Source organism: Diadema setosum, chromosome 22 (assembly GCF_964275005.1).
Source record: "Diadema setosum chromosome 22, eeDiaSeto1, whole genome shotgun sequence".
NCBI classification, from domain to species: domain Eukaryota; kingdom Metazoa; phylum Echinodermata; class Echinoidea; order Diadematoida; family Diadematidae; genus Diadema; species Diadema setosum.
This window is the reverse complement of record NC_092706.1, coordinates 30,766,177-30,910,355: the sequence shown is the minus strand read 5'-3', so window position 1 is coordinate 30,910,355 and position 144,179 is coordinate 30,766,177. Positions and strand designations below refer to the sequence as shown.

The 144,179-nt window shown below is 39.0% G+C and overlaps 1 protein-coding gene across 1 annotated transcript; it reads left to right on the top strand.

Moving 5' to 3' along the window:
- Positions 1 to 35,668: 35,668 nt before the first annotated feature.
- On the top strand, positions 35,669 to 74,042 carry LOC140245560 (uncharacterized). The gene is made up of 6 exons (XM_072325126.1): positions 35,669 to 37,207; positions 43,276 to 43,443; positions 47,405 to 47,587; positions 54,520 to 54,696; positions 66,958 to 67,035; positions 73,869 to 74,042. The coding sequence occupies exons 1-6, from the start codon at positions 35,771 to 35,773 to the stop codon at positions 74,040 to 74,042; spliced, it is 2,217 nt and encodes a 738-aa protein (XP_072181227.1). The 5' UTR covers positions 35,669 to 35,770.
- Positions 74,043 to 144,179: the final 70,137 nt, after the last annotated feature.

Below are 144,179 nucleotides of genomic sequence, written 5' to 3'. Positions count from 1 at the left end.
CACATTTAATTTCATTTTATCCATTCATTTGTATGTGGAAAATAACTTGCTTTCCCCAAATGTTGTCAGTCTGTGTTCATGTTTCAGTATTATTTGTGACCCTGACCCTCAAAACAAACAAAAAGTCGCCAGACATGAATTTTTAGTTAAGACCATGTTCTGAGAGAGCAGACTTTAAGCTTTAAAATGATGTAAAACTCAATCAAATGGACTCTCCTAACCTATCTAAATATTGGAAAGAAAGCACAAAATTAGGAAAAGTGTTAACTGAGAAAAGAGGCTCTGAAGTACAGTGTCTATTCAAGCGCTTAATCTTTACCAAACCGTGCTGGCTGTGCAATGAATGGGACAAAAAACAGGAAGTAAACCACCGCAGTAACAACAATGAAGGGATTATCAGATTAAACCGAAATTAAGCATGCCTCATTAACACATTCTGTCCATAATTAATGCTAACTTTCAAAGCAGTAACACTATCCTTTCAAAAGTTATTAGAGTTGATAGTGAAGAGTGTTGACAAGGTTTTTCAGAAATGAAAAAGGGATTCTAAAGACACACCTAATCACACTATTCTACCAAAAATGTTCGAGATAAACTGCTAAAAAACACACTTTTCTGCCCGTTTTATGATACCAAATTTTAGCATTATGTAAAAGAAGACCCGCTCTTTCAAAAAATATGAAAAAGTCAAGTTCGGCTAGGTTGACCCATTTCACTTATTTTCAGTCCTCACGCAAAATCAGTGTGTGCGACTTTATGTTCGTTTTGAGGTGCACGGTCACATTTAGCGGCACAAGAAGTACTGCTACATCAAAAGCCTGGCTGCTTCTTGGATTATTGTCGATCTCATGAAGCATTGCATTTGAATTAAGCATAATATTAGACTAGGTTCTAGATGTTAAGCTATATTGTTCATCAAGACTACAGGTACTACACTGTAGACCGTAGTCTATTCAGGCCTAACGATACACTAGACATCTAGATACTAACTAGTAGAGCGGTACGTATATAGGAATCAGCATACGATAGCAGTAGGCCTACTGATCTCATCATTATCCTACTCTATGCCCAAAGTCAGAGCTACCAAGTCTCACGCATTCTGCGTGAGACTCAAGCATTTAGGGGCCGTCTCACGATCTCACGCATGATACCCATTTTTCTCACGCATTGGGCGAAGTCTGCAACTTGGGCCTATAATAATGAGCATAGCTCAAAAGATTAAGATGATAGTTGCAATTGAAGGTATATTTTCCTTTTGTCCTTTAAAATAAGTAGAAAATAGTCACTTAAGTATGCACCTGGTCGCATCATTAAGAGCGAAAAATTGAAATAGCTCCCTACCGTGGGAGGCCACGGGGGGAAAAACCCCTCCCACACCCTCGCTCGCGCGCGCATTCGCTTGCCAAGATGCCGAGTCATGAAAATCTCACTCATAAAAGTTTTTTGAACTTGGCATCCCTGCAAAGTAAGAGTATGCCTAGACCCGTTTGGCTGAAGGCCTAAACTCTATTCAAACTAAAGAATACTAGGAGCTAGGCCTGACTAAAAGTTTATTTACAGCTTTATTAGAAAAAAAATAGACCCTAGGGTCTCGTTTGTGTCGACTCCTACTGTAGGCCTAATTGTCACTACAGTACTAACGTTAGGGTAGGAGTTCTAACCGTTACTATCTACGCAGGCTTAAAACGTATGAGAACTATCGAACTCTTTCTTCTCGATTGTCTAGGTCTATGTAACATCCAGACGTCTATTTTGGGGCGTCATTATAACAGACTAGTAGATCAATGAAAATTAGTTTCTAGATATTCTAGTCTAGACTCTAGATCTAGACTCTATATCCAGGTAGGGGCTAAATCTACAGATAGACTGTCTATTGGTGATCTAGGCCTAGTACTAATGTTATAGTAGATCTAAGAACAACGTAAAGCCTAACCTGCCTATCATATCTAATGACTAACGGTAAGTCTATAAAGTCTATAGTATAGCCTATAATGTCTAGTAATAGTAGTAATGTATAGATCACAGATCTAAATCTAAGTTTCAGATCTATTTCTAGGGCTAAATGGTTATAATTCGGCGTTTAACCTGTAGATTCTATATTCTTCATATTACAGACTTCAAGAATGTCTAGCCGAATCAAATCTAGAAAAATAGAAAACTGAGTAAAGACAGAATAACCGGCGATTCAGCCTAAGTTACGTAACGGCATGCCCCAGTAGTCAACCAGGCCGGTGCCAGGTAAAAATGGCAGAGGAAAAAATGGCAGAGGTAAAAATGGCAGAGGTAAAAATGGCAGAGGTAAAAATGGCAGGGGTATAAATGGCAGAGGTAAAAATGGCAGAGGTAAAAATGGCAGAGGTAAAAATGGCAGAGGTAAAAATGGCAGAGGTAAAAATGGCAGAGGAAAAAATGACAGAGGTAAAAATGGCAGAGGTAAAAATGTCAAGAGTTATTGTCACAGGTAAAAATGTCAGAAGTAATGAGAGCGATTTCGTCAGAGGTAAACGTATGAAGAGGTTTTGAATAATAGCCTAGCCAGAGCAAACTGTATCTATCGAATTATCAAATCCAAACTGTAGATTTGAAGAATATTTATGGAATTATGGGGTTTTTTTTTTTAATAGATCACTCTCATTCTGAGTTTGATTCAAGTGCAGTGGCGTAATCTGTATTGTCAGAGGAATATTAAACCAGCTAAGGGCCTAGTAGGCCTATGGGAAATTCTTATCATTATTATTATTAATATTATTATTACTATTATTTATCATTATAAGGAAGGTTCCAACAATGCTGCAAACCCCTTAAACAGTATAATCCTACGTTGTTTCGCCCAATGAAGTTATCACACACGTAAACACACACACAAACACACGCAGGAACCTACTTTTGGTATAAACATATACGCAGATATACATTTACTCTCACATACACACTCTCACAGAAACAAATTCCGCTCACGTCCAGGCTTGTATTGTCATTATTTTCCATTTTTTAACTGTTTAGTGTAAAGAAGTGAAGGAGACATATTCAAAGCAAACCGCTAATTTTTCACCTGTTCTATGTTATTTTCTCACATTCAGGTTTCGTAGGAGCCTATATCATCTCACAAGGCCTGATTACGACATAGTGTAGAAGCAAACATACAAAACGCAAAAAAAAAAAAAACTACAGCAGATGTAATGGCAGACATAAGTAAGCTCTTGCAAAATATTTTATTACATTGTTCAAGTATCACATGGCGCAAAAACAAATATCTCGAAGTTTAATGAACACTTTGTGGTCACTTTACAAACTTATGCCTATTAAAACAGGAGACGAACATTAGCAATAGACTGTTCTAGTGAGAGCAAAAAAAAAAAAAAAACCCGATAGTTTGCCATGGGATTTCTTTCAATTATTGTTGAACGAATCCGCAGGCCAAAAAAATGTAAATGTTTGACGCCTTTCAATCTTAGCTGTTGCTCCAAAGTCAGATTCCATTATGATTAACGTAGTAAATTTATCAACATGGTGTGTTGGTGAAGATTGGTAGATTCAGCCTCCGAAAATGACGTTGTTCCCTCGTTATACAACAACAGTAAGAAAACTTCACTAAAAGGTAAAACAAATCTTTCAGCTGAAATTACAAAAGGGGAGTAACAAAAATATACAGGCTCAAAATTCGTCAATATTTCTTTTAGCAAAAATATGGATATACCCAGGTGTCAAACGAAGATTTAACCATTCTGATCGTTAAAAACGTTTCATTAGATTCACTAACATTTTTTTTTTCGGGAGGGGGAGGGTAGTTAAGTAGTATGTAGCACAGGAGTGTAAGAACATTTGGGGCTCGTGATTGACTTCCAGATTTTGATTTATAATGTATGCATTCAAAAACTGTTTTCATGGGAAGTCGCTAAATTTGGCAGAGTTATTATGTACTATACAATTATATAGGGCCATTCACACTTGCTTGGAAAGACCACAATGCTACGAAAACTGTGGCACTTTGATGATTAGATGCAAATAGATAAATGACAATATTACGGTGAGCTTACACTATACAGGGTGGCCCCAAAAATTTGAACAGCAGGATTTTAGGACTTTGCTGGGATAACATGCGATAGTATTTTAGCTTGTTGGGTGGAGCATCTATTCTTCATTGAAATAACATCAGAATCAATATGGTGGAGAAGTCTTTATTTTATTAGCAGTTCAGTTTGAATAGTCATTTCCGGGGTTGCTTGTGTAGCAAATTCAGAGCTCTGTCCTGCATTGATATATGAGATCGATTACAACACTTCTGCTGCATGAGAAGTAATCATGGAAAATGAATTAGAGCTATTTTTTTTTTTCATTATTGATTAAAACAAGGCTCCTTGAATATATACAAATGACAAATTTCTCACAAAAAGGATATCCTTTGATACACGTGGGTCACAGAAAATAACATAAAATAACCATGTAAACCTGTTTGCAGACAGTTCGCTGTCACTATGTTAGTCTAAAGTCTTCAATGGATGGGGTAATTACCCCTCCCTCGTTCGAGAGGGTGTGAAAGTTTGAATTAACATGGGTATTACGATCTGGTGTTGCGCTTACATTTTTGGTTTTGAAGACTTTGGAGTCATGCTAAATTTAATGTAGTAATAACACAGTGAAAAGGAAGCCAACAGTTAAAACAATTCAACCCCGGGTGCATGACAAACATACGTATACGCCTACTTTCTTTTCTGCATGAACCAACCCCATATTTATCATGCAAACATGCACACTGTCTATGAATGTGAATAAGTTCTTCTTTTTGTGCTGCCCTGAGAAAGATCGATTGTGATCATTATGCACATGTATACTTTTTTTTTTCGTTTTAATGTTTATAATAACGTACATCATTTACGTCACGGTTTATGCACTCTTATCTCATAACCCGATAAAAATGTTTCGAATAAACCAGAAAGAGGCCAGGTGAGGCGATATGCATTCTACCTGTAAGTGAGGAAAACGAGGGAAATATTTTGTACATTTACGTAGGCACTACTAGTACAATTTTTGTACATGCTCCATTTACAATAGTTTAGAGACGTTGGCGGCTGGGTGGGAGGTTTGGTCCTTTCCATTAAAACGCAGAGTTTATCCGTGAGAAAAAAAAAATGCAGGAAAGTCTAGGGGAGACTGGGAAGAAATGGGACATTTTTTCATCATCATGAAAGATTCCTTGTAACTTTTGAAATATTTTGTCAAACTAGGTCATAATCATAATTATGTAGTATAGGTTCTGAAATGTATAGTAGAGTACTTAGTGATACCCCTATATATATAAAAACATTTTCGTGTAATTAATGATTTGTTTAACCCCTAATTTTGGGGAAAATGGGACATCAAGCGGGGAGAAATGAGACAACCTGGAGAGAAATTGGATAACGATCATGACCAAAGTAGGATTTACATGTGCCGCGGGGAGAAATGTAACACTGCCCTATTAAATTTCTCCCAGTGGTAACAGAAACAGTAAAATGATCCCTGCGAATTTCTCATACCTGCATGTCTGTTATCAAGTAATTTTATTTTCAGAAGTTTGCACACTTATTAAAATACCTATAGGACCTACCAGATCTATAGTAAGTTTGATATTTTACTGACAAGATACCTGTAGAGCTGTATAGTGGTAGATATGTTCATTTTCAGGTGTACCAAGGTTCATCTTTTCACTGATATAATTGTATTGTTGACTGGCCGAGCATTTTTCAAGTTACATGAGTGTCCCATATTTCTCCCTGATCTCCCCCGTGCTTTATTTCAGGAGAAGGCACGAAATGCGCGTATTGCGAGAAAAGTGTCAAAAACATGAAGAAAAAAATCTGTCACTTTTACCTCGTCCTCTTGCATTTCTATGACTAAATTTTTATCAATGACATTTTTATCTCTGGCATTTTGACCACTGACATTACGACCACTGACAACTTTACCTCTGACATTTTTACCACTGACATGATAGTTATTTTCCTCTGACATTTTTACCTCTGACATTATTACCTATGCCATTTTTACCTCTGCCATTTTTACCCCTGCCATTTTTACCTCTGCCATTTTTACCTCTGCCATTTTTACCTCTGCCATTTTTACACCGAACCAGTAGGCCCCTACTGCACAACTCTACTGGGAGTACCGGTACGGTACCGGTATTAAAAAGTAAACTGTAAAAGTGTTAGTATTGGTCAATTTCTGACGTCTGTAGGATTGGATCGAAAATGCCATCGTTATGGACGGTATCGTAGATATTCATTAAACATCTCGAGATCATTCCCATAGATCCAAGCCAACTAACCGCTTATTACAATGGGGAAAAAATAAGAAGCTATGGTCAATGGATTACAGATATTGTTGTTCGCGTGACCTACGCTACCGCACAGTACATTGATTCCACGTACACTAACAATTGACAAGTGCTGCAGCAGTACTAAGTAGGCCTAAGGTTGACTGGAGCGTGATGTCAGACAAGATGCAAACTATAACGTTTGTTCGATCTAGAAATGCTCTAGGCTTAAAAAACACTAGATTGTAGCAAACCTTGATAGTAAGGCATACCGCATATTGACCTGTTTTGAAGCCTGCCAGTCTATGAAGGGAAAGAAAGTGGCAACTTCCCCCAAGAGTAACGAGGGTTATTGCTTTAGCGTGACTGTCGTCGTGTACAATACACGTAGGCGTACAACGTGTCTAGCTAGCTAGCTAGCTAGGCACTGCTAGCTTGAACGCGCAGCGCGTTCGTCACTACCAAGGTCGCGCACGCGCGTGTTAAGATATACCATGTCCGTGCGGGATGCAGGAACACCTTGGTCCAAGCGTTGTCGTAAGTCGACTTACGCAGTTCTGCCTGATTAACATTGGAAAATTCATTTCGTATCTCGACTTACGCAGTTCTGCCATATTAATCGCCCTCTCTCCTAAGGAATTTTGCCAAAATTACTTTCTAAAAATAACTTTCTGTACCGAATCACAACTTATTTTTTGGCCCACTTGAAAGAGCATGAGAAAAAACACACAAAACACTCGAAAACCTGAAAATTGACCAAAATCGACTTTAAATAGGGAGTTCTGCCAGATTACGACCGTGATGACGTTTGCTTTCAAATGCTTGCCGATGTACCTCCAGGCACATACCAGATCGTGAGAATGTAGTTCGTTCAAGTCTGCGGAGCTCTTTTTTCGCTTGATGGAGCTCATCGTTGTACCATGGTGAGTTGGGTCGACATCTGATAGTGTGAGTTACCAGCGGAGCATGTTTATCCAGAAGACTGCTAAGAACAGTTTCATACTGAGTTAGAAGGGTGTCTACATCAGTAGAAGGTGATAGAAGTAAGTCGGACTGCATGATGTCTCCACGAAGAGAATCCATGTTGATTTCCTGTAGTTTTCTCGTCTTAATCTCCTTCTTTATAGATTCAGGCAGACCGATTAGTAGGGAACATGGAACACCGCTGAATGGTCAGAAGGTAGATAATGAGTAGCGGTGATCTCACTCAAAAACTGATCAGTTACATGAGATAATTTGAGATCCAGTGTATGTCCATCCCTGTGTGTAGGAACATTCACATGCTGCTTGAAGTTGAAAGAAGTGATGAGGTCAATGAATCTGGCAGCAGTTCGATCAGTTGAATCATGAACGTGAAAGTTGAAGTCCCCCACATTTAAGACATGGTGATTAAATGTCACTACTTGTTCCAAAAATGAAGAAAATCATCGCTGAAAATGGAGTCGGTCAGTTCCCCAGTGCATGTACGCTGTGGGCGATAAATTACGACTAGTCTTAGAGGCAGATGCTGATGAGCTGTGAGCAGTAGGTCCAAATGTTCGAAAGAAGAGCACGGCTCACACGGATATACACGGACTTTGAAACCTTTCCTAATACACACACCAACACCACCTCCTTGGCGACCCTTGCGTGGAATGTGATGCCATTGGTAGTTTGGGAGAGTAGATGTCACATCAGCCAGAGATGGATTATCCCGATCTTCACCTGAAAGTCAAGTTTCTGTTATGGCTAAAATGTTGATATGATCATCGATAATGAAGTCACATAACATTGAAATTTTGGGCTTAATCGCTCTTGCGTTCCATAGTGCAAAGTCTGATTGTGCACCACAACAGTTAATAACAACTTGTGGGGTTGGCTTCGCTTTACGAGGTTTTCCACCCCTACACCCCCTTCTGGTGCGAGGCTTTGAGGATATACCGAGCTCGTTGATTGTTTTCTAGACAAGCCTGTCTACCCGGTGATGGGAATTGTTCAGTTCAAGCAGTGATCTCCTGTCATACCGAAGTCTGTTCTCGAAACCTTCACCTGGTTGAAAAATGTCATGGTGGGGATTACATGTGTTTACATGATCAGCATTTGAAGATGGACCCGGATTTGGTTGAATATCTCCACAAAGCAGTAGTTGAACCTGAAATGTGCAGTCTGCCTGTCTATAGTAGGGTATTCTCCGGCCAACATATTTCCTCCCAGTGACAGCATGATAGTGGAATTCAGCAGAGCTATGGACAAGGCAGTCATGGCATGCCTGCCCATCACTGATTAATAGGAGACAAAGGATTAACAGGAGAACGCGGAGAGAAGCCATTGTCCATTCAGGGCACAACTTCCCTTGTCAAGTTGGTGTCTCTGTAGGCTGCCTTTGCACAGTTGACTGGGCAGGGGTTGTGTGTGGGGAATAGATTCCCACTCTAAGTAGAGTCCCAAGAAGGCCAAGATCAAAAGTCAGTTTCACAAAATGTAGCACAACCAAGTCACAATTTCCAATGTAATTTGTCCAGGAAGGTCAGTGCAGTATATCACAAAGTTTGGTAACAAAATGAACTGAAGAGGTTGACCCAAAGCAGCAGATAAAGAAGTGTGAGAGGAGAGAGGTCAGCAGCCTGTTATGGCGCTTGACACACACACACTTACACTTGAAGTGTAATGATGGTACTTAAATCAGACATTAATAAATTAATCCAATTATCTATTTGTCTATTTGTTTATCCATTTCTTTATTGCGAATTTTCATACAGATTGGCCTGAACGGCATCAAATATAAGATAGCATAAGATGGACAAACATGATGTTCATTGAAAACGACATAAGGTAGACAACCATCAATTATAACGAATGAAATGAAATTATCAAACTGAAAAAAAAAAACACTAACTGCTGGTCTTCCTCAGGACTCTGTTATTGGTTCAAACCTATTAAAAATGAACAAAAAGCAAAAAGATCAGTGTAACAATTCAAAGTAAATAAAAGTACAAACACCTAGAAAAAATGGTTATATATTCAGACATGGCGACTGTCACGCATGCTGCATGAGAGTGAGAGACGAACAGTCTCACACAAACATACTTTGAACTTCATACCGCATTTTTACTTCAGTGACTGCTACAGGCCCAGATCTATTGAAATTACATAATACAAATGTGTCTACAAGGATTTAGATGCATACATCGTATTTAAAAAAATAGCATATTTTTCCAAAATACAAGTGCCAGATACGTGAAGCTGGCCACAACTTCATCTTTGGTAGTGAGAGACGACTTAACACACCCTAAATAACAGAGCGCCAAAGTTGCATTCATACCATTTTTTTTCTCTCAATGCCTGAAAGTCTCTTTTTTCTTTCTTTCTTTTTTTTGTGTGTGTGCGCGGTGCGGTGCATGACACGAGGCAACGGGTTTCTACCTTTGGGATCAATGATGCGAGAATTCTATTTTAGTTGTGAACATTTCGTTTTGAGGAAGTAACTATGTAGTTTCTTCCCGCATAAGATTTCATTAAGTGTGTTTTGTTGTCTGCTTTGTACCTGTGAGTGGCAGGATAATACCTCCATTACTTTACTTGTTCTTCAGTCTACCTGTTTGCTGATCTTCAATACAAGCAAAACTTCCGTTTCCAAACGGCATCAGTGGGACCGAAATTGCACAGCAAAACTAAGCCTTGGTAGCACTTAGAAAAGGTATGGACCTAGGGTTTCTTGACTTCGTTCTCATTGGTTTCAATCGCGTAACAGTCATGATATGATATGTTAGTATGTTGTATACCGCTACAACGGCTCAAGCCATGACGCAGGTAGAGAGGAGACATGTTACAAGTTCCACACCTTCGAATCGTACAGCCAACGAGTCCTAGAGCCCTTGAGTTTCCGTGAGTCCAACGATAGGCAAACAAGGCCCATGAGTTAGACACTATACAAAACTGACCATGAGGTCAACACACTAAGCCCCACGATGTAATGTCGTACTTGTGGGATTTGTTTGCGTAGTGTCGAACTCATAGGTCTTACTTGCCTTACGGGTGTGAAACTCATGATGATCGGGCTGTATGACTCATGTATTATTATGTGAAATCTACAGGTCAATTGAATTTACTGGTTTGTCATGTTGTTATTTGTATTCTTTGTTTGCACTCTTCTACCCCGAGAGGGGATCGAAAAAGTGAATAAAATTCACAATAAAATTCACAAAATATTCCAGGGACCTGTTTTTCAAAATCGAACCCGTTGGCTCTAGAATCGTGGGTGCGGTCTCATGGGATGGCTCCTTCAGAACATGGGTGAGTGATAGTAGACTTTTCAGCCGAACACTCCCCGAGCAAAGAAGTTTAAGTTTTCATAATATTTTATACTGATTTCATGACAATATGATTCACGTCGATGGAGTGAAATGATTACTACGAGGATCAAGAGGACCAAATGTAGATTTGCTGTATTAACCAAGGTGGTTGTAGCCATTTTTTCTGTCTTGTTCACCCAATGTTAAATAGGAGACAGCAGTTCAATTTTCTGTTTGTGCATGTACCCTTACGACATGCATTGTCTTCGTATATTTGTGACCGTCGTAGCATTACTGTGCATAAATAAGACTAATTCGTGAATATAATTTCAAAACCGTGGTTCCTTATGATTTTTTTTCTTTTCGTTAACAAGCATACCAAATAACATGTTTCATTTTTTCGTAGTCACCAGGTGTGTAAGACTGTATGTTTGAAATATTGTAGGTGGTACTACGTTAAAAGCTGTATTTATATTGTGTGATTTTGACAGAGTATAGGTAGTCAGGTAGTTGTGTTAACAATTGGTGTATATATGGGCGAAGGGGGAATGATTTTGAAGAAAATAATATTTTATCGTAAGGTATTATTTCATTTGTTTGATGGTTCAAGAGAAGAGTAGAATACGCTTTTATGTATGCGTGTTTTTTAATTGATACATTTAATTTGTCCGGAGAAAAGAGACTAAATTCTAAAAAACAGAGATGAAAAGGAATGAAGGAATGACAGGATATGAAGGCTGAGTTGTGTCTCTTTGTGCACTTGGCCTTACGTAGAGAAGAGTAGATCCATGGTGTGATATATGGTAGATACAATATCGTTCTGTTGTTGAATAGAAAATATGAACGCATATACTAAAGATGGGACTTTGGATAAATCATCAAGAAAACCGTACTTCTACTTTTGTAATAATCCACATGCTTAAATAAGGGGAATTTCACGAGCAGACTTACGACTTTTATTTTGCCTTGGAGTTGAATGATATTTGGCTAATCTGTCATTGAGTTATGCAAGCTTTACTGCAAATCAGAAATACCCGCTATTCAAAACCGTCCGCCGCACCTTGAAGCCTGTATATTACCCTGGTGAAAAGACACAATAGTGCGAGCCGCGGCAAACTACCCTGGACGAATAAAACATACAAGCCATGTTCAGACGTATTTCTAGTCGGAGCACAAATTTATGGCACGGCAATTAAAATTCAAATTAATGCATATCTTACCAGGACCCTTGTGTCCACACGACGGTCGTGGGAAGAAACTCCAACCAATTTGTGTGCGAGGGTCGGTGTAACTTCCGGAAGTGGTAACGCGGCCATGCGATTGTTTTTTTTTTTTTTTTTGTTCTTTTCTTTTACCAGTGACATTTGTCTTCTCCATTCTTGTTGATGGAAATTTCTGCATTAGCGCTAGCTTCTTCGTTGTGATCGACTAGGTTAGAATTGTACTACACGCGCACGTGTACTCGCAAAATGTCAACATTGCGACTTGACCCAGGAAGTTTTGCCTAGGTCGTAAGGTATGTAGGTTCATAGATACTCCGAGTGCTTGTCCCCACGGGCAATTTACTCCGACCGGCTAGTCGTAGTAGCGCGATGCTCCTGAGAAAACTCAGGAGTATCTCGTTCGGAGGAAGAGGTCGTGGTAAGTTCCTCCGATCGGAGGAAGTTACCACGACCTTGTTCAGACGGGCACTACTCCGACCTATCCTCCGAAGTTACTCCGACCAAGCTTCCTCCGACCCTTCCTCTTAAGTTACTCCGACCAAAACTGTCTCCGTCTGAACGCAGCTAATGGCGTCAACACGCAAGTTGACGACGCTGTCTTTTTGTAGGTATTCTGCAGCCAATGATGAATTATGGCATCTATCAGGTGAAGCTCCTGTTGAAGTATAGGAAAATGAAAAAGCTCTCCCACCTCCTGGTTAAACTGAGCCTATTCAGTATACCATCAACAACAATATATCAAAACAGTCTCTATTGCCATGGACTTCCCGATAATGAAAATGGAATGAAACACCAACAATGAAGATGATCATAGTAAAACAAGGGAAAAAAACAGACGTAAAAGAAGGAGGCAATGAAACAAGGACATTCAGAGATACAAAAAAAAACCTGGCATCTCATGGTAGAAATATGCAAACGAGATGGGATGTGAGAGAACGACTTAGTAGGTTATGTGAGAAGAACTTCTAAGAATCACACCTATCTCAACATGCTATGATAAACTCCTGTTTAATATTCTGAAATCTTGGTCCTTCTGCATGTTGTCTTATTCTTTAAAATCTCATGAAAGATATATATGAAGCAAAATACGGCAATCTTTTATCTTGTCTGCCTTTATAATCGACATTCCACACACTACAGTCTATCAAAGTTTAAAAGAGTGTTCAGTGGGCATGACAATGGTGAATGAACAAATGAATAGGTATTATAGCAGAATTCAATGCTAGAAACTCGGTGTGCGTGACGGATGATAGTTCGTAAAGACGGCGTTCCACTTTTGTGCAAGACAGGCACCGCATTAGGGTACGCGTAAAATACAGTTTAAGATCTTTGCATTTCACAGACTTATAGGTCCCTGTTTACGTGGATACGGATATTGTAAGTCTATCCTAAATACATTAATCCATCGACTTATCAAGAAACAAAAGAAAATGGAAGAGAAAAAGATGGCCGGTATCAGAGCATTTCTTAAAAGAGTAGCAGAATAACAATTGTGTGTATTTCCAAAGGCTAAACCTCAGTTTCCTTGCCATTGATTTGATTAACAAATCTTCTATCCTCATTCTCGTTTTATTTTTTTTTTTTCCTGTGGAAAGAGGTCTTAGCTTGCTCTTGTCTCATACATCAAAACAATGGACCCTACTTCTTTAAATCTAACTCAGAATTGCTTAGTTTTCATATATTGATGTATTATTTACTGTATTATAGGTATTTCATCATGTAGCAATTTTAAGTTGTGATAAATTTAGGACTTCTGGTGATCACAGTTTGTGGTAGACTATAATATGAGTATAACTTGAAAAAAAAGACTTACTTCGACAATGAATTTACAGTTGCCATGTCATCATGGCTATACAAAAATATAAGATGGAAGAATATTATGCTAGGTATTAAAAAAAATCATTACCCACAGGTTTTTTTTTGCGTGTGTGTTTATTTTCCATCTAAGAAGATGGCTGGGTAGCCCATATTCAGCTACGTTAACCCTATAAAGCCCAAGCTATTTTGACACCTTCCAGGCCCAAAGGGGGGGGGGGGCACATTGGGCCTCCCCTATATAACTTCTTTATTATATGATGTTTGACCGTCATATTTGGCACATGGGTAGAGCAACTCATACTCTACAAGACCCAACATTTGAAATTTCCCAAGGTCATCCACTGAGGGCGCTATTAACCAAAATATAAAGAAATACATAGGAAATACTCTAAAATCATGTTTTTCTTTTAATTTATTTATCCCAAGTATATATGTTTTTATTTCATATCAATCATTTTCATATTTACCACAAAGGAAAAGCAAGTCAACCTTCACTATTTGTTACTGTTGAAATTTCTCAAGGTCAACATGTGGGGGCACTATTCAGTACAATATAAAGAAATATATGAAACCTATGATGTATTGCTTGGACTGGGTACATATACTGGTATCATATTTCATATTTCCAAAATATTGAAATTTTGAGTTTGCAGATTGATAATATGATGAAGAAATGATATTACAGGCAAAGCTTGTATGAAGATAACACAAAATAAAAGGGTAGTCTTTGGAAAATGCTGTATTTTTTATTATTTCTATTATATCTATTGTTTGATGCCTATGTCATATAAATAAAGGAAATAATAAGAAGACCATTTTAGGGTTAAATTCACAATCATAATTACTTTACATTTTGGTCCTTCAGCAAATCACAGCCAAGAAAACCCCTATTTCATCCATTATTATATTGTTAACTGAAATTTGAACAGAAAATCATGCAAAATCTGACGAACATGGTTGTCAGTTTACGGTTGCCATGGCAACCAGCAATATTGGACATAGCTAAATTATATATCAAAATGTTTGCAATAAGATTTTAGGAAAAGTCACCGAATTTGGTTGAAATCGAGTAAAGGGTGTAGGAGTGGCAAACGAAAATATGGTGGGGGCACAATGTGCCCCCCCCCCCTTGGGCTTTATAGGGTTAAGCTGGTCTTCCATGGGGTCCAGTTAGATGTGAGGTGGGACCACTTCACAGGGTTAAACTCAATGCTCTTTGCTATTTGTATAGGTAGCATTTCAAGTATAATGTTTTCCGACTGTTTGCTCATCAGTCTATTTGCCTGTGTTGTTTTTGATATGGTATTATTTGTAACAGAAAAGTATATTGCGGATTTGAGTAAATGACCGAATATTTGGTATGTATGAAATAATAGTGAGTATTTGACTGATTTTATCAGCTTTTGAGCCATAATTTTTATGATTGTTATAGCAGAGACGGGTAGATTTCGCTTTTCTTTTTTAATTTCGAATATTGTTTTGTTATGGTAACCGCATTTTTTTTTATAAAGAAAAACAATGAGTGTGGATTGAGTTGATCTTTTTTTTCATTTCAGATTTTGATTTGAGATATAGTCTTTTTTTTCTGGTGGATACAGTTTTTTTGATATGTAGGCCTAAAAGATATGTTTTATTTATGTTAAAGGATGAGCTTTCATGATGATAATGATTGTTTAAAAGAAAAGAAAGAAATACTGTTTATTTTATTGAAATTTGGCACATGTGATTAATGTGATGTGTAGGTGTGATTTTTTTTTAATCAAAATTGATATATATATTATGTAGATGAAATAGTAGTGATATTTTTTTAATGATTAGTTGTGAAATGATATGTTGACAGTGATTTTATTTCCCTTTTCCTTATTTCTTCTTTTTTCTTTTTTCGTTTTCCTTTTCTTTTTTTCAAAAAAGTAATCTGAGTATTGACGGACTGGTACCCTCACTGATTTCATTATCAGTTGTAATAGTAATGATTTTTTTATTATTATTATTATTCAGTGTTGAGCAGTGTTGCCATGTTGACAGGATATTTTTTATCTCCTTTTTGTGTTTTCGTTTTTGTAAAAGCAATTTCAGAATTGATTGGGCTGGTACCCTCATAGATTGATCACTTCTTGTGATTTACCACATGTGACCATTGTAATATTTGTTCTTTTTTATATCATATCGTTATATCATTGTTTGTACAGAGCACCGAAATAATCTGTCTGTTTTTATAACTAAAACATGTGCAATTCAGCCTTTGGCTGCCAGACATGATTTTTAATAAAACCTGTTTAATAAAATAATTATAATGAATAAATAAGCGGGATCTTTAACGTGCATGAGTTGTTACTCTCTCATACACGGGACCTATCCCAGGGACAGAGTGTTTTGCCTCTTGCTAGAGGGGACGGTATGCTAATACACGTCATTGCTCAGTCCAAACTCGGGTTCGAACCCGGGCCGCGTGATCGTGAGGCAGACGCGCAGTACCGACTGAGCCTACTCACCGCCGAAAACTACATGTCAGTTCGAAAACATAATATCAGTTCGAAAACTACATAACAGATAATACTCTCTAAAAAGAAATCGAGTGAAAATATTCACTATTGAAGGTGTGAATACTAAAAAGAGTGAATTTCGAGTAAAAATGTTCATTTTCACTCATTTTGGAGTGACCTCAGGGATCACTAGAAGATTTTGGAGTGATCCCTGACGTCACTCTAAAACGAGTGAAAATAATCTCAAAATTCACTCCAATTTCACTCGAAATTCTCTCTTTTTTGTATTCACTCCTTCAAGAGTGAAAATTTTCACTCGATTTTTTTTTAGAGAGTACTGAAATTGATAAGGGCAATTGCTGAATAGTGTAAATCTTTAAGATAATTTGAAATCATAAATAAGTTTCAATAAATTCAAGATTTGTCAGGGTTAGGGTTCAGATTTTGCTCGATTTTCAAACCTGAACAAAGCTTTACCTTTGTACAGAGATCAATTTGTGACCCTGCACCTCAAAACAAACAAAAAGTCGCCAGACAAGAATTTTTAGTTAAGACCATATTCTGAAAGAGCAGACTTTAAGCTTTAAAATGATGTATAACTCAAATCAAATGGACTCTCCTAACCTATCTAAATATTGGAAAGAAAGCACAAACTCAGGAAAAGTGTGAACTGAGAAAAGAGGCTCTGAAGTACAGTGTCTATTCAAGCGCTTAATCTTTACCAAACCGTGCTGGCTGTGCGATAAATGGGACAAAAAACAGGAAGTAAACCGCCAGAGTAACAACAATGAAGAGAGTATCAGATAATACTGCAATTAAGCATGCTTCATTAACACATTCTGTCCATAATTAATGCCAACTTTGTGGACAAGGTTTTTCAGAAATGAAAAAGGGATTCTAAAGACACACCTAATCACATTATTCTACCAAAAATGTCGAGATAAACTGCTAAAAAAAAACACACTTTCCTGCCCGTTTTATGATACCAAATTTTAGCATAATGTAAAAGACGACCCGCTCTTTCAGAAAATATGAAAAAGTCAAGTTCGGCTAGGTTGACCCATTTCACTTATTTTCAGTCCTCACGCAAAATCAGTGTGTGCGACTTTATGTTGGTTTTGAGGTGCACGGTCACAATTGGTGTGTATTGGAGTGTGTGGTTAACGCCCACACAATGGATCTGAACAATGACCAGGGTTTGAAGGCTCTATGATATATTCATGGGAAATTCCATTATCACCTGAAATACCTGAATAACCTACAATGACTCCCAGTATTATAAGTTGAAAACTTGCAGAGGACCAAAGGATTCCATCCTGAGCCTGAGGAAATCCATGTGATGTACTGTATCCACGGGATTATCAGTTAATGCAATCTGGATTATTTGTTACGCTTCTGCTTCCAGTGATCATTGAGCTTGGACTTAAAGCTATTCACCGATGTTGCCTCGACAGCATCTGCACAAAGGCTATTCCAAGTATTTACTACTCTTTGACTGAAGGAGTCCAACCTTTTACTAGTTCGACACCTTCCTTTATACAACTTAAACTTATGACAGCGTGTAACTTGATCATTGATAACAAAGAGAAGAGCTGGATCAAAGTCTTCCATATTATGCAAAATCTTGAACACTTGAATCATATCTGAACGTTAACGTCAATACTGTAGGGATGGAATCCCCAAATACTTGAAAACATGTGCTTACTTCTTTTCATGTGCATTCATTTACCCTTTACGATATGAATTGAGACGAGAAGTGTAAAGCATTCATGTGCCTTGGAGCAAGAGACCAAAACCTAGTTTGCAAAGATTTGAAAATGTGGTATTAGCGATCTTACGTATATTCGTGTATATTGTTCAGGGTCATTGTAAACACACACTCACATCATCCATCCTTGGTCTAACCCTTTGTGTAATGTTCACTTTTACACAGAGTAGAGGATTCATATTTGACCAAAATGAACTTGAAAGTTATTCATGGATTACAAGAAACTAATTAGTTTTCTCATACTTAAATTACCTTCAACTGTAGACTGTTAAGCTTTTACTCATACCAATTTTATAAGTGTTATCTGATGTGTAGCTTTATTTTCTAATTATCAGGGATCAACAGTTATTCTTTTTGTAACATAAATATCATGTATGCATAATTTATGTATAATGAATAATTTGTATACGTACATTAAAAAAAAAAACACAACTCACTCTCTTTTGTAATTTTGGAGATAAATTTCCAGTTCATTCAAAAAAAGGGTAAACCCGTCAATGACAACGACATGTTGTATTCATTAGGTCGTGGAGTAAGCCGGCCCCTTACTACATCCTGCCTACGGACAAGCGATCACGTGGAGTCGCCAGTGTGACAAACTACAATATCACCGCCCTGAAGCATCTTTACCTGTCTCGTTTATACACTGTATCTATTTGAGTCATCAGAGTTGTCAACACATCACAGGTATGTTAGAAAAACGTTCGTTGGTATCTTAGAGTGAAAAACATCCAACCGAAACAATAAAACATATCAGACTCCTTCCCCTCTCTGATGACAAAATGTCAGACAAGAAAGTCATGACGATAGAGTTTACTATTTTATTTTTTCATTTATCTATTTCCATTCACATGCTGGATAGCCCTTTCAGCATAAAACTGATTTTCAAAATACAATGATGCACAGGGTAAAACAATAAATACAAATTACATATATAACTATATACAAAAAAAGAGAGTAAAAATTCAACATAAGGGAGGAGTTCGCATCAATCTTCGCCACTCCGTGCTTCCATAGACAAAGTACGTAAAAGACGTATGCGGAGACCGTAATGATACTCATAACAAATATTTCTGTATGATTTTAAGATTTTCAGGAAAAACTTGCTAGTTTTCACCTCAGCTTTCGTTGTGGTAACCTGCAAATTTCCATTTCGTTCAGTGCCGCGCTTGTAGCAAATTTAATGCAGGTTGATGTAAATAGGGCCCCTAGCGAGGTGCGAAAACCTCAATATACAATACTGGAAAACGAACCTCGAACTCGCGCTTCTATCGTTCATGTATCATTGATGCATGCCATCACAGTACGGCAGCTACAAAATTAATTGTATTTTATTACTATGCAGTAAATTGTGATAACGTTCTTATTTAGATATAGAACTAGATGAATTCGATTAAATTAGGCATGGAAACACAGTGGATCACAGTCGATCAATAGGCCCGTTCACTCACAGCCTAAAAAGATGAATAAAAAAAAAAAACCAAAGAAAACAAATAAAAAAGACTGAAAAACTATTTTCGATACCGGAATTACACTTGCATTTGTGTGTGTACGTGTGCGTGTGTGTGCGTGTGCAAAAAAAAATAATAAAAAGAAAAAAAACACACTAAAAACCGAAAGTTATAACGCAATTCAACTCACCAGAGGGAGTGTAATTTTTTGGAATAACCGCATTTATTTCCTCGCTCTTGTGCGAAAATTGCGAGTTGAAATTCGGTTTGCTTTTTTGTTTACTTTGTTTTTTTGTTTTTTTTTGTATAGGTTTTGTATAGGTTATATATCCTGGTACTGATTTTTGTCATTCCTTGGGACCTTACTGCAGCTGTGACTTGATATGAGGTAGACAATTAACTTATTTTGTAGCTCTTCGATTGCTTACTTATTGTGGAAAAGTATTCATCGAGCTATTACAAGTTATTGGGGACTAAAAGTATTGTTTACTTGAATTTTTGAATTGTAACATAGAGTAGTGACGAATGTTACTCCTGTACTGTGGATGTGACGTTGTAGATGTAGTGTTATGCAGCTGGGGCGTCTTTTCCATTGATTATTCGTACATTCTTGATATTGATACCATGAGCGGGATGGATACGGTTGTGGAGTCGTGATCATTTTTAGCTCCGTGAACGTAATTTATCCGCATACAGTCTATCCTTTACCAACATTATTACACGTGTATAAGTGTGCACAGTCTCATACGGACCTCGTATTTCTCGAGCCAGAGAACTCAATCCCCCGAGTATGGATTGCTTACAAAAGGCGTTTTCACATATGCCCGATGTTTTGAAATAGCGCGCTATTTTTTGACTTGGGAAATTAAAAAATATCTCGAGCTTGGATTTTTATCGGGCTGATGTGAAAACGCCTAAAGCCGTGGTCACAACTTGCCGTACTTGCAAGTGCGTGCTGTCTACTTGTAAAAACGTGGGCAAAATTTTGGGATCCGTACGTAGTAAGTACCGCCTCAGTACGGATTTTGGAGCACGCAGACACGCCGTAGCACTTTTAGGACACGAGGAACTTTCGCTGCGTTCGGGCTACGGATTCACCCTAAGTGCGGGCAACGTACGTGCCCTCTACAGCGAACGTGCGTACAACGCACTGACTCCGTGCGTCTTTTAAAATTTTCCCACCGTCACGTGCTCGACGGACGGCGCACGTAGCACGTACGTGTTGAGCACGTAATAAGTGCCCAGCCCGTGCTTATTCGACACTTCCCTGAGTTCAACTGTTCAATAGAGCACGCAGACCGTACTGAACTTGCCGAATAAGCACCTGCTCCGCACTTAAAACGCAAGTTGTGCGCAGTGATTTCTGCAATGTACACGAACCGAGCCGACGGACGAGTATCATCATCTCGTCTCCAAGATGTCCTGATGTTGCCAATTATATATTCATACTGTTTTATTTCACCTACCGGGCAGAAATGCCCTGTAAGGATTATGGGATCGAAAAAATCGCATACACAGAAAAATGATTGTTATATCACTAGAAAGGGCTTTCAAAACTCTTTCGAATTTTGTCACAAACCAAAATGTCATGCTATAGGACCCTTCTGCCTGGTAGACGATGAGTAATGACCATGGTTATTATATATATATATATATATATATATATATATATATATATATATATATATATACATATATATATATATATATATATATGTAATCATATGAAGAGTTTGTTCGCAAAAACCGATAAGTCCATTTTTGAAGATTTTGAAGTACGGTCTATATCATAAAGCAAATAATGATACCTTTTAAATGATATATTGGTCACTACATATAAAGGTACATTTTTGAAGTTATGGTCAAAAGAAGCAAACATTTTCTTATTATTCCCTTTATTTTTCTTGACCTTTAATCGCCAATATCTCCATTTGGCAAATATGGACTTATCGGTTTTTGCGAACAAACTCTTCATATATTTATAATATGTACTTGTATCATATTTTGCTGCACATAAGACACAGTCAAAAACTGCTTGAAGAAGCAAAGCATATAGAAATCTTGAGCTCTGAGTGGTCAGTACATGAAGTGAACAGGTTTTCGGAGTTTTGAAAAATTGTTACATTTAAGAGCTGCACAAGCGTGGTTAAAAAGCATTGACTATCATTGTGTATGCAGAACAGTGATAAAGTCAGTACCATTCTCTGAAATCGAGAATGTGTATATTTTGAAATTAAGCAAGGAAGAACTTTCTATGACAGTATTACCTTATATTGGGGCTTAATTGCAAACATGACACCTTCAGACTCAGATAAAACTGCAAAACCATAGGCCTACATTCATTGTTCTAGTAATATGCTGATAAATCTAGCTCAAAAATGCCTCCATGGTTGAAATACCACCACCTCTGAAACTGGGTGATGATGGCAGACTTCATAACAGCAAATCATATGCATCTCACCTCGAGTGCCAATGTGTTAGGATGTTTCAACCAAAATAATGTTATACAATGTCATTGTATACCTGATATTGACAGTAGCCTATTAGCCTACATTAGATATACAATGCCGTTTTATACGTGATGTAACCTATGTCCTATACCTGATATAGCCTATTAACCCTTTCTCTGTCAGTGAGTCAAATATGCACACATTTCACATACACTTGTATTTCATTTAGTTCATTTAGGCCTATTTCAATCTCATTTTCTTTCAATAAAATATAAAAATCTATAGACATGAAATGAATATGACACACAGAAGGTTAAACTACCATTTACACAGGGTAGGCCTACCCCTAGCATCTGACGGGGGAAAAATCATCGCACTTGCACGCACTTACAATATGCGACAGAGTAGGGATACCGTACGTGAGCAGCACGTGTAATTACAGCCTCCGCAAGAGAACGTGGCAATCGCACGCAGATTGTAAGTTGTAAGAACGTACAACTCACTTACCACGTGCACAACGTACGATGCACGTATAACCCTACACGGCCAGGCGTGGCGAACGGGCCACGTACTTACACCCTGCGCAACCGTGCGAGTGTCGTGCGTTGACGTACTTCCTCCCTGCGGTAGTCACTTCCTCCCCACGTTTTTAGAAAAAAAACGTGAATGCCGTGGCCTCCGCCAAGAACGTACGGACTAAAAGCACGCACGGCGAGTTGTGACCAGGGCTTAAAGAGAGTATAGACAAGATTATTGTTATACGCAGTTGATCTGGCACCGCTTTATTCATCTTTTTTATGATAACTTCTACAGGCTGTACGCACACCACGAGCATGAGGAAAGCGCATTGAATAACATAGTATAAGGTTGGCCTTTGGCCACTACAGTGATTTGTCATTCTTTGCGGCTTTCGAGATAATTGTCATGCACCAATGATATGTAAATGCAAACATATCTAACATTGAACCTTGAACCACGTCTACAATCAAATGGAAAACACTTTGTTAAACGTTATGCCTGGTGCACACTACATGATCTCGATCGAGGGATAACTCAATGCATTTGTGAGCAGACGGCTGCTTCACAAGGAAGAAGGCTACACCAGTACCTCCTTACACAAAATCTGGGAAAAAATCCCGTTTTTCTCAAACGGATTGACTGAAGTTGAGTGGAGTAGATGTGGTATTACGTGACGGCTAAGAAGGCATAGGATGTATAAAGCAACCGCGTACCGGTTTTCTTCTGTCTCCTCCCAAGGACTATGGATGAGGATAAAGTTCCTTTCCAGGGGTACAATCATTGCAGCCAGGCGGACTCTCGATCATTTACTTCGTGATTGATCTGTCTTGCTGAACTGTCGTTCCTTATAAGGCTATACTGATTGCCTTTCATGGGGTTTGGCCGACTTTCATTCCATTTTTTAGAAATGTAATGAAAAGGATTGCATAGACTTTCCCTAGGTTGGGATTAAAACGTGTGTTCGCCTTGATTTCTACCAAATATCTGTCTTTGACTGCCTAGCTGGGATGAATAGAAAATACGGAGCCGTGCTGCTACTAACATTGGCTGTTTCTGTGTGTGGTCTAGCTGCAGAAGGTAAGTTTAACCCTTTACGCGTGGTATCTTATCTCAGTCCGTTATGTTAAGAAAAAGTTGCTAGACCTATTTCAAAAGAGGAAAGCCAACCCTAATGCCACCAAATATTATCAACAATAATCATATGTGGTATAGATTCTACAGAAAGTTACAGTGTGGCATTTTATTTCATAGTGTTTGACTTGCCAATTAAAAAAAAAAGAAATGTCATAGGACAAAGACTTCATTGCATCGCCAGAAGGATAGTGTTATATTATTGTAAACACATGGCAAAGTAATAATGGACACTGTTTTACTATGCGTGTACCAATGAGCCGATTAAGAGTAGTCTGAGCTTAATTAAAGATGGTAATACGGTATTATGCTACTTAATCTGATTTTTAACAAAATTATACTTAATTTTTCAAGCTAGCTTACTTCAACGTCAATGATCCATTCTTTTTAATATAACAACATATTTAATTTGGAAACATAAGAATAATAAATGATAAAATAGTGGCCTCTTATAATGCGCTGAAATCCATCAAGAATGATGCTCATGGAGCTCTTACAAAAGCAGCATGAGCAGTGCATAATGCACCACTCAATATTCAAATCTTATCAGAGCAAATGAAATACAAACAAAAAACAAAACGCTTTACTATGCATAACGAAATTGATCTCAGAACATACGAAAAACCCATCATGTACGAAATATGCAGTAATGTATACAAAACAACTCAAATTATAGCAATCATACTTCATTCAAAATAATTGAGAATTAAACAGATATGTTTTAAACAGTAGTTGAATACATGTAGTTTTAATACTGATTGACAAATTAACATTAGTCGAGGTAGAAAAAGGTTCAAGACATCTGGTCATAAAATATAATACACGTGATAACTCAGATGCAGAGAACTACAGACAGTTTACGAGTAGAGGGCATATATCTAGCTTTAACGTAAGTAAATTATATTATACATTGTACATCAACTTAAAAGAAACATAATAGCATTGCAGTACAAGCGGGTATTACGTATACTTTACAAGGCAGGACAGTTGTAAACAACCAATACTCAGATACGAAGAGCTCCCATTGACTGTTTATATTTGCTGAAATGTTCCTTCTACCCGGAATGGAAGCTATTTCATTTGGTTTTAACATATCTTTAATGAAAAGCCATGTACCAATAATACGCTAAATTTCCGGAATCTTTACTTCCTTTGTGGAATCTCTTTCAAGTAAAATCAAATCACAGATGAGTTAGAAGGACAAGGCGAAAGTTAACGTTGCCACCGTCGTGGCTTAACTATTCAATTTGCATTAATTTCACCAGGGAGAAACACTTCCTCCATCATTCGAGGATGGAAAGGTGGCGACATCCGGCTGCCATGTCACTTTCAGGGAGAGCCTGAAACTGTAATCTGGGTCAAGGAGAGGACTTCACATCAGCAGCCGAGGACGACCAAGGCTGGATTCCTCCATGGAAACGTTGAGAGCGTTGACGAAAGGTTCAACTTGGACAAGAACTTAAGTCTCGCAATCACGGACTTGGAGATAGCAGATGAGGGTCTTTACCTGTGTCAGGTGGTGTTGACGAATTCGCAGGATTTTGAGCTCTCCAATCTTTTGACAGTTACATGTAAGTAATATTTTGCCATACATATTTTTGTCATGAAACGGTCGGAGAACATATCGTTTACTTTACAAAATTACTAAAGCTTTACTGAAATGCTCTTTCAAAGGCGTGCGCAAGGACATTTTGTTTAAGTTCTCAAAATCATTTGCTTCTAATGCTTGAGAATGTACTTTCTAAAGTATTATGACTTAATTAAGCATTGAAAGTAAAAATATCTAAACAAAGGAGCTGGTACAACTGTTAAGATATTTCCACAGCAGCTGTAAGAGTGAATTATAATTTATTATTCACAATCATGTTAACTTGAAGTGATAAATCAAGATAATAATTTCAATCTGCTCTCAAGGAGTATTAATAATAGGAAAGATTGTGATACAGACAAAGGAAGACTCTGTAGAGGAAATATTCGTGGGCCAATTTATTACTCTCGGAGTCTAGACGTACATGCAGGTCATTCGATATGGGTTTCCTTTGCTCTGAAGATACGTTAGAATGATATTGTTCAGTATTCTGAAGCTTCATTATTTCAAAACATAAATATTTCCTTTAGCCTAGAGGTTCGTTAATTCAAAAAGAAGAGGGGTTTGTTAATAGTCGTCACACAAGATCAATGCTTGCGATTTCTAGTCCAAATCCATCATTCTATATCGCTCATATCTCTCTGGTAGAAGTGAGCAGATATAAAGTTTGAGGTTTAGTTTTTTATTCTTGTGCTGACAAGTTGGAGGATATATATTTTTGTATCTGCGTATACTTAATTCACGCATATTGCAGTTCGGCTTGTTTTCTTCTCTTTATTTCATTGCATGGTTTGACCCCGAAGGAAAAACAAACAAAGAAACAAACAAACTTTTCTTGATGTACGTATTTGCATGATCTTTTATGACCCTCTATACTTCCGCAAAATACGTTTCGAATTTCTAAAAATAAAAAAAGTAAAAAGCAACAGCAGCAAACAAGCAAACAAATCTCGGCCAACGGACTATATCGCCCCCATTTAACGTTAAAGGGGATGGCTATAGTAACTGATTAGTGGGAATCAATGGGAATGTTTGGGGATGATTGTTCCAATCCTTATGGGATTCATTTAAGAGTACATTATATATTGCTTCAGAATGGTCTCATATTCAAGTAAATGTGTAGTTCAGTGTTTACAGGTTAGCATGCCTGTACAGTGACGGGGTAGAGGTGTGACGAGAGGAATGGGGTGGACGATAAATGCAATAAACCCGAACAGTAGACGCTTGATGAAGAAGTTAGATGGATCGTGATATCCAACATTTAAAACGACAAAATTTTTGAATGTCATTGACAACACAGCGCGCAGCAGACCTACACAAGACGCAGATACCACCTCCTCTAGATGTCTTTCTGGGATGATTGATAATATTGAAATTTGGAAGGGATAATTTCAATCCAGCATGAGTAAGCTCATCCCTCTGGTCATCTGAAAGCCATGACTTGGTGATGACTAGCACGTCAATATCATTATCTATGATCAGAGTTGACAATGCATCGATTTTATTCGTCAAGGATCTTGCGTTAGTTCCATAAACCAAATTGAGACCCACTGGAAGTATCACAAAGGGATTGTGATCTTGGAATCCTTCGCCTAACGCTTCCCCTGTGAGTGTACGTCACTGCTGCGCAATCCCAAGATCACATACCCTTCTCCAAACAGTCGCAGGAAGCAGATGACTTGGCTGTCCATTTAACTGATGGAGGGCATGTACATCTATGTAATAAGATTCGGTTGAAAACTATACCGGAATATTCATGAGGATGTTGCGTTACAGCAACTTCAGTACATGGACCTTGGTTTGTTTGAATATTACCAGATGATATAATGGCTAACTGAAAACATGCACATGTGTTGCTATAGTATGCAATAGTTTTACCACAGTGCCTGACAAGCCTGTGAACAGGAGAAAGTAGACTGTGATTACAGTTACAAGCATCAGTTGGCAGAATGGGATACATGGTTCACGTTCAAGAGAGATACAATCAGAGGGGTATACAAAAGAGATGGCAGAGACGCCAGATCCAAATCCCCTCCATTGCAGGGGCCGATACAGGAATTTCGTATAGAGGGGGCGCGTTTACAAAATTAAAGGGGGGCGCAGGCACCCCTCCCCCATTTTTTCTTTTTTATTTCTTTTGTTTAAAAAGATAAAGGGGGGGGGGGCGTGCGCCGGTGTCTGTCCTCCCTGGATCCGCCCCTGCATTGCTTTGAAGGTGGTACTATTGACATACGCATGAGTGTGAAGGGTGTGGCAACAAAAGGTGCTATTGAAAGTAGAAAGCAAGTACACATAAAAGATGTACGAAGCAAGTGTACAACACTGAACACTAAAAATGGCAATACAGAGTAGGCTACAGTACGAAGATACAAAATTCAACTGCTAAAATATACAGCTAATTTACCAAGGTAAATGACTGGAAATGGTCTGGCAAGATCCTTCACACAAATAGAATACAACATAAACAACAAAACTGCAAAAATGAAACAAAAACCTGGTAAAAGAAACAAAAAAGTCAGAGCCCTAAATGAGTGGGCACAACTAAAAAAACAAAAACAAAACAAAACAAAAGTAACAAAGAGGGAAGGAGAGTACAGAAGACGAAGAAAAAAGGGGGCAACATGATATTGAAAGGAATGGTTTAGTACTGTCGGCTCTTGAGCGCTTGAACGTTGTCTTGGACAAATGCGGATCGGGATGTGTGATAACATTCCAAATTCCCGCGAATGATGTTGATTTGTTAGAAAGTAAACAGGGGATCTAGGTTTCCGTCTAGGCATTGAAAAGGAGCCTTTTTGTGCCCTAAACTGGGGCATCAAATACACAAGTACCAATTTATTAAGTAAACAAGACGGATCTCACGCTGTATATTCATCGACCATAATATGATAATAGTCATTATTGTTTAAGGGATCGTATAGTTTTGGTCCTTTTTTATCTTGGATGAGTAGACCTCCCAAACATCTCCTGTGGAGTTTTAACTGGAGGTTGAGACCTAATTTCAGGTTTGTAACATTTTTTGGTGAGATAATGACCAAAAAAAATCTTATGAAATATGAAAGGGCATGTCATTCCATGAGGAATTCAATGTTCATATGATGAAAATTGGTTTTCAAATGGCTGAGATATTATATGATCGCTTTGTTTTACTTTGTTTTTACTTCCACTTAGAAATGGTATGTTCTGTACCATGTCATAAGTGTTTTCTGTGTACCTCGCAAAAAATCAAAAGCCCAATTCTCATCTTCACCAATACTGTACCATTCCTTTAAACTATTCCCAAGTTTTCATCAAATAATTGAAAGAGCGTCCTTGTCAGTAAATGTTGTCATCATCAAACTCGAATAACCTTTCAAATTTTCAGAGTAAGACATCATAATGATAATAATTATTATGTTAGTAATGATAATGATAGTAAGAATATTACTACTAGTAATAGTTATAATAATTGTTATTATTATTATTGTCATTATTATCATCATCATCATCATCGAATTGGCTCAAATGCCAGGACTATGAAGGTGCTTATCGATAATTATATAATTCAGAGAAAAAATATATGTAAATTTTTGGGAGTAGTGAAAGATGAGAATCTGCAATGGAACACTCATGTTAATTACCTTCATGAGAAAGTCGCCAAATATCTTCTGAAGAGATTACGCAATATGACTGATTTCCGTGTTTCATTGTTATTCTATAAATCTTTAGTACAGTCACATTTTGTTTCATATGCTTAAATATGCTTAAATAAGCAGAATATAGACGATATAATGTTAGAGTTTAAAATGAATCTTCCGATTGCTCAAAAAGACGGCGTCATGGAACGCTGATCATCAAAGGCACAAATCCATCCGTGGAATTCTTTTGTGCATCTATAGAAAATTGGCAGCTGTTTGAATAATTACAGCCAGTTGAAACTCCATCTCTCAAACTTCCTTGTTCATACTAAATTACAAGGACAACAGTATTATTTTGCAGTACGTGTGTATAATATGGAACTTCCAGCATCAATTCGATTCTTTTAACGAAACCCGAATGCTTATTCACTTTCTGTGACATAATATGTAAGCATCTTGTATTCAATGGTAGTAGATAAGCCCTGTTAGTGAATGTGAAAAGATAAATCAACCCCTTTTCAAATTAATCTGTAAAGAAAAAAAAAAACAGCCCAAGATTTGCATTGCTTTATTCATCATTTACAACAGATTTTGGTAGCCAATGAAAAATCAGCATCACAGTGACGTCATATGAGTTTCAAATTATGTTCAATCAATTCTACGCCCCAAATTACCTTCAGACACCAAATTTGGTTAAAAAGAAATCATGGAATATAATTTTTTGCGCAACCTGAGCTCATTCTGGCCCACTGTGCGGCGGTCGTATCATTGGTGCGTTGATATGAGTGATCTATCCGCAGGGCCGGCGCAGCCGTGGGGGCCGTGGGGGCTCGGGCCCCCACACTTTTTGTGCACCATACAAAGGAATACATAAGGTGTCATCACTTTGTTAGCTCATGAAACCCGGAAGTGGGCCCCACACTTTTGAAAACACTGCGCCGTTCCTTCTACGTGTACGGGGTTGCGACTGTCTCCACACCTATTTACAGGGTACAGTAAATCATGACGTCATCTTGATCAAAAATTGGGCACAGCTATTTTCATGGCTTTTAACCAATCAGGTGAGACGAATCTTATACATGTATGAGGTATATAATTTCTGCTAGGGCGAGGCGCGCCGTGCAGCTGAGGGTTTATGACGTAACAAAGGCTTTTATATTGGGAACTCGGGCGGCTTTCAGCACACAAAAATACAGTACGTATGGGTGGAAATCACTGATATCTTTATGGAAGAACATGATCAGCGGTAGAAATGAGCTGCATGCTTAGCTCTGCGCTCTCAGAGTGCTTCTCTAGTTAGTTAGATTGTCGGTGTGCAAAATAACTCAAAAAGTGGTTAACGGATTTGTATGAAACTTGCAGGAAAGGTTGAGAATGATACAAGTAACAGATGATTAAATTTTGGTAGTGATCCGAGAATTTCGGGGGAATTTATGAAGGATTCTTATTATTTTGGCAGGTAGGGTCAATGAACTTGGGAGTTCAGTGCGTGGGCGTCTTTGGTTTCTGCTGGGCGAGGCGCGCCGCTCAGCTGAGGGTTTATGACGTAATAAAGGCTTCTATATTAGGATATTGGACGATTGTTCAGCACGCATACGCGTGGGTGGGAATCACTGCTCTCTACGGAAGAGCAAGATCATCATTGGAAAGTACGTAGCGGCTTGGCAGAGGTCTGCGCTCTCAGAGTGCTTTTCTATTTATTGTAAGCGTAGGTTCGCATATAGAGGCACTAATCTGTGGAACAAGATTAAAAGATCGGTAACTCCATCCATATCACTGGAGGCTTTCAAGCGATATGTAAATACACTGACTAAAGATGTTTCATTGCTTCATAACTATGTTTGATTTATTAATCTGTATTTTATGACTGCTCCATTGTTAAAGGGACTGTACAGTTCTGGTTGAAACCAAATGTCACGTTTCTAACATTTTTTGGTGAGATAATGAAAAACCTCTTGTAAAATATGAAAGAGCATCTAATTCTAAGAGGAATTCAATGTTTATTTGATGAAAATTGGATTTGAAATAGCTGAGATATCCAAAAAGAGCGATTCTAAGAAAGTGTGGGACCCACACTTTATTACTATTGCTTTGTTTTACTTTGTTTTTGGATGTTTCAGTTATTCCAAACCCGATTTTCATCAATTAAACTTTGAATTCCTCTTAAACTGGTATGCTCTGTACTATATAATAAGTGCTTTCTTGGTATCTTGCAAAAAGTTAAATTCCCAATTCTCACCTCCACCAATACTGTACTATCCCTTTAAACTGAAATTTGCTTTTATCTTTTTTATTTCGTTTAATTTTATTTGCAGTAAATCAGTATTTCGTTTTTTGAAAGTTTGTTTTCAGTTGCGTATTCTCTGCGTGACTTTTACTTAAATTGTTGCTTGATGTACTTTTAAATGCATATTTCTTTGACGATTTGCAGTATATTATTTATTCTTATTTATCTTAGGGGTTGTAATGGAATCTTCTGTTTCTTTCATTTATTTCAAGGTACAACTGCGAAAAATTAATTGTTGTAATTGTTACATGTTTTTAACTTTTGAATCTAAGCTTATTTCATGTGTTTAGTATCGTTCTGTATGTTTTGTTGCGTAGAGGTTTTTTTTTTTTGGTTTTTTTACTCAAGATGTACAAAATCAATAATGTATGTATTTTCGCTTTTTACCATTATATATGTATGTATGTATGTGGACCCCTATTAAAACCAGCTCTGCTAATCAAGGTGTTCCATCCCATGAAGTGGCAATAAATTCACTCATTCAATCAATCAATCAATCAATCAATCATCATTGTTATCATTAACATTGTTATTGAGCTCTTGGTGTAGCGCATACAATAATAAGTACACCATATCAGAGATACAATGCATCCAAAACCACCCAAAACATATTATAAACATCATTTTAATCTACCTGCGACGGTACACTTCATGACCATAGCCCCTTTCAGAAGGTACTGGCAACTAGTGCTTAAGACGTGTTTCGCTATTGTAACAAAAAATAATTAAGTTACGTAACTGTCAACGTAAGAGCACCATAAGAGACACTTAAAGGTATAAGTTTGTAATGTGAATGGGTCATATTTATATACATTTTTTTCAAGTTTTAATCTGCTTTCTGTCATCTTACATAACTGTATAATTGTACTTTTTTCTCGATGTTTCTGTCATTGTTGTACCCGTGCTCCCCATCTTAATCTTTAACTCGATTTTAACTGGAACCTACGCTCAACAAGCTCGCTTTTAAGTAGGTTCCTTCATATTTCTTTAGCATTTATTTACAGATTCAAAACTTCATAGATCGACCACTATATGATTTATATATTTGCAATATTTTATGTATGTCTCCAGCTTGATATCATGTACTTCATTTAATTTTGTTATATTTTATGTATTTTTTCATCGAGAAATATGAAAATAAATCGAAATCGAAATCGAAATCTTCTAAACTAGATATTGTGCTGTCTTTCCAGGACAAAATAAATGATAGACAAAATCCTTATTCAATATTTTGCAACTAATTTTCTCTTTCCCCTAGCGATGGCATCAGAACACACAATCGAGGAATGCGTTGATAAGACTCAGTCCCGACAGAGTGGGTGTACATACCAAATTACCACACCTGGCACTGCCACTTTCAACCTGACGTGTGTCGTGAGTGGATTCAAGCCTAACATTTCTATGCTATGGACTGAAAAATCTGGAAAGAGACTAAATTCCGTGGTTTCGAGACAGAAAATGTTATCTGACAGCACATACGAGAGGAGTGAAACGATAACCGTTTCAACTGAACAAGGAAAGGAGCAAACCTTCATGTGTATAGCTACTGGTGACTCGCTGAATGGAAAGTCAACCAAGGAAATCACTCTTCTACCTGTATCAGGTTGTGCACAAAGTTACCTTTTTTCTGAGCAATGACAAATTAGCAGTTGATAGCTTTTGTTGGCAATACTAAAAGATTAATGGAAAAGAGGTAGAAATACTGTAATATTGATTTTGATTTGTAACCAGATTCTACCTGAGTTAATAACTTCATGTGTGAACATTTTTCCTTGAAAAAAAAAAAGATAATAGTCTTGCAGCTATTCAATGATATTGTGATAATGCTTATTGTGTGAAATTGGCGTAACCAAGTACGTGTAGTGAAATACTTCTTTGCACTACTCATTAACTTATACATAATAACATGTTGCACTAACATGTCATGTTAATTGTTATGTCCATGTTTGATATTTTAATGAGAGGATTTCATGCTTTCGTTGTGTCAATATCAACATTCAGGAAGGCGTGATAATGTTGGTTTCATCACTGGAATACTCATTGGTGTATCCGTCGCTGTATCCATCCTTTTTCTCCTCGTTGGAAAGTTTCTGCAGAAGTATCACCCGCACTTCCTACCAAGAAAAGGTGGCGAGCGATATTTTGTTGTTTCATTAATCATTCATTCATTTACATGTGTTTGTGTGTTTTGTTTTCAAGTCCTCCATAGAGCTATATATATATATATATATATATATATACGCATATATATAACAGAAATTATCAATAGTATACTTTGCGTAAATTTATGTGTTATTACTGACTAAGAATCATTGTACGATTAACACCGATAAAAATGATCACAAAATGCTTGTGTGTGTGCTTATACATTTAAATATATTACGTGAACTGACATCACAAAACCAACAAAAATTCGCGCTACCCGATTTCAAAGGACTTAAAATAGTGAGAGGGGACAACCTAGTCAAAATTTACTCATCTGAACTTTCTGAGAGAGCAATTATTGTTCCTGTACCTTACTGTAAAATGAATTGATACAACAAATGAGAAAAATGTGATGTTTATTGGTTTTCCAGAACATTTTTTTTTTTAGATTTCTGTAACTTTTGTCTCAGAGACTCTTCTTAATTTCGTAAACACCCTTTACATGCAGTTTACTTGCAACTTCAATCATTTTTGGAAACTTTTAGGGACTTTGAGACTGCTTTGAAAGTTGCTATTATTCATATGGATGGAGTTTGTTCGTGTAGTGTGCAAAAATCCAGCTCTATCTCATATAATGCATTAAATGTAGTCATTAGGGTGTTTGACATCATGTTTGTTTTTTCCTAATCATTACACGAGTGTGCATATCCCGTCCCTCATTTGAATTATAGGTTAAGAAAGCCAATTCATATCAAATCAGATATTTTTCTAAAGCTTTGAAATGGTTCTTTGGCAAACTACCCTTAACGAAAGTCCTTTTCGGGCGATTTTTTTTTATATTCAGTGTCACAATATATGTATCACATACATTATATCACCATTGATGCCACTGTTTTAGATTTACGTTGATGTTCCATTTCACAGGATGCGGCTGGATTCCCTGCTGGCGGAGACCAAAACGAATTGATGAAGAAGAAGCATTAATGCTGGGTATGGGGAAGTTTGAATTCAGTACAACATTTTTTTTTTTGCATCTGTATTTCTTATTTAGCAATATACATATTTTTACGTGTCACATTGTAATTTATAATAAATTGTGATTTAAGTACAGTTTGGAGCTTCCACAGACATCATTCTCATGAACAATTCATTGTTTCTTTTTCTGTGTTTGCTGAAGAGAATTGGCAAGCATTCGCCTAGAGTCGAGAACGCATATTATTAAAATTCAAATATTGACATGTTCCAAAGAGCACCAATTTGCATACAGGCATTAATGAATTATATCTGACTCCCGCCATTGAAATTCGGTGACAAACTGGAGAATCCATAAAGAAAGTGATTGAACTTTAAGAGAGTTGCGACGTACAGCTTTATATAGAAAATAGGGTTACTTAGGCGTGATGTGGAATCATAATGAATAAAAACGTGTTCTATTTCACAGTAAATGCAGCATCTTTTCGAATACAGAAATTGCGCATATCTTGAATTTAGGGTTTGTTTTGAAAGGTAATATTAAAACGATTAATGATATTGCTAACACGAACAATAATCCGTGCACAAAAGCAATCACTCCTAAGGTACTAAGTGTTACAAAAAGAAAATTTCCAAATTTGATCCTTAACCGTTCGAAAACTGTATACTGTATCAGATAGCTAGATATCTAAATAGTGCACTATTTAGTTCGAAGTGATTCGAATATGAAAGCGTGAATCAATTTCATGGAATCCATGATTAATTCCAATGTTCTGTTCCAGATTTTGGTCAAATCTTAACCCTCTGAACAAAACTTGAAATTTGCACAGGAACTAATGATGTGAATGTGAGTTTGCGCTTACAATGACCCTGAACAATAGACATGGATAAAAACTTGTTAGAGTTCTGCTCCAAGGCACATGAACGCTTTATCATGAATGCATCAATCATGATGGATTGCCCAGGGAACTGCTAGTCTGAATTCATGGCAAAGGGGAAAATGAATGCACATGAAAAAAGTGAACGCACACATGTTTCCATGTGCTTGCATACAGCACATTTCAGAATGAATTAAGACTAGCTGTGATGGTGAAATTCCTTATAAAGGAATAATATAGAGCATTCAAATCCTGGTCATTGTTCATGATCATTGTCTGGGTGTCAACTAAACACACTGACTCTCATACACACCAATAACTCCTGTGCAAAATTAAAGTATTATACAGAAAGTTGAAAAAGAGCAGAATCTGAAACCTTACTGAAAAATTAATGTTCAATTTAATGAAACTGAATTATGCTTTCATTTTCAAATTACCTCCAACAAAATTGTACGTTATTCAGCTATTGCTTATATCAATGCCAGTGTTTTCTGGTATGTAGTTTTTAAGTAGTCATTAAGGATCGAAGTTGGGATTTTTTTATAACACCTAATACATAAGCTGAATTGTAATGTGTTTAAAGAAATGGAGAGTAGTAAAATGAAAGAGGAATGGAAATGTTAGATTGCTCAGAATGATCACATAACTTACCTGACGTCGTCGGTTTATGTCTTTAGTATATAATACAATAAGTATGCAGAGTATGCGTAATTATAATTATTTTTCAATAGACAAGTCATTTTTGTCTTGGAATTGCTTTCAATCAGCACCTCTCTCACCATCGCTTACGGAGGAACAAGTAGAGCTAATCAAAGAAGAACTGAAGGCGTATTACCGGAAGTCACGACGCAAGGTCACGGTGGATCCACTAAACTTTATGGAACGTGTTAACTTGGATGAAATTTACACAAACTTGAGTCTAATAGACCAGAGTGACCCACTCAAAATTACACCTATAACGTACGAAGACCTTTTTACCAATGATGGAAGCTTAAATCTTTCAAGGCGCCTTCTGTTCCAGGGCGAGGGTGGCGTAGGTAAAACAACGCTTTGCTCTAAAATCGCCTGGGACTGGTGCCAAGGAAGGATTCTCAAGGATCTCGACATGGTCCTTGTAATCCCTCTTCGAGATGTTACCGACGGAAAAAGTATTGGTGGAATAGTGCAAAAATATTTCTCAGATATGAATCCAGCAACACAAGACCAAATAGACAGATATATCTTAAAAAATTTGAATAGAATTGTAATTGTGTTTGATGGATTCGACGAGTTTAGCGGGAAACTCGAAGAAAGGAGCAGCAGTGAAGTCATTCGAATCTTAGGATTAGAGCAATATCAGTCATGCAAGGTAATTGTGACCACAAGGCCATGGAGAAAACATGAATTCACTGTTGTCAAAAGCCTTGCCGAAGCATACACATTCATCAAGGTCGACGGATTTAACGAGGACAATTTAAGAATGTATATCAAGAAATACTTTCGGACAAGAGAGAAGGACGCCCTTGCAGAAAGTTTAATCACGTTCATGGAAGAAAATGACGTAATCCAGTCAAACATGGCCCCGTTTCCCATCTACTGTGCAATGCTTTGCCTAATGTGGGAAGAATTCAGTGAAGAGAGACGAATGGAAATGACAAAAATGCAAACTTTCTCTGAGATTTTTGGGGAAATGATCTCTTTCCTGGAAGAACACTACGCGTCAAAAGCATGTCAAAATTTCGAGAATCAGAACGCTGTTTGGCATTTGAAGGAAGCGGGTAGGGCGATTCAAGACATAAGTGAGATAGCATTGAATGGTGTGTTACAAAACAATATGACGTTTCCTGAAGATCGCTTCAGAGAGTGTCGTGATGCTATGGAAACATGTTGCAGAGTTGGGGTTTTGACAATAGAAAGAGATGTCATCAAAAGGAGGCGTCGGCGCAATGTCAATATTCAATCCTTCGTTTCATCAACCGTTTCGTTTCCCCACAAACTGTTCCAAGAATATATTGGAAGAGTTTACATTGAAAATGTGTACACCGATAATCGCGCAGAGTACAACCAACTGAAAAACAAACTCCTTGCCCAATTTGAGCAATTCCGCTACCTGTTGTACTTCATCTCAACCTTACGTGATGAGATTCGTCTTGATATTATTAGCGGATTGACAAGATGTGCCCACCAGTATTTCTGCGTTGATGTTGCGTTTGAATGTCACACTGAGGAGGCAGCTAAAGCAGTGGGAGAACGATGGGATGAATACAAACTGTCTCCTGATATGTCCGAACACACAAAGTCAGGAGTTGTCTTCATGGTGCGCTGTAACCAAGTGGTGAGTTGGTCATTGGCTTTCAAATCGAAAAAAAAAATGTTCAAAGAGAATGTAGAAGTCATAACTATGTGTGTGTGTTTGTGTGTCTGTGTGTGCGTGTCATGGAGTTTGAAATCCTAAACCTTTTTGCTGAAATCATTCATTGTTCTGAAAACTGAGACGGATCGTTAGTAATGAAATTAAAATTTTGGATAGAAGTTTAACATCAAGTCAGAAAAGACTGTAATATGATTTAAAAAGATAAGCGAATTTTCTCCCTTTTAGGCAGTCGCAAAACGTAATGATCCTTGAGGTTACTCGAAAATGTCATATTGTTATTTTTATTTCATTTTATTGAAACATATTTATTTATCAAGGTCCTGTGATAATACCTTAAATTACAAAGATGAGATGGTCACAACAAAAGTATACATTACAGAAAATATAACTACTTATATATACACTTAAAATTCGGAACAGTCCGGGCATTTTGTAAAGTGTCTGGTAATGAATTCCATACATGTGCTCCTGAGAAACGAAAACACTTCTTGAAACATGCAAGATTTGGAATTACCACATTGAGTGACTCGGCTGAACGAGTGTCATGAGAATGCCTGTCACAGACCATTTCTATTTCATTAATAATACGAGTGGGAGCTATACCCACATTTGTATACTCATGCTGCCAAGAAATAATCTCTCCAATGCTCGAATGATCGCCATTTAAGTTCTTTGATAAGATCAGCACCATGATAATCCTGACTGCTTTTCACCACTCTTGCTGCTCTCTTTTGCAGACGTAGAAAATTATCCAATGATTTAGAAGTACACTGGCCCCAGACATAAGAAGCATAATGTATGCAAGGTTGTTTCAGTGTGAGATACAGAGGGTTCAACACATTTTGATTGACAAACTTACACATCTTATGTAATAAATAAATTTTACAAACTAGCTGCTCCGTTAAAGGGACTGTACAGTACTGGCTGAGGTGGGGGATTCATGTTTTGAACATTCTTAAGTGAGATAAAGAGAAATCTCATATGAATTATGAAAAAGCGTGTAATTTTTAGAAGGATTCGACGTTTATTTGATGACGATCGGCTTTGAAGTGGCTGAGATATCCCAAAAAGTGATAATAACAAAAGGCGACATGCCACACTTTTATTAGGATCTCTTTGTTTCACCTTATTTTTGGATATCTCAGTTATTTCAAAACCGATTTTCATCAAATAAACTTTCGATACCACTTATAATTGCATGCTCTTTGACATCTCATAGAGTGCTTTCTGAATATCTTGCAAAATGTTATAGGCTAAATTTTCGCCTCGACCAGAGCTGTACATACCCTTTAACTGTCGTACATGATTATTCCATGATAGCTTATCATCAATTCCAATACCTAAATGCCTTATACTGTGAACTTGCTCTATACGTTCGGCATTGATAAAAATATTCTGATCATATTTTTTTGGAGATACTGAAAACCATTGCTTTAGTTTTATCAACATTGATCTTTAACTTATTCCTATAGTATATACCAAAGATATAAATCATTCAAATCTGACTGCAGACGTGAGGATGCTTCATCGACATGCCTACTAGTGGTATGAATACCCTCATCATTCGCCTATATATTACATTGTGCAAATCTAGAACACTGAGTTTCATCATCATGAATAACAAAAAAAGAATGGGCCCTAGAATACTACCACGAGGCACACCCACTCTAATGTCACGGAACTTTGATAAAGATCCATGTGCTCGGACAGCTTGACTTGTAAATAAGTGGAAAACCATTTATAGTCTCAAAGTTCTGAACTCCGTACCATTTAAGCTTGGTCAGCAAAATATTCATATCAATACTATCGAAACATAGATAATCAAGAAAACAAGTTACTACACATTCATTGTTATTAAACGCTTCATACCATTGCAGTCATCTACAACACGATGCAAACACGTTTGGATTGAACGTTCGGGAAGAAAAGCGAATTGATTGATATTGATCAGATCATTACGTTGAAGATATTTCAAAAACTGTTTTTGGACCTCTTTCTCCAAAAGTTTAGATATGTGGCAAACTACGGAGATTAGCCGGTAATTGGTAGGGTCATTTTAAGAACCCTTGCCTTTGTAAACAGGTGTAGTTCTTGCTTTCTTCCAATCTGCAAGTACTTGACCAGTTGTTAGGCTTTCATTAAACAAACTGCAAAGAGACATAAAAAATCACTGGTGCAGCAATCTGCTAAAGCTTTGCATCCATTTCTAACACATCCATACTGAATATCTGTTGGTAAATTCGATAATAATGTAAAGATTCTGTTTGAATCGATATCATCGAACTTAAAAGAAAACAGAAAACTGTTTCGTTTATCAGCATCAAGTTCACCAGGTATAATAGACTTATGCTTACTATCACCTTGAATTCTATTCAATTCCTTATACAATACTTCACTATTTTTACAATATTTTTTCTTACTTAATTAAATTTCTTTAGTTAACTAATTTCTAACTCCCCGATACTCTGACAAAACTTCCGGAGATTTGACAGAAACAGACTTCTTTTTCAAAAAAAAAAAAAACCCAATCTTTTCTATAAATCAACTAAATAATATTTGGTGTCATCCATGGATTATGTCTACGTTTTAATCTACATTGTTTAATCGGAGCATGTTTATCGTACTACAATTTGTATCTACTCAATGACTGAATTTCTTTTTTTTCTAATTGCTTCTTTGAGACGCTCAGCGCTTAGAAACATTGTAATAAGCGCGTTATAAATGATATTCATTTACAGTGTACTATTATTATAATTATCACATAATGTCCAGGAATGCAGATTTCCATCTGTTCCATTTCATTTCCATGGTATTGTCCATATTAATCATTTTCAAAATGATATATATTGCACTTTTCTAAATCATCGAAAATCACGAAAATGTATCAAATTATGTCCAAAATCTTTCTTATGAAATACCACACATGTATAAATCAGATAATCACTAAAGGAAACCTTTGCCACTCCACAAAAATCATGACATTCGGGGATAGAGGTTAATATTTAATCTAGACATTTACAACTGGTGGCAACCGTACTTTACTTACTCACAAGTTGGGTCAGCATAAATAAATTCTCAATATCATTCAATTCAATTCAATTCAATTCAATCATAGTTTATTTCCAATCATCGAAAATCAAAAATCTTCGAAAATCAAAAAACATAGTACATCATAAGTTGGATTACTGATATCACTATTTACATCATTACTTTTATAATCATATTTAATATCCCCTCGAATTATGAGTTATTTTTCTTCCGTTATGATTTTTTCTAATGTATCAATATGATATCTTTAAACTATCAGCATTTGGGGGTCTATAAAGTGTAGTCCGTGGTAACTCAATCCAAATAGTCTCGAGAGAATCATTATAGAGCTCATCACGTTTCATAAAAGTGAGTGAAGTATGAACAAATATACATACACCTCCTCCCCGCCGATTATTTGTCTGTACACCGTATAATCGGGAATTTGAATTAGATTATCTTGTATTCTGCAAAGCAGCCATGTTTCAGATATACATAAGATATTGAGCTTAATATTCGATAACATAAATCGGACTTCATCTAGTTTGTCAAAGAAACTTCGGACACAATAAGTGACCAAGTTTTAACCCGGCCTTGAAAGATTAGCACAGCATTGACTATGCTCGTCAGTAAAACCATCATTATCATCTGTGAGATTAATTGTTTTCAGTTCTAAATACTGAGTGGGAATGCAGACAGAGTCAGCGTTATCTTCAACATGTTCAGTTGCTCTCTCTTCTTGGCCAAGGACCTAGAATAAGCCAGTTCGTATTAGCTCATGTGCACGTTGGTACAAATGACCTTTCTATTTTCTTAGTTGGTTAGGCACTTCACTCACATTCAAAGCAACATAATGCATACTGGTAGGTTTGCCCGGCGTAACAATTTATGGAATGCGTGTTAAACAAAAATGATCTTGCACAGCGAGGCCAGGTGACCAGAATGGTCCGTCAAACAACCCTCGGGTGAAGCATCCATTTCTTTGGTTTGTATTGAATGCATTAAACCATGTTTATATTCGTATATGACAAATACCAGGTTTGCAGTCAGGTGGATGTAATGGCAAGTATGATGTACAAGGATTGCATGAATAATCATTATAATTATGACAGATGCTTATCCCCGTGAATTTAAGAATCATCGTGCGCTTTGGTATCAGTGACCTTTTTCTGCACATGCGCAAAGTGGAACTACGAACTGGCTTATTGGCAGAACTTCTCCTTATGGCCGTAGTTTGCACATTTCCAACATTGCAGCTGATAGGTGTGTCTGCGTGACAAGGCACGATGTTTTGGTTCACCGCACGTTTCGCACCCTATGAGGTAGTATGGGCTCCCGTGACTTAATGGCGGACCAAAGTTTGGCATCAGTGGAGGCCTACCGCGTATTGGGGGTGGGCCTTGCAAAACAAAAGACATAGCTTGGCATGTATGGATCGATGTCGATGTTGTGCATTGAAGGCCAAGTGTGGTGGAATTCGTGATGTCGCCATTCTCGTTTGCTGCTTGAGAGGTCTGCCGAATTGGTGTTGATCATTGGCACCTCTTTGTAGAGCAAGTGGGTGTGTCTGATGGCTGGAAAGATTCGGTGGTTGGTATTTAAGTGATGGAGCTTGTTGTAGCTGGTTGAGATAGTAGTTGTTGTTGTGGTGTAATTGTGGATGTTGACACTGGTTGAGGATGCTGAGGCCGAGTTGTAGTTGGCGGGTGCAGTAAAGATGTTTGGCGCGTGTTCGATCTGCCTTTGGATGATTGGTGGAGATGCGATGTTGTAGTAGATGCATCACTACGTGGGGTGTCAAGTATAGCTTCCCCGGCATGTTGGACTTTCTTCAAGTCCATTGAAAGCTGGTCTACCCGTTGATTGATGCACTTGCAGTTCATAGAAATCCGTTCATTCGCATCACACTGTAGATCAAAAAGCTGGCATTGATTCCGCGGAGCGCTAGCGTATGTCCTTACTTTGATTGACTGCATTCTCCTCGGGATCATTCTCAATAGAGTCATTGTGTAGGGTCGATGTATCAGGGTCGTCATTGGTGTCACGTGAGACCCTCGAGATTACAAAATGGAGGCAAATTTCAATGTTCCGGGTGGGATACACTTGCGTTAGCTCCCCAAGATAGAAGTCAGTTCCGTTCAGCCCTTCAGGCACAGTTTTGTCGGCAGTTTTTATGAGAACAAGGGCATACAAGATACTGTCATTTGTAATACCTTTCGGCAATTTATACTTGGAGGCTTTTGTTCCTGGGTTACCTTTATATATATATTTTGGTTCTTACACCAGCTGCCATGGATGGGACTGATGAACTAGTTGACAGATATAAGTTCCAGGTACACACCAGAGATGACACCACAAAGTTGTATATAATGTCCTCCAATTGTCTCCGAAAAGTAGATATTTATAGTCAAGACACAAATCATTGACACTGGTTATTAACATCCGAACTTGACAAGAAAATCTGAGATTTACAGACCGTGATTCTGAGGGACATTTTCTCAGCCCGCAAGCACCTCTCTCTCCCAGAAACATTGTATGTTCGATTAAAACCATTGTTTAACTTGTCTCCTTGGAGGAAATATGACTTGGGCAAGCTATAGCTCTGTTCTTGCAGAATTAGCGAGTTTCTCGAAGAGAGAAATCAAACTGTTTCACGGTATTGTGGAAACCAGACCAGTATTTTTTGCCATTTCCCATCGTGTCTTGAGGCGGGACGCCATAATGCGTGTCCTGTATCGTACCTGTATTTAGGTCTCATAGAACAGTCTTGATGGAGTCAAACCCAAGACTCTCAGTTCTGGCTCTTATGGAAGAGACAAGACATTCATTCTCCCTTCTAGAATATTTTCCAGCACTACGTCAATCAAGGTATAAATATTCAAAATATCACTCCTACGTTTGCCCTGACCCCTCCCCTCTTCAAAAATAGCTCTTAACTTTACGCATATTGATCACTCTTCGTGATCATAATTGTTCAATCTATCAATGTTCTCTCCCATAAGCGATCATTACGTATTGACCGTCTCAACTGCGGAAGAACTCTGCTACTTGACTTGGCGGAAGGAATGTGCTCCAGCTGTGTGCTGCGCAAAGTAACAGTGGACTTGTTCAACTCAACATTTCAAACGGACTTCTATAAGGTCGTTGCAGACAAGGCTTCGATCTGTCAGGTAAGATCTTTAAAGGCCGTGTCACCCCAGCATTGCGTGCGACTTGCAAAGAACATTTTTTGACTACCCGGAGGTCCCCGTAGATATGCGCACATGACAGTACCTATAGCATGTATCTCAAAAGTAGTCGCCCGGAGGTGCGCACGCATATTTTTTTTTTTTACCCGCAACAGTGTTTAGGCCCTGTCACACCTTTCCGGGCAAGCTACTCGGGCTTCTTACGTGTAGGGATTTTCTAGCATACCGGACATTCCTGAGGGCGGAAAAGGATTTGTGCGAGTCAGCGCATGTGTCTTACTTGCTGGACCCGTTATACTTGCGAGTATACTGTGTGACCTTTGTACCAGTCGCGTGGGGGCTGACAGCTCAGTGAAGGAATTCCTCTAATGGAATGGCTGAAATCTCACAGAATTTCATTATCTTGGCTGCATACGGGACTGCGAAGTACCTGCGTGGGAATTGCCTGGGAAGTACTGCCGCTAAGGGTCTCCTACTGGCGTTCTGCGTGGACCTCTACGGGCATTCCCGCGACTCACCCGGAAAAAGTTTTGGTCATGCTCAAAACTTGGCTGCGGTTAAATCGGACTTGCGTGAACACCTCCGGGCAACTACGCGCTAGCGCACTGTCAGGTGCGGACCAACTGCGGAGAGCTCCTTGGAGTAAATTTGTTTCCCCGCAAGTCAAGCCGCAGAAGTTCCCCCGTACGGTATGACAAGGCATGAATGAAAATTGCAAACATTCTTGTTCGCCCGCTGAAAATCTTCTACGTGCTGGAAACTACCTCCTCGCCACAAGACCGCGTTATGGTGTGACACGGCCTTAAGGCCGTGTCACACCTTTCCGGGCAAGCCTTGCGTGCGACTTGCAAAGAACAACTTTGACTACCAGGAGGTCCCCGTAGATGATCCGCACATGACAGTACCTAGCACGTATCTCAACCGTAGTCGCCCGGAGGTGCACACGCATATTTTTTTTTACTCGCAACCATGTTTAGGCCCTGTCACACCTTTCCGGGCAAGCTACTCGGGCTTGTTACAGGGATTTTCTAGCATACCGGACATTCCTGAGGGCGGAAAAGGATTTGAGCGAGTCAGCGCATGTGTCTTACTTGCTGGACGCGTTCTACTTAAATCATACTTGGGAGTATACTGTGTGACCTTTGTACCAGTCGCGTGGGGGCTGACGACTCAGTGAAGGAATTCCTCTGATGGAATGGCTGAAATCCCACAGAATTTCATTATCTTGGCTGCATACGGGACTGCGAAGTACCTGCGTGGGAGTTGCCTGGGAAGTGCTGCCGCTAAGGGCCTCCTACTGGCGTTCTGCGTGGACCTCTCCGGGCATTCCCGCGACTCGCCCGGAAAAAGTTTTGGTCATGCTCAAAACTTGGCTGCGGTTAAATCGGACTTGCGTGAGCACCTCCGGGCACTACAGGCGAGATACGCGCTAGATACTGTCAGGTGCGGACCAACTGCGGAGAGCTCCTTGGAGTAAATTATTTTGTTTCCCCGCAAGTCAAGCCGCAAAACTTCCCCAGATACGGTATGACAAGGCATGAATGAAAATTGCAAACATTCTTGTTCGCCCGCTGAAAATCTTCTACGTGCTGAAAACTATCTCCTCGCCACAAGCCCGCGTAGCTTGCCCGGAACGGTGTGACACGGCCTTTAACTACAGCTTCATAACATGTGCCTTTGCCATTATGTATCATCACAAAACCAACAAAAAGTCGCACCTTTCGGTTCTACATATAAACTAAAAAAAAGTGGAAGGGGTCAACCAAGTCAATCTTGAGCTTTAAGAATAATAATGATAATAGTTATAGTAATAATATTAATCATAATAATAATGATAATAATAACTTACTGTATATCAAATTAATAAAGCGCAAAATCTATAGAGATAATCATCTGTGCTGCAAGAGCTTCTGATGCACTTGATGATTATAGACACTTAAATAAAAATATGTGTTTTGAGTCGTGATTTAGAGACTGCTATCCTGACAATACTAATGGTAGGTTATTCCACAGTGTGGAAGATGGAAAAGCGAATGCTCGGTCCCCCAATCTTATATTTGTTTTGCGTGTTGGAATTTGGAATTTGTAAGAGAAGAGCGTCATTAAAACTGCACAGATTATGAGTGTGATTGCGAGATAAAGCATCAATAATTCAAAAATGTAAGTGGGGGCTTGACCGATGAGTGACTTGTGTATACAATCAACAGAATCTGAAACAATATTCATAGACGAATCGGAAGCCAGTGTAGGTCTTTCAAAAGTGGAGTGATCCTTGAGAATCTGGATTTTTTTTAGAGATAAACCTTAGGCAGAATTTTTAGACTCGCTGCAAGGATTTTGCTACTGCTTTGAAAGTTGGTATTGATCATTTACAGACTGTATTAATAGAGCATGCTAAATTTCTGTTTAATTTGATAATCCTTTCGTTGTTGTTGCTCCTGTAGCTTACTTTTTTTTCTTTTTTTTTTGGTCCCATTCATCGCACAGCAAGCACAGTTTGGCTTGAACAGAGAAAAGAGGCTCTGAAGTACAGTCTATTCAGGCCCTTAATCTTTAACAAGCTGTGCTAGCTGTGCTATGAATGAGACAAAAAAAAAATCTGGATGTAAAACCATCGGAATAACAACATTGAATGGATTATCGGATTAAGCTGAAATGAATTATTGTTTATCAACACATTCTGTCCATGATAACTGCCGACTTTAAAAAGTAGCATCATTTCAAGTTATTAGAGTTGAAAGTGAAGAGCATGTACAAGGTTTATAAGAAGTTAAAAAGAGACTGTATAAAACACACCTAATCTCACGAATCTTTGAAAAAAAAATCTAGAAAATGGCTAAAAGTACGCTTTTCTGTTCGTTTTATGATCCCAATCTTTAGCATAATGTAGAGGGTGACTTGCCCTTTTTGGAATTATGAATAAACCTGAAGATTGGCTAGGTTGAACCATTTCATCTATTTTCAGTCCTCACACAAAATCAGTGCGTGCGACTCTTTGTTGGTTTTGTGATGCACGGTCACATAAGTAAACATTAGCACGGTGTTATAGGAAATAAAAATTTCACTGCCTTAAATAACATCTCTTGGAAATTTTGGGGTCGTGGGATCAAAGGTGAAGGGTCAAAAGCCCGGCTTAAAGTTCTAAAATTGTGTTGTTATTTTAGTATTATGATTAAAGTAATAGGCTGATTTTACACTATTTTCTCGATACATTGTAGATAGTTCAATGCATACACTTGATTTAACGTCTTTAACTTTTTATGTGCCACGGTGTAAGCCCCCGTTTGTCACATTATTCTAAAACTTCATACAACTACAACCAGGCATGTGTTGTAAAAAAATTTAGTTTTTTTCAGGTCCATGTACATTTTTATATATGTTTGTTACGCTTGACATGCAACAAGTAAAGTTGTATGGGAAATTTTGAGATATGCTATGATGTAAGTTTAATGGCAAAGCTATGATTACTTTTCTTTCAAATGGAAGTGGCTGCTATTACTATCTGGGCATGGTTTTCGTACACAAAAATCAAGATCAAGTAATAATTCTTAGTTTAGCAGTGAATAGTACATGGTACCCGGATTACCAGGTATTATCAACAGAGGGTTACAGAACAAGTGTCAAGTGTCAAACTGAAAAGCCAATTTTTGGCATTCTTTCTTTAAAATAATTTAGCCAATGGAAGTCTGTTTTAAGGAATGTATTACAAAGCAAATTTTTTCGAACCCCTCATTTTATACTATTTTTTTTTTTCTGTTGTGCTAATCATGTGAAATTGTCGTCTCACATTAGTCTCACAAGTGTACTGAAGACCTATATAGTAGGAGGAATCATGCGATATGGCAAAGAGACATACCAGTCACCCTTGCGACATTTCTTGTTCTCTCATAAGTTTAGTTTGCAATATTTGTTTATAATTTTGTTGGTCTTTTTTTTCCTACAGATACAAGATCTTGCGTTGACCATTAGCTACTGGAATGACAATCTTCAATATCAGTCCTCAATGGGAAAAGAGTTAGCGCGTTGGGTGTGTACAATGCAAAGTATTTCAAACTTTAGTGTGAGATGCCACAACTTGCCCAGTGGTTTCTTCTCAACGGCAGCTGAAATGGCAAAATCCTGTCAGGTATGTCACTTTCACCGTGTTCAGTTTCCTGAGAACATTTCTTTGTTCATCACACATTTCTCTTATTGATAAAATCATCACTTAGTGCAACGAACCCTCACTTGTTACAAAGTGTCTCGAACAGTATCTATCACTCCATAGAACATCAACCCCGATATGTCAGTATTTATTAATTGATCTTGTTTCAACATTGGTTTTATCAAACTGTAAGAATGTGTGTGTGTGTGTGTGCGTTTGTGTGTGCGCAAACTCTTCGAGGAAATAATGCCTAGGGTATTATGTGGTTGTAGTTATAAGATAATAAAAACAAATTCAAATGCACATGAATTTGCATGTGAATATTCTATTTTTGCCAGCTCACAGCAGAAGAAAATTCTATAATCACTTCTTTTTATAAAGTAACATGCAGAAGCCAAAAAGAGTGTGCTTACCCATTTGAATACCTGAATACAAAAAGAAAGACCCAAGTCCAATTTTTGACCAAATTCAGTTCGATATGAGAAATTGTAGATTATGAAAGGATTCATCTTGTATAAAAATTATAAACCCTAATTACACCCGGAAGTGCCTAAAATGAATGAGTGAAATCTTGTATAAATGTAAGAATGACCAAAGTCCAGGACTTGGATCATTTTTAACTCATATAATAGCGCCCTTTCTCATCACTCCTTGTCCAGGCCTATTCCTGCATACACAAAATTATCATGACTTGCTGGACAGTGGTGTGGAGTTAGCTATGGAAAAACAAAGGAATGAATTAGAATGGAAGGAAAATAAGAGGAAAAGGCTTTAGAACAGTGGGGGAAAGGTATCAAAACTGCAAGTATTTAGGGAACCAAGTTTCTGCCGTTTGAATAACACAGAATTATTGGGGAATTATGTGGAATGGTTTACACTTTCAGTGTCCATGTTAAATATGCCTATATTATGGTGTGACTATAAGATTTACTAGAAATGTAGCAATCAAGCCACTTTTGGAGATTGAAAAACTAGTGAAATTGAAGCATTTTTACTTTACATTTGAACTAATGGCCCAGAGATTCTGGTAATACGGGGTGTATAACAAAATTTTATGAAGATACCTTCCTGCTCTGCAGAGAAAATTGTAACATTTTACAATTTAAACTTGACCAATGACCTTTGTTCCTTGTCCAGGTGTATGTGCGACCACAAGGTGATGGGGACAGCTCATCCACTCATTCGTGCATGTGCAATCTTTCAATTAGATACCTTTAGCAGTTCCTCAGTTACATCGTCCACATATCATTGTTTATAACAGACAGATGGTAGACATTTTCCCGCATTTACCACGTGCAGACATGTACAATGTAGCTCCATGTATACACACATATGTGCACAAAGAGTGATACACACACATGATTAATTAGTATAGCGATAAGGGACATTATGCTATGGTAGGCAATTACATTTTAGTAGGCCATTCGGACTAAAAGCTGAAAAAAAATTGACAAAACTCTATTATCTAATTTTTTTACCATACCACTAATTTAGCGAACTATCCTGTGATTCAAAAAACGACCCAAGTCCATACAAAACCTCTCTATATACGATCAAAGTAAACTTTAAGTGAGATTATGTGTATTAATCTGTATTAACAATGTTGCCTTCTCATCATGGTTGAAAAGAACATTATTGGACAAATAAAAAAGATATGATTTTTGTTTGGTTGGTTTTTGTTGTTGTTCTTTGTTTTAAGTTAATTCGAAATGACCTCCCATGGACTGTGGTCGTTGTTATATTCAGATACTCATTATCTGTCGTATAAACATAGGTCTATACCGGATGTCCTTCCAAAAAGGAGAACGGTGGATTTTAAGTACTTTGCGTTCTAAAAGTAATATATTTTTGACATCATTAGAAAGAGCATATTCCGCAGAAGACAATCCTACCAATATCATTAGATTTGGTGCAAAACTGTTTATTCTACGCTCAATTCTGTAAATGCAGTCATTTTCAAATTTCGCTGGATTTTTGCGACGTATGACATGTATGAGCGAAGAATTTCGGTGCGACACGCGTTCCATATAAGAATTATGGTGTATTGTGTAAGCCCGTTGATCCATGTCAACAAAAGATACAGGGCTCACATCTGTAAATAGAATGGAATGTCCCAGACCCCTTCACAAATTCGTACCAAAGATACCAAAATAAATGAAGAGAAAAACTAATTAAAATCAATAATGATGTTTGGCAAAAAAAAACCCTGAGTAGCTGCAGATATTGAGTGTGAATTCCTCTACAAACTGCATTTTATAGGAAGATGAAAGCTTTTCTTGTGAGATTTGAAGGGACTACGTTTCATTGGGTGCATGTACGGAAAATAGGTGATATTTGGCTTTTGCGGACCCTTGGACAGAGTTTGAGCCGAAGAACCTGTCTTGGGAATTTGGTGGATGAAAGGCTATATCTCACTTGTCCAGGTTAGTGAAGATGAAACACCTCATTTCTCCCAGCTATTTTAGAGACTTTTTTTGAATTTTGAATTTTAACACACGTCTCCATGGGGAATTATTTACCCGTGTGAGCCCTACATTGGACGCGGGCCCAATGTGAAAGCTGTATCTTTTGTTGACATGGATCAACTCATGGGCGTAAATCCCGGGGGGGGGGGATGGGTGGATATATCCCCACCCCCTGAAATGGAGGAGGGGGGTGGCCTGTACAATCATTCCCCCCCCCCCCCGAAATTTGAGGGAAAAAAAATGGAGGAAGCAGAAATGTGATTGTATCATTTTTGTCATATTGCATGACGTTCGTACGCCCGCCTTCAGACAGGTAACAGAGCTGAACAGTACTCTATCTTGTAGGATAATGTATACGTAATTTTCTCAAGCGCTCGCTCGCGAAGAAAGTTATATCGACATAAGGTATGGTCCAGACGTTGACAACGTCAAATAGCATTGGCCTATACATGTAAACATGCTATGAAGCGAGCAACTTGGGACCATCTGCAAATTATGTACGAAAAAAAAAAAAAAACAATAACAAAAACTATACCGCCATAATTGAACCCCCCTCCATTTCCTGCATCATTCATGAAACGATAATGACTCTAATACATCTATGGACATACCCATTGGACAAGTACCGCCAGAATTATGCTCCGGATCGCTGAATTGCAATCATGAATATGCAAAAAATCCGCTACTGGGTCCCTTTCGATAGACTTTGTACACTTTTGAGATTGACGTTTAATTTCCTTATATTTATCAAAAGCTCCCTCATATGCAAAGCCGTCGATGGAGGGGGAGGGGGATGGTTCCCCCATAAGAGTATTGGGGACAATCAAAGATCATTTTGCTCCTCCTCGTTACTCCCGAGATGTGGAAATGTTCTTACTTTTTTGATAGAAAACTGTCTAAATATTTCACCCAAAGATGGCTGAATTTCAATTCTGAAAATACAAAATCTCCCTCGCGCAAGAGGAGGATAGGCCTAACCCCTCCAATACTCTCCCCGTTCAGTCATTTCTACTTGATACACTTTAGATCGACAGATTTCAAAATGTTTCATCTAAAGTGTGCACCAGGTCTATTACTTCAGTTTAAAGAAATGCAAATGTTCCTTGGGTGGGGGGAGATATCTAGATACTTTCAATTAACGAATGGTTCCTCCCCCCACCCCTTAAAAAAATAGTATACACTTCTGGGATTGAAAATTCCCCAAATTATATCATAAATGTGTTTACGAGATATTTGTCGCTGCCAGTAATTGCCAGCAGTAAGCGCCCGGTGCGCCCCACCCCCCTTAATTTCCTATCATAAGCGAAAAAAGTACAGCTACAAACGGCAGTTTTTGAACTGTAAAATGTCAAAATTTTCAAGCTCGCTCGCCAGCATTTAATCGTTATGTCATCTCCTGATGTTGCTGCCAGTAATTGCCAGCAGTTGCGCCCGTAGCGCCCCACCCCCTTAATTTCCTATCATAAGCGAAAAAAGTACAGCTACAAACGGCAGTTTTTTAACTGTAAAATGTCAAAATTTTCAAGCTCGCTCGCTAGCATTTAATCGTTATGTCATCTCCTGATGTTGCTGCCAGTAATTGCCAGCAGTTGCGCCCGGTGCGCCCCCACCCCCTTAATTTCCTATCATAAGCGAAAAAAGTACAGCTACAAATGGCAGTTTTTGAACTGTAAAATGTCAAAATTTTCAAGCTCGCTCCCTACCATTTAATCGTTATGTCATCTCCTGATGTTGCTGCCAGTAATTGCCAGCAGTTGCGCCCGGTGCGCCCCCTTAATTTCCTAAGCAAAAAAAAATATAGCTACAAACGGCCGTTTTTGGACTGTACAATGTCAAAATTAATGATCGTGTTCATGATCTTCAGTGTAAGAATTAATACAAGAAGTTTCTCTAGATGATACCATTTTATAAGCAAAATTGTTCAATAATAATCTACATAAAATGTACTGCTACCTTTAACATGTTGAACTGTTTCAAGTCGATAAAACACGCAAAAAAAAATGCATCAAATTGCACCATTTACATCAATTTGCAAAAAGTTCTCACTGTGGGAGGGGGAAACCCCCCTCCCACTCCCTCCCCCCTCGCTCGCATCGCTCCCTCGCATCTAGCGGCTCCCCCCTAAGATGAAATCCTGGCTACGCCGGTTATAGGCCCCACTATTTAGTAGGCCTTCACAGTGATGTCGCACACAGGCGGAGCAAGAGCTGAATACCACGATGTAGTCATTCAATTATCTATGAATATTTTTTTCTTACTTTTTTTTATTAGGAAAAAAATCCCAAATTTCACCCAAAGTGTGCACCAGATCGCTGAATTTCAGGTCTGAAAATGCCAAATTTTCCTTGTGTGGGAGAGGGATACCCACCCTCCCCCGCTAGGCTGTTCCGCTCCCTCGCACTGATATTCAAACTCCAGGTCCCTCCCTTACCCCTCCCCCCCCCCCCCATCATTAAAACGGAACGATGCCCCTGGGATGATTGCTTTACTGACTTAAATCAAGAAAATTGAAGAATACAGTTAATAGCTACAGGAAAATATCTACTACGTTATTACATACAAAAAAAAAATATGGATATCCAATCAGTACTTTATTGAATTTATTTGGACATTATTCAGGGCTGCGCTACGTTTTTGAAAGGGGGGGGTGTCTAAATCGCCTGTCAGTCAAGAAGAAACATCAAAAGACAAGAGAAACAACAACAAAAAAGCCTTCATAATTTTAAGGTTTGATTTTGCTCCGAAAGTCGGCTGACAAGCAAAAAACGAACAAACAAACAAATAAAAAGAAGAACAAAAAGTCTTCATATTTTTGCTGCCACTTCCCTCCCACTTTGCATGGAAAAGAGTGGGACATTTGATCCCTGTAAAGTGTGTGTGTGGAAGGGGGGGCAAGCTTCTCCCCCCCCCCCCCCCCCCTAGGGCTGCGCCGGTCCGGTTATTGGCTTGTAATCGTGGTGATGGTGGCTATCGCCGATCATCCCCCCCCCCCCTCCTCAATACGGATTTACGCCGTTGGATCAACGGGTTAACACAATACACCGTATGGAACGCGTGTCGTACCCAAATTCTTCCCTCATACGTCGCAAAAATCCAGCGAAATTTGAAAATAACTGCATTTACAGATTTGGGCGTAGAATAAAAATTTCCCCACCATATTTCATAATGTTGGTTTCATTGTCTTCTGCGGAAGATGCTCTTTCTAATAATGTCAAAAAATATATCACTTTTAGAACGCAATGTACTGAAAATCCACCGTTCCGCTTTTTTGGAGACACCCGTATACATTTAATTAAAAGTTTATTTCATCTTTCAACAAAAACATATACACATTTCATTTCCTTTGGTAACAGAAAATAAGATAAACAGAACATTGTCATGGAAACTGAAGTGGTCGAATCTAAATACAAATGTATAAAAAAAAAAAATTAGTCGCCACAGTCACAAGCATGTATTCTTATTAGTGGTGGTAGTAGTAGTGGTAGTAGTATTATTATTACAAGAGAAATGATCATCATCATCTTCATCATTGGTATTGAGATTATTATTATTATTATTATTATTATTATTATTATTATTATTATTATTATTATCACTATAATCATTTCTATTATTAAGGGTATATTCTGGAAATAGAGGATCTATGAAGATGTGCACACTTTGTTTTCCCAATTTATTGAAAGTTATTGATTGCGTTGTTGTGGTTACAACATATAGTTATTATTGTCATAAATCAGGGCATAGCTTTTTGGTGATCCAGCTACTTCGGCATTTTAGAGCAATTATCATGAAATATGGCACAAACGCTGTTCTTAGAATAAAGGGAAGCAGCACACATGTTCGAATTATTTCAAATTGCCTTTCCATAGCAACGGCATATTCTATCTTTTTGCACTCCCATTTTCGTCGCTCTTCGGACCAAAGCTGGTCAGCTTCCTTCTGTCGTGAGCACGCAGCCGCTACATGGCGCTACAGCCCACATACCTACCACGAAGTCCATATCATGCTAGGGTTAGGGTTAGGATAAGAGTTAAATGCGTACTGTACAATACGAAGACAAATATCTTGAAATCACCTGACTTACATACGACGTGTTGATTAGTTAAAGTGGACCTTGCCAAACAAATAAGGGTGGCGTAGGCTATATTGCATTTTGCAAAAAGAAAGAAAGAAGAAAAGAAAACAGTAATATTACTGGGAAGTACTCTAGAATCAGACCTTTGTGACAAATTGGTTTGGCCTTTGAATGGGTCCCGCAATGATAGGTTCTCCCAGCTAATCTCACAATTTTGCCGTTTAAAATTCTATTCTGAGCATTCAATGTCACGCAATTCACTCTGGTTTTCTGAAGCAGCAATAATCAAGAAAAAAAAATGGTCATAACCCAACAAACGTCTTGTTTCGTTTTGCTTTTCCTTTTTTCGAGTTTGTTTCATTCATTTTCTTCAGGTGTGCGAACTTTCGATGGTGATTGACTCAGGTCGGATTTCAGAGTCAGAGGCAACAGCAGCAGCCGAATTTCTGTGCCATATACCACATCTCAGATGTGCCCGTATCACATGCGATGAAATACCCCGGACATTCTTCACGACAATTGATTCACAGACTACAACCTGTAAAGAACAAGTAAGATGTTTCCATTGGTTTAGTAATTTAAAAAGGAGGGGACATTACATTGGTTGTGAATAATATGAGTTTGAGTGATGAAAATAATAGTTTATAGAGAAGGAGACTCAATGGGGTTATCTGTTTTTTTTTTATATCATTTAGTGTGTGCCCTCAGGGGGCTCTCAGCGTTCGGCTGGCGCATTTTTTTCCCTGCAACTCTAAGAGATTACCTCATGATTATCCATTTATGCGCTGCCGCAAATGTACCATTCTTCTCGCCAAGAATGGGAGGCATTCGGGAACTTCCATTTTATACGCAGAACGCAAAGCTCCTGCAAGGACTTGCGATATAGTCTCTCTTTTTTGTATGGTATGATGTGTGTGTGTAGTGGCAGGTACTGGTGCGCTGAGTTATGCATACACTGTATTCATGAGGTAATCTCTCGCTTGGTTAAAAAAGAAAGGGAGTAGGAGAGGCGAGTACGCTACGAGCTTGGTTAGAACTTATAGCTATGAAGGGCGGACGCATTCAGCGCTCAGTTAGCTGAGGACTGGATGCGCTTTATGATACTACGCTTTGCACGTAGAAAACCTTTGTATACTAAAGTACTGCGATCATCACGTCAGGCGACACTTTGTAAATTGCCCGAATCGGGGAGTTCAATTGCTTACTGAGTAATAGATTTCCTCCTTCATACACCTCGACTGCAATGCCCGAGATGTTTACTCTCAATATGTCGTGTTATGAGTGCAGAACCCAACAGCGTGCCCAAACACCACTAGAGAAATGCAGTTACGTTAAACACGATTTGAAGTTGAGCTCAAAGCATATTGCATACGTGTTTTCGTTAATGTATTGTATTAAAGGGATCCTATTGTTTTGATTGAGACCTAATTTCAGGTTTCTAACATTTTTGGGGGTGAGATAATGAAAAGCCTCCCATTAAATGAGGAATTCAACGTTTATTTGATGATAATTGGTTTGAAATGGCCGAGATATTTATAAAAGAATATTTCTAATAAAGAGTTGGACAAACACTTTATTATGATCACTTTGTTTTACTTTGATCTTGGATGTTTCACCGATTTTCATCAAATAAACTTTCAATTCCTCTTAATATTGTATCCTCTGTACTATATTATAAGTGTTTTGTTGGTATCTCGCAAAAAGTTAAAAGCCCAATTTTTATCTCCACCAATACTGTACCATCATTGTTCAAGAGAATGGGCATCTGAATAATATTTTCACTATGATGCTTGGGAAACGTTGTGTTACCCTACAAAAATAAAATATATTCTCAGTGGCGGATCCAGGGAAAGCGCACCCCCTCCCCTTTATTTTTGTTAAAACAAAAGAAATAAAGAAAAATGACGGAGGGTTGCGTGCGACCCTCTTTTGTTTTGTAAATGCGCCCCCTCTTTATGGAATTCCTGGATCTTTCCCTGTATACTTATAGGTATATTCTTAAGTAGACACACCTTGTGTACCGCCGCAGCATTTTCCCCCATCTTTTTGACATTGTGTACCATATAGAGTGCAAATTAGGGCTTACTCTTGTTCATTTTACTAAGGTCAAAAGTGTTTTTGTTTTAAGTATAGTTTACCATTGGGAACGGTGATTTAACACAAATCGAGTTGTCCTATTTGATGATCACATTTCAGTTGTATCACAAAACATTTAACATATACCAAATTTACAATAGAGCTAAAATAATAAGGAGACATCACTATTTTTCTCCATAAACGTGAAAAGGGTCATATCTTGGTCTCCTTATGCCGTTACCATCCGCAAATGCGGGGGTGCGGCCTTATCGCCGGAGAATAAGCCAGTTTGGGGTTAGTTCATGTACAGAAGCGTGCTGTAGCAATTTATGGAATTCATCAGTCATGTTCAAACAAGGGATGAACTCGCGTAGACCAGCTGGTGACCAGAATGATCCATCATTTGACACTTTGGAAAACATCCATTTCATTATTTTGCATTGAAATGTAATGACAATAATTTTCTAATAATATTGCCAAATACCACTTTTGCCGTCAGGTGGATGTGATGGCAAGTACCACCTACAAGGTTTACTTGAAATAACAATTACATCACATATACTTATCTCAGTGAATTTAAAAACCGACATGCTCTCCTGGTAGAAATGACCTTTTTCTGCTCATGCTCAAGTGGAACCCCGAACTGGCTTATAAGATAGGCTGCCTACAAATTATGATAAATGGATAGGGCGGGATTTTTTTACGTGCATAAATTGTGGCTCTCTCACACTCGGGATCTCCATTTTAGGTCCTATCCGAGGGACAGAGTGTTTTGCCTGTTACCAGAGGGGACGACGTGATTACACATATCACTCTTCAGTTAGACTCAGATACCGAACGCTGGTCCTTTTGATCTTTAGGAAGACGCGCTACCGTCTGAGCCAAACTACTGCTTTACACAGTACTAAGTTCTTTTGACATGTTTGAGAATAATCACAAAAGGTGACTATAAGTAAATTAGAATTATGTAGATTGAATTGCTAACGATTTGCTAATGCTGATTATTCTTTTTTTTTTCTGTTCAATTCAATTCAATTTATTCCACATTCTAAAAATAAAAAAAAAACACAAATACACGGACGTAACATATTGCACATTACGTTTATATACATTGAAAACAAAAGGAATAATTCGAAAAATATATGATTAGGTAGTGTGGGAACAAAAAAAAAGTCCATGTAGGACTTATCAAGACCGATTCCCTTACAGATGAAGAGGCTACAATTTGCAATCAACGATAGACATTTTAAGAGTAAATCTATACCATTAGAAATTATGCACAAAATCGCAAATAAGAAAGGACAAAATACGCACAAAAGACAACGAAGACAACAAAGCAAAACAAAAAAGGCTCATATACCAAAAATTATTCATCTGCACTTTGGATTAAGAACATTCTATATTAATTTTTAAAATAAGAGTGTAGGAAATTCTTTGGTAATAGCAGGTAACTCTTTCCAGCACGTAAGTCTAATTTTAGTCTTTGAAAACTTATATTGGTAAAAAGGTAAACATATGTTATTAGCACATCTGGTGTTATAACTATGAACTGCACTATTTTTGGATGAATGACTTATGGAAGGTTACAGGTAAAACGCCTTTAAAAACATTAATGTAACCCCTTGTAATCGCAGTATTTGATCAAATGTTTTAACTTTTATTTTTTTATAATGTTGAAGTGTGCTCAAAAGGGCTTACGTCGCAGAATATTCTTATTACGCGCTTTTGTAGGCCCTAATAATAACACACGGTTTTCTAAGTATAATGAAGTGTGACCCCACACTATTGCACAATATGTGAAATGGGGGAAAATCATTGTGTGATATATGGTTTAAAGAATTTTTAAAGGAAGTGCATGTTTCAAATAACTCATAACACCTACAATTCTGCTTATTTTGATGCAAACATCATTTTGATCTTTCCCTGTTAAGCCATCAGCTTTTAACACACAAAGAAATTTAGTTTTATTCACTCGTTAAATTTTAGCATTACCTATATTTATTTGTAAAACATTTTCATCTATTACCTTATGCTTTGTTTTGAAGGTCAAACAAACCAAAAAATATACTTTCTTCATTTCTGTGATAATCATGTGATTTACTTCATGAACATCCAAGTCTGAGAAAAATAAGTTTTTACCATCTGCAAGTGATACAGAACACAAAGTAGGACTTACAAAACGCAGATCATTGACTAATAACAAAAAAAAAGGGGGGGAACCGGAACAGAGCCTTGTGGAACGCCTGTTTTCACATAACACAAATCTGATTTTATATCACTTACAATATTGTGAACGACCAGATAAGTAACTCTTAAACCAATTCAGAGCACTCCCTCTTACTCCATTATATTCCAATTTGGTAATATTTTAATGTACTGGAGAAACTGAAATAGTCACATTGTCCAGTTTTACACTTACTCTCACGTTCGAAAGAAAGGAGACACAGCACACATGACTTGAGAGGCTGAGAGCCAAAATTCAAGTGAGGTTTATTCACCCTGCACTGGGCAAGCTTTGTTGTCAGTTGACATCCCTACAGTGTAAGTACTCACTGATATCAAAGATACCTTTCACTATTGGGATGGTAAGGTACCACATAATATGGTGATGGAGAACAAAGAGTGGCATTGCATATGGATAACTCAGTGAAGAATATTAAAACTGATAAAATAAATTTCCAGACATGAATATTAACGACATGATTATAATAAAAGAATATCCAAAGCCTTTTCGCTTAGTCATGGATACCCCATATAATATGATCTAATTTATATAACAAAATGCCTTTTGATGTGAATTATTCTCATTCATCCAGTCGAAGTACTTCTTAGAAGCCAATTGATAATTGGCGAAACGTCGCAACAGTGAGTTTATTTCCAGTTTCTTGATTCAACTAATTTTTGATCTTGTACTTTGACTTGATGAATGAGAAGAATTTACATCAGTCTATCCGACACGAATTCGGTCAGGAATGTGTGAGATCGTGCAGAAACAGCGAAAAGACGGCTAGGAAAATCGCGAATTTCCGTAATCAACTGCGCTTCAACCTCCGTTGTCCACACGACAACATTATACCCACTAGCGTTCAGCTAAAGAGTAATGTTCGAGGTCATAAAGCGCTGAACATCTTGAAGAAAGCAGAGAGGAAATTACTCAACGAAAGGGTCAGACAGATCAATCACAAGTTGGAAAATTGGAAAGCACATCAAAATTATTTGGAAAAGAGGATAGGGGAGCAGTTTCCAGCCGAGGTAGTCCGACAAATCAAGGATTACACTACACATGCGCAGTTGGCACAACACGAGCTCACCAAACGGCGCCATATTGGAAAATTCACGAAGCTCCGCGATACATGTGAATTGCGAGAGGATTTGGATCATAACTGGAGACGTAGCAAGCCTACATGTGTGTCATCCAGCGTCCCATCGAGTTGGGTGAGAAATCAGTCATCTAGGGAATTATCACATGAGGAAAAATCTCTCCTAGGAAATGAAATTTCGCGACATCACCTACACAACTACCCGTATCGGAACTGATTACCGCTACTGAGTCTGCTATCCGACTAGGTAACATCAAACCTGATGCTGCAGAGGAGTTACGGCATGATGTGAGTACCCTATTATGTCACTCTGAATTACAAATGTCTAGATTTGTTGGACGATAAGAAGACCTGTAAGAGCATAGGTTACAACCCCTATCAGTGGATATAGGAAGAAAGTAACTGGTGTCATAAACAAGATCCACAAGGAAGGTTGGTTTCAGCGATAGACAATAACAGTTCCTGACTACACCTACAGAACCTACAGTATCAGGATTTTATGGCTTGCCAAAGGTACACAAACCTGATCCAATTCCAGTGAGACCCATTGTAAGCTGCATTGGCTCTGTGACTTACAGCCTCGCCAAACACGTTGCCAACATTCTAAATCCATTAGTAGGAAAGTCACCTCACCACGTGAAAAACAGCCAAGATTTCGTTGAGAAGATTTCCCACCTCAAACTAGCGGATGATGAAACCTTAGTATCATATGATGAAAGTGCTCTATTTACATCGATTCCCTCATCACTGCAGTAAATGTGGTTAAGACATGTCTTAGTTGGGATAACAGCTGGAAGGATCGTACTTCACTTTCTATAGATCAGATTGTTGAAGCGTTAGAAGTACAAACTATTTCTCCTTCAACGGCAAGCATTACATACAACAACATGGATGTGCTATGGGTTCACCAGTTTCTCCCATAGTAGCTAACATTTACATGCAAGAGTTTGAGACCACAGCACTGAGTACCTACTCTTGACACAAACCACGTATCTGGCTCCGTTACGCGGATGACACTTTTGTTATCCTCCATGAAGAAGAGAGTGTGTCTTTCTTTAGTCACATCAACTCCTTGGACACGCACATTTCCTTTACACAAGAAACATGCAAGGATGGAAATCTTCCATTCCTAGATGCTGAGGTTCACGTCGATTCTGATGGTACCCTCTCCACTACAGTGTACAGAAAACCGACCCATAGTAAATTTCCAGTGACATCACCTCATGATTCACAAACTTGCAGTCATCAGGACCCTCTTCCACAGAGTAGACACCATAATTCACAGTCCATCTGAGGTTGAAAAAGAAAAGACTACATCAAAAACGCCTTAGCTGGATGGGGATACCTAGACTGGGCCTTCTCTAAAGCTGACACCCCGAAACAACCAAGCAAGAACTCACGGAGAACCCACGGTGAACAGGGACGGAAAGTCACCATCACTATCCCGTACGTGTAATAATCTGTCAGACAAGATCAAAAGGCTGTTTCAGAAACAGGGCATCACTACCGCTTTCAAGCCCCACAACACATTAAGGCAGAGATTAGTTCACGTCAAGGACCGAGTCGCCAAAGAAAAGCAGAGAAACATGGTCTATGGCATCCGATGTTCCCGGGAGGATTGCCATGACTTCTACGAAGGGGAGACCCAACAATCACTGAAAGCCCGCATGAACCAACACAGACTACCCAGCAACTCAGAAAGCATCCCGGATTCAGCAGTATACACACACATCAACGCCAGCAAACACTCTTTTATCACCAATGAAGTGATTATTCTGGATAGAGAATTCAAGTGGCTTGAGAGGGGCGTCAAGGAAGCCATCTGGGAACGTGTGGAATGACCTACACTTAACAAGAGAGGAGGTCTCTGTTTCAATTAATCGCACGCTTGGGACCGAGCCGTTCGCAAAATCCAAGGCCGTCTTTCGCGCGCTGAACAAGGTCCAGTGCGCTCTGCACAATCTCGCACTATTTAAGGGCCATTCCATCATCGGGAGCTTCATTCGCCCGAAGAAGCCAATTGATAATTGGCGAAAAGTCGCAAAAAGTGAGTTTATTTCCAGTTACTTGATTCAGGGAGGTGTGAGATCTCTCTCACACCTCCCTGCTTGATTCAACTAATTTTTGATTTAAAATGCCTTTTGTTAAGATCCAACCACCCTTCGTGATTTTCAAACGCATGTGATGCTTTTTCATTTATTTGAGTAATGCCATATATGTTGAATAATCATGTCGAAATCCAAACTGCTGACATGAAATATCATTGTTATCAATGAAAGTTATCAATCTAGCATAAACTAATTTTTCAAACAATTTGGTGAAAATTTACAGCAGCGATATAGGTCTATAAGTTTGTAACTGGTGTTTATCCCCCTTCTTAAAAACTGGAATTACCTTTGTTACTCTAAGCTGTCGAGGGAATACAGAATATACCATTTTTCAAAGATGAACTAGATACTGCACATGAAGGTTCCATTACAAAATAAACTACTTTCGTAAATACATTGAAATGAATATCATCATTACCAGTACTTTTGTTTACTTTCACATCATTTACAATGGTTAATATTTCAGCAGTTGCAATAGGCTTGAAAAACATGGATTGGCTATAAGTTTTGTGCAGGTAAGTATGAATAGATGAAAATGAATCATGTACATCAGAAATAATATTCCTACCTATAGTGCAAAAATATTCATTAAAATGTTGTGCGACAGACTCTTTATCATCAATAAGATAACCATTAATTTTTAATAAATCTATATCACTACTCTGTCTGTGTTTATTCATAAAATCATTATGGTAGACCACGTTCTCTTAAAGTTCCCACTCACACTGTTAAATTTCCAATGATAATATTCACGCTTCCTCTTACATGTAGGTATTTCCTTAATTACCACTTTCCGATATTGTTTAAATTTATGTCCATTCATGACACTACGATTCCTAAGATACTTACGATACAATAAATACTTCTTCTTACACATTTCCCGTAGTGTCCTATTAAACCATGGTTAATCCTTCTTTTTCAATCTGTGTACACACTTCTGCAATGGAAAACACTCTTTATAAAACAAGAGATATTTGGCAAGAAAGGCTTCAAATGGATCATCCACACCATTTCCTTTTACAAAGTGTTCCCAGTCAATGCCAGTTCGAAGTTCGAAGCATATTACAAAAATACTGTATGGAGGAGTCATCAAAGACACGTTGAAATCTGTTGTGATCTATATTACTCTTATGATTGCATCTTATGACTACAAATATTGTTAGATGATCACTTATGTCACATGTGAATATCCCAGAGACAAAAATATTTTCAAACTTATTAATAAAGATATTTTCGATGAACGGTGATGACTCCGCTGTTATTCTGTATTGGGTTTCGAAATTACCAGAGAAAGTGAATATGATGAAAACATATCAATAAATGAATCAGAAGACGACCTAGATAAAAGTAAATTAATGTTGAAATCACCAGCCACACAGCAATTTTTCTTTTCCCTCATAATTTTGTGAAAAGGCAATTCTAAGGCATTCAGAAACTGGGAAATAGATGCAGCAGGTGGCCTATATACAACCATTACAATAATATTTTCATTATGACAGCATATCTCAATAAAAACTATTTTTATTTTTTCATCAAATAATTCCAAATCTTGTCTTCGTTCAAATTTTAACTCACTACATATATAAAAACCCACCCCTCCACCACGTTTATCATTACGTCTATTATCTATAAATGAAGAGTTTTTTTACGCAAAAACCGATAAGTCCATTTTTGAAGATTTTGAAGTACGAACTCTGTCATAAAGTACAAAATAATACCTTTTGAAAGATAAATTGGTCACTACATATAAAGGTACAATTTTTGAAGTTATGATCAAAAGAAGAAAACATTTTCTTATTATTCTCTTTTTTTCTTGACCTTTAATTTCAAATATCTCCATTTGGAAAATATGGACTTATCGGTTTTTGCGAACAAACACTTCAAATATATCATTTGGTAGTAGGCAAGATTTTATTCTTGTTGCTTAAGCCAAGTTTCTGATACATCAATGAGTGAAAACCTGTGTCTGAAAGTTTGTAAAATGGGTAGATATGATCAAAATTATTCTTTATACTTCTACAAGCAAAATGACAGATCGGTTAAACTCAATTTTCCGATTACAAATAACTCATTCATATACAGACTAAAAAGGCATTAAGACAATATCAAAGAACAAATCTAATGTACTGATATACAGAAGCTAAAAAAATAAAAAACACCCAAATTTATTTATGCCATTAATAAACAGTCTAAAAGGGTTTGCACATTTGAAAAACAAAAGATTATCATGAACTCTACATTACCTTACCTTACTTGAATTACGGAATATATATTAGCCTGGGGGAATTGATCAAAGACTAAAATCGATTCGTTATTTTTGATTCAGAAAAAGGCCTTGCGGATTATCATCCTGCACATTTTTTTGATCACACTAATGAATTGTTTGTTTCAAGTAAATTGTTTATAATTTCTGATTTGTATATGTATCATATTGGAATTCTTATGTATAAGTTGAATACTGGTGATCTTCCTTGTATATTTTCCTCAATTTTTGTTAAAAACAGTGATATCCATACTTACCCTACAAGACACAGTGAATCCTATCATTTTTTTCCCTGTTCGTACAGTTTTAGCCCTTAAGACAATTACATCGACCGGCCCTTCTTTTTGGAATGAGTTAGATTAGGTTCGGTTACAATCAAGTTCTCAAAGTATTTTTAAGCAAAATCTTAAAACCAATTTTATAAAATCCTACGTTTAATTATTTTGCCGTAATCACTTTACACATTTCTGCATACTCAAATGATGCCTGGCTCGGATGACTTCATTAGTTTGATCAACTTGCTACTTTCTTAACATTGATACCATAAGTTCAATCATAAACATCATACAATACCTTGTACATTCCGTAAACTTTATGATATTCTCGACATCTTGTATTTTTGCATGTTACGTCATTTTTTACATTGATATACTGTACTAAAAGCCTATATGTGACCGTGCACCTCAAAACGAACATAAAGTCGCACACACTGATTTTGCGTGAGGACTGAAAAGAAGTGAAATGAGTCAACCTCGCCGAACTTGACTTTTTCATATTTTCTGAAAGAGTGGGTCTTCTTTTACATTATACTGAAATTTGGTATCATAAAACGGGCAGGAAAGTGTGGTTTTCTTTTTAAGAGTTTATCTCAAACATTTTTGGTAGAATAGGTGTGATTATGTGTGTCTTTATAGTCCCTTTTTCATTTCTGAAAAACCTTGTCCACACTCTTCACTTTCAACTCTAATAACTTTTGAAAGGATAGAGCTTCTGCTTTGAAAGCTGGCATTAATTATGGACAGAATGTGTTAATGAGGCATGCTTAATTTCAGTTTAATTTGATATTCCCTTCATTGTTGTTACTCTGTTGGTTTACTTCCTGTTTTTTGTCCCATTCATCGCCCAGCCAGCACGGTTTGCTAAAGATTAAGCGCTTGAATAGACACTGTACTTCAGAGCCTCTTTTCTCAGTTCACACTTTTCCTGAGTTTGTGCTTTCTTTCCAATATTTAGATAGGTTAGGAGAGTCCATTTGATTTGAGTTATACATCATTTTGCTCTTTTAGAATATGGTCTTAACTAAAGTTTGTTTTGAGGCTCTGGTGCAGGATCACATATTATATTTTTGGAACCCACACTCTACAAGCTTTGCTTTTTGGTGGGTTCCTTACACGTCAATTATACGTCTTATTATATTTGTGCAATATTGGTTCATACTGACCATTGTGTTTAAACATTTCTTTTTCAAAATCCAATGGAATATAAAACTTGTATAAAATGTGGAATATGGAACATGAATTTAAAAAAAAAATCGAGAACTGCCTCTATAGTGGGGCAGGTATGTAGCAAAAATTGGTCGAGATGCTCACATCCGGCGGAAAGTATGAAATTTTGCATGTAGGAGTATTTTGGGGCGCTGATTTTAAAAAATGCCGGATCCAAGAGATCTGAACACGGGGACAGCCGCATTTTTTTTCAATTCCAATATGGCCGCCATCACAAAACAAATTTAAAGATCCGTATCTTCAGTTCTGAATGACCTGTGGCACAAAAATTTGGTATTCAAAAGCGTTTGCATGTTAAATTTGATGACAGATTAATTTGAAGTGTCTGACGAACATCGAATGGCCGCCATTTTGAATTTCAATATGGCCACCTCGATGAAATATTCAAAATCCCTTCTCGAGTTCTAAGTGGTGAGTGACGCTGGAATTAGGTGCAAACAAGTATGTTAACATACTGATTAAAAAAAAAAATAGACTAATGTTATGTGTCTGACACACGTAATGCCCGCTATTTTGAATTTTGATATGGCTGCGAAGACAAACACTATGACTAACATTCATGGGCATGCCAAAAAGTGCAGCAAAAGTGAAGCAGAATGCACCTTTCACTGACATCATAATGTAACTACAGCAGCGCGCACTCAATCAGTTTCAAACGCGCGCTCAATCAAGTAGCCTAATTTACAAACCCGAGATAGAGATTTTCAACACTCAAACATGGCAACTATGTAGGAAAATTCAAATTGGCTGCCGTGCAGCTTGTCAGGCATATCTAATAAGTCTGTTATTGAAGTCATCATATCACCATCCTTTTATGTATCAAATTGCAGTGGCTTAGGTCATTCAGAACTGAAGATAGGGATCTTTGACGGCGGCCATATTGGAATTCAAAATGGCGGCCAACCCCGCGGCCAGATCTCTTGGATCCGGCATTCTTTTTTTTTTCATATCAGAGCCTCCAAATACCCCTTTATGCAAAATTTCAAGATGTGAGCATATTTTTCACTTATCTGCCCCACTGCTATTATCACATACATGACATAAAACATGTATACCCTTTCTTCGTCAGCTGACCTGATTAAGCTGCTCACTTGGCTACTTAACCAAGTCTTATCTTGTTAAAACAAACAAACAAACTTGAAATGAATGTGAAATTTGAGGTTGAATAGCAGTGATGCCTTAGTGATGTCATTCATTCCCATTACATTATTGACTACTCATCAATATTCATCACTCTGTCATTATCATCAAAAACTGCATGCAGTCGGCCACGATGAGAATAAAGCTTGATCCATGTCCAAGCCCTTTTTTACTCGCCATGGTATAATATGACCGTCTACTAGACTAGACATATAGTAAACACATGATATCCTTTTGCTCAAAAATTTCATTCCAGAGAATATGTGTGATAGAGAGAGCGAAAGGAAAGAACGAAATTCTATTATTTCGACATTAACTTATCAAGAAATGCTGTTTATACATAATAGAATACTCGTAAAATTGTATTTTTGTTGTTGTTTTTACAATCTTCTACATACAGCTCATTGAGGGCATCACCATCAATGAGAAACCATTAACCCAGTTGCTCAGTGATAAGCATGAAAGCACGACCAAACAGGTATGCATTTGATAACCTTCTTAAGCATCTTTAAATCTTTTGCTTTGTTTGATTTTCCCACCTGTTGCTTAATACCTGATAAAGGCAGATGTCTTGAGATACATCTGGCCTCTGGGTAAAGATCACGAACAATGAGAATTTCAGAACTGCAACTAAGACCCCGTTTACAGTGCGAGGCTCGGCCGCGGCCGAGCCCACGTTCATTTCAGTGAAAACGCGCAAAATGCCAAGTGCGAGGCCAAAAATGGCCTCGCATTTGGCCACGCTCTGGAGGTGGTCTCGGCCTTTTCTCAGTGTAAACGCAAACTAAGCCAAGTGCGCGGCCAATTTTAGTCTGGTTTCCAAACCCTCTGCATGTACTATTTCGCTATTCAGGATATTAGTATAGTTTAAGGTGGTTTTGTCCTACCAAGGATTTTTTTCCTTCGGCAAAGGCCTTTGCCCGAACGGCGACTTCGTCGCCACGGAATTCAGTTGGCAAAGGGTCTGAAAACCAGACAATACCAAATTGCGTTTGTTTACAAGCAGAGCGCCACTTCGACAAAATATTGAAAAGCTTGAATCAAAAGCGCGGCCGAGCCCGGCAGTGTAAACGGACAAAATTGCGGGGCTCGGCCTCGCAATTGAGGCTGTGTTCGGTTGCGGCTTGTCTCAGCCCCGCACTGTAAACGGGGTCTAATAGGGATTTTGCGGCGGAAAATGGTACGTCAACATCGTTTACATCACCAGTTACAGAGAACAAAAGGTTGCTGATGAAATAGCAAAGTTAACGTTTGGTTTGATGTTCTGAATGTTTATGAATAAGAAAACAATCATGTTTCAGTCACTTTTCAAAAAGCTGTATTTCAACTGGCTAGTTGTCGCCCTATTACTCTGCATTAACTGTAATGTCCTATCGCTGTTATCGTGGCATTAAATGTGACCGCGCACCTCAAAACGAACATAAAGTCGCACACACTGATTTTGCGTGAGGACTGAAAATTAGTGAAATGGGTCAACCTAGCCGAACTTGACTTTTTCATACTTTCTGAAAGAGCGGGTCTTCTTTTACATTATGCTAAAATTTGGTATCATAAAACGGGAAGGAAAGTGTGTTTTTTTAGCAGTTTATCTCGAACATTTTTGGTAGAATAGTGTGATTAGGTGTGTCTTTAGAATCCCTTTTTCATTTCTGAAAAACCTTGTCCACACTCTTCACTTTCAACTCTAATAACTTTTGAAACGATGACGCTGCTGCTTTGAAAGTTGGCAATAATTATGGACAGAATGTGTTAATGAGGCGTGCTCAATTTCAGTTTAATCTGACAATCCCTTCATTGTTGTTACTCTGGTGGTTTACTTCCTGTTTTTTGTCCCATTCATCGCACAGCCAGCACGGTTTGGTAAAGATTAAGCGTTTGAATAGACACTGTACTTCAGAGCCTCTTTTCTCAGTTCACACTTTTCCTGAGTTTGTGCTTTCTTTCCATTATTTAGATAGGTTAGGAGAGTCCATTTGATTTGAGTTATACATCATTTTAAAGCTTAAAGTCTGTTCTTTCAGAATATGGTCTTAACTAAAAATTCATGTCTGGCGACTTTTTGTTTGTTTTGAGGTGCAGGGTCACAAAAGATGTCGTTCAGTTAAATGTATATTACAATTTCCTCGACTCACAAATCATAGCATCCGAGCTTATGAAGCCGATCGTTTTAATTATGAATCCAATAGTGACAGAATGATGTATGATGGCGATATCGAAAAGGAGTTTAATGCATAATAACGCACTGGATGGTTTAGAGTTGGCGAGACAATACCCCATTGTCCTAGAGTACTGAAATACTTTAAAGGGGAAATCCAGTCCAAGTAAGTCTGATAAAAAAGTCAAATCTTACGAATTCAACGGTAAAAATTTGACTGAGATCTGATTTTTAAAAAATGAGAAAGTTATCACATTTTGAAGCTTTGCAAATTTCTACAGAGCAGTTCTTTTTCAGTTTATATTAACTCTTTATGTGCCATGGTGGAAACCCCCTGTGTGCCACGTTATTCTGAGACACGAAGGTAGTCATGCTTTGAGAAAGAATTCTGTTTTTCCAATTTGTATAACTTCTAAAAATGTCTGTTAAGCTGGATATAACAGTGAGCAAAGTTAAAGAGGAATGCCAAATTTTGCTTCCATATACAATGTATAACAATTCTATTTTCAATTTTTCTTTAAATTACCAGTTTCTACATTACTTTAAAGGCATGTCTTTTGCACATGAAATAGTGACATAAACTTAGAATGTACACGCAAATCTAGTTGGGAACACCGCTTGATAGTCAATCACCACATAGAATGCAAGCCGTATGTGACAGGAACAAAAGCGCGAGAAACGCTTTGATTGTACCGCGGGATTAGCAATTCATCGATAGATTTTGGCGGCTTTGTTTGTTGAGCAGAATATGCGAAGTTGGCACGCCTTCGACTGAGCCGGACGTGCGAACGTGGCACATAAAGAGTTAATGTGCAAATGAGTGAACAAACCAAGTCAAAACCTAACAATTTTCCATTGATCGTGCACAAAAAAAAAAGAGACGAAAATGTAATGTTTCTGTAATTGAAGTCTGACACATGATGTTATTCCTGGTTGAATAACTTATACCATGATTTTAACATCGGGCATACTTGCATTTGAACGAAAACAATAGAAATTTTATGTACAAACTACTTAGAAGTTACTTACAAATTACTTAGAAGCTCACGTTTTAATACATCTGTGTGTATGTTTAATGCATGCTCCCTCATTAAAACATAAAAGAGGTGTGTAATAAACCATAACGCCAAGATGTCATTATCCATGTCAAGCGAACTTCTGATTGATAACGTTCTCTTCCACTTGTATTCCTTAAAGGCCGTGTCACACCAGCCTTGCGTGCGACTTGCAAAGAACAATTTTGACTACCCGGAGGTCCCGTAGATATCCGCACATGACAGTACCTAGCATCTATCTCAAAAGAAGTCGCCCGGAGGTGCGCACGCATATTTTTTTACCCGCAACCGTGTTTAGGCCCTGTCACACCTTTCCGGGCAAGCTACTCTGGCTTCTTACGTGTAGGGATTTTCTAGCATACCGGACATTCCTGAAGGCGGAAAAGGATTTGTGCGGGTCAACGCATGTGTCTTACTTGCTGGACGCGTTATACTTGCGAGTATACTGTGTGAACTTTGTACCAGTCGCGTGGGGGCTGACAACTTAGTGAAGGAATTCCTCTAATGGAATGGCTGAAATCTCACAGAATTTCATTATCTTGGCTGCATACGGGACTGCGAAGTACCTGCGTGGGAATTGCCTGGGAAGTACTGCCGCTAAGGGTCTCCTACTGGCGTTCTGCGTGGACCTCTACGGGCATTCCCGCGACTCACCTGGAAAAAGTTTTGGTCGTGCTCAAAACTTGGCTGCGGTTAAATCGGACTTGCGTGAACACCTCCGGGCAACTACGCGCTAAATACTGTCAGGTGCGGACCAACTGCGGAGAACTCCTTGGAGTATATTTGTTTCCCCGCAAGTCAAGCCGCAGAAGTTCCCCCGTACGGTATGACAAGGCATGAATGAAAATTGCAAACATTCTTGTTCGCCCGCTGAAAATCTGCTACGTACTGGAAACTACCTCCTCGCCACAAGCCCGCGCTTTGGTGTGACACGGCCTTTAGATAAACCACGGCATCACATACGTATACTGTACAGGTGGCCCAGAAAGAACGGGACACCTAAGATCTTTAATTTCGACAATATTGTTGCAAATATGTCATTATTTTGCATACTATTAGAAAGACCATTCTTTCTCCAATAACATGATACAAAGTTCTTTAATTTTGACTAATGCGTTATGATTTTAGAACAATTTTTGTCAACCCATGCATTTATCAAAATGTGAACATTTTGCGCACTCACAGATACCGAAACCAGTAGGGAGATTTTTCATTTTTAGGGTTGCCACCTCGCGATTTTAAGCACACTTGTATGCTCTACTCCGCGGTCCCTGAGTTTGAACCAACCACAATGCAGAGCAGAAGCGGCGATGTCTGTGCGCAGCGCGTAGCGGCACGCCATTTTTTTTTTTCTATTTGAACCCCCGTAAGTTATGTTTCCTGGCATCTACTAACGCAATGGAGACCATAGAAAACAGTCCATGAGAACGTCTTTTTAGATCAAGGAACGTTTTAATACACAGTTATATCCAGAATTATCATGTGTTTGGTTATTAACTTAATAAGTTATTGACTCTGGACATGTTATGATGGCGTTTTCCTATGCACATTAAATTTTCACTTGGCAGTCCAAGAGGGGGGGGGGGCGGGGGAAGGGTAGGGGGTTAAACCCAAGGAACCCCCCCCCCCCCATGTAGATCCGCCACTGTACACTGTATGTAACTTTTATACATTTCTGCTAAAACCTGGATATGTGGTGAGGAAAGTCATAGGGAAAATGCCAGACTTTAGTTTGACGTTACATTGTATGCCGAATCTATGATTTGTTTTCTTTCCAATGACCAGTAGCTATACAATACTGTCAATGTACAACTTTTGCATACAAAACAGAGACAGAAAATTAGAATTTACACGCAAATCCATTAGGGAATATTGCTATCTGTGCAATCATTACATGAAATGCAAGCTATATGTGAGAGGAATGAAATCGCGACAAACGCTTTCATAGTTCTGTGACTTTTGGCGATTTATCGATCGCATTAGGCGGGTTTGTGCGTTTGAGCAAAATATTCGAAGTTGGCACGCCGTCGAGGGTGCAACGTGTTACATAAAGAGTTAAAAAATCCGAATCTGAGCTGTCTGACCTGTATAATTACGTTCAGATGGCTAAAAACTACAAAAAAGCAAGCATAATGAAGATCATAAATAAATTTAATCATTAACCGACACAGCAATATTCTCAGTTCTCACTGTATTCACCAATATAGGGGAACCAGGGGCAAAGTGGACCAAAAATTCTTTGTCCAGCCAAAGCGGGAATTCAAAGCAGAGTAAAGCAAGATTTTTGGTTTACACTATTACCTTAGGACTAAAACCGCTAACTAATGATAGTAAAATTTGTTTTCAAATTATCAGTTTTATCAGTTACTGTGAATTTGAAAAAGTATGAAAATTCCATTTTGCCCCAGACTATAGGGGCAAATTGGAATGTGAAACGGGGCAACATGAAAAACTTTTCCTATAGGTTGCCTTCAATACGTAAAAACCCATATACTTCTTGTTAAATTGCTGTACTTATAGCCTTGTAAATTCTTGTATAGTTTTGAATATCCTGTTTCCTCAAAACATTCTTACACAGTTTTGAAATTAAAGAGTATCTAGGCCCGACAATAACCTTTTGTACTTGTGATTTTTCCACTAGAGAATTTTAAGCATTTTCTAAAGTTGTAATTGGAAAACATAATTTGTAATATATTTCAAGAAATTGTATGCAATTTTCGTGAACTGTTATGTCACATGACCAACCTCAGAATAGTGATACAGACACGGACTCGAGATCAGATTCTGGTACCGATTCAATCCAGCAACTAGAGGAGGGCATATAGCTGCAGCAAGGCATGCCGCGTGCGTGGAAACGTACCAAAATTTATTTTACCCACAAGCCCATTAGTTGACATGTTCCACCTTGCCCCGTCCACTTTGCCCCAACCATGTATAATTTTTCGAACATGCATCACTGTGACGTCGGCCAATGTCTGCTAGCCCTGATACCAAGATTCATGGAAGCTTAAACAAGTGGTTCTCGAGATATTTCAGATAAGCACGATAATTTGGCATAAGATATGCAACTACCAATTATTGGTTTTGAGGTATGAAAAACTGACATTTTCCCTAAAAACACGCATACATTCATTTATTTGAACGGTTCTGACACTAAAAGATGTAGACTCCCTAGAGCGTTCTTGGTGCATGAGCTTTAAATTCAAGACTGAATATACATAGATATAATGGGAGTGTTTCACTTTGCCCTGTGTTCGTCTTTGTCCCAGGTTCCTAACACTTAATTCATAGTACGGGCTTGATAATACCACTCATGAACTTAAGTCACTGCTAATCATGCCTTTTGAAAAAAAAAAAAAAAAAAAAAAAAAAAAAAAAAAAACACCTCTCTATTTTCCAGCTAAATTTAGCATCTCAGTGAGCCCAACAGGTCGTCTCATTCACAATGACAATCACACCGTCCGCCTCACATTCCACACATTGTGAACGCTACTGGTTCTATGGCAAGCCGAATTGCCGCTGGTTTCGGTATCTCTGAGTGCAAAATGATCACATTTTGAAAATTGCAAGGGTTGACAAAAATGGTCCTAAAATCATAACGCATGAACCAAAATTAAAAAACTTGGTGTCATTCTATTGGAAAAAAGAATGACCTTTCCAATAGTATGCAAAACAATGACATATTTCCAACAAAATTTGTGAAATTAAAGGTCTTAGGTGTTCCGTTCGTTTTGGGCCACCATGTATATGTATTTATCTATTTCTTATGACTACTCTTGTTTATCGTATTTACTTTTACGGTTCGTCACATTGATACCCGTCCTACGAGTGGAGAAATAAAACAAAATGAAACTTAAGCTTTCATGCTGTGTTTTTAGATATCGGTTTTCACGTACTAACTTGACTAAGGTTTGTGAAACTCTAACAGAATTAGGGAACAACATTGTTTAGATAATTATAGTTCTAAATACACCAAATGTACGTACCGATGTTTATTAGCAATAACAGCATGTTTTGTTTTTGTTTGTTTCTGTTTTTTGTTTTTTAGTGTTTCTTTTTTTTGGCTCAAATAAACTTGTTGTTTTGCTTTTTTTTTTCAAGGATGACTTCATAAACATCGCTGATGGTACCGGCTTTCCATCATTGGAACTTGCTACAATGCACGATCACTCAACTGTCACCGAGGCTGTTGTAGATCACGATGCTGACTTAAAAATTTCCTCGGAAAGCCGTCGAACAGATTTTTACACAGCTGTTAGACTCGATGACGATTAATAAAGATATGTTGGATTTTCACCATTAAAAAAGCCCCCCTCCCCCCTTAAAAAAGTATACTATATATATATATATATATATATATATATATATATATATATATATACCGGGTGTCCCCCAAAAAAGCGGAACGGTGGATTTTCAGTACCCTGCGTTCTAAAAGTGATATGTTATAAAAGACACAGCTTCCACATTGGGCGTGCACACACACACACACACACACACACACACACTGTTTTTTACTGGCCCGCGCCCAATGTGAAAGCTGTATCTTTTGTTGACATGGATCACCGAGCTTACACAATATTATGTATGTAACCGTGTGGATAACGTGTCGCGCCAAAATTATTATCTCATAGGTCGCAAAAATCCGGCGAAATTTGAAAATGACTGCATTCACAGAAATAAGCGTAGAAAAAAAAGTGCTTAACAAAATTTAATGATTTTGGTATCATTGTCTTCTGCGGAAGATGCTGTTTCTACTGATGTCAAAAAATATATCACTTTTAGAACGAAAGGTACTGAAAATCCACCGTTCCTCTTTTTTTTTTTTTGGACACCCGGTATATATATAAACCCTTCAAAAAAGTTTGGAAATCTGAGTTTAATCAATCATTTCTCATCTCTCCTTAGAAGTTGTATATTTGTGCTTAGTACCACATAAAAATTGTTTAATTCTCTTTAAAATGATGTCATACTTATTATGATTATCGTATATATGGAGGTGCAGTGCTTACAAATATGAGGTAAAGTCAGAATTGAAAAGTTGCAAAATGGCCCAATTTTTGACGTCTGAAATGCAGTTTCCTTGTGATGAGTGAGTTCCCCATTTTCTTTGGTGTTCATTTACTGCAACATCAGCATTTTTATGGAGTGAAACATGTATGTATGCCTTCAACCAAAGAGATAAACACACACACAAACACAACATTACGTACACACTCACATACACTCACACACACACACACACACACACACAAACGATCATGGTTCAAACCATTTCATCTCACAGAACCTCGCCACATTAAGCGCAACAAAGACATAAAGAGGTAAAATGACATGGTCTTAATTTTATTGGAGTTTCATCTTTATTTTGTCTTCATTTTGTCGTTATTTTGTGTTTACTTTATGGTTACTTTGTCTTTATATTAACAATGAACATGATCGGGGCTCAGCATCTAGTGGACGAGCCAAGTGCTTGCACCACCGCCTGGCACCGTGTCCTCATGCTGTTGATTAGCGTCAACCAGTATCTGACGGAGTCCTGCCTATGTCGTTGCATTTGTAACCCTCTTCCCCACAGCTCGAGTTGATCCCACAAATGCTGTATGAGGTTGAGGTCGGGGCTGCATCATGGGCGTAAATCCCGGGGGGGGGGATGGGGGGGATATATCCCCCCTGAAATGGAGGAGGGGGGGATGGCCTGTACAATCATCCCCCCCCCCCCCCCTGAATTTTTAGGGGAAAAAATGGAGGAAGCAGAAATGTGATTGTATCAATTTTGGCATATTGCATGACGTTTGTACGCCGGCCTTCAGACAGGTAACAGAGCTGAACAGCATTCTATCTTGTAGGAAAATGTATACTTTTCTCAAGCGCTCGCTCGCTTCGCTCGCTCGCGAAGAAAGTAACATCGACATACACTGTAAGGTATGGCTCAGGCGTTGACAACGTCAAATGATATAGGTCTACATATAAACATGCTATGACGCGAGTAACTGGGGACCATCTGCAAAATATGTACGAAAACATACAAACAAACAATAACAACAACTTTATCGCCATAATTGAACCCCCTCCATTTCCTGAATCATTCCTGAGAAACGACAGTGACTGATGACTCAGTCAGGATACATCTATGGGCATACCAAGGGAAGATCAGGGACGTCGAATCTATATGTGGGGCAAAGGGGCATTTGCCCCGCCCCAAAGGAAGTGTTAAGACAGACAAATCATTTATCCCCCAAGCAATTCCCGAGATGAGGACAAATCTCGAACTTTCTTAATGGAAAATTGTCCAAATATCGCCAGAACTATGCACCAGATCGTTGTATTGCAATCATGAACATGCAAAAGGTCCGCTATACAGGATAAGGGATAAACTTTGTACACTTTTGACATAGACGTATATTCCCTAATTTATCAAAGAGTGTGCAGCAGATCTTTCACTTAACAAAAGCAACCTAATATGTATAGAGGCGTCGATGGGGGGGGGATGGTTCTCAAATAAAAGTGGGACAAACAAAAGCGAAAAATATAGCTACAAACGGCAGTTTTTGGAGTGTAAAATGTTCAAATTTCAAAAAAGTTTTTGGAGTGTAAAATGTTAAAATTTTAAAGCTCGCTCGCTCCGCTCGCTCGCATTTAATCGCTATGCCATTCTCTTGATGTTGCTGCCAGTGATTGTGAGCAGGTGCGCCCCCCTTAATTTCCAAAGCGAAAAATATAGCTACAAACGGCAGTTTGGGGACTGTAAAATTTTAAAATTTTAAAGCTCGCTCGCTCCACTCGCTCGCATTTAACCGCTATTCCATTCTCCTGATGTTGCTGCCAGTGATTGACAGCAGGTGCACCCGGTGCGCCCCCCTTAATTTCCAAAGCGAAAATATAGCTACAAACGGCAGTTTTGGGACTGTCAAATGTCAAAATTTGAAGCTCGCTCGCTTCGCTCGCTCGCATTTAATCATTATGCCATTCTCCTGATGTTGCTGCCAGTAATTGCCAACAGTTTTTGCCCGGTGCGCCCCCTTAATTTCCAAAGCGAAAAAATACAGCCACAAACGACAGTTTTTGGGACTGGAAAATGTCAACATTTTCAAGCTCATTCGCTTCGCTCGCTCGCATTTAATCATTATGCCATTCTCCTGATGTTGCTGCCAGTAATTGCCAGCAGTTTTCGCCCGGTGCGCCCCCCCCCCCCCTTAATTTCCAAAGCGAAAAATTACTAGTACAGCCACAAAGGACATGTGGGACTGTAAAATATCAAAATTTTCAAGCTCACTCGCTTCGCTCGCTCGCATTTAATCGTTATGCCATTCTGATGTTGCTGCCCGATTGCCGGCAGTTGCGCCCGGTGTGCCCCCATCAAAAGCGAAAAAAATACAGCCACAAACGGCAGTCTTTGGACTGTAAAATGTCAACATTTTCAAGCTCGCTCGCCCCGCTCGCTCGCATCTAACTGCTATGCCATTCTCCTGAGGTTGCTGCCAGTAATTGCCAGCAGTTGCGCCTGATGCGGCCCCCCTTAATTTCCAAAGTGAAAAAGTATAGCTACAAACGGCAGTTTTTAGACTGTAAAATGTTAAAATTTTCATGCTCGCTCGCTCCACTCGCTCGCATTTAATCGCTATGCCATTCTCGTGATGTTGCTGCCAGTGATTGACAGCAGTTGCGCCTGGTGTGCCCCCCTTAAATTTCCAAAGCGAAGAATATAGCTACAAACGGCAGTTTTTGGACTGAAAAATGTCAAAATTTTCAACGCAAAGAGATTTCACCGTAGGAGGGGAAAACCCCCCTACCATACCCTCCCCCCGCGCTTGATTCGTTCCCTCACATAACCGCTCCTCCTAAGATCAAATCCTGCCTACGCCGATGATAGGCCCCATTATTTAGTAAGCCTTCACAGTGATGTCGCACAGCAAGAGCTGAAATACCACGATTTTGTAATTCAATAATATATTGTGAATATTTCATTTTCTTAGTGTTTTTTTAAAGAAAAGAAAACAAAATTTTCACCACAAGTGAGCACCAGATCGCTGAATTTCAGGTCTGAAAATGCAAAATCTTCCTCGTGTGGGAGAAGGATACCCTCCCCCCCCCCCCCCTACACACCCTTCCCCCGTTCGGTCGTTCCGCTCCCTCTCACAGATATTTCCCAAAAAGAAAAAAATGTTTTCATACTTTTAAGGTCTGATTTTCCGCCGAAAGTCGTCTGACAAGCAAAAAAAAAAGCAACAAGAACAAAAAGCCTTTATGTTGTTGCTGCCAATTTTTTCCCACTTTATATTTCATGCAAAAGAGTGGGGCATCCGATCCCTGTAAAGCGTGTGTGTGTAGGGGGGGAGGGGGGCACAAAGCTTCTCCCCCCCACCCCCCCCCCCCAAAAAAAAAAAAAAAGGCTGCGCCGGTCCGGTTATGGGCTTGTAATCGTGGTGATGGTGACCATCCCCCCCCCCCCCCCCCACTCCTCAGTATGGATTTACGGCGTTGGGCTGCATGAAGGCCAGTCCATTTCTAATGATGCTCTCTCTCTCTCTGGAGAAAGTTGCGCACATGTCTCGCTCTGTGTGGTTTTGCGTTGTCATCTTTTTGAAGCATCTCGGCTTCAATTTGCCCTATATATGCAGGGGTTTTTGAACATTGCTTCCACGTGGCATGATGTACAACCACAAAACTTGATGAGCTATCACAATTGCCTGGCATGGCACCACTGAAAACTTGAATGTGAATTTAAGATTCCTATTGAAATTTGCCTTCATGGCTGACCAGTTAAAAACAAAAGACATAACACAAAAGAACATGTTCTGTATGTACTCTTCACGACCATTCTCCTTCAAAAGGACAGTTCTTGTTCATTTTGCAACTTTTCTCTGCACACCTTATCAGACACTTTTGAGTACAGTTCTTTACTTGATAGCATAATCATAATGAGTAGGATATTATTTTAAAGAGAATTTAATACTCTTCCATTTATATCAAGCATGTATTGTATAGTGCTTACAAGCTGGATAAATTTACAACTGAAGTCAGATTTCCAAACTTTTTTGAAGGGTTTATATATATATATATACATATATATATATATTATATATATATATATATATATATATATGGTGGCCCAGAAAGAACGGAACACCCAATATCTTTAATTTCAGCAATATAATTGTGAATATGTCATTATTTTGCACACTGTTGGAAAGACCATTCTTTTTCCAATAAAATGACTCCAAAATCTTTATTTTGGTTAATGCATCATGATTTTAGGTCCAATTTTCAAAATGTGATCAATTTGCACTCTCAGCGATACCGAAATCAGCGAGAATTCGGCTTGCCATAGAACCAGTAGCTTTCACAATGTGTGGAATGTGGGCGGACGGTGTGATTACCATTGTCCGTTATCATTGTGAATGGGACGACCTGTTGGGCACTTATACCCCGTCTTAACAGGCCACAAAACGCAGGGTAGCCTCGGGGAAGCCTCGGGTGAAGAATCTTTCCCTGGGAAGATTGTGCCTGATAAGACGCCTGATAATATAAAATCATAACGCTTTAACCAAAATTAAAGAACTTGGTGTCATACTATTGGGAAAAAAAATGGTCTTTCTAACAGTATGCAAAATAATGACATATTTGCAACAATGTTGCTGAATTAAGGATCTCAGGTGTTCCGTTCTTTCTTTGCCACCCTGTACATATATATATATATATATATATATATATATATACACACATATATTATATATTATATATATATATGTATATATATATGTATATATATATATATATATATATATATATATCCTTCGGCTTTTTCAAACGCATGAAAAAAATAAAGAAATAATGCGCCTGAATAAATCAAACAGTAAGAACCACAAAACGTGATGTAACATAATGTTGTTTCACTCATTATGTACTGTGTCATGCAAATGCATAAACACGACATAGAGTATGCGATATAATCGCAGAACAATTTTAATCAAGTTTTGTTGTGTTTTGCTGTGTACTAGCAATCAACTAATGTGTGTCACTTGACATTAAGGAGAGACCCAGGGATGTCTCGGTCACCTGAGTATCGGAAGATTTTTGTTGTTGTCTTTTTTTTTCTTCGAAAACTGGGTGAGAACAGCTTGAATATTCTTCAAGGAGCATACGCTCGTTTGTAATTGGTCATACAATAATGTACTGGCAAAAATAACTGCAAAAAAGGTAAAAAATGAGGCCATACATTCTCAGCAATCACAACAAAAGATAATTTTTTTTTTTGCCTTAAAAGCACCACAATTGAATCTAATACAAATAACACTGAAAGAAAATTCACCATTGCATTTTCTGAGAATATCTCTGGTTTCACATTTTTTGTTCTCTTTCACCTTTTTTTTCAGATTATATGGGAAAGGGGGGGGGCCTTGGAGTGCCCAGGGATGGGACATTGAGTCAATGTGTAAAGTTATTCTCCACACCAGTGATAATTCTTGATACGTTTATTGACGAATTTCATCTAGAAAAAGATGAAGAAGAGTAAGGTGAAAAAAATAAAAGTTGGGCCCAATTTGGTGAACCCCCCCAGTTAAAGGGATCATATAGTTTTGGTTGACAACTAATTTCAGGTTTCTAACATTTTTTGGTGAGGTAATGTCAAACCTTTTTATGAAATATGAAAGAGCATGTAATTCCATGAGAAATTCAACATTTATTCGATGAAAATTGGTTTTGAAATGGCTGAAATATCCAAAACAGAGCGATTCAATAAAGTGTGGGACCCACATTCTATTATGATCGCTTTGTTTTACTTTGTTTGTGGATGTTTCAGTCATTCCAAACCCGATTTTCATCAAATCAACTTTGAATTCCTCTTAAAATGGTATATGCTCTGTACTATTTCATAAGTGTTTTCTTGGTATCTCACAAAAAGTTAAAAGCCCAATTTTCACTTCCACCAATACTGTACTATCCCTTTAAAGGGGAATACTGAAGATATCATATTGTATATGAAGTCAAAGAGTGGGACACATAGAACAATTTGCCGTTTACATCGTTTAAAATGGCCTTTTTGAAGTGGAGTTAGAGGATATTGAAGATTTACACTTGTCATCTCACTGAAATCTAGGTCACAGCGTAAATTTCGAGGCTTTGCCGATGACGTCATGGGGTGAAGGGAATCGCGCAAGGTCTCGAGCGCCGCAGACCCCCCCCCCCCCCCCGCGCGCGCATAATGCATGCATTGTATTATACAAGTTGTTGTAGATACCCGGTATTTGCATATAAAAAGAAAGTTTTGAAAGTTTGTTTTTCGATAATGACATCGTATGTTAAGGTCAGTGATGATCAGGATGATTTCTTGGTGGAATTTGAATGTGGACACGATGATGAACTGAGTGATATACACTAGTGATGATAGCGATGATGAAACTACTGATGATGACCCTGGTGAAGTTGGAGAGATAGATGTTGATGACGAAGCCGCACGGCGGGGCGCAGGAGGGAGACGCTGCGGGCGAGCTAGGGGGGAAGGCCCAGGGCGGTCCGGCCGGTTGAAGCGGACGGACTTCCTGGAGATTGGCAGTACGAACCCTTGCCACACGGCAGGCCAGGGGACAATGCTGGTGACGCAGGACCAATGCCAGATAGACTTCAAAATTTATGATTGTCGAGAGTTGTTTTTATTCTGAACTGAAAATGAACCGAGCTTGTAGTTCTGACTTGGACTCGTACTTCAGAGCAGCAACAGTAGGCCTAACAATATTAAATCGGGCTGGTCGCTGTACTAACTTGCTGGGTCTAGGGACTACCGTAAGATTTTAGCTAGGCCCTACGTTTAGAAAATAGAAGTGCATGTCAAAATTTCGGCTGTGTGATGAGCTTTGATGTAAATGTGAGACACATTAACTTCGTAATATCGCTCTTGACTCAGGTCTCAGTGTCATCTCAGTACAATAGGCCTAGGTCTTTCTATCATTAATTTATATCCTTACGTAGGGCCCAGCCCGACCAGACGCAGCTGTGCAGCGACTGGGCTGTGTATAGCCTAGGCCCTAGTTATCCTTCACGCAATCTCAACTTTGCAGCTCGGCCGTATGTAACGACTACGTTAAGAACTGTGGATTCCGGAATTGTATAGTAACAAAGGTCGGTGTACAATCTTTGATAGTAAGTCTACTACACTCACGGTAGACTTGCTATTAAAGATCGTACACTGGCCTTTGTTACTATGCGGTTCTAGACCCTACTCGTCGAAGATCGACCATCCTCCTCCCTCAATGGCTTTCTCGCGTATAAAATCAAAAATACGTGTGGGCCGGGGCGCAATACGCTGGAACATTCGCACATGAATACAAATCAAGAAAAAATAGGGGATACATGTAAATGACTTGAGGACAGGAGGAAAAAGAATTGAAGAATATCCTCATTAAGGTAGTAAATACACGTAATTATTGTTAACACCGGTCTATTTGCCCATTCATTGGATTTACGTGCTTTTCAAAGGGAAAAAGGGCGGTCGGTTTAAAAGGGGTCTAGGACTTGTCCCCCGGAGGACAACTCCCCCGGGGACTACTCCCACCTGACAACTCCCCGGGAGGACGTCTCCGCCGGAGGACTACTCCCCCGGAGGATGTCTCCCCCGAGGGACAGCTCCCCCGGAGGACAACTGCCCCGGAGGACCACTCCCCCGGAGGACCACTCCCCCGGGGGACTACTCCCCCGGGGGCAACTCCCCCGGAGGACAACTCCCCCGGAGGACTACTCCCCCGGAGGACAACTCCCCCGGAGGACTACTCCCCCGGGGGACAACTCCCCCGGGGGACAACTCCCCCGGAGGACAACTCCCCCGGAGGACAACTCCCACCTGACAACTGCCCCGGGGACGTCTCCTTGGGGACAATCCCATAACTGAACAGAGATGTTTCTTTTTCGTGTCCTAGAAATTAAGATTAAATTCATCTGTGTAAAAACAGTATTCTTTTTATATAAAATTTAAATCAAAGTTAGCGTTACTTAAGACACGTCCATCTTATAACAAAGTTTTGAAATCTCAGCACAAAGTTTTTACCATTGTACAGGCTACATGTAATGTCGAAAAAAGTAGAAACGCAGGTCCATTAATTTATCACTGAAAATCGGTCAAGAGATAAACACATTGACGGAAACACGCTTTTGAGGGGAGAGTTAATTCCTTAGCATGTACCTGTTATTCTTCATTATTTCATAATATTTCAAGAAGTCCATTCTTTGATGATTTTCTTTTTCTTTTTGCAATTCATGATTATGATAAGGAATATGCTAAATGAAAGAAAGATATCATTCAGAGGGTTGAAGGCTCAAGTTTTTGAGTTTCTTCAGTTTGTCTCCCTCTACAAAGGAATATGTTGTTAGGAATGCCCTTTTAATGAGGTTATGCTTTTTATCTTAGATTCTTATGATAGTTACTATCCTGTATGTCACTGTCAGTAATTTCATTGTGCAATTTTCGTTTGTTATGTTGACTGAGAATTTATCTGAACATCATTACAATTCTTAATGTCGGAGAAATAATTGACAGAAAAAAAAAATGCTGTTCCTGAAAAGACTTGAACGTGTAAAAAGGTAATATCTTCCAACAGGCATTGGGCACTCAATGCAGAAACAGTATTAGCACTGGTTGCCGGCACAGTTACCATGCATCCTGAATGCACCAGCCACATACCGGTATCTGCATGACACAATCCTTGCTGTACTATTGTTGGTAGAAAACACCATTTTTGAAAGCTAGAACTTGTCATTAAGAGTATGGTAGTCAATACTACTTGAAAAAATACAGAAAAAAGTGCAAAAAATGGCAGCTGGGGTAGGGGTAAAGGGCAAGGAAAATTTATGTCTAAATATGGGCACAAGGTTAATATCATGTGGAAGATTAGGTTTTACACTAAAATTATCATTATAATCCATTTCCTTGACCCCAAAAACATGGGGTTAGACACCAAAACCATCACAATTGACCAAAGAATAGCCGAGTTATAACCAGAAATGTCTTTTTCAAAGCCGAAACGGCGACCAGCTTGGATTTTTTACGATTTTGGCCGGGGCACCCTGGATTTCGCAAAAATGGTGTCAGTAGGCACAAAGTCATCAAACTAAGGTGTGATGAGCATGTTCTGAAAATGTCACCCTCTTTAGCCCATCTCTAAGAGATATCAAAGGATGACGACTGTAATATTTAGGCTGTTATTTAGAGAATTCCTTAGTTGTTTCTTTAATCAGTCAGAATAAGCACACGATCTTCTCCTTCTTTGTATTCTTTCAAGCGGAGTTGAAATCCTTTCTGTTAAACCCTCTCTGATGTTTCGTTTTTATTAACCAAGCAGTCAGTCCGCAGCACCCGATAATTCGCTCGTATTTATTCAAATCGTATGCAAGCCCGCTCTAGGCTTGCAGAGTAATGAGCTGCGTAAGGGGATTTTGTCCTTGGGCTTTCGGCAACAAAAATACACCTTATGTTCACAAATAAAATTTGGTATCAAATTCAAGGAAAATATATAAACTATCGTCACATGTTACTCAAATTATTGTAAATGAAAAATATCATAGCGTAATTAGAGCTTGAAAAATGATGAAAAAAAGTAATTCGTGCAGTACACGTTCAAGACGTCAAAAAATATCAAATTCACCTTGCGTCTCAATGAAAATGCTTTATTTGGTAGTCCATCTCCTAATCTTTGTATCCATGTAAATATCTTGACAATTTGTTGCTTAATCCGGTCAGGAACCAGTAAAATATACATCGATGTCAGTGCTGATCAGCTTGAAACCGTGTAATCTCAAGAGTAAGCTCTCTCATTGGACAGCGCTTGCATTCAGCGCTTGCATTACGTCATTACGTTGACTACATAACGGTTTCATGCCACTTGCGGTTTCTTGGCACGCGTGTAGTTCAAGCGCGGAATGCAAGCACTGTCCAATGAGTGAGCTCTTTTGCGCCACTGTACACTTTGTGTGGAGCATACTTCCGGCTTAGGAGTGAATTTTACAGACATTTCAAAACGGAAAAACTAGTATAAATCATGCTTGCGTCTCCTTGACTCCAATATATGATGAGCATCTAAGTTTCCTCTCTACGAAAAAGCCAAAATCAGAAACAACAGTTTCTTAATCCGGTCAGGAACCAAAAAAGAACTTTAGACGACAAAATCTTCCGTGAAAAGCAGGTAAAATTTACGCAAATTCAACTGATTATATAGTCATGATAAGATCCGATGTTATACGCAAATTTAGTATCAAAATAAAGATCAAAGTCTGGAGAACAATTCGTCGCTTGCCCGGAAGAAGGGAACGAGCGCGCGAATACGCGTAAAAATAGATTTCGAGAAAATCGCAATTTAAAGTTTCAATTGACTTTGACTATATCTTTGATATTTGAATATCAATACTGCTGAAAATTCACAAGTGAACAGATAATATTCCAATTTGGTACTAGCTAAAGTGGCTATAATGAATAATCTACAAATTTTATGATATTGCTTATGATCTTACCTCATGCAGGTCTTTTCTCGAAATCTATTTTTACGCGTATTCGCGCGCTCGTTCCCTTCTTCCGGGCAAGCGACGAATTTACCGTGACTTGTAGCCATGACAAATGTATGTACAAGTCGCTACACTGTGAAAACCATAGCCCTATCAAAGTCTCGCAAAATCTCGCACGACGAGACACCTTTCGAACGCAAAGATCGTCAACGAGAGTGCTGAATAAATCTTGCCGGATCGGCTCATTAGCATACGTGCTGCGGACTGACTGCAAGTCCAAATAATCACAGGGTTCATCATCTAACCATCCATCAGCTAATCCCTGAATTTATTATTACAATGAAATAGCCATCATAATCTCTGCACGGCTGTTTGCAGCCACCAGCTGTTTGAAGCACCTCTTCAATTCCCTTTTTCGTTTCCTTGATCAGCGTGTGGGCATTCTCTTTCTTCCTTCCTTCCATTTTTCCATCTATTCTGTCTAGTCGTGTCATGTTGCTGTGTGTCTCCTATTTTGTTCCGTCTTGTCTTAAATTGTACTTGTGCTTCGCATATGCAAATAAGTATTTCATTAGATTTTTCTTGAGTGGTTCAAAATCTACAAGCTTGCTTTTTAGTGGGCCTCTCAGTTCTTTTTTTTCTCCAACTGAACCATGACCTTGTATTATTTTGCAAGTATACATGCATATATAGGTATAATATTATTGTATCATTTGATATCATTTGCCAGTTGTATGTATACGATCATGATATGATTCCTAATTTATACTGTGTTATGTTCTGTTGGAAAAAGGAAAATTAAATAAAATGAAATGAAATGAAATGAAAAATCTTGGCAGTAATTTGTTGTATTACAATCATGACGAGTTTGAACAATGCAAATGCTTTAGCGATGTCGATTGCATCGGATGCCCGAGGGAAGAAACGGACACTGGTCAAAATGTATATGTGCACACTTTGTTAACACGCAGGTGATAGGTTGATATGTTTTTATTCTTCTAGGTCTTGGGTGCAAGTAAGGAAGTTTGCTGAGGTAGTACATCTATAACCTCCGGGGTTTCTCGAGAGGGGTAACTATAGGGCATAGCAACAGCATCATCTCTATGGGGATTGGTTGGTGATGCATAGCTAGGCACTAGTCTGTGCGTTCAAACTGTACTAATTCCAAACATTTGGCATCTCCCTTTCATTAGTAAAGTAAAGTTTCTCTTTTTCACACAGATTTTTTTTCATTTTTAAACTACCACTGAAACTTAATTAATAAGGCATTGTCTTTTTAGGATTATCATGACAATCATTTGATACGTTCTTCACACAATATACTTGTCCTATTTGAGTAATAATGGAAATACTTGTATGGGCGTGTTTGACTTGCCATATCTTATATCTTACATTCAACTTTACAACATGTGTAATCATAGCAACACATCTTATAAACACAAACATTACTACTTGTAAAGTCAGTAACACTTCACTTCAATGTTGAGATATCACGGCTTTGTATGACACATTACAACGCACTCTTGTAACGACGTAAGTTCAATCTCGTTCTTCACACTTGGAGGAATACTTGTGATTGTTTTGTAAACTGTACTTTTGTTCACTTTTAGAAATGTGTTATTTTTGTCTTTGAAGAAACGTTAATTATTGTTTCTCTAATAATAATCAACAGAGCTGTTACTTTGGATAAGTTAGATGAAACACTTTTATTGCACTCAAAATGTAACCAACTCTGTTACTCTCCATGGATGAATAGTTCCACATCTAAAACATCACAATCCCGTGATCATTGTCATTTCATTTCCCGTCAAATTCCGGTATCTATCCTATAAAACAGATCAGTTTTTACACTGGTCCATATTTTTGACCTGATCTTGTGATACGATATTATGTTGAGTCATCTAGCTTTGTTGCATTAAGGATTGTTTTCCGCTGTACCTCTTCTGATGTCAATTCTGTTTTGACAGGAGCATTTTTCCTTCACATTCCACTATGCAACCTCTTGGAAACTTTAACAACAGCATCTTTCCAGAGTTTGGTTGCATTCGCATCTTCACTATACTTGTTCTCCTTCTTTGAGTGGAGAGAGCTTTTTTTTTTTTTTTTTTTTTGCTTCGATCAAAGTAATTTACTGCGCTTTTGTTTCTTGGTCAGCTTTGTTTGCACATTTTTTATTACTTTTGGTTTCAGCAGCTGGCTAGCTGTTGGCAGGGTGGTCCTTGTCCTCCTGTGCATCAACAATTGTGCAGGACTAGCATCTAGCCCATCGATCGATGTGTTCCGATAGTCAAGAAATGCCAAATCTGGATCTGTTCCATCTCTCATTACCTTTTTCATTAGACATTGCGATTTGTACAGTCTTTTCAGCTTTCCCATTGCTACGTAGAAAGTGATGAAGACGTGACATGTTTGAATTGGTACTGACAAGCAAACTCTTTGAACAGATCACTTGTAAACTGTGTACCGTTATCTGATACCACAATCTCCGTTATACCATTACGTGCAAAAGTGTTGATTGCATACTTCAATTACTCTTTATACCATGGGCGTAAATCCCGGGGGGATGGGGGATATATCCCCCCCCTGAAATGGAAGAGCGGGGGATGGCCTGTACAATCATCCCCCCCTGAATTTTGAGGGGAAAAAATGGAGGAAGCAGAAATGTGATTGTATCAATTTTGGCATATTGCATGACGTTTGTACGCCGGCCTTCAGACAGGTAACAGAGCTGAACAGTATTCTATCTTGTAGGAAAATGTATAATTTTCTCAGGCGCTCGCTCGCTTCGCTCGCTCGCGAAGAAAGTAACATCGACATACACTGTAAGGTATGGCTCAGGCGTTGACAACGTCAAATAGTATAGGTCTACATATAAACATGCTATGACGCGAGTAACTGGGGACCATCTGCAAAATATGTACGAAAACGTACAAACGAACAATAACAACAACTTTATCGCCATAAGTGAATCCCCTCCATTTCCTGAATCATTCCTGAGAAACGACAGTGACTGATGACTCAGTCAGGATACATCTATGGGCATACCAAGGGAAGATCAGGGACGTCGAATCTATATGTGGGGCAAAGGGGCATTTGCCCCGCCCCAAAGGAAGTGTTAAGACAGACAAATCATTTATCCCCCAAGCAATTCCCGAGATGAGGACAAATCTCGAACTTTCTTAATGGAAAATTGTCCAAATATCGCCAGAACTATGCACCAGATCGTTGTATTGCAATCATGAACATGCAAAAGGTCCGCTATACAGGATAAGGGATAAACTTTGTACACTTTTGACATAGACGTATATTCCCTAATTCATCAAAGAGTGTGCAGCAGATCTTTCACTGAACAAAAGCAACCTAATATGTATAGAGGCGTCGATGGGGGGGGTGGTTCTCAAATAAAAGTGGGACAAACAAAAGCGAAAAATGTAGCTATAAACGGCAGTTTTTGGAGTGTAAAATGTTAAAATTTTAAAGCTCGCTCGCTCCGCTCGCTCGCATTTAACCGCTATGCCATTCTCCTGATGTTGCTGCCAGTGATTGACAGCAGGTGCACCCGGTGTGCCCCCCTTAATTTCCAAAGCGAAAATATAGCTACAAACGACAGTTTTTAGGACTGGAAAATGTCAAAATTTTCAAGCTCACTCACTTCGCTTGCTAGCATTTAATCAGTATGCCATTCTCCTGATGTTGCTGCCAGTAATTGCCGCCAGTTGCGCCCGGTGTGCCCCCTTAATTTCCAAAGCGAAAAAATACAGCCACAAACGGCAGTCTTTGGACTGTAAAATGTCAAATTTTCAAGCTCCGCTCGCTCCGCTCGCTCGCATTTAACCGCTATGCCATTCTCCTGATGTTGCTGCCAGTAATTGCCGGCAGTTGCACTCGGTGTGCCCCCTAAATTTCCAAAGCGAAAAAGTATAGCTACAAACGGCAGTTTTTAGACTGTAAAATGTCAAAATTTTCAAGCTCGCTCGCTCCGCTCGCTCGCATTTAATCGCTATGCCATTCTCCTGTTGTTGCTGCCAGTGATTGTGAGCAGGTGCGCCCCCTTAATTTCCAAAGCGAAAAATATAGCTACAAACGGCAGTTTGGGGACTGTAAAATGTCAAATTTTTGAAGCTCGCTCGCTTCGCTCGCTCGCATTTAATTATTATTCCATTCTCCTGATGTTGCTGCCAGTAATTGCCAGCAGTTTTCGCCCGGTGCGCCCCCTTAATTTCCAAAGCGAAAAATATAGCTACAAACGGCAGTTTTTGGACTGTCAAATGTCAAAATTTTGAAGCTCGCTCGCTTCGCCCGCTCGCATTTAATCATTATGCCATTCTCCTGATGTTGCTGCCAGTAATTGCCAACAGTTTTTGCCCGGTGCGCCCCCTTAATTTCCAAAGCGAAAAAAATACAGCCACAAACGACAGTTTTTGGGACTGGAAAATGTCAAAATTTTCAAGCTCATTCGCTTCGCTCGCTCGCATTTAATCATTATGCCATTCTCCTGATGTTGCTGCCAGTAATTGCCAGCAGTTTTCGCCCGGTGCGCCCCCCCCCCCCCCTTAATTTCCAAAGCGAAAAAATACTAGTACAGCCACGAAGGACATGTGGGACTGTAAAATATCAAAATTTTCAAGCTCACTCGCTTCGCTCGCTCGCATTTAATCGTTATGCCATTCTGATGTTGCTGCCCGATTGCCGGCAGTTGCGCCCGGTGTGCCCCCATAATTTCCAAAGCGAAAAAATACAGCCACAAACGGCAGTCTTTGGACTGTAAAATGTCAAAATTTTCAAGCTCGCTCGCCCCGCTCGCTCGCATTTAACTGCTATGCCATTCTCCTTATGTTGCTGCCAGTAATTGCCAGCAGTTGCGCCTGATGCGGCCCCCCTTAATTTCCAAAGCGAAAAAGCATAGCACAAACGGCAGTTTTTAGACTGTATAAAATGTTAAAATTTTCATGCTCGCTCGCTCCGCTCGCTCGCATTTAATCGCTATGCCATTCTCCTGATGTTGCTGCCAGTGATTGACAGCAGTTGCGCCTGGTGTGCCCCCTTAATTTCCAAAGCGAAGAATATAGCTGCAAACGGCAGTTTTTGGACTGAAAAATGTCAAAATTTTCAACGCAAAGAGATTTCACCGTAGGAGGGGGAAACCCCTCTACCATACCCTCCGCCCTCGCTTGATTCGTTCCCTCACATAACCGCTCCTCCTAAGATCAAATCCTGTCTACGCCGATGATAGGCCCAATTATTTAGTAGGCCTTCACAGTGATGTCGCACAGCAAGAGCTGAAATACCACGATTTTGTCATTCAATAATATATTGTGAATATTTCATTTTCTTATTGTTTTTTTTTTAAAGAAAAGAAAAAATTTTCACCACAAGTGAGCACCAGATCGCTGAATTTCAGGTCTGAAAATACAAAATCTTCCTCGTGTGGGAGAGGGATACCCCCCCCCCCCATACACACCCTTCCCCCGTTCGGTCGTTCCGCTCCCTCTCACAGATATTCCCCCCCCCCCCCCCCCAAAAAAAAAAAAAAAAAAAAAAAATGTTTTCATATTTTTAAGGTCTGATTTTCCGCCGAAAGTTGTCTGACAAGCAAAAAAAAAAAAGCAACAAGAACAAAAAGTCTTTAGGTTGTTGCTGCCACTTTTCTCCCACTTTATATTTCATGCAAAAGAGTGGGGCATCCGATCCCTGTAAAGTGTGTGTGTGTGTGTGGGGGGGAGGGGGGCACAAAGCTTCTCCCCCCCCCCCACCCAAAAAAAAAAAAAAAAAAAAGGCTGCGCCGGTCCGGTTATGGGCTTGTAATCGTGGTGATGGTGACCATCCCCCCCACTCCTCAGTATGGATTTACGCCGTTGCTTTATACGCTAGACATTTTTTGTTGTTTTTGTTTTCCATGTTCAAACGTTATCAAATAAAATTGTGTGAAACAAAACTCAATTTTCAATTAATTGAAACTCGAATCATCCCATCTTTGTGGTTGAGAGATTTGTGTTGGTCGTGCGGGTGTGCTTTCCCAGGGCTGTTGGAAGATGTTACCTTTTTACACGTTCAAGTCTTTTCAGGCACAGAATATTCATATTTTTTTCTGTCAATTATTTCTCCGACATTAAGAATTGTAATGATGTTCAGATAAATTCTCAGTCAACATAACAAACGAAAATTGCACAATAAAGTATTACTGACTGACAGTGACATACAGGATACTGTAGTAACTATCATACGAATCTAAGATAAAAATCATAACCCCATTAAAAGGGTATTTCTACTTGTAACAACATATTCCTTTGTAGAGGGCGATAAACTGAAGAAACTCAAAAACTTGAGCCTTCACCCCTCTGAATAATATCTTTCTTTCATTTGACATATTCTTTATCATAATCGTGAATTGCAGAAAGAAAAAGAAAATCATCAAAGAATGGACTTCTTAAAATATTATAAAATAATGAAGAATAACAGGTACATGCTAAGGAATGAATTCTCCCCTCAAAAGCGTGTTTTCGTCAATGTATTTATCTCTTGACCAACTTTCAGTGATAAAATCGACCTGCGTTTCCACTTTTTTTTCGATTTTTTTTTTTTACATGTAGCGTGTACAATGGTAAAAACTTTGTGCTGAGATTTCAAAAACTTTGTTATAAAGATGGACGTGTCTTAGGTAACGCTAACTTTAATTTAAATTGTATATAAAAAGAATACTGTTTTTACACAGATGAAATTAATCTTAATTTCTAGGACACGAAAAAGAAACATCTCTGTTCAGTTATGGGATTGTCCCCCAGGAGACGTCCCCGGGGGAGTTGTCAGGTGGGAGTTGTCCTCCGGGGAGTTGTCCCACGGGGGAGTTATCCCCCGGGGGAGTATTCCTCAGGGGGAGTTGTCCTCCGGGGGAGTTGCCCCCCCCCCCCCCCCCGGGGAGTTGTCCCCCGGGGGAGTTGTCCTCCGGGGGAGTTGCCCCCCGGGGGAGTGGTCCTCCGGGGGAGTGGTCCCTCGGGGGAGTGATCCCCCGGGGGAATGGTCCCCCGGGGGAGTGGTCCCCGGGGGAATTGTCCCCCGGGGAGTTGCCCCCCGCGGGGGGGAGTAGTCCCTCGGGGCAATTGTCCCCCGGGGGAGTTGTCCCACGGGGGAGACGTCGTCCGGGGGAGTAGTCCTCCGGGGGAGACGTCCTCCGGGGGAGTGCTCCTCCGGGGGAGCTGTCAGGTGGGAGTAGTCCCCGGTGGAGTAGTCCTCCGGGGGAGTTGTCCTGATACGGTTTAAAAGATATAGGCGCCTATACCAAAACTACAGCTGCCACGGGCGCACGAAAAAAAAAAATAGATCTAATCATTCACTCTGATTTTTAGAATAATAGACTGCATATTAACCCTTCTACGAAAAGTTATCTTTTTACTGTAGCGCTATGATTGAAAACATCGCATTATAATTCAGGACGATTTTCGCCATGGAATAATCAACGTCTTTCACGATACACCACAGCAACTTTACCCATTAATTCTACCGAGCAAACTAAAGAGAAAATCGGCAAAGGGAGGCACAAATTTGGTATTGTACTGTGCAGTAGAAGGTCTAACATGAGCATTTCGAACAATTTTCGCGATAAAATCTTGTAATATATCGACATCTTCTAAATCGCAGGTGAATTAAGGTGAATTTCTTAGCGTTTCTACATTTTTGTGTCGCATTTTTGGCGATTTCGGCCCGTAACAACGCTCTGTTAGATAGATCATGATAAAATGTAGGCCTACCTTAGTAGTATCTAACTATCTTATACACAGCCCAGTCGCTGTAAGTAGCGCAGCGTCTGGTCGGGCTTCGTAGTATCATATCTTATCACATCACACTCACTCCGTACTCCCGGTCACAGCTCATCAGCATTAGTCTATCTAGCTAGGAACCCTCACAAATTCACTGCACGATCCATTCATTACTTCACCGAGTCCATCAAAGTTTTATCACTATCGATGAAAACCGCAGTGCTCTGTATCGTTTATTTCATCATGATAGGCCGGCCGGCCTAGTCAAGACTTCGACTTAGCCGATCAATGCCCGCGCATTGTCATTGCGTAGTATCTAGTATTAGCGATCCACATACGCCGAATGTTTCGCGAGGTTTTTTATTTTCGCCAATTTCACGAACCTGGTGCTTTTTGCGAATTTAAAAACACGAGAAAATATTAACTCTCTTTCCGTATATAAACACTAAACAAAAAGTAAGTTCCCCCTAAAACAAACCTCTGTAATTTATGAATCAGGAACCTTTGAGGAAATCTGAATACAGGATCATGTAGCTGTATTTCTCGGCTACCTTTCATGTGAAATTCAGTGGATATCACTTGGTCACGCTTGAGTGAGCATGACTTAAAGTCAAAATGGTCACTTTTTGAAGTTAACAAGCCCAATTTTGCAACTTTAATTTGGTGATATCGGAACAAATTTCAATTTTCCAGGATAAAGAGGCATGCAACGTATAATTTATGTGCTTCTTATCGTACTATGTGACTTGTGCACAAAATTTCACGGTTGAGTGACCACGGAGTAAAAAATTGCTAAAATTGCCGATTTGACATGTTTCTCGTAGGAATTTCTATCAATTGAGATTGAATTCGTTTGTTGAACAGGTTTTACACACACTTCACGTAATTTCACGGCTGAATGAGCACATTAAAAACAAAGAAAAATAACATTTTAAATTGTGCAGTAAGAATTGAGATATTTTTGCGCACTGAAATCAATTGTATTATGCTTTTTTATATTGTGCTATATAATACCCACACGCATATCAGTGACCACCTGACATTTCAGTCACGCTTCAATAACACGTGAGGCTGGAAACCCCTTTTTTACCCTACGTAATGAAAAATTGGCAGTTTGGCCATAATCCCCATGGTAAGTTCATGTAAAGAGGAGGAATTTATGTTTTTGAAAGCTAACAATGGTTTTTGCATGCAATGTGGTTTATTTCACGGTTGAATGACCACATTATGAAACAATAATTTATCATATTGAAATCATCCAGCAGGTGTTGTTTTGATATTCTGCATTTAAAGTCAACTGAAAAACATTTCATTATTGCGTTTTAGGACCGATATAAATGTCTCAGTGATCCTTGGCATTCCTTCAAAATTTTACACGCCAAAGGGTACATGGGGCCGGAAATCCCCCTTATAATCCATGGCTACCTTTGATTAAATATTGAAGTATTCCTGGGAAATTGGTCTGCCTTTAGTTTGATGAAATCCCCTTGTTGGGGCATAGATGAAAAATTATGCAAATTAAATCTCCGGGCCTTTGTTCTCGCTACTGAATACTAATTTTGGCATTAAGTTCTTGATGTCCTTGTGACGTCATGAAGTCATGCATGAACTCAAGGAAAATAAATGCAATTAATCATTGACATGGTACCAAATTTCACTTTTGTTAAACATCAATATTCTCCCGTGCTGCAAATATGCACTGAGAGTCTGGGGACAGATATTGATCGTGGTGAGATAGTGGCCTTTATTGTTCATGTGGTGTTGATGATTTTGATGGTGATGATAGTTGCTTAAAATGTTGGTTGACTGTTATACGATCGTTATGGCAATATATCACAGATTGGGTAGCATCTGCTCTCACTTTTTAGGCTCTATCCCCTAACACCGCTGAACACGTCTTCATAAATAAAACAAATGTAAATCTTACGGGAATTTCAGCCACGAAAAATGGTTTTGACCTGCACACTTTACTCATCTTATGTGCTCACTGGAGCATGTCAAAATGTCATTTTTTATCTAAAAGTTATGTTTTCATTGAAATCAGAGTAATTTTCCAACATTTCAACTAAAACATAAAAACAATGAATATTTCTTATCATATAGGGTAAAAAGGGTTTTCCAGCCCCACAATCTCATTGAAGCGTGACTGAAATGTCAGGTGATCACTGTATGCACAGTGGTATTGAACACAATACAAAAAGCATTAAACAGTTGATTTCAGTGCGCCAAATTATTGCAATTCTTACTGCACAATTTAAATCATTATTTTTGTTTGTTTTTAATGTGCTCATTCAACCCTGAATTTGTGCGTAAAAACTGTTCAACACACGAATTCAATCTCAACTGATAGAAATTACCACGAGAAACATGTCAAATCGGCCATTTTGGCAATTTTCACTCTTGAGGTCACTCAACCGTGAAATTTTGTGCACAAGTCACATGGTACGATAAGAAGCACATAAATTATACGTTGCATACCTCTTTATCCTGGAAAATTGAAATTTGTTCCGATATCACCAACTCAAAGTTGCAAAATTGGGCTTGTGAACTTCAAAAAGTGTCCATTTTGACCTTAAGTCATGCTCACTCATGCGTGACCGGGTGATATCCACTAAATTTCTGTAGCCGAGAAATACAGCTACATGATCCTGTATTCAGATTTCGTCAAATGTTCCTAATTCGTAAATTACAGAGGTTTGTTTTAGGGGAACTTACTTTTTGTTTAGTGTTTATTTGCCCCTTCCGTAGTGTACTCCACAACCACGAATTTAAGCACTCGCGAAATTATTGGCGAGTCCCGATTCGCGGAAAAAAAAAAGACTCGCTAAATGTATGGTGTACACAGCTGTAGTAGTACCAAGGAGCTGCTGATAGTACGTACTAAAGAGGTACGAAGCCCAGGCTTCTCCGCTCTTTGATACACGAAGGAGAAGATATGCTAGTCTAGATAGCAAGAGGTGTTAATTGGTCACACCTCCTAATTAGCGCTAATTAAACTAATTACCGTCCTCCTTCCGTTGCTTCCGGAAGTCTAGTGTTTTAAGGATGAACTAATTAATTAGTCATCCTCTTTCGTCACCCCCTAATTAGCGAACTTCTCTCCATCTTCACGAAGGGGTGCGTATATGAATGTTTATGAAATGAACTTATGAATATATGCATCGGTAGTGTGTTGGTGAATATTGTTGCACTGTAGTTGTTCACTTACACATTGTGTCCAGTTGCCACGATAAATGGTAATGCACATTGTGAGTATCCAAACAGCGATCAAGAGTGTATCCACGGGCACAAAGTTCTCATTCTCGGTGTATATTGTACACAAGGGTATGCAGAATGCGAGTGTGCATCATGTACATACAGTAGATCATGGCATAAAGGAGAGAGCAAGTTCACACTGCGATAGCCTACGTGAGAATGGTGAGGCGATCAGAGTTTCACTTTACCTCGCTGTGCACAATGTATAGGGAGAACAAGCCTGGTTCAAGACAGGAAACCAAGAAACAGTATTCCAGTAGCCACGGTAGGGGAAGTTCTTTGTGAGAGTTTAAAACAAAGAGTCAAGACAGGAAACCAAGAAACAATATTCCAGTAGCCATGGTAGGGGAAGTCCTTTGTGAGAGTTTAAAACAAAGAGTCCAAGACAGGAAGGTAGGTATATCAAGACCAAGGGGAATACAATGTAGGTATGCAGGGTCAAGGGATGCACGATTTAAGCAACTGTAGAGACTGAGGATGCGGGGGGGGGGGAGATTGGAAAACAATGGGAGTATGGTAGAGCTATGCTGTACAAAGAGGACGTGGCCAAGTTTACTGGATGAATGGGACAAAAGCAGGGTGCATTAATAGATGGGGGGGAGGTTGGCAGGAAGACTGGTTAAAGAGAGGGAGACAATGAAGAAGTGGGTGAAGGGGCCAAAGGGCTATGGTCAATTCCAATGACCAGTGGGGGCAGGGGTGTGTGAAAATGAGGATGTGACCTGATTGGCAGGAAGTATCCCCAAGTGTTGACCAATGGGAATGAAGACAAGGCCTACTCCAGCATACCCGTTACAAAATGCCACGTTGTGATTGGTCAAGAAGGGTTGAGGATGTGACCTGGTTGGCAGGAAGTATCACCAAGAGCTGACCAATGGGAGTGAAGAAAGGTCTACTCCAGCATACCAGTTACAAAATGCCACGCTGTGATTGGTCAAGGAAGATGACCTAGTGGTCAGCCTTTTGGAGATCAGGGTGAGTTGTGATTGGTGGTAGTGAGTAAATGTATGTATGGCGGGTAATACAAACCTGTGGAGAAGGCACATACGCAGTGTAATACAAGTGGCAAAATGTTGTGATTGGACGATGGAATGTCCCATAGGGTTGTGTGTTAAAGTATGAGAAGGATCGTTATAAAAGCCCGACAAAATTTGGAGCCATCATCAGTGTCAGTCTTCGAACTGTCTCTTGGATATCGCCTATACTTACATTGCGTGACCTTCAGTTTGCTTCGTTGGACCGTGTACATTATATACGTCATGATGGCTACCCTGGCTCCTGGTGAATTCGACGCTAGCAACACCGAGGCAACTCCTTCTAGACCGGTATTTCAGGAGAAAACCAACACCAAGGTCCCACCCCATATGCTTGCTATGCGGGTAAGTTGAACGATTTCAATACTATACACGTAATACCTGAATGCTCTGTAGAAATGATCATTGCATAATATATTTATGCATAAATTAAATAAGCTGCATGCGTGATTTTTTTTAATGTATCAAATCCAACGTTTAAGATAAACGTACGTAACATAATATAGCATGAAAGTCTTGCATAGTAAATCAATGGGCATGCACGATACAGCATGATTTCTGTCAGTGTATCGACGAGAGTATTGATGGTATCCCATGTTTCTTTTGTTCTGTATAGGCAAGTGCTGATGAAAAAGGAGAAAGTAGTCTGAAGGTTGCTGAAGAGGCGGGTAGTCGGTATAGCCACGAGATAGATTACAAACTTTGCGAATTCGAATTGGGGTCAAAACCATTTCACTTGGGCGGAAAACGTTTTGCGGTAGTGAAAAAGTTCAGAGGGGTCCCCTACATTAATATTCGTGAGTACTACCAGCTGAAAGGGACAAAGAGAATGCTGCCGGGGCAAAAGGGAATCAATTTGACGGGTGAACATTGGTGGAAGCTGATGAAAGCCTCGTTTAAGATCAGCGCTGCTGTTCGTGAACTGAGCAATGTTAAGAAATAAAACAATTCAGAGATGCATTCAAAGTGATTTGATCCAAAACGCAAACGTTTCGTAACTCAGTGACTATACCGTTCTACTCTTTCATCTTCACGTACCAAAGGCTGCTGCTGCCGAGGTGGATCTACAGCAAGAGAGACCTCCTTCATCCCCGCCGTGTTTGACTCCTCCAACCCCCGACATTGGTCCGATCTACATCGATGATTCACCTTCATCGCCGCTGCTATTTTCCCCTTTCCCGTCGCCAGAGGGACCGATGCCAGCAAGACCTAAGCTACAAAGGCAGAATGCAGTGGTGGAGGAACCAATCAGCATTCCACCAACACCCGATGCCCCGGCTGTAGCGGTGCCACGTCGAATGCGACTGATGCGGCGGAGAACCCGGCAGCAATACATGCAGGACCTGCAGATAGCGACCCCACTCCGTAGATCAACTCAGCCACCACATGCCCCTTTACGTCAGGATAATAGAGGAGGAGGAGACCCGGCAGAGATACCCGCATCGGCCATCATCAGCATGGAGAGTGTTCGAAAAACTCTGAACTTCGATGAGGATGAGGAGGAGGAGGAGGAGATGATGCAGCCTGGGGAAGACGGGAAGGAGGAGGAGGAGCATCAGCAACGGTCGCAGCAGCCACCGCAGGAGGTAGAGGGTGAGGAGAGAGAGGAAGGGGAACTGATGGAGGAGGAGGAGGAGGGAGGACACCTACCGGCCGGACCAGTGATGATGACGATGAGAGCACTTTCGAGCCAAATAAGTAGGCTCATCCATGACTCTTGCGTGGGTTGTCAGAATGGATATAGCAGTCAAATGGATCACGAGGACTGTACGTGGTTACTGTGGGAGGATGTGGTTGAGAAATACTTCGACCCCGCAATGGCCAAGTTGAATGAGGGCGAATACTTTGGGTTCCTGGATGCAGTGTATAACATTGCACAAATGTTTGAAGAAGAGCGGGAGGCTTGCGTGGCTGAAGCCACAGAGTTTTTCTACTTTGACTTGCCAAAGGACTCAGTGAAATCGTACATCAAAACAAAGCTAAAGAGGCGGTAAAGGTTGAAAGGTGAGGGGTGGGGAAGGGAAGGGAAGGGAAGGGAAGGGAAGGGAAGGGAAAAAAGAAAAGAAATCCAACGCGAAATGAATGTTAATTGCGTACCTGGTATAATCATATTGTGAAGATTTGTGTGTACATATTTGCAGTTTGATGGTTTGCAAACTGGATTGAATATGTATTAAATGTTTACTCGAGATGGAGATTTGAAATCAATCGATGTCAATCGTTGCTTTCATGTTTGTGTCGAATGTAATACTCGTCATATAATAAGCGTGAGATGGATGTTGGTCGTCATTCGATGTTTGCGAGTGGTTTGCTCACGATTGAAACTTGAACGAATTGTGGTGAAGGAAAGTGCAGAGAGAGAGAGAGAGAGAGACAGAATGGAGGAATATTTGAGTAAGATATATTACGATCCGGGACACGAAGCTGGATTTTCGGGAGTAGAAAAGTTGTATCAGTTTGCGAAGAGAGATGGTGTGCACGATGTATCGCGAAGAGAGGTTAAAAAGTGGTTAGAAAGCAATGACACGTATACTTTGCATCGTCCCGTAAGACGTAAGTTTTCTCGGAGCAGGGTAGTGGTGTATGGTATGGATGATGTGTGGCAAATGGACTTGGTAGATTTATCTTCGTTATCGAGACACAATAAGGGATACAGATACTTGCTGACTTGCATCGATGTCTTGTCAAAATATGCCTGGGCCGTACCGTTAAAAGATAAAACGGGCAAGAGTTTGATCTCTGCTCTAAAAAAAGATTATCCAGACATCAAATAGAGAACCGTATCACATTCACACGGATAAGGGGACTGAATTTACAAACAAGGCTTTCCAAACATTTCTCAAAGAAAAGGACATCGTGCATTACACAACCGAGAATAGTACCAAGGCATGTATTGTAGAAAGATTTAACAGGACGTTGAAAGAAAAGATGTGGAAATATTTCACGCATCGTAACTCATTAAAGTACATTTCGGTGCTGGACAGTTTACTGAACGCATACAATAATTCTCATCACGGGAAATGTGAGAATGTCTGCAACTTTTGCCTCGGTAAACACCGTTCCGCACCATCGCAAGACGCAACATTGCGATATTGCGATAGGAGCAGCTGAAATTTAGAGAATGATCATTGTTTCGCACCTGTGAAGAAACGAGAGTCTGTTGGAAATATTACGAATGTCCACTTTGTAACAGGATACGTAATATCAGTTTGCTGAGGAAATACAAAACGGTTCACGAGTGTGGGTAGATTTTGTGTATGGTTTGTAAAAAGTTTGTATGTCCGGGACATATGTGTTATATGCAGCCCATTGATACTACACAGAAGTTTCCTAATATCCAGTCCGTCGAGGATTTATTGGGGTGGGGAGAAAACCGAGCATACATAGATGAGGTCGATGATGTTGAAGTTGTGAGCGATGAAACGGACCAGCCTCATATACAGCACAGGAAGGAAAAGAAAACGAAAATCACAAAGAAAATAGAAAAAGCTGTGCCAAAAAGAAAGGCGCTTCGAAGTTTGTACTATTTGAGTTTGACTTTGTATGCACGCAAGAGAGAGGAATGCACATCCTAAATTACTGCGTTGCTCAGAAAGCGTGTTCCAAATTGTTGCTCGTTGCTCCTTCGTGAAACACTGTGCAACAAACCAAAGAGAACAAAAAAGTATTCAAGTTAGAAGACGCTGGCAACGAATTTTGTCAGTGGTTGTTCGGCAAACGAAGAAAACCGAGGTGTACACAGTCTTCGCGCACAACTTCAAGGGTGTGATGGAGTTTGCATACAACAATATTTGTACGAGAACTGTACTAGAAGTTTGTCAAACCATGTCCCGTACCTCGGAACCCCTGCGAAGCGTACTATTCATAGGATGTACAAACGCAAAATCTACTTGTTTATATCGCGAGTGTAAGCTTACGAAGTTGAGAAGATCCGGTACAGTGACTTTACATCTTTGTACCGTAGCATAGATGACAACGGTTAAGACGGATGATGAAAGCATGTATAAGGGAATTGAACTGGAACACGAGAAAATTGTTTAAACAAAAGGATTGATGTCTCAAGAAACTTTCATATTGAATTCATTTCTGGAGCGTTTTGGTATGAGGAATAATCTCCTCCCAGGGTTCAGGTCATAATGATATAGCTCTCAAGATTTGTATACAATGTTAATAGTGACAGCTTCGAATTTTCATTAGGATCGCTGTGTGGACTGTTATGTCAATCACGTAGGTGGAGTTTGACGCCATGGATAAATTTGTACAACACACAAAGCTTGTGTTTCGATGCATTGGATGTTAGACAGTTACTTGTTCACCGATTCTTTGATATTTTCATGTCAGAAAACACTGTACTTTGTGTCATTCAGCGGTTGTAGTCCATTTATTTTTAGCTAATTGTACACACGATGCATTGTGTTGAATCAGTTCATAGTTGACGATGAAATGAAATGATCAGAACGAGTGCAAGATGAAAACACACTCCAGTAAGAATGATACTGGAAACTGCGTTAAGTATCACAGTTGATTTTTGTTGTTGTTGTTGTTCAAATTTTGTTTGGAATGGTTCGTGATAAAAAAAAAAAAAACAGAATCACAAATGAGAGAGAACATTTCACGCAGTCTTTGCTTACATGTCTACTTGAATCTAAGATTGTGAGCACTAAAGAGAAGAGAAACAGACAAAAGAGAGAACAAGGAGAGAGAACAGAGCAGAATAACATCACAATCATGATAGGATTTAATCAAAAGGCTAATGAGAGAGGGAGGGAGAGAGAGAGAGAGAGAGAGAGAGAGAGAGGAGATAGCATTGGTGGGCAGTTTGAAGAAACAATAGCGTTTACATCTGACATTGTTTTGCACAAATGATACGGTATTAACTTCTCGCAGTGTTATCACAGCATTCCGTAGGTACACCAAGTTTGCGCTGAGAGTGAGTGTAAGTATACACTATAATGCCCTCATTTTGCATGTTTTGTGTGCGATTTGATGTGAACTACATATGGAACTTTACTCGGTGCGCTGTTGCCTCTAACTGAAAATACAAACACACGGTCCTATGCATAAAAAGTAAATGCAATTGATATAGTGCTAGCCTTTTGCTTGAATTTGCAGAAGCATAAAAAATATGCAGTTGCTTGCGAGCAAAAGCTTTTGTTACCACGAACATGCAAGCAAGGGCTTGCTGCCCTCGAGCAAGTGCTCTAGACCAAGGATTTACTGAAAATTAGTACGTAATAATAACCAATATTTATATAGCGCTTTTTTTTTCTAAATAGACGCAAAGCGCTTCAAAAATTTAAACAAAATACAAAAAATCAACAATATTTACCACACAAAACAAAACAGAGAAAGTACAAAGCAAAGCAGACGAATAATGACGTGAAACTTGTCAGGTCACTTTAGCAATGGAATGAGGTAAGAGCTATAAAGAGGTTTTACTTTTGGAACAAATAGGTTTCAATAGTTTTTTTTTTTTTTTCTGTGTTAACTGCTGATTGGATATATGATTTGTGGGGAGACTGTTCCAGGATTGAGGTGCTGCAATACTGAATGCGCGATGTTCGCCTGTTGTTCGGGTTCTTGGGATAGTAAGCACAGTACGAGTGGTGGACCTGAGGCTAATTAGGTTGACTGGCGGATGTGGAGGAACTCAGAAAGATACACTGGTACTTCATTGTGTGTGTGTGTGTGTGTGTGTGGAGGGGAACTTTGTATGCAAGTGTAGCAGTCTTGAAATCAATTCTCTTAGAGATGGAAAGCCGATGCAGATCATTCATAAGGATGTAAACTTGGGCTTATTGTGCACTAATTTAGCAGCATGATTTTGGAGAAGCTGTAAAGATAGGAGATTTTGTGATGTAGTGCCATAAAAGAAACAATTACAGTGATCTATAGTCCGGAGAGTACAAATGCTTTCACTGTGTCGAGTGCAGAAGACTCATCGAGACATTTTCTAATACAACCGAGGTTCCTCAAATGACATCTGATATTGCACGACATATTAGTGACGTGGTCATCGGTACAACACCCAGTATGCGAACTGATGGCGAGGTCTTTAGTACTACATTGTCCAGTGAAATCGTACATTTTGCAGATGTTTTTGGTGTGATCTAGAAGATAGGACACAGAACTGCGTCTTGTCTTGGTTTAATTTCAACTAATTCACCAGCATCTACTTCCTAATTTCAGACATAACAGTTGACATCTTTCTTGATGTCTGGTTTACATTGTCTCTCTGAGATGGGTCACAGGTCAGGTAGATTTGTATGTCATCTGCATACATAATGAACGTACGTTTTGCCTGCGATCAAAGATATCAGGTACAGGTTTGATATACAACGTAAACAGAAGAGGACCCATCACCGAGCCCTGGGGGACTCCACATTCAAGTAGACATCTACTGATGATTCGCCATCATCAAACAAACATTTTGCTTGTTCTCGCAAGCAATTGCCTACGTTTTTTCCAGGCTCTGTAACACTACGAGTTTGGGCTTTTGCTTAACTGGGGCATTTATAAAAGTCCAAAGTTGTGCAGGAGTGGCATAGGCCCAAATCAACAACACAGTTTTCCTAGGATGTATCGGAATTAAACTTATTTGTTTCAACAAGGGGAATGTCCAGAGGCTATCACACAAAATGAGATGAGAAACGGGTAAGAAAATCATCTGGGAGAACATGGCAACATCCACCGATGCCAGATCCAGACGATTAAACATCGGTCGTGGAAATGATGTGAATCAGGCAGTATATGTGTGTGCGTGTGTGTGTGTGTGTGTGTGTGCGTGTGTGTGTGTGTGTGTGTGTGTGTATGTATGTGTATTCGTCATTGCTCTACTGCTATGTAAGGAAATGTTTTCGCATACTAAACTGAGTAGTACACATGCCCTTTCAAATATTTCGTACCACATCCACCAGTGTTCATGTGTACGCACAGGCGTGGCATCCCTCTTGTCGAAATCGCAAGTAATTGCTTGTGCAGGGCAAGCAATTACTTGAGCATGATCTTTTGCTTGGCGAGCTTGACGTGCTTAGATGCTGGTGAATTAGTTGAAATTAAACCAAGACAAGACGCAGTTCTGTGTCCTATCTTCTAGATCACACCAAAAACATCTGCAAAATGTACGATTTCACTGGACAATGTAGTACTAAAGACCTCGCCATCAGTTCGCATACTGGGTGTTGTACCGATGACCACGTCACTAATATGTCGTGCAATATCAGATGTCATTTGAGGAACCTCGGTTGTATTAGAAAATGTCTCGATGAGTCTTCTGCACTCGACACAGTGAAAGCATTTGTACTCTCCGGACTATAGATCACTGTAATTGTTTCTTTTATGGCACTACATCACAAAATCTCCTATCTTTACAGCTTCTCCAAAATCATGCTGCTAAATTAGTGCACAATAAGCCCAAGTTTACATCCTTATGAATGATCTGCATCGGCTTTCCATCTCTAAGAGAATTGATTTCAAGACTGCTACACTTGCATACAAAGTTCCCCTCCACACACACACACACACACACACACACACACAATGAAGTACCAGTGTATCTTTCTGAGTTCCTCCACATCCGCCAGTCAACCTAATTAGCCTCAGGTCCACCACTCGTACTGTGCTTACTATCCCAAGAACCCGAACAACAGGCGAACATCGCGCATTCAGTATTGCAGCACCTCAATCCTGGAACAGTCTCCCCACAAATCATATATCCAATCAGCAGTTAACACAGAAAAAAAAAAAAAAACTATTGAAACCTATTTGTTCCAAAAGTAAAACCTCTTTATAGCTCTTACCTCATTCCATTGCTAAAGTGACCTGACAAGTTTCACGTCATTATTCGTCTGCTTTGCTTTGTACTTTCTCTGTTTTGTTTTGTGTGGTAAATATTGTTGATTTTTTGTATTTTGTTTAAATTTTTGAAGCGCTTTGCGTCTATTTAGAAAAAAAAAGCGCTATATAAATATTGGTTATTATTACGTACTAATTTTCAGTAAATCCTTGGTCTAGAGCACTTGCTCGAGGGCAGCAAGCCCTTGCTTGCATGTTCGTGGTAACAAAAGCTTTTGCTCGCAAGCAACTGCATATTTTTTATGCTTCTGCAAATTCAAGCAAAAGGCTAGCACTATATCAATTGCATTTACTTTTTATGCATAGGACCGTGTGTTTGTATTTTCAGTTAGAGGCAACAGCGCACCGAGTAAAGTTCCATATGTAGTTCACATCAAATCGCACACAAAACATGCAAAATGAGGGCATTATAGTGTATACTTACACTCACTCTCAGCGCAAACTTGGTGTACCTACGGAATGCTGTGATAACACTGCGAGAAGTTAATACCGTATCATTTGTGCAAAACAATGTCAGATGTAAACGCTATTGTTTCTTCAAACTGCCCACCAATGCTATCTCCTCTCTCTCTCTCTCTCTCTCTCTCTCTCCCTCCCTCTCTCATTAGCCTTTTGATTAAATCCTATCATGATTGTGATGTTATTCTGCTCTGTTCTCTCTCCTTGTTCTCTCTTTTGTCTGTTTCTCTTCTCTTTAGTGCTCACAATCTTAGATTCAAGTAGACATGTAAGCAAAGACTGCGTGAAATGTTCTCTCTCATTTGTGATTCTGTTTTTTTTTTTTTATCACGAACCATTCCAAACAAAATTTGAACAACAACAACAACAAAAATCAACTGTGATACTTAACGCAGTTTCCAGTATCATTCTTACTGGAGTGTGTTTTCATCTTGCACTCGTTCTGATCATTTCATTTCATCGTCAACTATGAACTGATTCAACACAATGCATCGTGTGTACAATTAGCTAAAAATAAATGGACTACAACCGCTGAATGACACAAAGTACAGTGTTTTCTGACATGAAAATATCAAAGAATCGGTGAACAAGTAACTGTCTAACATCCAATGCATCGAAACACAAGCTTTGTGTGTTGTACAAATTTATCCATGGCGTCAAACTCCACCTACGTGATTGACATAACAGTCCACACAGCGATCCTAATGAAAATTCGAAGCTGTCACTATTAACATTGTATACAAATCTTGAGAGCTATATCATTATGACCTGAACCCTGGGAGGAGATTATTCCTCATACCAAAACGCTCCAGAAATGAATTCAATATGAAAGTTTCTTGAGACATCAATCCTTTTGTTTAAACAATTTTCTCGTGTTCCAGTTCAATTCCCTTATACATGCTTTCATCATCCGTCTTAACCGTTGTCATCTATGCTACGGTACAAAGATGTAAAGTCACTGTACCGGATCTTCTCAACTTCGTAAGCTTACACTCGCGATATAAACAAGTAGATTTTGCGTTTGTACATCCTATGAATAGTACGCTTCGCAGGGGTTCCGAGGTACGGGACATGGTTTGACAAACTTCTAGTACAGTTCTCGTACAAATATTGTTGTATGCAAACTCCATCACACCCTTGAAGTTGTGCGCGAAGACTGTGTACACCTCGGTTTTCTTCGTTTGCCGAACAACCACTGACAAAATTCGTTGCCAGCGTCTTCTAACTTGAATACTTTTTTGTTCTCTTTGGTTTGTTGCACAGTGTTTCACGAAGGAGCAACGAGCAACAATTTGGAACACGCTTTCTGAGCAACGCAGTAATTTAGGATGTGCATTCCTCTCTCTTGCGTGCATACAAAGTCAAACTCAAATAGTACAAACTTCGAAGCGCCTTTCTTTTTGGCACAGCTTTTTCTATTTTCTTTGTGATTTTCGTTTTCTTTTCCTTCCTGTGCTGTATATGAGGCTGGTCCGTTTTATCGCTCACAACTTCAACATCATCGACCTCATCTATGTATGCTCGGTTTTCTCCCCACCCCAATAAATCCTCGACGGACTGGATATTAGGAAACTTCTGTGTAGTATCAATGGGCTGCATATAACACATATGTCCCGGACATACAAACTTTTTACAAACCATACACAAAATCTACCCACACTCGTGAACCGTTTTGTATTTCCTCAGCAAACTGATATTACGTATCCTGTTACAAAGTGGACATTCGTAATATTTCCAACAGACTCTCGTTTCTTCACAGGTGCGAAACAATGATCATTCTCTAAATTTCAGCTGCTCCTATCGCAATATCGCAATGTTGCGTCTTGCGATGGTGCGGAACGGTGTTTACCGAGGCAAAAGTTGCAGACATTCTCACATTTCCCGTGATGAGAATTATTGTATGCGTTCAGTAAACTGTCCAGCACCGAAATGTACTTTAATGAGTTACGATGCGTGAAATATTTCCACATCTTTTCTTTCAACGTCCTGTTAAATCTTTCTACAATACATGCCTTGGTACTATTCTCGGTTGTGTAATGCACGATGTCCTTTTCTTTGAGAAATGTTTGGAAAGCCTTGTTTGTAAATTCAGTCCCCTTATCCGTGTGAATGTGATACGGTTCTCTATTTGATGTCTGGATAATCTTTTTTTAGAGCAGAGATCAAACTCTTGCCCGTTTTATCTTTTAACGGTACGGCCCAGGCATATTTTGACAAGACATCGATGCAAGTCAGCAAGTATCTGTATCCCTTATTGTGTCTCGATAACGAAGATAAATCTACCAAGTCCATTTGCCACACATCATCCATACCATACACCACTACCCTGCTCCGAGAAAACTTACGTCTTACGGGACGATGCAAAGTATACGTGTCATTGCTTTCTAACCACTTTTTAACCTCTCTTCGCGATACATCGTGCACACCATCTCTCTTCGCAAACTGATACAACTTTTCTACTCCCGAAAATCCAGCTTCGTGTCCCGGATCGTAATATATCTTACTCAAATATTCCTCCATTCTGTCTCTCTCTCTCTCTCTCTCTGCACTTTCCTTCACCACAATTCGTTCAAGTTTCAATCGTGAGCAAACCACTCGCAAACATCGAATGACGACCAACATCCATCTCACGCTTATTATATGACGAGTATTACATTCGACACAAACATGAAAGCAACGATTGACATCGATTGATTTCAAATCTCCATCTCGAGTAAACATTTAATACATATTCAATCCAGTTTGCAAACCATCAAACTGCAAATATGTACACACAAATCTTCACAATATGATTATACCAGGTACGCAATTAACATTCATTTCGCGTTGGATTTCTTTTCTTTTTTCCCTTCCCTTCCCTTCCCTTCCCCACCCCTCACCTTTCAACCTTTACCGCCTCTTTAGCTTTGTTTTGATGTACGATTTCACTGAGTCCTTTGGCAAGTCAAAGTAGAAAAACTCTGTGGCTTCAGCCACGCAAGCCTCCCGCTCTTCTTCAAACATTTGTGCAATGTTATACACTGCATCCAGGAACCCAAAGTATTCGCCCTCATTCAACTTGGCCATTGCGGGGTCGAAGTATTTCTCAACCACATCCTCCCACAGTAACCACGTACAGTCCTCGTGATCCATTTGACTGCTATATCCATTCTGACAACCCACGCAAGAGTCATGGATGAGCCTACTTATTTGGCTCGAAAGTGCTCTCATCGTCATCATCACTGGTCCGGCCGGTAGGTGTCCTCCCTCCTCCTCCTCCTCCATCAGTTCCCCTTCCTCTCTCTCCTCACCCTCTACCTCCTGCGGTGGCTGCTGCGACCGTTGCTGATGCTCCTCCTCCTCCTTCCCGTCTTCCCCAGGCTGCATCATCTCCTCCTCCTCCTCCTCATCCTCATCGAAGTTCAGAGTTTTTCGAACACTCTCCATGCTGATGATGGCCGATGCGGGTATCTCTGCCGGGTCTCCTCCTCCTCTATTATCCTGACGTAAAGGGGCATGTGGTGGCTGAGTTGATCTACGGAGTGGGGTCGCTATCTGCAGGTCCTGCATGTATTGCTGCCGGGTTCTCCGCCGCATCAGTCGCATTCGACGTGGCACCGCTACAGCCGGGGCATCGGGTGTTGGTGGAATGCTGATTGGTTCCTCCACCACTGCATTCTGCCTTTGTAGCTTAGGTCTTGCTGGCATCGGTCCCTCTGGCGACGGGAAAGGGGAAAATAGCAGCGGCGATGAAGGTGAATCATCGATGTAGATCGGACCAATGTCGGGGGTTGGAGGAGTCAAACACGGCGGGGATGAAGGAGGTCTCTCTTGCTGTAGATCCACCTCGGCAGCAGCAGCCTTTGGTACGTGAAGATGAAAGAGTAGAACGGTATAGTCACTGAGTTACGAAACGTTTGCGTTTTGGATCAAATCACTTTGAATGCATCTCTGAATTGTTTTATTTCTTAACATTGCTCAGTTCACGAACAGCAGCGCTGATCTTAAACGAGGCTTTCATCAGCTTCCACCAATGTTCACCCGTCAAATTGATTCCCTTTTGCCCCGGCAGCATTCTCTTTGTCCCTTTCAGCTGGTAGTACTCACGAATATTAATGTAGGGGACCCCTCTGAACTTTTTCACTACCGCAAAACGTTTTCCGCCCAAGTGAAATGGTTTTGACCCCAATTCGAATTCGCAAAGTTTGTAATCTATCTCGTGGCTATACCGACTACCCGCCTCTTCAGCAACCTTCAGACTACTTTCTCCTTTTTCATCAGCACTTGCCTATACAGAACAAAAGAAACATGGGATACCATCAATACTCTCGTCGATACACTGACAGAAACCATGCTGTATCGTGCATGCCCATTGATTTACTATGCAAGACTTTCATGCTATATTATGTTACGTACGTTTATCTTAAACGTTGGATTTGATACATTAAAAAAAATCACGCATGCAGCTTATTTAATTTATGCATAAATATATTATGCAATGATCATTTCTACAGAGCATTCAGGTATTACGTGTATAGTATTGAAATCGTTCAACTTACCCGCATAGCAAGCATATGGGGTGGGACCTTGGTGTTGGTTTTCTCCTGAAATACCGGTCTAGAAGGAGTTGCCTCGGTGTTGCTAGCGTCGAATTCACCAGGAGCCAGGGTAGCCATCATGACGTATATAATGTACACGGTCCAACGAAGCAAACTGAAGGTCACGCAATGTAAGTATAGGCGATATCCAAGAGACAGTTCGAAGACTGACACTGATGATGGCTCCAAATTTTGTCGGGCTTTTATAACGATCCTTCTCATACTTTAACACACAACCCTATGGGACATTCCATCGTCCAATCACAACATTTTGCCACTTGTATTACACTGCGTATGTGCCTTCTCCACAGGTTTGTATTACCCGCCATACATACATTTACTCACTACCACCAATCACAACTCACCCTGATCTCCAAAAGGCTGACCACTAGGTCATCTTCCTTGACCAATCACAGCGTGGCATTTTGTAACTGGTATGCTGGAGTAGACCTTTCTTCACTCCCATTGGTCAGCTCTTGGTGATACTTCCTGCCAACCAGGTCACATCCTCAACCCTTCTTGACCAATCACAACGTGGCATTTTGTAACGGGTATGCTGGAGTAGGCCTTGTCTTCATTCCCATTGGTCAACACTTGGGGATACTTCCTGCCAATCAGGTCACATCCTCATTTTCACACACCCCTGCCCCCACTGGTCATTGGAATTGACCATAGCCCTTTGGCCCCTTCACCCACTTCTTCATTGTCTCCCTCTCTTTAACCAGTCTTCCTGCCAACCTCCCCCCCCCCCCATCTATTAATGCACCCTGCTTTTGTCCCATTCATCCAGTAAACTTGGCCACGTCCTCTTTGTACAGCATAGCTCTACCATACTCCCATTGTTTTCCAATCTCCCCCCCCCCGCATCCTCAGTCTCTACAGTTGCTTAAATCGTGCATCCCTTGACCCTGTATACCTACATTGTATTCCCCTTGGTCTTGATATACCTACCTTCCTGTCTTGGACTCTTTGTTTTAAACTCTCACAAAGGACTTCCCCTACCATGGCTACTGGAATATTGTTTCTTGGTTTCCTGTCTTGACTCTTTGTTTTAAACTCTCACAAAGAACTTCCCCTACCGTGGCTACTGGAATACTGTTTCTTGGTTTCCTGTCTTGAACCAGGCTTGTTCTCCCTATACATTGTGCACAGCGAGGTAAAGTGAAACTCTGATCGCCTCACCATTCTCACGTAGGCTATCGCAGTGTGAACTTGCTCTCTCCTTTATGCCATGATCTACTGTATGTACATGATGCACACTCGCATTCTGCATACCCTTGTGTACAATATACACCGAGAATGAGAACTTTGTGCCCGTGGATACACTCTTGATCGCTGTTTGGATACTCACAATGTGCATTACCATTTATCGTGGCAACTGGACACAATGTGTAAGTGAACAACTACAGTGCAACAATATTCACCAACACACTACCGATGCATATATTCATAAGTTCATTTCATAAACATTCATATACGCACCCCTTCGTGAAGATGGAGAGAAGTTCGCTAATTAGGGGGTGACGAAAGAGGATGACTAATTAATTAGTTCATCCTTAAAACACTAGACTTCCGGAAGCAACGGAAGGAGGACGTTAATTAGTTTAATTAGCGCTAATTAGGAGGTGTGACCAATTAACACCTCTTGCTATATAGACTAGCATATCTTCTCGAAGGCTACAGCACTGCGACATACGCGGCCGGTGATGGCCGCATGCATGTGACTGATCGACTACGAAGCACCCACTACAGGCACTAGGCCTGACAACTTCTGTATTCGTGGCCTAAATAACATGTAACACACTTTATTTAAAAGAGGAAATGTATGATTTCACAGGAGACTTGAAGTAGAAAACAATTTTATTTCATTTTTTGTGACATTCAGATAAAAAATTTCTCGGGATTTCGGGGTACGAGTCTCGACATCTCGCTCTCATCGGGAGCATACATAGGTAAGCTCAGGCTATTGTGTGATACTTCCGGGTTTGCCCTTCACCCCATGACGTCATGGACACGCCCCCAAAATAATCACGGATCTTCCGATTGAACATGATTCAGGATACAATTTTTCTAAGCAGCCGTTCTCCAAAACGCAATTTTCTAAATGGATGAATTAAAGGCCGCTGTGTTTAACATGCTCTAAGCTTGAAATGGGGGACTAATCCAACAAAATATGCGTTTAGTATTCTGCTTTAATACTCAGAGCTGTCATGCAGTGAGTTGTAAATGCAGTCACGTATCTACATTATCATAGCGCAAAACTATTACATTGGTTTATCATTTCTGGTTGTGGCGACGAAGATTGAATAAATGACAATAATTTGAACAACCACCCCCGTGTGCATCGTAACTCCGAGTGGGAAACGGCGTCCATCTGAGTAAATGATATTCGTTTCCCACAATAATATCTGCCAAAATCGGTAAAAATATTGCCATGCGTTTGAGGAAGATAGCAATATGTAAATTGCATCCGACCCTACACTATAGGCATTTAAGATTCAATAAGGGTATACGTCTGTCATTCTAAGAGTACATTGTGTTTTTATTGCCGATGTCACTGATTACCTCTCGTTGGAAATTGTTCCTGCTAGGAAATGAGGGGGTGGGGCGGACACATTAACCTAACAAGGGGATTGCATAATTGTTGTGCATTGAAATTGCGTGAGGAAGGGTTGCTCTTTTTACTTTTGCTTTTTCCTGTGGTAGGGGTATTCCCTGCCCCCAATAAATCAACGTCCATGTCGACATCTTTCCATGATGCAAAACATGATAGCAATCAATATTTTGTGCCTTCTATGATCGGTTGTTTTTATGATTTCTACCAGTGAAGACAACAGATATCTCAAGATGTTGACTGGTAGTAAAAGAATTTCGACCTTGGGTCTTCCTCCGCTTTGTTGTCTGTTTTTACAAAACATTTAATAGAAGTTTTCTGGCATAACAAACCATTGTTGGGGTAATAACCATAATAAATTGAGTGTAATTTGAGCATGAGTTAACGTCTTCAGGACATTTTTGGTTTGAGAGCTCTTTATTACAATAAAATTGTGTTTATGCTTCATGCAATGTGGGTTCTCTATTTTTACTTTTGTACTTTCCCCTCTGTTTAGATATGTTAGTGTGTATTCGTATCATAGTGTATACAGCTCCATTATAGGACACAATTGAGAAGTGCGGCATGAGTGAAATTACACTATGTTGACCACACTCAGATTTATGTGTCATGACGAAAAGGAACAATTCTTATGCAGTGATTGTCCACATCGAATCATGTTTACATTAAGTTCCAGATTTGTCTTTGCAAAAATGTGAATCTTCAGAAAACTGGAGTCTAACATGCGAGATCTAATCCTTAACAACTTTGTTTGTCCATATTTATTATATTCCTGCTCTGCCTATTGCTACGAGTATGAAAACACCCATGAAGAACATATTATGTAAATCTGCAGCCATACATAAATCTATACATTATCGAAAATTGGGAAACCTTCTGTATAAAGTGAATACATAAAAAACTCGTGCATGCCTTTTATCTTAGTAATTTGCACAATAATAATAGTTTGCTCATTGAAATTCAGGAATCTTAACTTAAATGACACCAACGCACACAAAATGTACATTTTTTCTCATAATTATCTAATTTTCTACGATTGTATCTCTGATTTACAGGAGAAAGTTCTGGTTTACTTGGTACAGTAGTAATGTTAGCCATATATATATATATATATATATATATATAGATATATATATAGTTAGTGTGAGTTGAGTTATGAAAAATTCATATTCTAATGTACATTTTTATTTCATAGTTGCCTCTTTTTATACAATTGTATCTCTGATTTACAGGACAAAAATACAGGTTTACTTGGTACAGTAGTAATGTTAGCCATAATGAGTGTGAGTTGAATTATGAAAAATCAATTCATTTTAAATTGCGGCTTAAAGGTGCCCTTTTATACGTAAGAAATCTTAGAAATTGAACAACCCACGTCAATTGGTTTTTCGACTGCTATCCTTGTGCTTTTATGTCACTATCTAAGTCTTCATTAGGAAAAAAAAAATGGGAAGTTGTGTTGATGTTGTATTGGCTATGATTGAGAGAGAAATGTGATAGCTTGAAATTGCTTTGGATTGAAATAAAGGCGAGAAACGAGACTAGTTTGTATGATGGTATTGTGTATCACAATTCGAAAAGCTTCGTCTTCTTTTTTTCCGGTCTATGATATAATAATGTTGCTGCGCGATATGAATTGATATTCATTTATTTATTCATTTATTTATCTATTTATTCATTTATTTTTGTATCTATCTATCTATCTACCTATCTATCTATGTATTTTGTTCAGCAGGTTACATGATTTAGGTGAACCATTCGGCTTAGACAGCTCATTGAGAAACAAACACGTGTGACCCCTTAATAGTGGAAGACCCTAATTGACGTGATTTTTGCTTCAACGGTTTTCGGGGAACTGCACACTGGTGTGCAATCCATCGGTTCAGCAATTCCGATAAATATAAACAAACAAAGCAAAACAAAACATAAACAAAAAATAACAAAGGAACGATCCTAAATTTGTGACTCAAATGTTTCTTGTTTTTCGGACTTTTCAATTGGTATTGAAGTAACACTCCTGATTGATTTAGGTTCTATTGATAAGAATAAATTTTTGTAATATTCATATGACAGAAGTTTAGAAATGCTTTCTTTTACCTTTCTGACAAGCGTGCACCGTATGCGTCAGTTGCAAGGGACGTGAAAGTTCTCAATGGATAAATTAGGTACACTCTTATCAGAAAAAAAAAAAGGTTCTTATGAGCACCATTATATGGTTCTCAGCACTGTTACAAAAGCGACACCCTATTTGGTGCTCGTGAGAACCTTTTTTAAATGGTGCCTGTCGGCACCTTTTGCAAAGGTGCCCATTAGAACATTTTTCACGATGAAATGGTCCTCGTGAGTACCATCTTAAAGATGCCCATGGGCACCTTTTTGATTAAAGATGGGCACTTTTTTAGTCTTTTCAAAATGTGCTCATGAGAACCATTTCATTGGAAAAGGTTCTAATTGGCACCAATGTTAAAAGGTGCTGACAGGCACCATCTAAAAGGTTCTAAAAAGCTCCAAAAAAGGTGTCGCTATTGTGACAGCGCTGAGAACCATTAATGGTGCTCAAAAGAACCTTTTTTTCTTAGAATGTAGTATGTGACGTGTAGTATGAATGTAGTATTTCACGATGAAATGGTCCTCGTGAGTACCATCTTAAAGGTGCCCATAGGCACCTTTTTGATTAAAGATGAGCACCTTTTTGACTCTTTTCAAAATGTGCTCATGAGAACCATTTCATTGGAAAAGGTTCTAATTGGCACCAATGTTAAAAGGTGCTGACAGGCACCATCTAAAAAGGTTCTAACAAGCTCCAAAAAAAAAGGTGTCGCTATTGTGACAGCGCTGAGAACCATTAATGGTGCTCAAAAGAACCTTTTTTTTTTTCTTAGAATGTAGTATGTAAGTTGATGTCTGTGTATTTTTGGCGTGTTTCACACGCAGTGCTGGTAAGGTGCTTCACTGGCACCATTCTTAAAGGTACATTTTTACCTATCTGCATTGGGATGTACATCAGAAACTCATTTGAATTGAATTGAATTGAATTTCACCTCATCAGTAAAAACATACGTACAAAACATACATATTAGCAATACATGAGCATGTCATACATTATCATTGATACTGGAAAAAGCAAGGATAACACACCCATGCACACACAGTTTCACAAGCATGAATACATGAAATTCACCAATATTTTTTCAAGACTTGAAACATTACTCAATAACTGAAAACCAAAGAAATTTATTCTCTTACAAATTCACAGTAATGTATTTACCTTAACTTTTACAATCTAAAGACGAGGCTTTTATTTGTCATGTTATAATCTGTGTCAAATATTCTTAACAAAATATTTTCATTTGTTGATAAATTTTGTTTTTTCACTATATTTGTCATTTGTGTACCGAACAGTTCTTGAAACATCATCACATATCTTTGTACCGATGATATAAAATAGCAAGACGTGCATCAGGCTTTTGAAATACATTAAAAAAATTTATAATTCTCTATGAAATAGTTCCTACATGGATGACACACAGTAATTGTGTCGGTCTTCAGATGTGCAGAAGTCAAGTACATACTTGAGTAGTATGAGGAACTTTTTCCACATATTTGCTAGTTTGTTTGGTTTCCGTTGTTTTGTTGTTGTTGTTTTTTGTTTGTTTGTTTTTTAAGAATATATCATCCTAAAAGCAACTACAAAGGGCAGGAAAACAATTCCATTATATAGGACCTTTGGTATTGTCACACACGCACAAAAAAAAAACAAAAAAAAACATACATTATAATACTTGCTGATATGACACTTGGGAGAGGATAAGCTTTACACTTCTGGTCACATAACGTCGAGTACTTGAATTAACTTATTTTTGGTTGTATACGAGTGACCTTTTTTTTTTTCTTTTTTTGTTCTGCAATTGGAAAACACCATAGACACATCTACTCAACTGCAAATACAAGAAGAGTATAAATTCAGGTTAATCGTGACCTCTGACAATTTACAGCATGTCCTACGAAAAATAAAAAAACCATACACACCAAGAACACATTGTTTTATAATGTGAACGGTAATAAGAATCCGAAGGGGAAAAGAGCTGGGATACCACGCCCACAAAGTTTTACAAGCATGAATAAACAAAATTCCTCAAACATGATCTCAAACATATTGTATCTAACATTTTCAATCAACAAAAATGTACACTTTTTTTAAAGGCAGAACCATAAATTCATTACAGCAAACTTTTACAATGAATTTAAATTTGCTGTGCTATATGTTAACGTTTTCATTTGTTTACCAAATTTGGCAACAGTCTTCTAAGCACCACCACCACATACATAATTTCTGCAAAAACAATACAAACTGGTATCAAGAGGTGCATCAGTGCTTTGAAATAAATTACATAATCTTCTTTTCTCTACACAATAAGTAATACTTTCGAGGGTATAAATGCAATAAGTTTTATCAGTCTACACTTGTAGGTGCAAACTTTAAAGTGTATCTGCACCCTGAAATTTATTCTTCTGACATTGTAGGTTGTTGTACTGGTAATATCCCTACCAAATATAAGAGTGCAAAGTTACTCGCATACAGAGATAGAGCAATATATAAAGAGAAATGGAGCAATCTCTAAAATGCCCAAAATTACATGCGCCTTGATCTAACAGTAGTCGCCTAGCGTTATCGACTGCATTCGATTGCGTAGTTCGATACTTTTTTGTACGATCAGTGTGCTACGATACTAGCAGTGGCGTATCTAGAGGGGGGGGCAAGGGGGGCACGTGCCCCGGGCGCCACTCCTTGGGGGCGCCGAAAACGAAAAAACGAAGAAGAAAAAGAAAAAAAAAGAAGAAAAAGAAAAAGAAGAAGAAAAAAAACCTCACCCGGACCGGGGGGAGGAGAAAACCAAATAAAACAAGATAAAAACAAAAAATGACAATGTTAATTGTGTTCACACAAGAATTCCATGTTTTGTAAGCTGAAATTTAGGCTCGCTCGCTGCGCTCGCTCGACAAAATGTATAGAAAAGAAGATAAGAACAAAACGTGATATTTAACGCAGACAAGTGACACTGTATATCATGTTCACACTTGCCATTGTTTGAAGGCAAAATGTTTCACGGAGCAGCGGCTGCAATTTTATTTCTTTCGTTCTAAAGCGATCGCCTACTGGATCAAAAGAGGGCACCAAAGGTGTCCAACATACGGGGGGCGCAAAAAAAAAAAAAAATCAAACAAGATAAGAACAAAACTTAATAATGACGCGGAAATATACAAATTTCGGCTCACTCGCGCGTAATAATTTTGAGTATTTTTTTCAAGTCCTCAGTTTGTTGGTATAGATCGTTACCTAAAAGGCCGTCACTATATCTTGATTAGAATTGTAAGATTTAATAAGCAAAAAATGACAAGAATTCCATGTATTGTAAGCTGAAATACAGAAATTTTCGGCTCGCTCGCTGCGCTCGCTCGCCAAAATTTATCCTAAAAAAAGAAGATAAGAACAAAACGTGATGATGGCGCGGAAATATACACATTTCGGCTCACTCGTGCGTAATAATTTGGAATATTTTTTTCAACTCCTCAGTTTGTTGGTATAAATCGTTATCTATAAGGTCGTTACTATATCTTGATTAGAATTGTAAGATTTAATAAGCAAAAAATTGACAAGAATTCCATGTATTGTAAGCTGAAATACAGAAATTTTCGGCTCGCTCTCTGCGCTCGCTCGCCAAAATTTATCCAAAAAAAGAGAAGATAAGAACAAAACGTGATGATGTCGCGGAAATATACAAATTTCGGCTCACTCGTGCGTAATAATTTGGAATATTTTTTCAACTCCTCAGTTTGTTGGTATAAATCGTTATCTATCAGGCCGTTACTATATCTTGATTAGAATTGTAAGATTTAGTAAGCAAAAAATTACAAGAATTTATTCACTTATTTATTTATTATTTATTTCAACATATTTTGACAGGATAACAAGATCAGCAAGTGAATGCTGTTTTACATCAAGGTCCTGTACAATCTAACTATATGAATATAAAAATCATGTTACATAAATATAAGCATAAAAACCACTACAAACAAGCAATCAGAGCTGAAAGGAGCAATACGTCCAATTGAAATCAGTAGTAACCAGATCTATGTATGATATAACGAAACAATATGATAAAAAAAGGATATATTAAAACAGTGATTAAAATGATGCAAGATTATATACACAATCAGACCATTTGGTGTACAAAAGGAATGTAAAAACTCTGCCAGAAAGGACTTGAATCAACAAGCCCACGATCATAAAAAGCAGATAGAAATTCTATATGAAAATCTACACTAATAAATAGATTACATACAATCTGGCAGTCATGCCCGTTTAACCTAAACAGTCGAATACATGTATACCTATAACACACATTCAAGGATTCACGCACCCATAATTTCCACCAGGCAAGTTTGGGTAACACAGTGTGACAAAAAATAATATGGTACATATTATGTAAAAACAGGCCGTTTGATAAAATCAGTGAAAATACATTTTCTTATATAACAATTTAAAAGCTGATTATGACTTTGAATTCTTTAAAACATTTGGTAGTGAGTTCCATACCTTTCCTCCTGCATATCTAAAGCAGCTTTTAAAACACTCTACATTCGGTTTAGGTGGTACCACATTCAAAGAATCAGCTGCTCTTGTATTAAACCCATGCCTGTCAAAAATCATCTCAATATTATTGCACATTCGGGTGGGGGCAAGTCCATGGATGCATTTATACATGAGCGTTGACAAAAAATAATTCCTTCTATTTTCAAATGCTTGTAAATTCAAAACCTTGATAATGTCATTCCCATTTGCAGTTTCGTAATCAAAATTTGATGTGATAATTCGTGCTGCCCTCTTTTGTAATCGATAAAGAATATTTCTATTTTTAACAGAGCAATTTCCCCAAACGGAGCATGAATAATCAATACACGGTCGAATAACGGCAGTATACAAAAGTTTAAGTGAATCTTTATCCAAAAATTGGTTCATTTTGCGTAACATAAATAATTTCATAGATATAGATTTGGCTAAATTTTGTACGTGTGCATCCCACTGAAGATGGTCGTCTATCATAACACCCAAATACCTAAAATCATGAACCTGTTCAATCCTTTTTCCATCAAGAAAAATGTTCAAACTTTTGGAGCACCGTGGACTTAATAACATTACCTTAGTCTTATCTAAGTTAATACTTAATCTGTTTCTCTTGTACCATCTATATATTGAGTTCAGATCATTTTGCAACATTGATGTAACTCTATCAGTATCTTTATGCGAACAATAAATTACTACATAATCTGCGAATACGTTACAGGAACATGAATACACAGATTCTGAAATATCATTAATAAATATGAGGAAAGGTATAGGCCCAAGTACACTCCCTTGTGGTACCCCTATCGTGATACTTTTGGATGTTGAGAGATGGCCATGGCAAAAAACATTTTGACTCCTACCAGTTAAATAATCAGAAAACCATTTCAATTGTTTGCCCTTGATGCCATAACATTCCAGCTTATGCAATAATAACGTATGATCAATTGAATCAAAACACTTAGAAATATCAAGAAAACATGCAGCAACTACTTCACGATCGTTAAAAGACTCCAACCAATCATCAACAGCTCGATGGAGGCAAGTGTTAGTTGAGTGATGGGGCAAGAATGCGGCTTGATCTATGTTAATCAAATCATTTTGCTGAAGATATGCCAATAACTGATCTTTAATCTGCTTTTCAAAAATTTTTGAGACATGACAAGCGACAGAAATTGGTCTATAATTTGAAGGGTCATTTTTACTTCCTTTGCCCTTGTATATAGGCGTCGTTTTAGCCCTTTTCCAATCAGTGGGAACAATTCCATCAGTCAAACTCTTATTGTGTTTCAGAAATGACAGGATTAGAGGGAGCGTCTAGTAGCGCATCGACAGCATGTTGAATTCTTTTCACATCCATACACAGCTGGTCGACACGAAAGTGTAGGCTTTTACACCTCATACAAATGCGTTCCATGCCCTTACATTTAAGAGCACAGATTTCGCAGGTGTTTTGTTCTTCATTGTCAGATGCTATGTGGTTCACAATTGAACTGTTCCGTGAAGAGTGAAGCGATTCATTGACACTATCTGAGGTTATTTGCAAGGCAAAATGGCGGCAAATCTCAGAGTTTAGATCGGGGTATATCTGTGCCAATTCCCCTGCGTAGAAGTCTGTGGCAGAAAGTTCTTCAGGCACAGTGTTATGCACTTTCGAGATGAGATCTATAGAATAGGATACACTGTCTGTTGTGATTCCTTTCGGAAGTTTGAATTTGAAAGATGAGGTGCCTGGTTGTCCCCGGCACTTATTCGTCCGTAGTGGTTTTAATTTCATCATGGCGCCATTTTGCACCGAAACAAGTGTAAAGATAAGTTCAAAATATATGCACAATGTATTTACTGTAAACTTACAGAGCAAAACTTGATGGTGAATGTCACAGAGCAATGACCCTCGCCGTGTAGAAATTGAATATTGGTTCCAGTATTAAAAGGCAGAAGGCACAGATGTCCCATGCAAAGAGGTAATGAAACGCACAGATGAACAATGTATGTATGGGACTAGGTAAAAATGAGTTCAGTAAATGCACACCGTGACGTGGATAAGAAGACGTCTATATCTCGATATATGCAAGATGATAAAACATTTCCAGCTCAGCAATCAATCGATGGTCATGTATGAATGTGAGTCTCCAATATAAAACGATAGGAAGGAGAATACAACTGCGAAAAAAATGAGATTGTCCTGAGGAAATGTCGCGCACTTCACACGTTTTCTCTTTGTTCGTTTCCGTAAAAAATTCCATTTATTGTAAGCTGAAATACAAAATTTTTCCCCTGCGTAGAAGTCTGTGGCAGAAAGTTCTTCAGGCACAGTGTTATGCACTTTCGAGATGAGATCTATAGAATAAGATACCCTGTCTGTTGTGATTCCTTTCGGAAGTTTGAATTTGAAAGATGAGGTGCCTGGTTGTCCCCGGCACTTATTCGTCCGTAGTGGTTTTAATTTCACCATGGCGCCATTTTGCACCGAAACAAGTGTAAAGATAAGTTCAAAATATTATGCACAATGTATTTACTGTAAACTTACAGAGCAAAATTTGATGGTGAATGTCACAGAGCAATGACCCTCGCCGTGTAGAAATTGAATATTGGTTCCAGTATTAAAAGGCAGAAGGCACAGATGTCCCATGCAAAGAGGTAATGAAAAGCACAGATGAACAATGTATGTATGGGACTAGGTAAAAATGAGTTCAGTAAATGCACACCGTGACGTGGATAAGAAGACGTCTATATCTCGATATATGCAAGATGATAAAACATTTCCAGCTCAGCAATCAATCGATGGTCATGTATGAATGTGAGTCTCCAATATAAAACGATAGGAAGGAGAATACAACTGCGAAAAAAATGAGATTGTCCTGAGGAAATGTCGCGCACTTCACACGTTTTCTCTTTGTCGTTTCCGTAAAAAATTCCATTTATTGTAAGCTGAAATACAAAAATTTTCGGCTTGCTCGCCAAAATTTATCCCCCAAAAAATGATAAGAACCAAACGTGATGATGACGCGAAATATACACAAATTTTCGGCTCGCTCGCTGCCCTCGCTCGCCAATATTCATCTAAATTTATTACATTTAAATCACCCTCAAAAGACTTCTTTTACGTGCTAGAAAAAGCATATCGTGTGGACTTTTTTAAAAAGTCCCTACCGGGATGGGGTTGGGGTTGAACACTTTTTCAGAAATTAGGGGCGCAATTTTCGCGCTTGCCCCGGGCGCCGTTTTCCCTAGATACGCCACTGGATACTAGTGCTCTCAAAACACACAAACGCACGTCAATGTTCACGTACGGCACGCAGCCAGGTTGATGCTGCCGCGCCACGCCGCTGCGCCGGGCCACCAGGCGCGGCAGCATCAGCCGCGGCATGCAGCATCTACTCATGCGGATGTATATCCGGCTCGAGAGAGAACTAGCGCGTGAGAGGCCGGTGCAACCTTGCGGCATATATAGCATGCATGCAGTGGACCGGCCGGGGTCATAGACCGACACCCACGAGTCATACAGCCCACGAGTTCGACATTGAAAACAGGTCCATGAGTCATACAGCTCACGAGTCATACAGCCCATAAGTTCGACACTAGGCAAATAAAGCCCATGAGTTCGACACTAGGTCAAAACGGCCCACGAGTTCGACAGGTACAACACGGCGCGCAATGTGTCGGTCTCGTGGGCCTTATTGGTTTAGTGTCGAACTCATGGGCTGTATGACTTATGAGCTATATGACTTGTGGGCTGTATGACTCGTGGGTGTCGGTCTCGTGACGTGCACCCGACCGGCCCAGCGTCTATGCACACGGACTCCCGAAGCTGTAGTCCCGTAATAGGCCCTACTACCTAGTAACTGCACTCTCGAAATAAAATTGCAAGACGCTCCGACGATGGAAAATATGATACTGAACACAGTCCCGGGCATAAATTTTGATTCAGTGCGCTTGTAACAATTTTAAACAGGGTGGCAGTATACGAGACCCTTGCAAGGTGCAGGCACCTCACTTACTGTTAGACGTCTGACGTTTAGTACTGTAACTAACATTGTTTGAGTCTATATACAGCCCAGTCGCTGTTGCACAGCGTCTGGTCGGGCTAACATTATAGGGGTCTAACGTTAGACACCCTGATCTACTCATTGATAGGTCTAGTACCTAGGCCTAACCCTGTTACTTAATTAAGTACAGGGTACTAGATCTACTAGTACTAGACCTCTACACCATACATCTTAGAGTTAGACCAAACGTTAGATCTTCACGGGTTCGTGACAGTTAATGTTTCTGACTACTCTAGTAACCATTCTAGTGACCATCACTTTTCAGTGAAAGTGCCAATAATTTCACTTCATCATAAGTTACGGTAAAGATCGTACGATCTTTGGTTACGGCTGCCTACCTCAGTAACTTCCTGTTGGGTCTACTCACAAGACAACTGAATTGGACAGGTTTTATTAAAAATCATGCCTGGCAACCAAAGGCTGAATTGCACATGTTTTGCAATCATAATCATTAATACAGGTTATTTCAGTGCTCTATACAAACAATGATATAAAGACATGATGCATATATATATATATATATATATATATATATATATTAATTACGGTGGTCACATGTGGCAAATCACAAGAGGTGATTAATCAATAAGGGTACCAGCCCGATTCTAAAATTGTTTAAAAAAAAAAACATATCCTGTCAACATGGCAACACACTGCTCACCAATCACACAAAAAAAAAACACATGTCATTGCGAGGGCGCCGTGTCAGCTGCAGCCGTACTTCAAAATGTGTCCTGGATTTGTCTTGGTTATCTCCTAATATCCAACTTTCTGATACGCAATTTGTGGATTTTATAGTTATGTGTTGTTCCTCGGATCTCGTCGTTCCGCGTAAGTCATCAAAATTGTGTTTTCTGACGACTTTTGTTGAAAACTATGTCTTCGCTCATCACCGCACTAACATTGCTAACAACATACGCATGCCTGATGCTCTGCCTGCCCGAGAGCTCCCGGTACTCAGGCCGTTCACGAACAGTGATGGTTGCCCAGCACTGGGGTCATTCAATTTCAATAGGCCCCCGGACACCTATAAGATACACAGTAGACCAGTTGCACCTATTACCTAACGCATCAAAGCCAAGGTTACCCAATGATGCGTATATAGCAGCAAAGGAATGCGGGATCTTTAGATACCGTGGCCGCCGTGGCGGCTCTAACACAAGGAGACCAATCAAGGTTATACATCGGGACAGACCCCATAGGATCGCCACAGAGAACATTGATCATGGCTTTTGCTCTTCCTTAACGTGTCGTGACAAATCGTAACCGGTGTCAGCATGATCTAACATTCCCGTCGGTGTACTTGTGTAACCCGCTGTCACTGAATAACAAACTTGATGAATTCGAGGCTGTTATTAAGGACCTGGATGTGGATTTGTGCGCCGTAACAGAGACATGGTTCAAAGGTGATCAACCGGAATACTCCTATACGATAGATGGTTATGCTGTCTTTACGAAATCAAGAAGTAGCAGACGAAGCGGAGGAGTAGCGATTTACGCGAAGCCCGAATTCAAGCCAGATTCTGTCGGTTTCCTACCAGTCCCACCGGAGCATGAGGTGGTTTGGATACAACTCCGCCCAAGACGCTTGCCTCGTATAATGTCGTCCATTTTCGTGGCAGCCGTATATTCACCACCGGCAAATGAAAATGAAGAGGAGCTTGTCCGATACCTGACAGATTCAGTGGATGACATAAAGGCAAGACATCCCGACGGCGGAGTTATGATACTGAGTGACCTAAATAGACTTGATATCTCGCCACTCGTCCTCGGAGAACTGCGTCAAGTCGTCAATAAGCCCACTCGTGGGGACGCTATATTGGATCAGATCATTACCAATGTCTATCAGTGGTAAAAGGAACCTCAAATATCATCTTCCCTTGGGCGCGGTGACGACCATAACGCTGTCGTATGGACGTCTAAGTCACCTATCGCCAAGCAGACTAATGTTGTCACGAAGCGGTTGACCAGACCCATGAAAGACTCCTCCATTCGCGGATTCGGCACATGGATTGCGCAGCAGGACTGGGCAAATGCAGCTAAATGTGTTGATACACAACAGAAATGTGATGCATTTTACGAGACCCTAACCCAAGGATTAAATGTCTAATTCCCAACCAGAATTGTCAAACTGCATGGGAGGGACAAGCCATGGATTACTCCACGCGTGGAATCACTGATACAGCGAAGACAAGTTGCCTTCCACAAGAACAAGAACGAGTGGAGAAAACTACGCAACAAAGTCCAACGGGAAATCGTGATCGCCAAAGCGATGTTTTATCGCGATCGCGTACAGAACCTAAAACGCGAGAACCCGTCTGACTGGTACAGATTTCTGAAAGTTATGACCTCCCAAGAGAAGAAGGAGACTACCACAACGATCCCGGGCATCTCATTATCAGACAAAGCCGGGATAGCCGATGCCGTCAACTGCCACTTTGCAAATATCGCTGACGATATCCCCGAACTTGATCTCTCCAGTCTTCCTGCGTTTCTTCCCTCGCCTGTGCCGATCCCCCCCCCCCCCCCGTTCAACCCTGGGATGTTGAAAGGGAATTGAAGCGAATCAAACCTGGTGGGCCAGACGATATCCCTGCTCGGATTATTCGGACTTTTACCGTTGAACTAGCTGAACCATTGCGCGAAGTGCTAAACTCGTCATATGAAAGCTATTACGTACCAATCACCAGCACCTGTAGACAAACTTCGCCCTATTTCTCTATTGCAAAAATTCTTGAGCTGTTCGTTTACAGACGCGTTATGTCGGAGTTAGCTGCTCATCTCGACCCAAAGCAATACGGGGCACGTGCTGGACATTCTACTACGCATTGCCTGGTCGACATGATGGACTTCCTCTACAGGAACATGGAGACCGCAGGCCAAGAGATTACTGTTGTGTCAACTGATTTCACCCGCGCATTTGATCGGGTCGATCATACAATCCTGGTGAGGAAACTCATAGACTTACAGCTATCCCCATCGATAATTAGATGGATCTGTGAGTTCCTCACTAGACGTAGATGTCGTGTCCGATACCAAGGAGCGTTGTCACCATGGCAACCTGTCACAGCGGGCGTCCCACAGGGTACTCGTCTGGGGCCTGCATTGTTCCTCGCTCTGAACAATGACGCGTTGTGTGGTGATCTTGACAGCACATGGAAATACGTGGATGACATGTCGCTCGCCCTGTGCTCTGATCGCCGTTGCAACCCATACAACCGCGTGCAGAATGTCCTCACCTCTTTGGAAGATTGGTGTGACAACAATCGCGTAAAGCTCAACCCAAAAAAGTGCAGTATCATGAGGCTATCCTCGGGAAACGAAGCCTCCAAGATTTCGATTTTACACTTTGCAACGAAGTGATGAACGAAGTCACGTCAGTGAAGCTCCTAGGCGTCATGATACAAAGTGACCTCAAGTGGGAATGCCATGTCCGTACTATAGTGTCGCGGGCAAACCGTCACATGCATATGCTCCGAATGTTGAAACCATTTAACATGCGTACTGATGATCTTGTGTCTGTGTATGTTGGGTTCATTCGACCGCTTCTGGAATACGCATGCCCAGTGTGGCACTCAGGTTTCACGGTCGCACAGGCAGGTCTGCTTGAACGGGTCCAGAAGAGGGCACTGAGGACCATTCTTCCGCACTGCAATTACGAGGTAGCACTGGAAACAGCCCAAATCTCCAGCCTAGAAGTGAGACGCGAGGAGTCGTCTATGAAATTTGCGCAGAAATCGGCAAACTCTGTGTACTTCCAGAAATGGTTTGTGCTAAATGCGTCCTCTCGAAAACTCAGACACACAAAGCGCTACATGGAAAAAAAAGATGTCGCACAAAGCGTTTTGAGAATAGTGCAATTCCTTACCTCACAAGGCTGTTGAATTCTAAATCAATGTAAATCATTTTGAATAGTTATCCCGTGTTAAGATGACTGACAAGTCTCTGTCTGGTCAGAACGATGACACGCCCCTCATAGGCCTACTCATTCCTTACAGGGTTTTTTTTTCTCTCTCTCTCCTTCAGCCTTTTAGTTCTTCCTCTCTTTTTAACGTCCCCCTTTCCTGTTCAGAAAAATTTTCTTAATGGATAACTTTCCTGATTACGTCACTATGGGATTTCTGAGTAAGGTTGTACATGCATATGGCTGTGTTGTATGTATACTTATGTGTGCATACACACATTCACGTATTCCTTTCTTTATCTCTCCTTCTCCCTCTCTATCTTAACTAGACCCCTCTTTTACCCATTCTACCCTGGTCTTCCAATCTGCTCTACCAGGTGAAAGCTTTCATTGACTCTGTTCGTATTTTGATGGGGCCACCTTCCCTATCACGTTGCTGTATCTCCTTATCTTTACAATTTTTATATGTGCGGTCCACGATATGTATGTATGTATATATTCTTGGGAAAGTTAAATAGGATATAAATTTGTCACTTTTTCATTCTGCACCCCCATATAAACGTCCGTATTTATGTATATATGTGCATGCATATGTCTGTGTATGTATGTATGTGTATACCTGTATGATGTATTATATACACATCCAAATATTTGCTAGACCCTTTTTTTATACAATCTGTCTTGTCCTTCCCATCTGCCCCAGCAGGCGAAAGCTTTCACTGATGTTATTATTTTGATGGAGCCACTTTTCTGATTATGTTGCTGTTCATCACCGGGTATCTTTCTATTTTCCCAATATCTATTAAAAAATACATGTATGTGTGGTTTATGATATGTATTGTATTAAGAAAGCTACGCAGTATTATGTTATTTTTGTAACCCTGCCCCTTTATACAAAGGTTCGTACATGGTATATATGTGAGTACATGCAAATGGCTGTGTATTTGTGCGTATTGTGTATACTTGTATATGTATTGTATACACATATCTACTTATTGCCTTTATCTCTCCTTCTCCCTCTATCCCTCTCGTATCTCTACTCTACATCTCTTCCGTATTGATACTTACTTTGAGAATCACCCCCACAACGCTATCTTTTCCTTATGAATCTGTAATTCTGAATAGAAAAATATGAAATATTTATGTATATTTTTATGTATATTTTTTGACAGTTAGAGGAACTATTCTGTGAGTTTGATGTTGTTATTTGGATTATGTTTAAAGAAGAATGCGGGTTACGGGTATTTCTAGGGGTCGGGTGAGAGTGCTAGGGTAGGCCTATAATATGTTTCATCTGATAATCTAGTTATTAGAATGAAATTTGGTTAAGAAATAGAAAAAAACAGTTGATATGATTATATTGGGGTTGTGCAATCACATTTTTAAATTTTTAAATATCTTATTTTTGGTTATTATCAGTCATGCAAACCTGGGCCCCATTGGAGTAGAGGCAAACCAGTCGTCACAGTATTTTTTACATAGTTCTGCTTGTTTTGACAAATGTGGAATATGTTCTTATCTTGCATGATATATATCGGATGATGCACAACTTATTGATTTGGTACTTATGATATTTTCCCACTCATATCTATCACACGTGCAAATGCTTTACTCTGTAACTGTCTGAACGTTTGAATTTGTATGTATATATTTCATGCAATATTACACGCAACTTAGCCCTCGGGCTACGAGATGTGATACGAATAAATATACCTTTCAATAAAAATTACAACTAATGTTAAAACTTTATCAGTGAGGATACCAGCCCGATCCATACTCAGATTACTTTATCAAAAAAAAAAGAGGGGATTGAAAGAAAATCACTGTCAACATATCATTACACAACTAATCATCAAAAGAAAATACCATTACCATTTCAACTACATACAATTGTATATTGATTTTAATTTTAACAAAAATGCAATTTACACACCTGCACAACACATTAATCACATGTGTCAAATTTCAATAAAATACAATAAAAAGCTAATTAAGTTAACTCAGTCAACGTTTCTATTTTCATAAACTATAACTGTCATCATGACAGCTCATCATTCAATCATAAATGAAATATATATTTTAGGCCTGCATATCAAAGAACTATATCCATCAGAAAAACTACCCGGTAATTCTCAAATCAAAATCTGAAATATGTATATATAAAAATTCAACTCATCCATACTCGCTGTTTTTCATTATTAAAAAAAGGCGGTTTCCCTAACCATACAATATTCAAAATTAAAAAGGAGAGCAAAATCTACCCGTCGACCCTATTACAATCATGAAAATTTTGGCAACACAGCTGATAAAATCAGCTAAATCCGTACTATTATTTCATATATACCAAATATCCAGTCATTTACTAAAATCCGCAATATCTTATGTATTTTCTATTGAAAATAATGCCATATAGCAAACAACACAGACAAATAGACTGATGAACAAACAGCCATAAGACATATATACTTACAGTGCTACTTAAACAGATGCATGAAAACTTCTAATCTTTACTATTGAGCAGTCTAATGAAATATGGTATTGCACTGTCCTGAAACCGTTTTGGTTTACACTGATATTGCTGTTACCTTGTGTTCGAACGCAATGTGTATTGATGCCCTTGGTGTTTAGCAGGGAGCCAGTGGGATACGAGTGGATTTTTAACAATGCGACAAGCAAATTCTAGACTCAGCTGTCTTTTCCTGTCGGCTAAAGTGCCCAACTTGCAGGTTTCAAGAGCTACCATGTACGACGTGTAATTTTTGCCTAATATTATTCTGCAGACTCTTTTCTGAATCATTTCTAACTGACTTTCAAGTTTCTTTGTGAGGGAGCCGCAAACAGGCTGGATGAAAACTGAAGGAATGACATGCAAATTCAGCCTGAGTCCGGTGTTCTGATGATGATGTTCTGTAGGACTGCAGGCCTACAGTCCAATGTCGACGATGTGTGAAGGCGGAATGGCTGTCGAAAGTCAGCTGGCTTGTTCTTCACACAACCTTGCGTTCGGGTTTACAAGCCGGTGTTCAGGCAAAGTGGTGCAACGCAGATAATATGCATCTTTAACGTAAATCAAGAGTCGATCGAGTCGTGATCGCCAAACGCTAAGTTCCTCGCGGGAGGGCTGGCCAGGCCGGGCTCCACTGCTACGATGCTGTCTAGTAGTTCGGTACATACTACTAGTCATGTCGCGCTATCCGGGCATTCTTATGCCATTGGAAAGACACACGTACGTGTACGCGTGTCCACCCAGGCGATACCAATAGACGGTATTCAATCAATATACAATGTGCAGACGGAGGCAAACGAAGAAAACGTGCACGCACAAAAGGTCGACGCGCGGCGACTATTTTCATTTTTGGTTACTAATGCAGCGCGCACTAGTGCGTGCTCTTTAATGAAATCAATGTCTAACAATTTTCGGCATTTTTTTTTTTTTTTGTTATGAGATATACTGTTCACTAGGGTTCTTAAGACATGGTCTCACACCTCTCAAAAATAAATTTCAGGGTGCAGATACACTTAAAAAGTGTGCAGAAATCGTCCACATAATGACTAGAGAAACATAAAGAAAATTTTCCGCTTGTGCTTTGAAAATTAAAAACTATGAATGACTCCACTTTTCAGATTGGCATCTAGTCTGACCTCATTACGTCTACCCACCCCCCCCCCACCCCCTTATACAGTTGATACAAAGCTGTTCAGTGCAAATTTGTAAAACATGTCATCACTGGTACATACGATAAGTTGCAAATATTGGGATCATAACAAAACATGTATGTGACCCTCCATCACACAAACCAACAAAAATTTTTGGTTGACGTCAGATTCTGAAAGAGCAGCTGTAAAAGGTTCTAGGAACAGTACCCCCTGGAAAACCACCCTCCGGATAACTACCACCCGGATAATTACCCCCCAGGAAAATTCCCCCCTAGGGCAACTACCCCCCGGACAGCTACCCTCCAAGGGCAATTACCCTCCAGGGTAATTACCCCCTAGGACAACTACCCCCCGGACAACTACCCTCCTAGGGCAATCACCCCCCAGGGCTATTCCCCCTTAGGAAAACTACCCCCTGGATAACTACCCCTCGGATAACTACCCCTGGATAACTACCCCCTCGGATAACTACCCCCTGGATAACTACCCCCCGGAGAACTACCCCCTGGGTAACTACCCCCTGGGTAACTACCCCTCGGAGAACTACCCTCTGGATAACTACCCCCCGGAGTACTACCCCCTGGGTAACTACCCCCCGGAGAACTACCCCCTGGGTAACTACCCCCCGGATAACTACCCCCCGGATAACTACCCCTCGGATAGCTACCCCCGGATAATTATCCCCCGAATAATTACCCTCCGGATAACTACCTCCCAGATGATTACCACCAGTATAATTATCCCCAGGTTAACTACCCCTTCCTCCGATAACTAGACCCCATATAACTTCCACCCGATAACTACCCCCTCCGATAACTTCCCGTGAATGATTACCCCGGATAAGTAGGCCTATAACTCCCCCTCCCCTATATAACTATCACAAGGAAAATTACCCCCAGGACAGTGCACCAATCAATTACTCCCTGGATAACTACCTCCCGGGTCATTGCCCCCCCCCCCCCAACTTTAACTTTTAATAAAAAGAATATCATTACTACAGGAAACGAAGTTCTTTGTATCATTTGCCAGGAATCACGGAGATGCCATACTGATACTTCATCTTATGAAAACAACATCTTAAGGATTCAACGATATGTATCGTTTGCATTTAGGACGATTTATGTACAAGCTTAATTCCTCCCTTCTGTATTTTGAGTCTATGTTCATCAAAAACGAAACTGTCCCTATCCTACCCGGTAATCCAGTAAATGTCAATGCCTTTAACCAAAACTATTTTCGCTAAATCTGTATTTTCTTTTACTGTTCGAAATTTCGGATTTCTCTTGATAGTATAGTATAAAAGAAGTTTTAAGTTTGAATGCCTTTACCATTGAACTAAAGACATTTTGAAGAAATGTTACACTTCACTTTTAGCATTTTTTTTAAACCACAATCGTCTATCGTTTACCACAACTCCATGTAACACTTCTTTATTTTGAGGAGCTTATATCTCATGCCTCACGTGCCCTGGTTTTGACCCATCATCTTCCTCTTCCCTCTCGCTTTTCTCTGTCCATGTACCGTGAAGGTAGTCTATTCCTGTCATTCATTACTCACCTTTCCTCTTTCTCTCATTACAAGGGATCTATCTCGTGTGTGTTCATGTGCAGTGCACTCCCGTTAGGACGAAATGCCCAGGACCGACAGTTGTTTGTTTGTTTGTTTGTTTGTTTTTTTCGTTTTAGCGAAATATCGTTATAAAAATATGCAATGTATAACGAAAAGAAGGAAACCACGCATAAAAATAAATTCCTGTTTGTTGAATCCTCATCATACGCTGGAAAGCTATGTGAAATGGGAGAGTACCTTTTTAATTTCGTTTAAATATTACATTTTAAAAAGAGCATAAAGTTGTTTGTGTTGTTACACATGTGTAGAAAATGACGGTGTAGGATTTGGTTACAGTTCGATATTCCAAAGGTTATTTATTATTATTTTTTTTTTGTTTACTTAACTACGTTACTCCGAAGGCTTCTTATTCCGAAGTTTTGCCATTCCCGGGATTCCGATGGTTTGTTTATCTGAAGGTTCGCATTTCCGAAGAATCATTATTCCGAAAGTTCATGATTTAAGTTAAAATAATATATCGTCATTTTCCGAAGGTTCGTTGATCTGAAAATGAAATGAGGTTCGTCATTCTGAAGGTTAACTATAAATAAAAAAAATAAAAAAAAAATGAGAAAGGTTCACTATTCAGAAAGTTCGTTGTTCCGAAGGCTTTTTCATCCGAAATGAAATAAGGTTCGTTATTCCGAAGAAAGTTTCTTAATGAAAAAAAAAAAATAGACAGGTTAGTTATTTCGAAAATTCATTTATCTTAAGACGATTATAAGGATTGCAATTCTTAAGTTTTGTTAGTGTACTCACCTTTTTCCACCATGGATTAACGATTCTTTTTGTAATGTTCCGATTAACGAACGTTTTGAATTCCTATCGTTTTCGGACTAACGAACCGTATAAGAATAAGAACCATATTTTATCATGGGATTAACGAACCTTTGGAATAACGCCAAATTGTGCTTAATTTTTCATTTCCGAACTATTACGGACATTTAGTTGTATCAAAATCTGTGTGTTTTGTATCAAAGGACTTCGGAACAATGAAACAAACCTTGTCTGAATTCAGATTATTGTATTACAATAACGCAAGTTCCCCTCGGAAACTGTGCGTGATACACGGAGTGAACATACAATGATGTGAAGCGTTCGCTCATGCATGCAGAGACGCTATAAAAATGCTTGTTCCGCTACGCATTTTCGAATGCCATCCGCATTTCGTTGTAAAGGAGCACATTTCTTTTGTTTTTCTTTGTCAGTGGCGCTCAGAAAAGACTGCGTGGTAACGAAAATTTTGTTATAACCGTCTTCGTTATAGGCGAATATTGTACCATAGACTTTAATGGCGATAATTTTGGGACCAGAAGTTTTGCTTCGTTATAACGAAATTTCGTTATAACCGTGTTCGTTGTAACGGGAGTTCACTGTATCTTTATTTGTGTACTTCGTCTCTGTCTTAATTTGCTTTCTTTGCATTGTTTTATCTATTTTGTAACTATTTTACTGTTATACCGTTAACACTCATTTCAGAATTGCCCTACTGCATCATTGGGCATTAACAACTAGTACTTATCAAGGATGTGGGAAGAGATTGTCACCTCCTTGGTATTGATCACCGCGGAGCATTACCTCCCTTGACAATTACTCCTTATTAAAATTAGGCTCCAACAATCACCCCTCTTACAGTAACTCTCCCCCAGAAAATTATGTCTCTCACTTTTATTTTCGAACAACGTTTGCTATTTGAATTGGAAAAAAAAAAAACATTTTTTCATATCGTCTGGTTTTAGTCGAGACCTAACTTCAGGTTTTAAACATCTTTTGGGTGAGATAATTAGAAACCCCTTACGAAATATTAAAGAGCATGTTATTCCAAGAAGGTTTCAAATTTTTGTGAAAAAAAAATACTCTTGAAATGGCCGGGATAAAAGAGAGCAGCCCTATAATGCAAAAAGGATTCTGTCAACTACAACTCTCTATAGATCTATTCAAAAAGAGGGTGCAGGACAAAAGACTTCGTTAACAACTAGGGGTGTTTTGTAAAAAAACAAAAAAAAAACAAAAAAAAACAAAAAACAAAAAAAAGAAATGAAATACCGTTAAACTCGTAATATTTTACTCTTTCTAATCAGACTAACTTATATTTGAACTTGATTTCAGTGTCGAGAACATTTAATTTGAAAACTAGCACAATTCTACTTGTATGTAAAACAAGCTGTAATTTTACTCTTATGACAGATTAGGGCACCGTTTGATAAAAGTTGCCAGTTATGACATCTTGTTAGTCTCTAATAATTTCAATAAAAACATGGGTTCTGCTTGATTGATAAGCTCGAGTCACTGACTTGTTACCATGGACCTGCTTGATCGACCTACAACGATTGGTAATTGTGTGGAACTGACAGCTTATCAGGACTGATAACTTTTATAAAACCGTGCCCGGATCCTATCAGAAATTATGGCTTTAATCGAAGGGTCCCTCGCTAATGTTAAGGGAATATGAATTGCCATGACGCAAATCTCTCGTTTGAAGAGGCTACACCCCAGTAAATAATGCCAGTGCATATCTTGGCAATCAATGACTTAAAGTCAAAGATATAAAACACCTGTTTCTTGACCCTGGCCTAATCTAAGCATCAGTCATCGCCACAGCGCCACAGGAGGGGGGGGGGGGCACCGCGAGAGGAGGAGATTGTTTTGGTTTTGGCATGGGCCATGTAGCTCCATGGTGCGTGTGTGTGTGTACGTGTGTGTGTGTGAGTGTAGACATTCAGCGTATGCACAGAGCATGCCTGTACCATGGAGCTACCATTGGTAGCTCCATGCCTGTACTGTAGTGACCGGAACTATTGTCATTCCATTTTGCTCTCACCTTCTCCCTCCCCCATCTCTCCCCCCTCCCCCCCCCTCTCCCCCCCGCTCCCCCCCCCCCCCCCCCCCTCTCTCTCTCTCTCTCTCTCTCTCTCCCTCTCCTCTCTCTTTCTCAATGATCCAGTCAGCAGGCTGATTGTAACCAGGGAGGTAGTCTCACCTCCCCGTTGTAACTCACTGCCAAATAGCACATTGTCAGCACCGGCAAACTGGCAATGCTCTCCTTCTTATTCCTGTATTTTCGTTATTTACGGGTCAATTTTTTTCGTTCGAAATGTAAAATGGATGACCATAGAATTTCTCAATAGAATATAAAATTGAAAACTTTAGAAAGGATAGAGAAAATTGAGTTCACTTTGAATGGTCTGCCACAGGCAGATATCCTTATCATGCTCTTACGTAATACGACAGCTGCTGGAGTCATCAAACCCTGGCTTGGCCTCCAGGTTTGTCACGCCTGAGCAGAAAGTTTATTTGCAATGGACAAGTACTTCGACTCCCAACTCCCAAACGACAAATATACGCACCCCACTTTGGGTAACTGGGGTTGGGGACTCGCCTCAAACGAGGGATTGACGGCATGTGGAGACTAGCAAACCTGGCAGACTCAGCGCACTCAGAATGCAGAATACGCGTGCAGCAGCTGCATGCGCATAAATTCTGCAGCATACAGTAACTAGCTAAACATTGCATCACTACACACTCATCACTTGCATGCACAGTATTGCAGGTCTGGTACAGTCTGAGTGATCATGATCATGCCAGTGCTAACCATGCTGTCACACAGTTTCTGCGGTCCAGGCATGCCTGTAAATCTATCATGAATTGCAGAGGAAAAGTCATGGTAGCCATGGCTTTGGCCAGAACCAGAAAATCTAGGTGAGCTGAAAATATATTGAAGGGAGATGAGCACTAGTATTAATACACTAACGTTAGTCTAACGTTAGATGTAGGCCCTAAAGTTAGGTCTACCAGATCTAACGTTACAGAGTAGATCTAGAGTCTAATATATTGTTAACTGTTTAGTGTTAGACAAAATGTCAGTAGGCCTAATCTAAAGTAATAGATCTAGGTCTAGCACTAACATTGAGCATAGATCTGTAGTCTAGCTTAAGTGTAACGTCAGAGTTCGACTAGGATCTAAGACGAAGAGACTTGACTTTATTGTCTAGTCCAGGGTCATGTGTCAGGGGCCAGGCCGGGCACTCCAAAGTTCAGTTAGGGTACATAGGTGTCTACCTTATTTTTACACAGAATGCCATTCAATCGACAAGACCTAGTCTAGGTCTAGCGATAGGTCCTAGATCTTATAGATCTAGACTAACCAGAAAGTAGAAGAACTTTATAACCTGGTGGTGGTAACAATTCTCCTCCTATGGTCATGTGACATGTGCAGTTACTGCTTTTTTCCATGGGGAAAACAGCAGACTCCTGGGGCCCGTTGCATAAAAGTTACAATTATGGTAACTTTGCCATCCAATGGTAACTTCCATGGAATTCTTGATTTTGATTGGCTGTTGAGTGCTGTTGCCATGGTAGTTACCACTGAATGGCAAAGTTACCATAATTGTAACTTTTATGCAACGGGCCCCTGGCCGTTTGCAGTTACTGCTTTTTTCCGTGGGGAAACTACCCAGAATCAAGGGTGAGCCACCGCAGTAACTGCATTTTCCTAAATAACATTTAAAAAATAACGGAAACATAATTTTTTCCTAGGTATTGTTAGACAACTGGGTATGGTGCATAATCATACCACAAAATTATTTTTGAATGTTTCTGTGTTTTTAAAGAATCTGCAAAAAACACAAAATCGCATTTATCTCAGCTCAGCAGCTATGCAGTTACTGCTTTCTTCCGTGGGGGGGGGGGGGCAGAGCTGACCCATTGAATGTAGCATACACTACATACCTTTGACAGATTTTTTTTTTTTTAATGTCAATTAAGTTCACAAAGCAAAACAAGCCAAAACAATGCAATCATTACAAAACAAAACTACGCAAGTATGGACGATAACAACACAAAAGACAGCAACAACAAAATACGCCTTGAATTAACTATGTGTATAATCTTCCAATAAAAATTGTTTATACTTAATTTTGAAATTGTTTACAATTTTTGATGCTTTGATTTTTCTTGGGAAAGAAAATTCCATGCATGAGGACCCTGATATATAAGTGAATTTTTTTTTTCAATGAGGTGCGTATGTGATATAGATGATAATTTACAGAATTTCTTGTTTCGTAATTATGGATAGTGCTGTTCAGCGAAAAATAATCTAAAAGGGATTCTGGAAGTAACTTTTAATAACATAAGTACATAAAAATACCCAACTGTAAAATATAAATATCATAAAATTGCAGCATTCTATATAAATGAAAAATTGGTTTTGAATGGGCAAGATATGAAGCGTGGTGTAAGATATGTATTGCACGTTTTTGTAAGACACAAACTCTGTTCAACTGGGTTTTAGATGCATTCTCCAGGTAATAATCCCGTATGACAAATGTGGTAAAACAGTTGAGTTATAAATCATTTTCAAAAACGCTTTAGGCATTGACTTTAACTTATACATAACACCAATATTCTTAGCCAACACATTACAAAGGTTGTTTACATGAGCATTCCAGGTAACATTCTCATCAAGTATTAATCCTAAAAACTTCAAAGCTGACACACGTTTTACCTGAGAGGTACAGATATTGACAGAAACATTTTGAACATTACATTTTTTTTTTGGTAAATAACATAAAATACGTTTTTTGAACATTAATAATAAGTTTATTTGAATAAAACCTTTTTGTCATCAAAGTAAGTTCTTGGTTCAAAATAATTTGTAACTGTAAAATATTCTTGTGTAAAAAAAAAAAAATGATTGCTCGTGTCATCGGCAAAAAGAATAAGCTTTAGAATTTTAGAAACATTGAAAATGTCATAAACATACAACAAAAATAGCATAGGTCCCAAAATAGAGCCCTGGGGCACTCCACATCTTATGCCTAGATTAATCGATTTGTCATTGTGATTACAGATGGTTACATATTGTTTACGTTCACACAAATAATTCTCAAGTAATTGTAATGGTAATCCTCTAATTCCATATGCATGTAATTTATGTACCAATATACTATGATCGAGCGCGTCAAACGCCTTACTTAAATCAAGAAATACACCAATCATAAATTCTTTATTCTCAATTCCAGTTACAACTTCATGCACAAAATTCACCATTGCAGATGATGTGGAGTGCCCCGGCCTAAAACCATTTGATTTTCATGTGTTATACTGCACTGTGTAAGAAAGTTGACGATTGTATATACACTTTTCTAGTATTTTTTAAAATACTGGCAAGACTGAAATTAGTAACAAGTTCCGGACTTCCACTTTTAAATACAGGAATCACTCTAGCAATTTTCATATTTTCTGAGAAAATACCAAATTCAAAATACATTCTTCGTTTTGCTATCACATATATAACTCTTTTTACAACTTTTATGTGAATATCATCATATCCGGCACTGGTAGTTGATTTTAAGTTACAGACTAAGTCTATGATTTCTTTCTCAGTATCAGGGTTAAAATCAATAGTGCGTTCATCTACTTTTACATGTTGCAAAAAAAAAAAAATCAGTAAGGTCTTGTTTAAACTTTTAATTCAAGTCATATCCAATATCAATGAAATACTTATTCATAATATCACATATTTCCTTCTTATCAGATACTTTCTCACAATCATTTGTTATACCATTGCACTTAACTGTGTTATTTTCTTTGCCCATTGCTTTCTTAACAATATTACAAGTTTTTTTTTTCGTACTTCCATAACATTTGTTTAACTGTCCGACATAATACTGTTTTCTGGCAAGTTTAATCATATTTGTAACTTTGTTTCGACATGTCTTATATACAGTCTCATGATGTTCACTCGGATTCTTTACAGATAATCTATACAAACGAAACTTTCTTTTGCACAACTTATGGATTTCAAATGTTATCCATGGTTTACCTTTCTTAAGTTCTTTTTTTATAACATATTCTTTTAGGAAAACAAAAATTATAAAAATTTGAAAATTTAACCCAAAAAATCATTCACACTATTATTATAATTTGCGTCAGGTGACCGTTCCACATTCTCCATGATACGTACACAAAGAGTAATAGTGGTCTCATTGATATCCCGCTTTTCATAAGTTGTCTTGCTTTGTGACTTGATGCTTTTATCAGAAATACAAAACACGAATAAATGATCAGAGATATATATCTGTAAAAAGGGATCCTGAATGAATAACACAATTGTCATTTGTAAGTACATTATATAAAAGTGTGGCAGTTTGTTTTGTGATTCGCATGGGGCATTGCACTGAAAGGAACATTGAGTACAACATCGACATATCTAAAAATTCATTAACATCTTGCACTTTCCGGCATTCAATAAATTTATTTTAAAATCACCCATCAAATATAATACTTTCTTTTCGTTATGTACAACGTATAAAATATGAGATAGATAAAAACTAAACTCATCAGTACTTTGACTTGGAGGTCGGTAAACAAAGCCAACTATTGACGAATTCTTATAATTTTCAATTTCCACAAAAATACTTTCAATGAAATCATTGTTTAAATCTTAATCAACACGTCTCTTACACTCAATATCATGTAAAACATACATATCAACTCCTCCTCCACGCTTAGTTTTTCTATCATTTTCCTCAATTTATAATTATCAATATTATACAGAGATAATGTAATGTTATCATGAAACCATGTTTCAGTTATGCCTACGATAAAGGGCTGTACAGACAGAAAGTCTAAAGAAATGTAACCTCATCATAGTTATGACACAAACTGTGGGTATCTGAATGTACTCAAAATATCTTATCATTGAATTGTTTGAATTCAAAATTACTATCTCACAACTTATTAAATTCATTAATTGTCAAATACCCTTGCGAGAAAACATTCTCCTCAGAGTCAGAAGGAGTTAGATAATCCTTAAGAATTCTCAAATCCACATTGTCAATGAGGTGGAGATGACGGTAATGATTCTCACTGGACATTACAATGAAACAACGAGGATTCACACAAACATAACTACAGAGTGGTTGAAATAACTATCACACTATTGCGTTGGAAAAAAAAACAAAAGAAAAACTGTGCAAAAATTAAAATGGTATAAACGTAGATTGTATTTCGATTGTAATCAAGAGCAAAGAAACAACGGGAGAAATCACCCATCAATTATTTTATTAGACATAAAACTTGTAAAATTAACGGTAGTATTAAAATTCAAATCGTTTATATTGTCAGGCATGTAGGAGATCGATCATCAGAACCAGGTTTACATGGAATCGGTAATCTATTAAGTACTTTATATGTTAAGTGGATCTTCAAAGCTTGTGCAAGTCAATCTTGCTGTACATTCGTTTTGTGATTGTTTTCCCATTTGATGCCCTCATGGAAATGATGGTCCTGCCATTTATGGTTCAAGCTGACAAGACCTTGGAATTCTGTCTTTTCATTTCAGCGAAGGCATCCCAGAGAAGTGCACGATTTGTGTCAGTAAGATCCTCATAATATGCTGATTCCGCCTTTTTGTTCCTTTAGCTTTTTCTGTTTCTCAGCAGGGCCTGTCGATGACGATACAATGCCAGTTTTACGATGATCGCACGCGGTTTGGGTGTAATACCATCAGGTGGTGGGTGGCGACGATCGATGCGATGACTTACGTGGCTTTTTTCGTGACTTAGATTATGTACTAACTTGTTGATGATTGCAGTAGAGGTCCACCTATTCATTGACAATTTCAAACTCGCGCTTAGCAGAAAGTAATATACAGGCACATGTCCCTCGGATTGGACATAAAATGGAGGTCCTATTAGTCCATGGGCCAGGCCAGATATTGGTACCACCTGAGGTGGCAAAACCTTTTTGGTGTCATTTTGTTTGTCGGGCATAGATATGCTTATATACAACAGAACACCTGTGGACATAAGAAGAGAGTGCTCTTCTTTGTATAGCGGTTAGTTTCTATTCAGAAGTATAGGGATATAAAAATGAGACCAAATTGGTTAAAAAATTCATTCAATATGACTATTACCAAGCTACTCATTTGGAAATGTTATCATAGCTTGATAAGCATATCTATGCCCGAAAAACAAAATGACACCAAAAAGGTTTTGCCGCCTGAGGTGGTACCAATAACCAATTTTTCGGGTCTTGGCCCATGGACTATATGTGTGTGAGAGAGTCACAACTCATGCACGTAAAAGATCCCACTTCATTTATTCATCGCGAAGAACAGAACATCCAACTGGACTCTGCATGGAAGATCAGCTATTGCAGCTGAATATGGGTTATCCAGCCATCTTCTTTGATGGAAAATAAAACAAACATTTGACACTTTTATAGGCCTACAGACGAGAATAATACGGAGGGTTGGTTGACACCTTCGAGAAAAAAAAACAATTTCGACTATATTAAAACTGATACATGAACATTTTATACGTCTTGTTTGTCGTGTATTGCTGTCTTATTGGTTTACTTTTGCGGGACTATGTGAGATCATTGTGTGTCAGTTTGTCTTTAAATTGATGAATTGTCATTATGTGGTTGGTGTTGGAACGTTGTCAGTATGCAGTATCATCAAGAAATATGATTCAACTGTCGTGTTATTTGGATGCACTGCTGATTAGACATTACAATTTTAGATTTATTGAGATGAAAAACAAAGAATACATGAACAGAGAACAATGTAGGAACCTGTAAGCAATCATAATTACACTATTATTACGGAATGAGGGAAATTCGTGACACGGAATCATTTCACCATCACACGAAAACTTTAAGTTATAACAACTTTATTCCTCCCTCTGGATTCCTCGGACGGCATGGTCCCAGCGTCACTCGAAAACGAGCCATCTTGACCTTTCACAATGGGCCAAACAGGCCGCACCTTTTTGTATAAATGCATATTCATGACATATCTCCCCCACAGAAGAAAGTTTGCCTATCTTTGATGGTCAACACTTTCTAACAAAAATAGAAATGAATATGCGCTACTGTATGACTTACAGACCTGTACTTATAACGCAACGTACAACGTATGCATGTGTATACTCCTACTTTCCAATCGGATTATCAAACCAATAAAATCGTTAGCTAAACTACTAAACTGTGCAGGCTTCAAACGAGCGATTAAACAAAGAATCGATCGTTCTTTTTAAATCGATTAATTTCGATGATCGATCAACTCTTTACATCGATCTTACATCAGTTGGAAACTACACCCACTATTATTCCGATTCTACTGTAATCGATTACTACCTAGATAATTTCACACTATACAACGCAATATACCGCCTTTACATTTTATACAAATGACACCATCAAACTTTCACTGGTTGGTGCAAACGAACACTCATTGTAACGACATTCACATCTGTATGAATATTCATGACGGCAACGGCATGCTACGTGCGCGACGGTACCTGTACGCAAGTTGCTTAATGAATATGCATAAAAACGAACGAGAACGGCCTAGCACTTACTACGTTGCTACGCAACAACCTCATTACCTATGTCGGAATGCGGGTACCTCATTAAATATGTTCGCACTCTGAAAACGGATCAACATCCTACCTATACACATAAATACTGAGTATCGGTAATCTTCACTCTAAAAACTGAAGTGTATGTTCTGTTGCAAAACAATGTCACAATCCTGCACTGAACTATAAAACATACAATAAACATATTGTAGCTGTATATCACAATTTAAATGTGTACAAAACATGCATACATAATGGTAATGCACTAAAACATGATAATTATTACCTCATGCCTCATGCTTGAAACTTACTGCTCTAAAGGTACATGCCTGTATGTACATGTACAGCTTGTACTTTCACGCATGTACAGTACTGTACATAATTATTCATAAAAATTGTTAAACATACATTGGAACAACTGGTTCACTTTGGCATTTCCTTGCACACATGAAACTTTCCACAAACTGCTTCTATGAAATATGACTTTCTCTGTATGCATGAAAAATATAGCTATGTATACTATCATTATACACTACACAAAATAATGCTTTAAACACATGTGATGAGTCAATCTTTTCCAAGCCATAATCTTCCTAACATTCACCTGGAATTATGAAAGATGATATTTTTTTTAAACACTTTTTGCATAGAATCTTTGACTCATCGTACTGACCTTGTATCAGTATGACAATAGGAAACAGAAAAACATGTTTCTGTGACACACCTCAGTACAAATCTTATACACGAAATACACTTTGAATCAACTTTTGACAGCTCAAAAATAAATAATATTTCTGACACAATTTCCCTCTTTGCATCTTAATCTGCATCTTTTCCTCATACAGAATTTGGTTGTGAAGATATGAACTACTGTATAACTGAATGCAACATTCCTTTTGTGGGTTTATACCTGATTTGACAAAATGTGAAATCACAAACCGAAAAAACATTTACTTCTGTATGATCTAAAATTTGTTTACACAACATGACTATACATTATGTTCATCTTTATGACTGCATGCATAGCCTCACAAAAATGATAATGTTGACATATGAATATCAAACAAATTATACACTTGGTATGCAAAAAAAAAAAACGAACAAACAAACATGTGTATCATACACCAACACATTCCAGTCTTTTGGAAGTTTGAGCAATGTATGAA

Coding starts and splice junctions, on each gene's coding strand:
- LOC140245560 (XM_072325126.1), top strand. CDS start 35,771: ATGGAACGTGTTAACTTGGATGAAATTTACACAAACTTGAGTCTAATA. Junction 54,697..66,957: donor CTACAACCTGTAAAGAACAA/GTAAGATGTTTC, acceptor TTCTACATACAG/CTCATTGAGGGCATCACCAT. Junction 67,036..73,868: donor ATGAAAGCACGACCAAACAG/GTATGCATTTGA, acceptor TTTTTTTTCAAG/GATGACTTCATAAACATCGC.